The sequence below is a fragment of the Pinus tabuliformis genome, chromosome 3_1 (genome assembly GCF_031772625.1).
Source record: "Pinus tabuliformis cultivar Carrire ecotype Pingquan chromosome 3_1, CPIR1, whole genome shotgun sequence".
Lineage (NCBI taxonomy): Eukaryota > Viridiplantae > Streptophyta > Pinopsida > Pinales > Pinaceae > Pinus > Pinus tabuliformis.
This window is the reverse complement of record NC_142301.1, coordinates 197,051,843-197,196,021: the sequence shown is the minus strand read 5'-3', so window position 1 is coordinate 197,196,021 and position 144,179 is coordinate 197,051,843. Positions and strand designations below refer to the sequence as shown.

The 144,179-nt window shown below is 40.1% G+C and overlaps 1 protein-coding gene across 1 annotated transcript; it reads right to left on the bottom strand.

Annotated features, from left to right (window-relative positions):
* Positions 1 to 1,277: 1,277 nt before the first annotated feature.
* Positions 1,278 to 2,340, bottom strand: LOC149186473 (ABC transporter G family member 42-like). Its single transcript, XM_089409359.1, has 3 exons — positions 2,152 to 2,340; positions 1,759 to 2,040; positions 1,278 to 1,628 (listed from the first exon to the last, which is right to left on the bottom strand). The coding sequence occupies exons 1-3, from the start codon at positions 2,338 to 2,340 to the stop codon at positions 1,278 to 1,280; spliced, it is 822 nt and encodes a 273-aa protein (XP_089265485.1).
* Between the last annotated feature and the right edge of the window lie 141,839 nt (positions 2,341 to 144,179).

Here is a 144,179-nt window from a genome sequence, read left to right as displayed (position 1 = left end):
ATCCAATCTTCTAACTATAATTGGTTACTAGATTAATGTCTAACTACCGGATAACTGTTATGTTACCCTTGCTCCAAGTTCCACTTGTGATGGGAAATCCTTGTTGTAACAGTTGCGTTGGTTGTCGTGCCACAAAGGTTCGAATAACCTTCTCCTACTTTCAACAATTCAACATGCCCTGTTAGGTTGTTCCAAGTTTGAAACCGCTGCCTCTTAAAAGATCAAGGGGGACCCTCTTTGCTTCTGGTAGCCCTTGGTTAGAACTTTCTACCACCAAATAGTTTGAATGATCCTGGATTGGTTGTGCTATTGTTTCTGTTACCTGATCTGTCCTTACCCTCCAACCCGCTTCAGCTGCCAAACAAAAATTTACTTTGACCCTCCTACGGCCTTATAGTCCAACGTTGATTCACTTTGCATAGAATTGTTGTTAACTGCCAAATGCTTTAAACAAAGGGGAGAAAACATTCAAATTTCTAGGTTGGCCCTACCAGTTCCTGTAGCATATGTAGAGCTCTTCAAAAACATTTCAAAGGCACAAATGTTGTCACTGCAGATCCTTGTATTGGTTGGAGTGAAACTGGTTTCCTCCTTTAAAGCATGTAACAGAAAGAGGGGGGAGAAGAGGGGATTCATTTACTGTATGTTTTCTACCAATGTTATTAAGGGCCAGACCTGTAACTTCATGTATGTTGTCACAACAGACTGATAGAAAGATGAGTATGAGGTCTTCAACTATCACACCATTCACTACCTCACCTGATCCACTTCTTACATCATGGTAAACCCTGTCTGATACAACACTTAAATTTAAGATTTCAAGATATGCCTCGGCTTGGAAGTCAGTTTGCACAGGGATCTTAACACTGAGTTGTGCTCCTTCAGAATTCTTTTTCTTTAATCAGGAGAGTGATGCTCTCAAGCAACTCAATCGAACTATGTTAATTGATAGCTATTGTCTTAGCGTTAATATTCTCCAGTTAAGAATTCGTTTGGGAATTTCCTTGGCTTATTGTAAAATTCTCAACATTCTCAGTCAGCCCCTCAACAAGATGGTAGTGGATGCATTGCGAATCCAATCTCACTATTGCCTCGTTCATACAGTGAGATGGATGACATGGTCTACTTGGGGCTATAGGATCCTTCAAAGATAATTTTCAAAGCGTTGGGCCTAGATTTTAGCTTTTGGTGTTGTATGACCTTATCAGAAATCCAAAGAGTTATCTGTCAGATGAATATCATAAGTTTATATGCTTCAATGTGGGGAAGTGAATGCTTCAATGGCAAATGTAATGCACGATGTAACTGTTGATTGCAATGCCTAGGGTAAACCCGATGGTATAGTAAGTCATCACCACCCAAATACCGGCTTCCAACAATGACATCGGAATTCTCAGTATAAAAGTAGGAATAGTGAAAGCCCATGCAGGGTAGAAGAGAAGATCCCGCTGCTTGAAGAACACAGGGAGCCTGAAAATTGTCATGGACAATTCTGCAAATCCATTGAACATGTTGGTCATGAGGCTGAAAAAGAGCGCTCCAAGGTACAGATTTGCATCACTTGAGGTTTTATGGTGCATTTCAGTCCTCAAGAATACAGTGGCTCCAATGAAGGCAACAATCATAATCTGCAAAGAGAAATGGTTCCAGTAAGATATCCTTTAACCTTGTGCTGATGATTCTTATCTAAGATTAACTTTTTGAAATAACGCATCAGTTATCTCAAATCAGACAAAATTATAGTCTGAAGCATCTCACCTGTACAGTTTTAAAGATATAAACAAAGGAATTCCGCTTGACAAGAAGCCATTCTTTTGCAAAACAGGCCTTGAAGATCTCTATTTTTGGGACAGGATTCCTATTGAACACCAACGCTGCTCTGTGACTTCTGTTCTTAGCATACGGGACTGATAACTCGTTTTGCGAATCCAAACCTACATTAAACTGCTTGAATCTGAATACAAATTCCTTGACAGGGACATAGCGATAAGGCCGCCTTTTGTCTGCCCAGTATTGCTCTTGATCCTTCTTAGATGTAACCTGTAACCATGGGATATTGGCGAGGTAATGTAAGTCTAATGTACGATTAGAATTAGAAAGCACCGATTTGATGAAAGAAATAAATATTTTGAAATTTTATAACCTGAATACCTCTTGTAGGAAGTCTGCGGTGGCTTTTCTTTCAGGACATTTGAAACCACAGCTTTCCAAAATTTCTAGCACATTCTCCCTAGATCCATGGTAGACAATCTGCCCCTCTGATAAGAGTATTGTGTCATCAAAGAGATCAAATGTTTCTGGTGCTGGCTGCAACAGAGACATGAGAATTGTTGCATCCATGAGATGGATAAACTATTGTAGGCATTTAACTATCTGATACGTGGTCGAGCTGTCAAGTCCTGTCGAGATCTCGTCCATGAAGAGAGTCTTGGTAGGTCCAACAATCATCTCCCCTGATACTTTGTCTAATAACATAATGATTTCTAGACTATGTGATTAGTTATATTTTTCTTGTTCTGGCACTATTTTGGTAGCCTAAGGTATTTATCTATATATTTTTCCAAGCAAGACCTAATATGAACCTAAGGAAAGCTTTGTCACATTTTGGATGGCATTCTTGATAAACCCATCAACATAGACTAGTACACCTGATCAAAAAGGCTTTAATCCAGCACCTGCTATCACAAAAAGGCTTTAATTGACAATGTCCATGGAATTAGATGAATTGAATGGAAAATGTGGACAAATTGTTGAAAAAACATCTGGATGCTGTCACATGATTTGCAGGTCAGTAAACTGGTAAAATGCATTTTGTTGAATATTATTTTTGATAATACCCTATTCATCTTTGATAAACATAACTGGTTCCAAGTCTGAAAATTAGATTGTCTAATGATAGCTGTAGGTTATGATATCTATACTGTGTGCATATGGATGCCTAAGTATTTTCAGTTGAAAAGCAAAGCTACATACTAATTGTCCATGGCTTAACAAAGATGTTTCTTCAAATGTATCTAGCTTACGGCCATGACAGATCAAAATTAAAGAGAATTTCCTTTGCTTTGCATGATCATCATCTGTAAATACTTCTTCGTGCTCCCAATCATCTCATGCAAGTTAATTGACCATTCTCAGAGAAAACCAACTATTTAGTATTGAGTAGTTAGGTATAGTCTAGAGTTGGGCCCCAAAAATTTTTAGGAGATGGAAATGCATCACAATGTGATGTTGAATTCTTGTCTGTGAAAAGAATATGTATACATAGTTTTTAGAATAAACTTACTCGAGAACTATACCCTACTTTTATGTTGAACCATTTTAGTTTATATTTGTATTAATCATAATACCTCTGGCGTAGCTTGTGTCAAACCGTTACTCTTGTTTCCAATGATCCATAACAAATTACAAATTACAGATCATAAACAAAGATATTCAATTGGTACAAATGATGTGCAGGCATTGCAAAGTTCCATCTTCCAAATGGCTGTTTGATTAATTTTCCAAACAAAAGTATCTTATTCACTGCAGTGTCCAGCTTCATAAGAGCAGATAAATAATTCCAATTTGCAATCACAAAGGATGATCCGATTTTATGTTTCCTTCCCATGTCAACACGGGCTGCTTCATCATCCCCAAGAATTTTTAGCAGATGCAAGGCATTCCAAAGGGCCTGTCAAGGGGATTCTCTGGACGGGTAGAGTCAGAGCAGAGAAAGATGGTGAAGGAAATAAGAGTGAGGAAATATGACAAGTTGCTGGTAATCAGTATAGAGTATCTCCTGGCACATTTTGTTCACAAAAGTAAGGGTCTTTTTGCCCATGGTAATTTGGTTGTGGACCTCTATATGGTGTTTGTGCACCCTCAGGCTTGCAGATTTCTGTGGGCTTGTTTTTCTGCATTCAAGGTGGTTCTATGGTCAGGAAACCTAGAGAGGTCCATGATTTTGTGCTGCAGAACATTTTAGGAGGTAGTAGTTCTGGTAGGATTCTTTCTTATTCTATTGAGGACTGTATCATAACGAGAATCAACCGACAGGGCAATGCAGTTCATGGATGTTATAAGAATTTGAATAGAGTGTGGGAAGATCTAGGAGACATGGTAGTGCAAATACGCTTTTAATTGATACTTCAAATGTGGCCAGGGTTAGAAATCAAGATGGAAATGTCATTTGCCCCATTCCCTACCAATATCATGTGCAGACTTCTCATGGGAAACTAGAGACCTATCTCTTGCCTTATTTGGAATGTTTGGAATGGGTGCCATGTATTCCTGAATTTGTAAATAATTTTCAGTGTCGCCTGGAAACGGAACTCAGTTGGCAACGGTCTCAATTCGAAGAGGGCAAGGTTATTCCACCACAGAGTCATGGAATTGTAAACAACTGGAATATGTTTCTGAGCAATGTAACTGAACTTCTAATTCTCAGTTGCATCAATTTAATACTCAATTCCTTGGGATTAGTAATACTGCCCAACATTTTCCCATTACAAGAACAAACATCTCATTCTTGCAGTGAGTTCCACCTGCTGCTAACTTCGGTATTTTTTGAAATGTATCACAGACTCTCGTCAAGCGTATTCTTGGGTTTCAATGATCATATACAGACTTATAGCAACATTAATTATACAAGGGAACTGATTAAGCTGAGTGATGACAATATGAAATATGCGAGGTAACTAAATCGGGGGAAGGTTGATTTGAATAACGTGGCCTGTGAGAAGGAAAAATTGGAAAAGAAGCTGCAAGAAAGGGAGGACTGTCTACAAAAAGCGGTAGATGCCTTAAAGAAAGTAACAGAAGAAAAGAAAAAGGCAGAAGAGAAAAACGCTGACATATCAAAAACATTTGTAGAAAGGGGTAGGGCTTTGAAACAGGTGAAACTGGAGAAGAACTTAGCAATAAAACAGAGAGAAAACATTATTTGTTCTTTGCGAGGAACTGTCTAAGTTCTGCAAGAAAAGTTAGGAAGCTTTGAGAAGAAAGAGAGAGAGAAAAATATTTGTCAAGATGGAAGCTGAGAAAGAAACGGCTCAAGTTCGTTCTACTTTGACAACTATTCCTGAACTGAAACAAGAAGAAAACTGTATTCTCTCTTTCCTCAGTTGTTTCTTCAAGAGTGAAGCGACCAGCTTCCGTCAAGACTAGTAGTCTTTTGTTAGTTTGATGTTTATGTCTTGTTATCAGAAATCATATAAATTATCTTTTTTCCTTGCATCAAAATGTTTTATTCATTTTATAAGAGCTTTCAAATTTCCAAAGACTGACAATTGAAAACTAAAAATGCAGCTCTCTTGCTTGTGGACACATGTTTGGCATGTCTTGTATTAGAAAGTGGCTTCAGCTACATGAGAATAACATTGGCAAGGTAAGATTATTCAACCTCGCAATTGTTGATTTCCATGGTCTTGATGTTAAGTGAGCTGGTAAGGCTATGAACTTTTTCAAAAAGATTAAGTTTCTATGTTTTTGTTGCAACCAAATCTTGGGGATTGTAATTTTCTATTTCTGTAAACGTGTAGTGTCCACAATGCAATAACAAGGCTGAGCTAGATGACATCAGAATTCTTTATGCCCCAGTTATAGCTGTCACTGCTCAACAATAGTGGCAGATCAGTCATCTTTGTTGCAATACCCACAGTTTTCTATCATCAAGTGACAGCTGAAGATAATTTTTTAAATGCATTAGAAGGCTACTCCCTCCCCAATTCCCATAAATATTTGTTTGGTGAAGGGTAAAGGTTCTGACAGAAAGGAAAACTTGCGAAATTCTAAGGCTCTTTTAATTTCTGTAATGCACCTGAAAGCTCTTTTAATTTATGTCATGCACCTGAACATCATCTGCTTTCTAATTTTGTATCAGTAACACGATGCTTATCAAAGAAGCACAAAGCATTAGACTAAAAGAACAAAAAGTTAAACAAACAAAAGCTAATTACAAATCTGGATCATTTCCACCTTACCTGGGAAAATTGTTACCAAATTTTGTTGATTTTAAAAAGATCTATCCTTTTCAATGAAGGATGTAATAGTCTTAGGTTCTTGGTATAGATCTGCATGCTCTGTACTATTAAGCATAGACAAACATCTTCTAATGTGAAATGCTGTAATAGTCTTAGGTTCTTTGTGTGGACCTGCATGTTTTGTATTAACAATCATAAACAAATATCTCCTAATGTGAATATTAATAATGGACAAACATTTTCTAATGTGAAATGCTTGAACTAGGGAAATAACACTTTATCTTGTTAAAGATATATTTGAAGCAGAAGCACTAGTGCAAACGATATCATGAGAAACAAGCATGTGGAGGTTAAAGAGATTTGAAGCAGAAGCACTACTGTAAATGATATCATGAGAAACATGCATGTGCAGGTGAGTAAAGTTCTTCATCAAAGCAACATGAGCATTTGAAAGTAGGAGTTGTTAAATGTTCTATGTTTTTGTCTTTTCCTTTTTTGATATATTTTTTGAATGGGATGCATCCAAGCATTGAAATTTCAGAAGTTGGGTTTATTGTGCATATGAAATGGCATGTGTTCATGCTTTTGAAATTTTACTCAGAGAAAAGAAAAGATGGATTTGGTATTGCATATGAATGAGATGTATTCTTCATATATGCTTGGCCATCTATAGAGGTTTCTTGATTTTGGGTAATTAACTTAACCTCTTGATTTTGGGTAATTAACTTACTTTAAAATGAAATAAGACATTCAATGTGTTCATGAAAAGTAATTGTACAATGATCCAGTCCAAGAAATCAAGGTTTTCCACAAACCAATCAACTCTTCTAAAAAAAATTTAACACTTCCAATTTAATAATCCTATCCTCTCTTTGTACCTTTTGGGACAATTTCTAGTTAATAATAGAGTACACAAACATCAATTCTTGTCATTATTACACAATAAGAGAGGATACATTTCAACCAATCATATTTAAGATAAATATAAATAAATTTTATTTAAAAATAATATATTTAATTTTATAATATTAAATTTTAAATAAATTTTAAATTTTTTAGTAAAAAAATAATAATAACCAATAAAAAAATGAATAGCTACAAATATAAAAATATGATTATGCACCTGGATCCTATGAACAGTAAATAGATATTATTAATGGAAATAACTAACACTAAATTGGTACATTGAACCATATTTAGAATTTCATTTCACACTCTATTCTTTCATATAATTTTCACAATGTTCTTGCGAGTTATATTTAGAATTTCGTTTCACACTTTATTCTTTCATATAATTTTCACAATGGTCCTGTGAGTTACGTTCCGTTTAAAGAACATTTAGTTTAAATATCTACCAAAACAAAAATATTTTAATATAATAAAGTTTTCATAATTAAATCGATCGTATATGTAAGATTACACAGACCACATACATCATTGATTACAACGTTAAGGATTAAAAATAAGTTTGTTATTATTTTTGGGTGGTGTGTTTTTATTATACCTATGGAATTTTATCATTTTATAATAATTTCTTTCCTAACATATTGTATAATTTTAATAAGTTTTGAGGGTTGGTTTAATTGATAAAGGTTTTTTGGTTAATATTATTTTGTTAATGAAAAGTGATATGGTCAATTTTTCTCAACATTCTTGGGGTTAGGATGTATGGACTTTAATAATTAAAGTGTTTATATAAATTAAATGATTGGTAAACATAGATAGACATACTTTATAATAAGTTTCACAAATTCTCACAATGTCAAAATTAAAAAATTCATAAAAATTAATTAAATTATAACTTTATTTTAAATTATTATTAATTATAAAAAACAATTAATATAAACGTTAAATACGCGCACACACACACACACACACACACACATATATATATAAATGTAGCAATATTCTTAATCTATATATACACTTCGTTACAATATCATGCTTTATCAACACCACATGCCCAAAAAACCATAACTCATTTCATAGAACACTTATTCATATGACATTTTTATTTCTAATTAATCCATAACTCAATTCATATGAAACTTATTCACATGACATTTTAATGGCATATTTTGGAAGCCTTATTCTAAAAAAAGACACCCTATCAGATATATATATATATATATATATATATATATATATATATATATATATATTCTATTGATTTGTTAACAAGCCATATATCAAACTATTCTCCACCTTGAACCAGACCATGGATGCAATAATAAGTCTTTTGTCCATAAATAAATACCAAGGATACAAAATTTGTTACTATAGAGAGTGTTTCCATGAGTACATATATATATGCAAAAAAGGAGAACATGGTAGCAAAACCAAAATGACAAAGATACTACCAATGAGCAAGTTGTCTTGAGTCCCCGATAGGGGTGCTTTCACAACAACGTTTTCGTGATGAGGGATGTAACGAAAGTTCTGGTCGACAATTGGTTTACGAGTATAATGGCTCTTCGATGAAGTTTTAACAACGACATTATAATTATTGACATGCGCACAATCCATTTACTGAATAGGGTGGTGGTAACTCCCCCTGTCAGATACAAGGTGAGATGATAGAGAAAACTCAACTACAAGAATGTTCAATTCTCTGTCTAGAACAAGTTCTGACATGTGATTGGAATATCTTCTTGGCTATTGATGCCCATTGCTAAGAAGCGATCCATCCAAGATGAATCTTTGTTCTTGTAGGACGTTTGTTTCTGAAGCATCTATGTGAAGAATGGGTGGTTTTATGACAGTGCTTACATGGATGAAGATCAAAACAATGATCTTTCAAATGGCCAACTCGGTCACAGTGTTAGCATTTCACAATCTGTTGTTGTTGCTGTGGAAGGGGCAAAATCTGGAACAACTGGAGATGAACTGTCATGAAGTGCAGGTGAACTGTCATGAATGAATCCAACACTTTGAAATTGGATTGGTTTGGAGTACTCTGGAATATGAAAGGACAAGTCCTCCTCATATCCAAGACGAGTTTTGTGCTTGTTATGGACAAGCTGTTCCCAAGGTCTGATGATGGGCTTGGGAAGTGCAGACTGAGTTTCTGCATTTGCATGTACAACTGTTGCTTTATTGGGTACTAAATCTGAACCAACTATAACATTATTGACTTGCTTCTGATGGGTTGCAGTCTCAATGTTCCAAACAGAAACATGTTCAGAATGACTCCTCTGTTTTAATTCTTCTTGCTGTAGCTGAGATTCGAGCTGCAAAAATTTAATTTTCTCTTGTGCATTTTGTAGACAGACCTATATGTCTGTGAGAGAAACTTTGCTGACTTTTAATGTATCATGAGTAGTAGACAATATGAGAGTTTTGAGGAACTCTAATACTTCATTGATTCTGGCCATTTTTTCTTTAATGTCAGAATTACACCTTAAAAACTGATCACAACTACTACTTCAATGCAGAAAAGTAATACCCATTCTCAGTACATAGCAATATCCTTTATAAATGTGCAGCAAATGATCAGTGTGCAACCAACAAGCACCAATTACAATCCATATAAAAATAAGAGTTTACTCATGACCAGCTCTATGTTCTAACAATACAACCAACTAAACTTTTCTCCACAAAAGACTACTTTTATTTGTCAAAACAATCATTGCCTTTATACAGCCCACCAAACTCTTATGCAACAATTGAATCAAGGAATCAATGCATATATATGTAGACAAAAAATGAATTTTAAATACAATGTCACACTGGGGTAGCAACAACTGCAAACTTGCTTGGATCCTTCAAATACTCCTTCACTTTCAAAGCAGAAATGATGGCTATCTAAACTTCAACAACTATAGCACTATGTCATGGACAATACTTGAATGCTCATATATAAATGCTTTGACTAGGGTACAAACAAATATTCTCTGATCTGGCCACTTTCTTCAAAGAAAACAATAGTCCACTATAAGAAACCCAACCGGAATAACTAAGAGAAAACCACAAAGAGTCCTGAGTTTGTATGGTTTGGTCCACTGTAGTATTTTAACAAACAGTCTGTGTATCAAATGCTGTAGGTGCATTCCTTGTTGCTGGCTCAAGTAAATACATAATATGCTTGGGACAAATACTTGTGGAAGAACTTCAAAATATTAATTTGATATCAACTTTAGACCCAGCAAGCATAAATAATACTAATAACAAGTGTAGCAACCACAAAGTTCTTCACTCTTCACTAAAATACACGTTCAGAATTTACACAATGATGTTGTAGATGTTAGCAGCGATTTGATACCACGAGCAAGAACTACTAATGCTCAAATCAACACAGGGTTTGAATTTACAAATCACCAAGGCAACGAATAGGGGCAGCATTCCAATGGACCATCTAGCACAACTCTTGAAGATTGTGAACATATTCTACACATTTTTTTTATTAAATATGATCAGATATCTCATTAACTCACAAACAGAATTTACAATACACAGAGATAAAGGAACCTGGGATTATCTTCAGTAAGGAGGCTTTGATATATCATCCATACAAATAAGATTTTCCAGCAAGGCACTCTTCAAAAGAATAGACTCCAAATATTTGCATACTCATCTTCCTTTTTCCATAGTGAATGTACAGTGTTTTCTTGACAAGTAGCTACAGTAGTGAGTCTCAAATCTGATACATATAGGCTCAGTAAATTCCATAGTTCATACAACGGTCAGCTACAACCCAAATACTTAGGAACTCATCCCCCAAGACTCACTGAATGTGAAGGAAGATTATAAGGAATGCTCAGCCCACGTACAAGGGTGTAAATTTGTTTGGGGAGAAGTCCACGGCCCACTAAAATCTTCTGAACTTGACCCACATAAATTGATCCTCCATTTGATAATAAAGACCCTATCCTCTAACACCAAACTAATCCTCCAAGAGCGACAGAACTTCAGTCAATGTGCAGGGCTCTCTGACAGTGGAAAACTCGACCCTTTGGTAAGTAGAACTCAGACCATAGAAAATGACGGCACCAATGGAATAGAGGGCGACCTTCTTGGACTGGAAAATTTGAGCCAATAAATTACAGGAATACTCTGCCTCTCTGGTGAAGGAAAAATCAGCTTCTTCCTTGACACAGTAATTTCTGAAGATGCTCACACAATTCGGCCTTCAAAAACATATTTTCCATGTTTCGACCAAACTCAACGTCGTGGAAGTTTTAACGCACAGTCTTTCACACCGGTTTTCAACCACGCAAGCGTACACCATATCACAGTCAAGCCATTCCAACACAGCGACAATCAGCGATTCCAACATAGCTTCATATGTAAAAGATCAATACCAATGACAGTGAAATTTAGTATGGATTGTCTTCAACGCATAGATTATAAAAAAAATAATAGCGGGATAGAGCACAAAATTTAATGACAAGAAACTAGCAGGAGAGTTACCAATGCAGAAAGCTAAATTTGGGAGCGTCAATAATGCAGGAATTGTGGAGGCGTTTTGGCCTGAGTGATTGTACTAACACCGGAAAAATAACGTATACAGTTTTGTTTTGTTTTTTTCTTTTTTTAAGAGAAATATTTCAGTTAATCCTAAAGGGATAGACACAGAGGTCAGATATGTCAGGCCGCAGAAATGCAGAATATGGGCAGAAAATCGTGACTACAATATAGCTAACAGGATTCACTGTGAGGTAAATGTAACATTTTTGCAGGAAGGACAGTGCAAAAGGCAGAGAGGATAACTAAAATAGTGCACAATGGCAGAGCACCCAGTGTGAAGAAGACCACCCAACTAATGGTGGAAGAAGGCCACACATCATGGCTCTGATACCATGTTAAACACACATGGGCAGCAATAGAATATAAAGGATTAAACATGAGAGTACATTTTTATTAACAACTGATATACATTTATAGTACATATTGTGACTGTTGGGTTCCACATCCCAAGGTCTCTTGGACTCCTTTTGTCTATTCGGCTTCCACACTAACCCATTGAGGATTAGGTATTTCGATTTTAAGGAATAGTAAATAAACAAGGTCGTATAGTTAGTGTTCCCTGCTACTTAGTTTAATAAAATATTTTAATGTCATGATGTGTTGTATGTACTGCAAAATATAATAAAATTGTAAAATGAGTTATATGAATCTTTGTTTAGCATTTTTTTATTAATTTTTTAAATATAATTAAACATTTTTTTGGTAAATAAAGTTTATATATATAATTGACATTGAAGAGAATGATAACAAGTTAATAATTATCTATTTAATATTGAATGATGACAACTTTTTTATATAATGAGAGTTGTACAAATTGTACACGTGTTATTTTTACATATTTCAAATTTATATTTTTAAATTTTTTTTTTTGTAAATTAAAAAATAAACCCCATAAAAATTGTTTATTCAATACTTTACACCAATGAAAAATGAAATTTTTGAATTTAATTACAAACCATTTGTGTTTATGGTACATAGTAATTAATATATAATGTTATTTGTCAAATTATTTATATTTATTTTACATAGTAATTAATGATATAGTACACAGTAATTAATAATAGAGTACACAAACGTCAATTCTTGTCATTATTACGCAATAAAAGGGGATACATTTCAACCAATCATATTTAAGATAAATATAAATAAATTTTATTTAAAATAAATATATTTAATTTTATAATATTAAATTTTAAATAAATTTTAATTTTTTTTAGTAAAAAAAATATAATAATAACAAAAAAAATGAATAGCTACAAATATAATAATATGATTATGCACCTGCATTCTATGAATAGTAAATAGATATTATTAATGGAAATAACTAATACTAAATTGGTACAGTGAACCATATTTAGAATTTCATTTCACACTTTATTCTTTCATATAATTTTTCACACTGGTCCTGTGAGTTACGTTCCGTTTAAAGATCATTTGGTTTAAATATTTACCAAAACAAAAATATTTTAATATAATAAAGTTTTCATAATTAAGTCGATCGTATATGTAAGATTACACAGACCACATACATCATTGATTACAACGTTAAGGATTAAAAATAAGTTTGTTATTATTTTTGGGTGGTGTGTTTTTATTATACCTATGGAATTTTATCATTTTATAATAATTTCTTTTATAAGATAGTGTATAATTTTTAATAAGTTTTGAGGGTGGGTTGAATTGATAAAGGTTTTTTTTTTAATATTATTTTGTTAATGAAAAGTGATATGGTCAATTTTTCTTAACATTCTTGGGTTAGGATGTATTGGCTTTAATAATTAAAGTAGTTATATAAATTAAATGATTGGTAAATATAGATAGACATATTTCATAATAAGCTTCACAAATTTTCACAATGCCAAAATTAAAAAATTCATAAAAATTAATTAAATTATAACTTTATTTTAAATTATTATTAACTATAAAGAACAATTAATATAAACGTTAAATACATATACACACACATATATAAACATGTAGCAATATTCTTAATCTATAAATAAACTTTGTTACAATATCACGCTTTATCAACACCACATGCCCAAAAAACCATAATTCATTTCATAGGACACTTATTCATATGACATTTTTATTTCTAATTAATCCATAACTCAATTCAGATGAAACTTATTCATATGACATTTTAATGGCATATTTTGGAAGCCCTATTCTAAAAAAAGACACCCTATCATATATATATATATATATTCTATTGATTTGTTAACAAGCCATATATCAAACTATTCTCCACCTTGAACCAGACCATGGATGCAATAATAAGTCTTTTGTCCATAAATAATACTAAGGATACAAAATTTGTTACTATAGAGATTGTTTCCATGAGCACGTATATATGCAAAAAAGGAGAACATGGTAGCAAAACCAAAATGACAAAGATACTACCAATGAGCAAGTTGTCTTGAGTCCCCGATAGGGGTGCTTTCACAACAATGTTTTCATGATGAGGGATATAACGAAAGTTCTGGTCGACAATTGGTTTACCAGTATAATGGCTCTTCGGTGAAGTTTTAACGATGACATCATAATTATTGACATGCGCACAATCCATTTACGGAATAGGGTGGCGGCCCTCAGTGGCAAAGCTATGCTCTACACCTGGCATCACATGCCCTTTGCATGGCAAGTTTCGTATCCCAAGACCTTTCACACTTGGCCAAGTCTTAAATGTGATTAGGTGGGAGGTAATGTCTTTGCGTACATTAAGCTCCCCTATTTCAAAATTCCTTCTGCCCACTCTCAGTTGGGTTTCCCCTCTTGTAGCAGATTGGTTGTGAGCAAAGTCATCTATGATAGTTGAGGTAAGCTCATTTATGAGCAAATCATGCTCAAACGTATTGGAAGGATAAAGTACTGGCTTATACACTACATGTGGCTCGCTATGAAGAGTGTCCTTACGCTTTACTTCATTCTACACACTTGGTCTCTCACGTCCTCGGCTCGTTATATTTGCATGGTCATGGACTCAGGGTGGAAAAAGCATTAGGTCAAGGTCGCGGTTTGTGCATTTATGCAACCATCGTTCTATTCAAGCTTGTGCAGAGGTATATTATTCCTGTATTTCACTCATGTTGTTAATGTATGGTTGTGTTATATCCTTTCAGAGGTTAGGTCATCTCTTAGTCGTTCGGTTTGTAACTGTAACTGCTCATCGTTCCCTGGTTTACAGATCCATCATTTATTATACACAAGGGGCAATGTTCTTTGTTTTGTTCCTTCACAATTTCAGGTTTGGTCTATCGTTTGAACTAGTTGCAATATTATCCTCGACGAATCCTCAAAGTTCAGACCGTGCCGAGATTCCTTAAGCTGTCCAGTGTTGGTTTATGGAGTGTGGTACCTAAGTACCTTCTCCATTTAGTTTTAATAGGGTTTATGTTTTTTTCAATAGTGTTGTTTTGCAAGTCCTTCCAGCTCCTTTAATAACTAGTGCTCATGAAGGTTGGGATTACAGGCAGTTCTCGGTGTGTAAGAGTTGTATATTTTCAATTTTCATTTTTCGTTCACATAACAATACCAATGGTGTAGATTTAGTGTTTTCAGTCCCTTTAATTAGTGAACCCTACTATCAAGTGGTTTTGTCCATTAGATTCGGTCAGTATACCACAATTTCGAGTTGTTTGCATTGCAGGTTGATTTCCTTCATGGCTCCTTGGCAATGCCTTCCTAGTTGTAGAGGTGGCGCTCATAGGTCACCTTCAATGTGGTGATGACATTTTTTCAGTTGGGAATCTGTAGCCAACCTTTTTGAGGCAACTCTTGATCTGGAGGTCCATAAGAAAATTCTCCATCTGGAGGCAAAAGAGTTTGGGGATCGAATCTATTTCTCAGATTCAAAGATAGGAGGTAACAACTTGTTGCAGCCTCAAAATTCTGTTGCCGAAACATGGGGGATAACCACCCGGTCCAGACCTTAAGACAACTCCTTTTCTGTTTAAAGTGGTGGCTCCGACTGGGGATAATGGGACCAGTTTCCCAATATGGGTTTTAAGATGAGAGTGGGTGGTTCATGAATGTTTTGCAACAGAATAATGATAATCTAAGTGACTTATTCTATGATGCAATTTCTCTAACTTAACTTATCCTAATATAAACCCGGGTGTTCTTGTATGGTATGCGATCTACAAAGATATCCTTTTAATATGTGATAATAAATATTGAACACAATTAAATGGAGATGATAACGTAAAAGATAATTCTTTTGACTAAATAGTTAGTCAAAGAAATTTATAAAATATATCGCATGTTTAATGAGTTATATATGAAAATAAAAACCTCAGTTATGGAATCAATACAAAAGTGCAATCAATGCTTCACAGAAATAGTAAATCTCACATATAGTTCATGAAAAGAAAGTTTTGCCACTAATGAAATGTAGACAAAATTATGCATACACAATAATAGTACTAGATGCATGAAGTCCTTCTCATTTGACAAATGACATATACCAAATTCTTCCTTCAAATCAAATTGTCTCCCAAGAATACAAAAGTGCATCAACAAAGGAAAGTAGTCTGATATCTAAAAGAAAAGATCATGTTCCATCATTTCACCAAAGCATTCACAAACTTACAATAGTGCATTCTTTGGAAATTTTTTTGATAAAATTATGGACCCTTCTCTAAATGCATGAGAAGGGTATCAATATTATTCTAACTGTGCAAATATAGATTATACAAAATTTGAGGAGGTTTCAAACAACCTTCCTCCTACATAGGTAACTAACTCCAAAAATAAATAAAGATCAACTAAACAGAACTAAGAGGATGACTTGATGTTTTCCAACTTGTCCTTTAAATCACTAATATCAATCATCGATTGAATTTGAGGAGGTGGCCTGAAATGGGATTTGAGTTGTCCTGTAAAGATTGCATCGGCAAGAGGTGGCAACATCCCTTGAGTTGCATGAAGAGAACAATTGAGGGTCATAATCTGGCTCTGTGGCTTGACCAGATATTTCCAATACGACTCCCAGTCGGTCATAATCAGTTTTGTAATTGCATCTCTTTCATTCCCTACTTTTTCTTGCAAACCTTTACTCAAAGCGATTATGTCAGGCATTTCTTTCCCATTACCCTTCTTCATGAGATTGGTAGCGAACATGGTATGATTTACTGCCTTGATGATGTTCGTCGATACTCCAACTGCCATCGTGACTGCCAGCTCGGCCTGTTTTATCCTAGTATCCCAACCAGTAAAGAGGATGGCTTTGTGAGTTTCCTCAATCTCGGGTGGATTAGCATTCTTTCCCTCTTCTGATTCCTACCATTCAATGAAATTGAAGATTTTGGTGTTTAAATCGTTAAACTCTTTTCTTCGGTCAATGGCTTTGTCTGTGAGCTGGTCACTAGTAGTGAAGTAGGGAGTGGTGTGACAACATTTGGCAGAAATACTCTTACTACTTAACTAGAAGAGAGTTCAGTTCTAGAGCCTCCTTAACGAACTCCTCAGTAGTGGGAACATTTGTGTACCTTTCCATAGATTGCTGCAATTTCTGGAGCTGCATGTTTTTGGCCGATAAGTCGGATTCAAGGCTTATTTTTAAGACTTCCATGTCCTACTGCAACTGTGTGAGCTGCTTGGCTACCTGTTTGTTTGCGCTTGCTTTTTCTGTTTCGAGCTCTTGTTCAAGCTGCACGATTCTTTCCTCCTTTTCCTTTAGCAGAGTAGAGACCTCAGTAGCCTTGTCCATAGTGGGCAACACGTATGCTCCTGTGAACTATGACAGTCTAGTCAAGTTCTCAGTCAGATTGAAAGGCATGTCCTTCCAAACAACGTCCATCGGCTCATCTCTAGGTGAGAATTCGAATGCATCTACCCTTCTCCTTTTCCTTTGCCTTTTGACTACAACCTTGTGGAGAGGGTTCTAGAATACATCAAGTGGAGGTATCTCTGTCACTTTCAAAATAATTTTTGATGTGGGTAGAGCAGGGATAATTTCAGCATGATGGGATGTTCTTGTTTCTTGATCCATAGGTATATATTGTTCGCCAACAGACTTGGGCTCTATATCTTGATGAATTTTCAAAGGAGTTTTGAATTCCTCTGTTTCTTGGGTATTTAGGGATTTGGGAGGGTCTTGAAATTTCTGATTGAATTGATCCCATTCCTTCTCCAAACTAGTGCCTTGGTCTTCTGAACTTGTCTCTGTGGTCGGGGTGTCCATTACCTGTTTTTCAGCTGGCTTCCTTATGGACTTAGCCATATTTTCTGCATCCTAGACTTTCCCTATGTCTGGTGTATTCTCAGTGTTTACTTAAGAGTCCTTTTGAGAGCTAGGCACTGTGCTATCGACAATGTTAGTTGGGGTAAGCTTATCCTTGGGCTTTAATAGATGCATTGGAATGACCTAGAGCCTCTCATTCTTGAATTCCTGAAATCTTTGAAAATCTTTGGGTTTCAGCTTGGCCTTTGCCCATTCAAGTGCTTGCTTGAAAGAAACTGTTGACTGTAAAAAGTCCTCAAAGTAATTATCTCCATGATCGTATGCCTTGAGCTTTAGTCCTTGTCGTGGCGGAAAAAGTCGTTTGTGCGGATACAACTGACCTCCCTAGGAGTCTAAACTCTCTAGCGACAAACAAGACAAAATGGAGTGATCTTTCTCTAAATATACCTTTTAAAACATGAAAACTACAAGTGTTTAGGCTTACCTTATTCCAAAACGCCGTTGTTGTAGTCCGTCCTTGCCGATCCGGATGAGCTCCTCCTTCACATCAATTCCTGCAACCACAAACAATCAAACAATTACCAAGCACTTGCATTTCATATAATAAAACATATATTCAACATGCAGACCAAGGAACACATGAAATAACTCATTAACACAAGCTATTGAGAAAAATAAACCAGTTTGTATTAATAACGAAACAAAGAAACTCTTACAACCTGGCCTTGGTGTTGTGCAAGTTCCTCCCAGGGTCCATCAAGGGTTTTACTCTACTTTGACAAAGCTCACCCACTTCCAAGTAGAATCAAGCAAAGACAATCTCTCCTCACAAGGTTCTAAATGGGAGTCCTAATTCCTGCAACATTTACCCAAAGAAAATTTATAGCTTCAACCTCCCCTCCCTCTGGCTCAATACCTTTATTTATAGTGCTGTAAAGAGGTTATTCAGGTCCACCATCAATGGGATAATCCCCCTCTTTGGGTGGGATAGCTCCCTTATTGATGGGATAAGTTCCTCCTTAATAGGGATACATGAACCAACTGGAGGCGCATCCATTTCATCAAACCGACCTCTAGAAAGTTCTAGAAGTAACCACAAGTAACTTTTTTAAGATGAAACTTGCGCATTTTGCCTTTTACAGAAGGACGCACCTGTCCCTTAACATACACAGCGTCCAAGGACGCAGTCTTTGTGAACATTGTGAGCGTCCCCGCAGGTAAGGCTAGAGAGAACCTGCGACCCCAGAGATAAACACATTTTTTACAAGACTTTCTCTCTTCTTTGAGTTTGAGATGGATAGCAGAGGCATAAGACTTGCCTAAGAGGGTAGCATGACTGTTGATTTGAGCCATACTAACTGTAAGTAGTCATGGTGACATTTTTTAGTGTAACAGATTGCCCCCTAAAGTGCGAAGCCTGGAATAGATTAGGGTTTTGTAATTCTAGGAAGGGTGAAGCGCTTTATCATTTCAAGAATTGTCTTGTGGATGACCTGGTTGGAACCTGCAATTTTCAACACAAAATACATGTATAAGATTATATCATCACTGAGGTAGGCATTCCCATACTCAGATTCAAAACTTTAACTAATGGACTAACTACTCTGATACAGGAATGATCTTGCAGTACATCATTTTTATAGACTTTTGTAGACACAGTATGGACGCAGCCATCTGTTTATGATTAGTCTACATAGATAATGAATACAAAACTCCTCGCAGCCTGGATGGTAGAAACTAGATCCAGGGTCTTCACTTCTACTTCCCGAATTGGTACGATTCTAGCCATGTGATTAAATGATTTGATGTCGAACATGTTAGAAACCACTTGATTACCAGTCGATGATGTAAACTGTTAACAAGCGTGAGAGAGACCACCAGTAATGTCAATGGTTCTCAAAGTACCAAGCACAACCCGTGAAATGTGAATAGATGTTTTGATGTCGAACACTTCACGGAATCCTTTGATCGAAAGTCAATGATGTAAACTGACGTCAAAGGCGAGAAACCTGCCATTGATGCATGCAGACTTCAAGGTACTGTCGATTCCTAAGTCATCTTTCTAGATAATGTGTCGATGTCGATAGAAAGCGACCCGTTGCAGGCAAGCCCGCAACACGAAATCATTGTTCAAGTTGAAGAAATGTTGCTGTAAGGACTGACTCAGGGATGGTCAAATGGATGACAAGTATTTTGCAGATGAAAGTTTTGCTTGCAGACCTCTTGAACACATAACGACACGACAGATGGCTTGGTGACGAATAACTCAAAGTTAATCCCCGGAACCCGGTTAAAGACTTTCAAAGTGGTTTGATCAACTGTGAGGTAAAAGATTTCCCAACCCAGGTGAATGAAAAGTGTCGTGTTCAAGAGTGGTAATAAAGTTTCTTTTGAGACAAAAGGTAACAAACAGGTTCATTCTTCTCTCTTTTCCCCCACCATTTCTGGCAAGTACCTCTTTATTTTTAACAAGCTTGAGGAGGATAACATATGCTTGATTATAAGCTCATCCTTCGGACGAGTCCAACCTAGTTTAAATTCGAACCCTAGGAAGGAGTGGTTCGTTCCTGTTTGTAATTGAACAGGTCCTCTACTGTAAAAGTTTAACGAGCCCAGTATAGGAGAAACTCGGCGTTTTTCAATTTTAGAGAGTCTGAAAAACAAAAGGAGACTCCACGTTGAACTTTTTCGTATATTTGTGTCCCTCAAGCCCGAAAAAGTATAAAATAATACCTGGGGGAACCGCTTGATCTTGCGACCAAGGAGTACTTTCATAATAGTGTCGTTGACCTGAAAAGTAAAAAGCGATCAAGGACACGTCGTTTTATTTCCTTATCGAGTTTGAAACGACAAAAACCCGGCAATCTTTTCCTGATTTTGCGGTCAGAAAAGAGCTAAAAGGGGACCGTCTTTTAATTCCGTTTTAACGAGTGTAAAAGAAACGCTCGGCGATCTTTTCATGTTTTAGGAGTCAGAAAAGGGCTTAAAAGATGACTCTGATATTTTTGTTTGTGAAAAATGACAATTTCCCTCGAAATCCCTTTGTCCTGCACAAAAGCAACACATTACTCATACCTGTTTAAAATAGGCAAAAATACATCGAAAAATATCTTTTCATGGTAAAAAATGAACTAATTCATCCAAAAAACCTATAAAAAGACCTTTTACCATGTCATTTTTACCGTTTGACTGTTGAGGTTGAAAAAGGAGCTTTTGACAAGAAACTTCCCGTGGTCGCTGCGGAAAATCCGACCGTCGGAATCGAACGCCGTCTTATCCAGGTATTTTACACATCCTACTCTGCATTTCTATCCGTTTAGAATTAATTTTTAGGTCTTAGTTTCATTTTTTGGGGGGTTTTGGTTTTGGAATGCGCCTCTCGGCGGACGCGGGTGCCCTTCGGGTGACCCGCGTCCCCCGACTTTTTCCTACACAGGAAAATGGTCGGAAGACGCAGCCCGCCTTCAGGCCAGCCGCGTCCGGGCGCCCTGTGCTACAAAGCCGGGGTGCGTCTTCCGAGAAACGCGCATTTCAAAACCCCAACCCCCTCAAAAAACTATCTAAAATTCCCAAATCAATTTCTAATGACTATTTCTGATGTGCAGGGCATTAACCATGTTAGATTGGAGAGAAAGAGAGCATGTAGAGGATGATGAAGCTGCAATAAATCATCAACCTTCCCTGGATGCCCTAAGAGCATGCGGATTATACAAATATTGGACCATACCGGGCATGAGGGGCCAGGTAAGATTCTTGGAATGGCTGGTTGAGCGATGGAACGTTCAAGAACAATGCTTTTACATAGGAGGGCACCAGCTCGAGATAGAGCCCTCGGATGTATACTTTCTCACTGGCTTGCCGAACAGAGGCGAGCAACTCAGTCTTGCGGGGACTAGGCCGGGTGGCCAATCCCTTGATAGTCTCCGCGACGAGTGGTGCACACCTGGGGCTCACCATTCGAAAGGCATAGAGATAAAACACATCACTCTGCGTGAACTCAAAGTCATAGCGTTCACGGTTACCAGAATTTGCGGCGCGGCCGCTTTACACATTGCTTCCGGATCCCAAATGCGGATGGCAATTGACTGTTACCAAGGCACCATTTTCAACTGGTGTGAAGCTGTGTCGGCTCATATGAAGAGCCAACTGACCAAGGCAAAGAACGGACGACTAAAGACTTTTGGATATGGGCCTCTAGTCGTGAGCTTTGCCTTGGAGAGAGTTCCAATGCTGATCCCTCAGCAACTCACTGTTGATATCTTGGGTCCTCGGGAGCCAAAGCTGATACGATGGGTTGCGGTGATGGCCCGGCATCCTGACGAGGGCGCGACAGTGGTTCGATTCTCAGATAGTTACTTTCACTGGTTAGAGGACCAGGTTTTTTCGATACAGGACTTTCCGTATGCCGGAGTGGATTTCGAGGTGATCCGGACATGGTTCTTCCACAGGGAGAACAATGGGATGACAGAGGTACTTTTATTTTCACAAGTTTTCTAATTATGTATTTTTTTTATTTTTCATATATATCGTCTCAAAACTAACAGTAAAATTTTCAAAATGCAGATGTTGGTCCACAGCGTCCAGCCAACCTCCGGCCTTTTGATAGACTACATCCAGCTGCACCGGTACCGGCCCCACAGGACGCGGCTGCAGAAGTACTAGCTGAGTTGGAGCATGATCTAGAGCGTCTCACGGCAGATATACCTGAGACTACTATGGACGACATTCCTATCAGGCTTCAGCGCTTCGTAGTCGCGGTCCCTGGACCGTTTAGGAGATTTTTGCGTAAGGTAGCCCGCGCAGTGGTGTCATACAGAGAGCACCACCAGTGATTGACTAGTCACTTTTGTAGTCACATGTGACATTTTGACTTTTTGTACTATCATTTTGCCGATCATAAGGTGTTTTCAACCTATGATCGAAGACGATGTATATATTTTTTGACACACTTCTATCTATATATATCACTATTACCGGCTTATCTTGTTTAACATATGTGATGAAATGTTTTTAAATTTACTTGCATGATTATCGTAAATGTCTGTCCAACATTCGAGAAGCAATTGCATCTGCTAATGTATTCAAAGACCTTGGAATATGTTGATATTCAATGTAATCAAATTCACGTTCCAAGAGACGCACTCTCAAAAACAACCTTAATAACACAGGATTCCTAATGGCATAAACTCTATTAAGCTGTAATACAACAAGTTCAGAATCTAACCTCACTATCAAACGTCGAATTCCAAATGAAATAGATTCGGATAATAATTCAATCACTGCACTGTATTCTGCAATGTTGTTCGTTGTTTGACCGAGGCTTACCCCATGCATAGAAACTAACTCGTCAGAGGGCGAATAGATAACCCAAGCTGCGGAAGAGATATTCCGTGTACTACGACAAGCACCATCAGCAAATCCAATGTATGTTTGGAGAGGCGTCGACATCTGCAATATCAAGAGTAAAACCAAGATAAGCCAGAATAACGACGAAAAACCACACTCTCTAAGCTAAGCACACTGACTAAACTAACACACTTGCTAGCTAGAAAGAAAATCTAACCTATCTAAAAATTTCTCCATACCCATCATTTAAGCATAATACCTCTTTAGGTAAAGTCCATTTCTGGGTTTACCCAAAGAGTCCCCATCAAAGTCAACTAGCTCATAAGCCCCTTTTGCTAGCTTTCGCTTTACAATGTAGGGCCCATGCCACATGGGAACGAATTTTCCAGCACCTAGCTTATCGTTAGCTTGATCATATAATAGTACTAGGTCTCCTTCCGAAAAACTTCGAGGGGTTACATTTCTATCATACTGAGCTTTCATTCGTTTCGCGTGAGTCTCGATTGCCAATGTAGCGTCACGTCGAGTCTCATCTAATTTAGCCAAGTACAATAAACGTTTCTCCTCTTCGGAAGTAGCTGGAAGTAATTCGACAGCCATTTGAAGTGATGGGATTTCGCATTCAATGGGTAACACAGCTTCTAAGCCATAAACTAGCTGGAAAGGAGTGAACCCTGTTGAATTTTTCACTGAGGTTCGGTATGCCCATAGCGCTGAAAATAACATGTTGTGCCAATTCGACCGATGAACACCAATGGTTCGTCGGATCATGATAACTAGAACTTTGTTGATAGACTCAACCAAACCGTTGGCTTGCGGATAATAAGGAGTAGAGCTATCGTGGCGCAAACCAAGCTGGCTTGTAAGCTCAGTCATCATGACGTTTCGAAAATGGCTCCCATGGTCAGTAATGATTGCTTGTGGGACACCAAACCTAGTTATGATATGATTGAATACGAAAACTGCAGCTGTTTTGCCGCTTGCGTCGAATGTAGGCATCGCCTCGGCCCACTTAGTAAAATAATCAACCGCAAGGATGATATACGCATGCCCCCCGGCCGAGTGAGGGTTACAAGTAATAAAGTCGATACCCCATTTGGCGAATGGACCAACGGCAATTATAGGGTGGAGAGGAGCAGGTGGAGCGCGCATCTTGCGATCAAACACTTGACAGTTGTGGCACTTCCTGACTGCAATGATACAATCTTTAAACATAGACGGCCAGAAATAGCCAGCGCGCAACACCTTCTGAGCTGTGGCATACCCAGACATATGACCGCCACATGCTCCAGAGTGACAATCATTCAAAACCCTCTCAGCCTCTTCGTGAGTTAAACAACGTCGAAAAACTAAGTCTGCCCCCCGGCGATAAAGTGTATCTCCAATAATTTTGTATGGCTGGGATTGAAACCGAATTTTTCGACGTTCCGCTTTGGAAGCTTCAGGCCGAAAGGTTTGGGTTTGGAGATAGATGATTATATCCCCATACCACGGATCTAAAGTACTGATAAGAAACAAAGATTCGTCCGCAATGGACTCCTCTGCCACAGTCTCTGTGTCAGCACTCGGGAAATCACACATCAATTCCGCAAAAACTAAGGATTTCTTAGACTTGGACTTCTCGAACTCCAAGTCGAACTCTTGCAGGATGACAATCCATTTAGAGTACTTGCCCCCTAGCAGTTGTTTTGTCAAAATATAAATCATAGGGTTGCAATCCGAAATAACTGTAGTTTTGCGGAGAAGAATGTAGTGACGAAAACGCTGGACAGCTTGAACGGCTGCCAGGGCCAATTTCTCCACATGCGAATATTTTAGCTCAGTGGGATTCAAGGTTCTACTAAGATAATATATCACATGCTCCGCTCCGAATTCATCTTCTTGAACTAACACCATTCCAATGGTGGAATGCGAAGCTGCGAGGTATAAGAAGTAGTCCTGGTTGTAGTTGGGAGGATGCAATAACGGTGCATGGGTCAACGCGTGTTTAAGTGCATCAAAAGATTGTTGGGCAATCTCGTCCCAAAAGAATTGTGCGTTCTGTTTCAACAACCGTGTAAAACCTTTAGTGACCTCGGCGTAGTTTGGGATGAATCGGCGTAAAAAGTTCGCTTTCCCTTGCAAACTTTGGAGTTGGCGCAAACTCGAAGGAGGAGGCAATTTGATGATAGCCTCGACTTTCGAGGGATCGACGCGAATGCCGGCTTTTGAAACAACAAATCCCAGCAATCGACCTGTTTCTATACAGAAAACACACTTGTGGGGATTCAACCGAATTCGATAATGCCTACACCTCATAAAGATTGCTCGTAGGTGGACAAGGTGATCAGCTCGATGTAAAGAATGAGCAGGCAAATCATCGAGATAGGGTTGCACAATGTGCTTGATGTCATGAAATGCATAAGACATCGCCCGTTGAAAAGTAGCCCCGGCATTCTTAAGCCCAAAAGGTAATTTGCAATAAGCAAATGTCCCCCATGGACAAATGAATGCCGTTTTTGGTTGGTCGGCAGGTAGAATATTGATTTGATTATAGCCCGAGAAACCATCCATGAAGGAAAACATTTCACTTCCGGCACAATCATCAATAATTTGATCGATATAAGGCGTAGGATAGTTGTCTTTTGGACAAGCTCGATTTATATCCCTATAGTCGATACAGATTCTTATTGTTCCTTGTTTCTTATTGACCGGAACAATATTCGATACCCAATCCGTTAACGGGATCGGATAAATGAAACCTGCTTTCAACAGCTTTTCGACTTCTGCTTTAATCGCAGCCGCTTTTCGAGGGTGAATTGACGCAACCGTTGCCGGACGGGTTTAGCATCCGGGTAGGTCTTTATTTCATGAACAACAATGGCAGGATCAATTCCCGGCATTTCCTCGTAAGACCAGGCAAACACGTCGCGGAATTCTTGGAATAGGGCCTTGTAAGTTTGGATTTCTTCTTCAGTACATGCGGCACCTATATGAATGTTTTCCTCGATTCCGGGCTTCACTGAAATATCAATGGGAATAGTACGAGAAATATTCCCTAAATTCAACTCTGAATCAGAATGTTTCGTTGGATCCTGAGCGTCTTTGACATATTCAGCGGTAAAGATAGATGAAAAATCATTTTCAAATGCATCATCCTTAGGTAAAAACGAAGATCTGTGATGGAGATCCTCCCATGGTAGATCGTCTACACTTAGGATTTCGCGAAGTTGTTCGTCAGATGACACGACTTCGGGAAACGTTATCCGTTCTAAGGGTGAGGTGAAAAGTGACTCTTCACTGACCACATTCATTTGGTCGACTTCGGTTGAATGAAAGTCGGTAAAAGACATGAGAGCTTCATAAGCAATTTCATACGGACTCAAAGGCATAGCATCACCGAGTGAGTCTATCTCAGAGTCAGATGGGACGAACCAAGGATCATCATAAATAATGTTTTCTGATGTAATCATATGAATTGTTGCAAACGAAGGATCTGCGCTGAGTGGAGGGAGAGGAAAAGTTCCCAGTAAACCGGAATCCTTAACTAAACCTACACCAACGTCCCTATAAGGGATTGTCGTCTTACCGACATGCTGGATACTCTCTGAAGAGGCTGGGTCGGATGAAAAGTATGTCAGCTGATCAATAGTCACGATCTTACCGTTATGTGGAAACTTAATTACTCTGAAGACCGATGAAACGACCGCTGTCATAGCATATGACCAACTTCGACCCAAAAGAAGGTTGTAGTCTAGAGGGGCATCAACCACTTCCACATCCAGACTAACGGTTTTACCTTCAACCCCTATAGGCAATTCTTGTAGAATACCAAACGGACGGAACCCACGGCCATCAAAGGCCTTAAGGATGGTGGGGGATTGGTTCAACGAAGGAGAACCAAGCGATCTCCAACATTGAATCGACATAATACACGTAGAAGCTCCCTCATCAATCACAGTCCGATGAATAGGCCTGTTTTTGACTATCACTGGAATTTGGAAAGCCATTTGATGGGGGAGACGTGGTGTACTATTTTCTAGATCAAAGATCATTAGGTTCGGGTCCTGAACATCGACAGCTCCGATAGCCGACAAAAGCAATTTCCGTTGTGCTGGGCATGATTGCAGCACTTCGAGTGCCGACATTGCTGAAGGTGAAACAGCTAAGTCCTCAACAATGTTGTAATTCTGGGCTGCTCTCGCATGTGGATTGAAAGCAGACCTTCGAAGTACACCCTTGGCGGGCGGCTTAATCACTAAGTCTGGGTTAGGTTTTTCGATCTGTAGTGGATCGGAACCAGGAGCTGAGGTTGATGGGTTAGAGTGAGAAGATTCTGCTTCCTTACCATCAACAGGAGCCTTACTACCATAATCTTGCGATCGAGTCGCAATCCTCACATGAGACATCATCAAAATGGGTTCTTCACTGGCATTCGAAGAAGAACCTATCATCTTATTCTCCTGCTCTGGAAATGGATTCTTTAACACAGCAGGAGTGGGAGAACCTTTGACTATTTTCACAACCTCGGCCCGATGAGGGCAATCTCTCGTAAAATGATCCTCTTCACAAATAAGACAAGGATATCGAGGTTTGCGTTTTTCGTCATTGGTTTCCGACTTTTCAGTTTTCTCCTTTGGAGCCTTGTCTGCTTTAGCCTTCTTCTTTCCTTTCTTCTTTCCACCGTTTTTTGATTTGGCCGTAGATGACTCTACAGCGTGAATGTCGGCGGTAAGTTCAGGAGAAGACTCTCCTGTCGGAGAATCAGGCAAAGTGATAATTGGAGTAGTTGAAGCCTTGGAAGACTTCTTCTTGCTCTTCGTAGTCACGATACCAATCATACCATCAGCGGCATGAGATCCCGAAGGAGCAGCAGCGATTTGATTCGACTTTGGAAGATCCGGAATCTTCTCGTGTAACGTACCCGACTGAGTGTAAACTAAGTCAAGGTATTGTGCCTGAGCAATGACTTGCTCCTCAGTAACTACTCCGGCCTTAGCTACATCTTCAGTAATCTTCGGTAATAATGATTTGACAAACCATTCAGCTAAGATTTGGTCCGGGATAAAAACTTTCACTAATCTCCTTCGACGTCTCCACTCATGAATGTGATCAGAAATATACGTGGACGTCGATTGTTTTAGTGAAGTTAATAACTCCGTGCCGTTATCGTATCTGACTGGCAACTGAAAGTGAGTTAAGAACGAGGTAGCTAACTGGCTAAAGTTGTAAAAAGAGGCCCGTGGTAACTCAATGTACCACTTGGCTGCGAGACCAATGAGTGTACGCTGGAAAAGACGTAAGCGGATGGAATCATCTGAGATAGAATTCGAAGCACACCAGAGGTGGTAAGTCATCACATGATTGGACGGATCCTCTCCAGACTTACCTTCGAACTTGGGTATATCGCTGGGCAACTTATTTGGCATTGGCGGCCAGAACTGAAGATATTGAATTGGATCGTTCGTTAGGCGCGTCAAGTCGGGTAAATCCAAAGTTGCAATAAACGGTAACTGCCGGTTAGGATCTCTAAAACTCTGGGTCACAATACCAGCCCCAGGAGGAGGATATCCAGGATAACTAGGAACAGGAGTCGCATTTGGGATATTATATCCTCCTGGAAAACCAGGATTAACCGGACCGTACTGGGGTTGTTGATAAGTGTACCCAGGATACGGTTGATACTGGTAAACCGGTTGTTGGACAGCTTGCCCAGGTTGGTACTGTCCCTGGTACGGAGGTTGAACAAATTGAGGTTGAGTAGTGACAACCGTACTTATACCAGGCTGACCTACAGGCATCTGGACCGTGGTTTGAATCGTAGATCCAGACAACGGTAAAGATGTCTGAGGTGTGGTAACAGGGACAGTAGAAACTGGAGCCGTCGATACTCCAGAAGTAAGTATGGTAGATGTAGCGGTAGTTGCAGCAGCCGTTTGAGATGGAGTACTAGGTGCAATTGACGGCTGAGTAACTACCGAAGCTACAGAAGTTTGAACATTTGGCTGGACAGGTTGCGGTTGCTGGGTTGGACCAGAAACTACGGGTTGTCCAGCTTGAGGAACCATCTGTATACTTGGCTGCAACACCTGTTGACCCTGTGATGGATCCCACACTAACATTCCAGGGTATTGACCCGTAACAGGTTGAGGATACTGAGATCCATAACCAGATTGAGGGTAGGATTGATAATTGTAAGGTGCAGTTCCCATACTTGGAACATATGACTGACCTTGAGGCGGTTGATAACCTTGACTTGAGTATTGACCTTGAGGTTGATAACCTTGAGGTAAATACTGATACTGGGGTTGACCTTGACCTTGAGGTTGGTACCCTTGAGGTTGATAACCTTGGGGTTGATACCCTTGAGGTTGCCATCCTTGGGGTTGCCATCCTTGAGGTTGATATTGATACTGAGGTTGACCTTGGGGTACATATTGAGGCTGAGGTTGACCTTGAGGCACGTATTGCACCATAGGTACATACTGACTTTGAGGTTGCCCCCCAGACACGATTTGTGTACCTTGAGGTTGCCCCCCAGGCGTTAACTGCGGTTGCCCCCCAGGCGGTAATTGGCCACCTTGAGGTTGGGAAACGGGAACTGAACCTGACATCATATAAATGTCTCCTACACCCAATGGTACATTACCACTGTTTCCAGCAAATAACCCATGATCAACGGGTTGAGGAGATGCCCCCGCAAAGGTACCAGAAAGTGACTGATACCCAGTGGGAACAGAAGGACCGCCGTGTAAAAAAGATTCAGGACTTTGAGTAAACACGGACGACTGACCAGACATATTTACAGGAGTATAATACCTCCAGGTGGAAAAGGAGTACGAGGTGTAGAAAAACCTACTGAGTTGTCTAAAAAATTGGTTAACGCAAGGTACCAAGAAGTACTTCTAGGAGGACTGTAAAAGATGGATTCACGCTCCCTTAGATCAATAGTAAGTTGACCTTCAAGGTGAGAGACACCTATATCTTCTTCTGGAGCAAGTTCTTCTATAGCAATCAAACCAGAAGGTAGATTTTCGGTGATAATTCTTTCTATTCTCGGTGAATCAGGGACACTAGAAGTTGGAGTAACAGGTTCGGAAATTTCAGGTTCTTCGCCTGTTTCACTGGCAGATGAAAAACTACCAGCAAGCTCGGAAACTGTAACAGTTTCGGGATTGTAACCTGTTTCTAAACTTTGGTAATCTGGATGGACTACCAAGGAAGATTCTCCTTCTTCAGGTGAACCTACTCTACTGTCACTAGGAGGAGTTACAAGGACCTTTAACCCTTCGTACTGACCCGGAATGTCTTCAGGAGATTCACCCCGCGATTTACGGAGTTTTCTTAACAAATCTATTCCGGTAACAATCTCAGGAGACTTGCCCCGAAGTCGACGGGACTGTCTCGGTAATTCCGCCACAATTAAAGATTTTTAACTACAACACACGAAAACAAAGTAAAAATTTCAAATCAAACCACCTAAAGTCTTCTAAAGAAGCAAACAAATTTGAAGCACACGCCTAAATAATCTAGAGCGTCAAACCAAACACAAACAGTAGTCTTCCGGACCAAAAGCGCTAGTTGGTGATTAGGCCCAACCTCGCAGGATTCAGTACAGAAATGGCGGGTGGAACAGTTACCCCGGCAACCTGCTTAATGAATAGACCGGCACAAGTTCCTCCACTTTAACCGTCTCGAAGTGAAGTGAACCCCCCGGAAAATCCAAGTGAGTATAACCGACGTCTGCTCCAGGTACAGTGGGACCTTCCCTCCACCGTCACCTCGGTAGAACCCTAAAGATTATGGTCACTAAAGTTACCAATCACAACAATTACACCTGGGGGAACAGTCTAAACTCCGACAGCACGCAAGGGCAGAGTAACAAGCTCAATCCCCTTACCGGCTCCTTGACAATAATCCAAGGTTTACCGATAAGTGACCCCTGGCTCCTCGACAATGGTTAATCCGAGGTTTACCGTTTGTAATACGTACTGTCTGGCGTCGTTCCCAACGAGGGGGAATGATCCCCTCACTGGTTCGGACACGAGCTCGTGCTTCTCCTTTAAGAGGAGCTTTCCCAGAGTGCAACTGAAACAATTGGATTTAATCTACTCAAGATAAACTATCTGTTTGGTTTTGTAGTCTTGGAGAGTTAAGTACTCACCTACTCCAAGACCCTAGCCTAAGCTATGTTGGTGTTTCAGAGCCCTAGAAAAATAAAAATTACTAGATTGATTTTAATTTAAGCGTTACTTTTAAGGTTGTTTCTTAAGTCAAAAGGTGATGGAAGTGAAACCAGTGGTGTGTTGACTCGACTCGAAACCACTACAAAATGCACCTAGGATGATTTACCCACTACTTTACTTTTTCGATGAATTGCTTAACTAAAAAGTTGAGAGAATGCAATCTTTATAAAAGCAACTTCTTAATTGAAGACAATCAAAGAAACAATTCGTTTGTCTTTTCCAAGCATAAAAACATGACCGCTCTTTACATGCACGAAAAAACTCTTTTTCTCTTTCAAAAACAAAAAGCTACTTGAAACAAGACTTTTAAAGAAGATGTTTTTGTATTTTTTTTTTAATAAAGCAAATAAATCTAAGGTAACAAAAATCAATCTTAACAACTATTAAAATCTACGAAAATTCACTCATAAGCAAACTAAAAGGTAAATTTACTCTAAGCAATCTTAACGAGGCCAAAACCAACAATGATTATTCTAAGGTGTTTTACTTGATCACAATCAAATCAAGGACTAGCTTATTGCAGAACCAAAAACTAGCCAAAACAAAACTCTAATCTTTTTGTTCTTTTGTAAAATGGAAATCAACACTTTATAAACAAGTAATTCGAAATTTGACCCAAAACAACTTAAATGGCAAGCTGCTCACACAAGGAGACTTTACGACAGGCCCGACTTCTAAGAAGGCTGACAAACCAGAGAGATCTAAGGCTGGACAACTTTCTACCGTCAAAGTCACTACAGGACCTATCCAAAAATCAAACCCTAGGCCTAAACTTCGTTGAAATCCACTAAAACACTCAAAGCTCACAAAACAAGTTCAGGTGAAAATTTTTGACAGGGTACTAAAGGATCTGGGCAGAAAACACTAAGAAAAATCAAAATCTAAAAGCAATTAAAGCAAAAAATGGAATTTTCCTAAATTTTACAGGAAGACGCAGGCAACCCGTTATAACAGGCGCGGGCCCGCTCTGTGCAAACGGCAACAGCGCGTCCAAAGACGCACTGTGCAGTACTCAGAGGGTGCGTCCTTCTGGAAAAGTTAAGAAAAACCAAATCTAACTAAATCTAAAGCTAAGCCACCCAAATACTAATTCTCACAGTCAAAAACCAGAAAATAAAAATGATTTTCTCAGAGCAAAGTTCACACAAAGGAAAAGACTTTCTCATTAATGGATTCCCCAGCGGAGTCGCCAATTTGTCGTGGCGGAAAAAGTCGTTTGTGCGGACACAACTGACCTCCCTAGGAGTCTAAACTCTCTAGCGACAAACAAGACAAAATGGAGTGATCTTTCTCTAAATATACCTTTTAAAACATGAAAACTACAAGTGTTTAGGCTTACCTTATTCCAAAACGCTGTTGTTGTAGTCCGTCCTTGCCGATCCGGATGAGCTCCTCCTTCACATCAATTCCTGCAACCACAAACAATCAAACAATTACCAAGCACTTGCATTTCATATAATAAAACATATATTCAACATGCAGACCAAGGAACACATGAAATAACTCATTAACACAAGCTATTGAGAAAAATAAACCAGTTTGTATTAATAACGAAACAAAGAAACTCTTACAACCTGGCCTTGGTGTTGTGCAAGTTCCTCCCAGGGTCCATCAAGGGTTTTCCTCTACTTTGACAAAGCTCACCCACTTCCAAGTAGAATCAAGCAAAGACAATCTCTCCTCACAAGGTTCTAAATGGGAGTCCTAATTCCTGCAGCATTTACCCAAAGAAAATGTATAGCTTCAACCTCCCCTCCCTCTGGCTCAATACCTTTATTTATAGTGCTGTAAAGAGGTTATTCAGGTCCACCATCAATGGGATAATCCCCCTCTTTGGGTGGGATAGCTCCCTTATTGATGGGATAAGCTCCTCCTTAATAGGGATACATGAACCAACTGGAGGCGCATCCATTTCATCAAACCGACCTCTAGAAAGTTCTAGAAGTAACCACAAGTAACTTTTTTAAGATGAAACTTGCGCATTTTGCCTTTTACAGAAGGACGCACCTGTCCCTTAACATACACAGCGTCCAAGGACGCAGTCTTTGTGAACATTGTGAGCGTCCCCGCAGGTAAGGCTAGAGAGAACCTGCGACCCCAGAGATAAACACATTTTTTACAAGACTTTCTCTCTTCTTTGAGTTTGAGATGGATAGCAGAGGCATAAGACTTGCCTAAGAGGGTAGCATGACTGTTGATTTGAGCCATACTAACTGTAAGTAGTCATGGTGACATTTTTTAGTGTAACAGTCCTGTAGTGACATTGTATGCCACTTTGTTTGGGTCGAATTGCCTTGCAGACAATGTATGAAGCCTGAGGGCTTCCATTTGTGATGATTCCTTAGTAGCATGAACAAAATTAGCTAAATAAAAGAGCCACATTTGATAGGGAAAGTAGGCCATAATGACTTCTTGCCATCTTTAAGAACTTTAGTCAGGCACTTTCCTACAGTTTGGTAGGCAATCTCCCTTGCTAATAGCTTATCAGAAACATATAAGGTAAGGACGTGTCGATTAATAGTACTACCAAAAACCCTAATGTAGGTGAACCACTCCTCAATGAAATACTTGCCTACATCAAGCAGGTTTGTTGCAGCTTCTTGGGAAAACCTAGGGTCTTTCTTATTGAAAATCATTTGGTGTAAAGGCAACACGATAGAGTGAAATATCTTGTAGAAGTGGGGTATGTAATGTGATTCCCATATCTTTTTATGATTGAGATGGATTGGGTAAGGATCTTGTATGGTCATTTCCAACCCATGGTTGGAAATGTTGTGCAAAAACAGATAACATCCATAATATAAGCACAAAAATAGAAGGGAGGGAGGTTATTTGAAGAGGAGGCTTTCTTTTGTCGATATTCAGTAATGGAGGTGGCTAAGTTGTCAGATAGGATAGAAGGAAAATTCATGATATAGGAATTAACACAAGCATCGATCAAGGGAATCCATTCTATTGAAAACTTAGTGTTATTTGGCAGTCCATACAGTCTACATAACATTGTTGCTGCATAATTGTAGGGGTTTTCCAAAGAGGCTATTGCATACATACCCGATTTGTCATACTTGAATTTGTTGTCTAACATTCTCCAAGTCTGAATTAACTTGAAGGGTTATGGATTATTCTTTGCGAAGTGAGCCATAAATGTGTTGTCGTAGCTTTCCTGTGGGTCAGGTATGTGATACATTTCCTTCAAGTCTTCTGCCCTGAACGATCCTACGAGCTCCATCCTTGAATTCTTGAACTGCATATCTTCAATAATAAGTTTTTTGACCATCCATCTGATCATGTCTGTGTAGAGGAGGATTTTTGCTCTTGCTCCTATCTTATGAAGGAAAGAACAGGAGGCATCCCTGCATTGAGGTCCTGAAGGCTTTGTTGACCCAGCTATTGCTCTCGTAACAGTAATTTTAGGACGCTCGTCCTCCAGTCTATTGTAAATTACTTCCCAAGTCGTTGCACCTCCAGCTACATCATAGACTGTATCAACAAATATAGGAGCCATCTCTGTATCCTATGTTTCAACAACAATCTTCTTGGTTTGCTTCTGCATCACCTTTCTTAAGGACATGTCTTTTGTCACTTGCCTGAAATAGAAAAGAAATATCAACACAGACGATATCAAGTAATTAAGAATGAAATCCTCTGTGAAATGACTTTGGATCATGAGAAAGGTTTTTTATGAGATATTTGATTATAACTACCCATAACCTAGAAAATGATTATCCTCCCTTAGGCCGTTAAACATTTAATAATCTGTCAACTCGTTTGTTCTTATTATTTAAAACACAATTATTTCACATGTTTTAACTCCTTGATTGCAAATCGTGGTCTTTAAAGGGGTACTGTATAACACTTATCAGATATATCGAGCGAAATGCGATTGTGAAAATTGAAATATCGCATTTTGCAAAATCGTTAACGTTTATCCTAAGGCATGTTCAAGCTTTTTCCGAATTGCGAAATGCGATTTCGTAATGACAAGATGAGGTTATCGTAATGGGAGATATTTTCACATATCACAATTTCGTAAAGGTTTTACAAAATAGTGATGTAGAAAAGCGCAATATGCAATTTGCGATATAAGTTTCCTCCTTAGCTCATTTTGCAAGGTTTTGCTAAGTTTTTCTTTAGAGTTAGGCATTATTGTCCTAGGCAAAAGGGTCCCCATTTATAACTCAAATGCTAGCTATTGTTAGTTAAAAATGGGGGGGTTGTTTCGCAGTACAAAATTTTGCGATTCACTTGGGAGAACTAGTTATCTCTGAGTAATTTTCTGAAATTTCTAAAAGATTTCAAAGTAATTGGAGTTATAAGAATAATGATTTCATGAGTTATAAGGTAAACAACATTTCCCTTGAACCACCATTACTTTCGCATGCCCATCTGCTCAATTACTTCACCTTTGTAATGATAGAAATATAAATGTTAGCATCAGTCAATAATAAGGTTTAAAATAATATAGTAGGTGCCTCCTACAAATCAGTTTTTTTGGTTTTTTTACTCATTTATCACAGATAGAGCCTCTGCTGCTAGCAGACGTTCATAGCCTTGACAGGGTTACCTTTTAACCAACAACGATACATTATCCCATCTGTATGAATTTTCATGTTTCAAAATTATATTCGTTTGAATTGAATCTCTCTTGGACTTTGTCCCTTCTTTTAACCTTTTGAGTGTAATCTTTTTCCTTAAAAGACATTGTCTAGGCATGGTAACCTACTGATGATAATGCCATTCACCGGTTGTAAATAAACTGAACAAGCTGGCTCTTGATGAGACCCCTTGTCTTCTGATCAAGAAGATCATTAGCTATTACCCTGTTTTGATATGCAGTATTGGTAATATCATTTTTAATTACTTCCCTATGAACATGGTAAACAAGCTCATAATGAGACTCTTTATCTTTTAAATTTTTATATTTTAGAATTACACTCTGAAAAAGGAAAATTTTAATAGATGGGGTGGGCCATTGGCCTTTTTAAGGGTTTTGGGTGATAATGATAGAGTTTTTAAGATACTGATCTGTAGGGAGTCCTTGCTAGGTTAAAGATTCTTTTCTTAACTGATAACAAAACCTTCATATCCTATAAAGATAAGAGTTTTTTGTAAAATAAATGTTTTTAAGCAAGATCGAGTTTTTCCAAAGGGATGAAGTTTATTTTATTACTCAAATGTCCTAATTGTTCCTTTTAACTCCTATTTTCTTATTGAAGTGAAAAATTAGAAATGTTATCAAAGACTTATTTGAAAAGCCAGGAGTAAATACTAGTTAACCGTTATTTTCCTAAAACGCAATATATTACAAAATTGGAAGAGGTTATCTCCTAAGAAAAGTACCTTTTCAATATTTTCCCATTAACGGGCAAAGAATCTTTATTACTGAACAAGTCTTGTAAAAGAAACGTTGATTGTCCAATTTTTTCAATAATTTGAAAAGGGCCAAGCCATAGTCTTTGGAATTTGGTATTTCTACCTTTTTCCTCATGTGCCTTGTCCCATTTCAGAACTAAGTCACCTACTTCAAAGGATTTTTTACTGGCAGAAGTAGTATCAAAAGAAGCTTTGACTAATTGTTGATGATGGAAGTGGGTTGCTTTAGCCTTTTCTCTTTCTTCTTCGAGTTTTAGAATTTGAAATTGTCTAGCCTGGAGAGAAGATGAAGGGCTTTCATTGATAAATTGTACTAGGGAAAGAGATGGGATTGCTACATTTGTGGGAAGAACAACTTCTTTTCCATAAACTAAAGCAAAAGGAGAAGAACCTATAGAGGCTTTCTAAGTAATCCTGTTTGCCCATATAGCAAATGTTAATGCTTTATGCCAATTCCTATGATTTTGATCAATAATTCTTTTGATAATTCTGATGAGGTTTTTGTTTGTTGATTCTGCTAATCCATTACCTTGAGGATAATAATTAGCTAAATATTTTAACTTGAAACCTCGCTTAAGAGAAAATTCTACCATTTCATTTCCAGAAAAGTAAGATGCATTGTCAAACATTAAAGATGAGGGTAAGCCAAACTAGGTAATTATGTACTGATCAATGAAATCTATGATGTTTTTTCTATTAGCTAGATGTAATGGGACACCTTCTACCCACTTAGTAAACTAATCAGTAGTTGTAAGGATGTACCTATGCTTCTTGGAAGAGTTAGGAATAATCTCACAATTATATCTAATCCCCATTGTTCAAATGGTTGTTGGATGTTAACTGGTTGTAAAGGGAATGCTGGATTTCTTTCTCTTTCGACCGTGGTTTGACAAGTTTTGCACTTCCTTGCATATTCATGTGCATCTTTAAATATGGTTGGACAGTAATATCTTGCATGAAGGATTTTCTGAGCAATGGTATTTCCTCCAAAATGTCCTCTAACTGGTCCATCATGTAATCTTTGCATGACCTTCTCAGCTTCAGGTTTCTCTAAGCATCTTAGCAATATTGAATCATAATTCTTCCTAAACAATACATCATTGACTAGCTCATACTGATTTGACTTCAATCTTAAAGCTCGCTTTTTTTATAATTAAGGTGCATAGGAGCATATCTGTTTTTAAGATAGAATTTCAAATCAGCATATTGTGATTGTGTATCATTGAGGCTTACCTCTGATATTTGCACTTCATTACCTTGATCTTCTTCTGATGGCAACTGTGAAGCTCTTGTTAACATCCTGCAAAAACCTTGGTCCCTGACAATTTTAGCTGGTCGGATTTCTACATCATATTCTTGGAGTGCAGTTACCCAATTAGCTCTTTTCTCCCCTACTTCTCTTTGAATCAGTAGTGGTCTTACTGCAAGGTAGGGTACAACTATCTTTGTATGTATTTTAAGAAGAAAAGGTATGAAATGTTTCAGAGTTTTAAAGACAACAAATGCTTGTTTCTCTACAGTGGAATAATTTAATTCGACGCCTTGCAAGTTAGAACTGAAAAAGGAGATGGGTGCCTCGACATTTTCATCGTTTAGCTGTGTCAAAACTGCAACATACGAAGTGTCAGATGAAAAAGTATATAGTACAAAGGGTTTGAGAAAGTCAGGAGTTGTTAATGAATGATCTGAAAATGAAACTACTTGTTTTTGTTGTGCAAGGTATTCATTTCCATTAAAATATATGTGCAAAATGTTACTGATGTCTTGCAATTGAAATAAAGAGTTTTTGGTAAATTTCTGAGTCTTATGTGTGAAGGAGGATTATTTCAATTTACTGTTTATCATATCAAATCTGAAAAACATAGCAAGATAAATTCACATATTATAACACAGCAGTTGATAAGGCAGTTCACCCCTCCTGGGCTACATCTGCGGGGTCGAAGGCTCCCAAATGGGCTTGTACTTGCTTGAATTAGTACTCAAAATGGTTATACAGTGAGAAGAAAGCCTAAATAGGCAAAATAAACTGTGAAAATGAGTTCAAAACATAGAAAACAATCAAGAATGACTTTTGGTTCACCTCCAATGGCTAACCATAGCCTAATACAGCTCCAACACCTCTTAGGCCCTGATGGCTCTCTAAGCTTCTTCGCTGAAAAAACCCCTGAATATGAGCTCTGATGGCTCTGAAACCTATACCAATGGCTCCAAAATGAGGATAAGATACAAAATAAAAAAAAAACTTCATTCAAAAAGGTTCTTCCTTCCAAAAGTTATGACCAATTGAAGTTTTGTCCAGTTTCATGCAGAAAAACTCCACCAAATTTGGTGAATTGGCAGTTAACTCCGACAAAAATGGCAAACACGCCATTGGTGGAATCTGCCAAAATTACTGCCAACATGACTGTAACTGCTGGCTAAAAATGCGCGCATGTGACCACGTATCATAACCGTCGGGTTAACGTTATCCGCCGGTGTTTAGGTCCTGGTTCTGCGCTCTGGTCATATTGATAAGGGGGATGGCCCCTTTTCTGCCCAAATGAAGCCTTTACAAACTTTAAATACAAACTGTGACGTATGGTTGTTAAGAACCATGTGTAGGCGGGCTGGTTGAGCCTGTGGGCTGGCGGCCACCCGACCCGGGGTCGATTCCTGCAAGCTCCATAAAATTTTTCCTAGATAAACTTGCATTCTAGGGCCCACATGGCGGCCTCCGGGTAGGCCACGTGGAAACCCTTAATTGGCCATCAAAACAAAATATTCCCGCGAATATTTTGGGGAATATTCCTCGAAATATTCTTTTTCTAATTATTATTATTATTATTATTATTTTTAAATTTGAAATCCAAACTAGCCCAAACTCAGTTTTTTGAAGGTTATTGGAGACTTCAAACCTTCATAACTTACACATGCGAAGTCGGTTTTGAGTGCCGGTTATGGCAGCAGGATCATATCGACGAGGCCTATCCGGTCGTTGAGGTTGCAAGTGTTTTTGAACACTTTCAATTTTTTAGCCTTTTCCATGGCTTGGACTTGAGCTCTTGATTGATGAAGGGGCATTAATAATGGATTTCTTTATCAAATCAAATGAATCTCTTTCATCCTTGTTCCATCTGAAAACTGCATTTTTTCTTATCAACGCTTGAAGGGGTAAGACTATTTGTGAAAAATCTGGGACGAATCGTTTAACAAAATTTATTTCACCTATGAATGATTGCATGGTTTTCTTATTGTGTGGGAGAGGAATTTTTTCTATTTCGCGGACTCTATCAAGATTGATGTAAATTCCTTCCTTGGATACTATAAACCCAAGGAGTTTTCCTTCTGGTAAAGAAAAATAAGATTTTTTGGGGTTTAAGAAAATGCCATATTTCATGCATCCTTCAAAGATGTACTTGAGGTCACTTAAATGATTGTTCCTATCCTGGGAATAGACTATGATATCATCCAAGTAAATAACAATCGATTTATTGATTAGACCTCTACAGGCGATGTCCATAGCACGTTGAAATGTGGTACCAACATTTATGAGTCTAAAAGGCATTTTCTGATAGGTATATGTTCCCCACTTGGTCCTAAATGTTGTCTTTAATCTATCATCTGGATGCACAAGGATTTGATTATACCCTAAGAATCCATCTAGAAAAGACATTAATTCAGAACCTACAACTGATTGCAGTACTCATTCCATAGTAGGCAAGGGAAAATTATCCTTTTGGCAAGCTTTGTTTAGGTTTCTAAAATCAATGCAGATCCTAATTTCACCGTTCTTTTTCCTCACGTGTACCATATTCGATACCCATTTAGGATGTCTGACAGGGAAGATTATGTTGGCCTTCAGAAGCTTTTTCAATTCCAATTTAATTTGAATTTCAAGGTTCGGGTGAATTTTTCGAAGCTTCTGTTGAACTGGTTTTTCATTTGAAGTCATGGGTATGGTATGTTGAATTATAGAGGTATCATAGGTTTTGAGATCTGCATAATCCCAAGCGAAGACACCTTTATATGTTTTCAATAACCTGATGAATGATACTCTTTCTTGAGATGTTAGGTCAAGACCTAGGTTGATATTTTGAGGTTTCTCATTTGATCCTAGGTTTACTACTTCAAATCTCAGAGTAGAACTTTGAGTTTTGGAGTTAGTAATTTTCTTAAATCTATCCTTCAAATCATAAAGATCTTCCATCTTAACCACAAACTTAGGAATTGGGTTTAGATCAAGATTATTTTTTATTTCTATATCATGCTCATGCTCGTCTATGATCTGCTCTTCATATGATCCTTTTGATGTAAGGAAATTTACTATATCTGCATCATTATTGAATACTCTCCAATTTGTTATATTGTCGAGAATAGATGGCCTAAATATTAATTCTATTGAAAATTTGTCTAGATTAAAGTCTTTTTATGGTATAAGTCTAGATTCCACATTTGCAAGTAAGTCACCACTTGTGTTCTAGAGTCTAGGGATTGAAGAAATGTTGAAAGCAGAAAAATGAGAAGTCAATTTCTGAGCTAAATATTGATAGTGTTTAAGATGCCCAGAAACACAGTGAATTGTATTTCTCACCTGTTTCACAATTATTTCAGAGTCACCATAGACTTGAAGGTATTTGACATTAAGACCGATGGATTTATACAGTCCTTGGATCAGTGCTTCATATTCAGCAATATTATTTGTACACTGAAATTCAAGTCTACAAGCTAGCATAATTTTCTCTCCTTGCAAATTGGTCAAAATGCATCCTGCACCTACACTGTCTTCTGATTTAGAACCATCAAAATAGAGAGTCCAGAACATAGAGTCATTATAAACTTTATCAACTAAATTTAAACACTTGGAAGCATCTGTTTGTGAGAAATTCTCAATTTGAGAAACTACAACATTATCTAAAAAGGGAGATTTCTAAGCATTAAAAGATCCTAAAGAGGACTCAGCTGAGTAGTTGCCAATGATGTTATTAGTGAAGGCAATGGGTTCATTTATTCTCTCAAGGTTTGTGACTGTATATTTCATGATTTTTTCTTGGTCTACCCTGATTTGGTTTGGTTTACCATTGTGTGGTAACCACATGTGAGACCAGTAAATTGCAAAATAACCATGCAACTTTTCATACCAATCCCTGCTGAGAATCAAACCATAAAATTCAGGGATATCAGTCACCAATATATCAATTATTTGTGAAATTTTGGATTAGAGGAAAGCCTAATTGAAACTGATGTTATTTCTCCAAGTACCACTACTTTCATCCTGTCTAACTGAACTATGTGTACCGCAGATTTTTGAGGTGTAATGTTCAATTTAGTACACACAGCCCTTGGAATTATGTTTGAGGAGGCTCCTGAGTCAACAAGGCAGTTATGAACATTCCTGTTGAAAATTTCACAAGTAAGCAGAAAGGGAAGAACATGAGAAATAGACTTATCACCAATCACAACTAGAGCTGAGGGATCTACTTTTTTTGAGGACGAAGGAGGTTTTCCCATATTGTAGGTGGCTTGAGTAACTACAGTAGATGGCAGGGGAGATACTGGAACTACTTTTAATTCTCTTAACAATATTTTTTGTTGATGTTTGAGTTCAGTAAGCTCATGCAACATGATATTAGCTCTGGTCTTTTTCATGTCTTTTTCATGAGATTACAAATGTTTTTGAGGCATTTGGGGAGTCTGGAGGAATAGGGTCAGTTTGGCTGGTATTAGATTTCTTAGTTAATATTTTCTCTTTCATGGGAATAACAACTTTTTTCTTCTGATTTTTGGTAGACGTGTCAGGAGAATTTTTTCTTCTGGTAGTTATTGGCATTGATTGTGCCTCTTCTTCAGTTAGGAGAATAAAATCCCACATCCCATTTAGTTCAATTTCTCCTTCTGTTTCAACTTCTTCATCATTTGGTGAATCTTCTGCTGATTCTTGGTCAGATTCAGCATTTGAAATGGTGTTTGGAGGTTGTGATGCAGAAGAGGAGTTCTTTTTGAATGGTCGGAAAGGTCTTTTAGGAGTAGAAGATTCTGCAACCTATTTTTTAATTTCTACCATTTCATTGGACATTGTTTTTAACACTTTCTGAAGGCCTTCCAGATCAAAAGGGTCCTTTGAAGTTTTTTTCCTAGAGTCATCTTTAAATGTAACTTTTTTTGTCTCCCTCTCACCTGTTTGTGATCTTTTTTCTAAAGATATGATTCTCCTTTCTACAGACAGGGCTTCTTTCATGTTTTTTACAAGGGTAGCCTTATTGGTTCTATATACAAAGATTGCAATATTAGAGGGAAGAGATTATATTTACCATTCTATTTGTACATCTACAGCAGGTTTAGAGGCAGTTGGGATTTTGTTTAGCAATTTGTTAAATCTTGAGTTGAAATCTTTGACATTTTCATCTGTATTATCTTTTAAATTAGAAAGATCATTGATCAAGGATGCTACGGTTTTGTCATCACCAAATTTTGCAAGAAATACTTCTTGAAAAGTATCCTAGTCTCTAATTGAACCCGCTGGAAGGGAAAAATACCAAGATCCAAAAGATCCTTGAAAAGTATAAGGAAACATTCTAACTACAACATCTTCATGTGAAACCCAATTGAGATTCATGGCTAACATAAGATTGTTTAGATGTTCTTCGGCCGAGAGAGAATAGTCAGGATTATACTTAGGCAACCATTTTTCTAGATTTTGTGGGAGTGCATTTGGATTTGAAACCAGGACAACACCAGGATTTGTCCAAGGTTGAGCAGGTTGATTGGCTATAACTTGAGTTGAGGACTGAGAAAAAGGGAAGGTCAGTCCAGAAGTAGGTATAGATGGCGAAGAACTTTCCACTGGGTTAGTACCGATAATTGTAGTACTAACAGGGGAAACAGATATTTGAGAAGTAGTGGATTGAGTAGAAGTGGATGAAGGAATATATAGGTGGAAAGGTGAAGTGATCTCGCTAGTATCTAATTCAGATACTGATGAAGTGACTTTCCTACGTCGTGAAGGGATAGGGAACTCGAAAGTAGTGACCCCAAGTTTCTCACTTTGCAGTCTAGTCAATACACCAGTTTGTTGTAATAAGGAGGTAACAGTTTCTTCATATAATTCAGGTCTCTCTAGCTTCTTAGCAGAAATGGATATCTGTTCCAATTATTGTATTAAAGAATGAAATTAGGGAGATTCGGGAATATAATCTAGAGATGGTGGTCACCTTACTACTTCAGGAGACGAGGGAGATGTTTCTATAACTTCAGATTTATGGTCAGGGGATTCTGAACGAGATCTAGAAGGTACAGAAGTGGTGGAGGGGTTTGGACTCTTGTGAATGTTTTCTGAATGATCTTTAGGTTTATATGCCATTTGTAGTTGAAGGCCCCCCTCCTAGCGCCAAAATGTTATAGCCTTAGAATTCTGATGCCGAAACATGGGGGATAACCACCTAGTCCAGACCTTAAGACAACTCCTTTTCCGTTTAAAGTGGTCGCTCCGACTAGGGATAATGGGACCAGTTTCCCAATATGGGTTTTAAGATGAGAGTGGGTGGTTCATGAGTGTTTTACAATAGAATAATGATAATCTAAGTGACTTATTTTATGATGCAATTTCTCTAACTTAACTTATTCTAATATAAACCTGGGTGTTCTTGTATGGTATGCGATCTACAAAGATATCCTTTTAATATGTGATAATAAATATTGAACACAATTAAATGGATATGATAACGTAAAAGATAATTCCTTTGACTAAATAGTTAGTCAAAGAAATTTATAAAATATATCGCATGTTTAATGAGTTATATATGAAAATCAAAACCTCAGTTATGGCATCAATACACAAGTGCAATCAATGCTTCACAGAAACAATAAATCTGACATATAATTCATGAAAAGAAATTTTTGCCACTAATGAAATGTAAACATAATTATGCATACACGATAATAGTACCAGATGTATGAAGTCCTTCTCATTTGACAAATGACATAGACCAAATTCTTCCTTCAAATCAAATTGTCTCCCAAGAATACAAAAGTGCATCAACAAAGGAAATTAGTTTGATATTTAAAAGAAAAGATCATGTTCCATCATTTCACCAAAACATTCACAAACTTACAATAGTGCATTATTTGCAAATTTTTTTGATAAAATTATGGACCCTTCTCTAAATGCATGAGAAGGGTATAAATACTATTCTAACTAAGTGTGCAAAAATATATTATACAAAATTTGAGGAGGTTTCAAACAAACTTCCTCCTACATAGGTAATTAAACCCAAAAATTAAAAAAGATCAACTTAACAGAACTAAGAGGATGAATTTCTCTCTGCCGACTTGTCCTTTAAATCGCAAATATCGATCATTGGTTGAATTTGAGGAGGTGGCTTGAAATGAGATTGGAGTTGTCCTGTAAAGATTACATCGACAAGATGTGGCAGCATCCTTTGATTCGCATGGAGAGAACAATTGAGGGTCATAATCTAGCTATGTGTCTTGATCAGATACTGCTAATATAACTCCCAATCAGTCATATTCAGCTTTGTAATTGCAGCTCTTTGATTCCCCACTTTTTCTTGCCAACCTTTACTAAGAAAGGTTAAGTCATGCATTTCTTTCACATTACGCTCCTTCATGAGATTGGTAGCAAATAGGGTATGATTTACTGCCAAGATGATGTTCTTCGATACTCCAGCTACCCTTGCGACTGCCAGCTTGGCCTGTTTTATCCTAGCATCCCAATCAGTAAAGAGGATGTCTTTGTGAGTTTCCTCAATCTCAGGTAGATTGGCATTCTTTCCCTCTTCTGATTCCTGCCATTTAATGAAATCAGAGATTTTGGTGTTTAAATTGTTAAACTTTGTTCTTCGGTCAATGACTTTGTCTATGAGTTGGTTGCTAGTTATCAGGTAGGGAGTGAAGTGTGACAGCTTCTGGAAGAAATACTCTTGCTGCTTGACTAGAAGAGAATTTAGTTCTAGAGCCTCTTTAATGAACTCCTCAGTAGTGGGAACATTTTTGTACCTGTCCATAGATTGCTGTAATTCCTGGAGCTGCACATTTTTGGCTGATAAGTCGGCTTCATGGCTTATTTTTAAGACTTCCATGTCCCGTTGTAATTGTGCGAGTTGCTCGGTTGCCTCTTTGTTTGCGCTTGCCTTTTTTGTTTCGAGCTGTGCGATTCTTTCCTCCTTTTCCTTTAGCAGAGTAGACACCTCAGTACCCTTGTCCATAGTGGCCGATGCGTATGCTCCTATGAACTATGATAGTCTAGTCAAGTTCTCGGCTGGATTGAAAGGCATGTTCTTCTAAAAAATGTCCATTGGATCATCTCTAGGTGAGAATTCAGGTGCATCTACCCTTCTCCTTTTCCTTTGCCTTCTGAATATAGCCTTGTGGAGAGGGCTATTGAATACATCAAGTGGAGGTATCTCTGTCACTTTTAAAACATTTTCTGATGTGGGCAGAGCAGAGATAATTTCAGCATGCTGGGATGTTGTTGTTTCTTGATCCATATGTGTAGACTGTTCACCGACAGACTTGGGATCTGTATCTTGATGAATTTTCAGAGGAGTTTTGAATTCCTCAGTTTCTTGAGTATTTGGAGCTTTGGTAGTGTCTTGCATTTTCTGATTGAATTGATCCCATTCTTGCTCCAAACTAGTGCCTCAGGCTTTTGAACTTGTCTGTGTGGTCGGGGTGTCCATTACCTGTTTTTTGGCTGGCTTCCTTTTGGACTCAACTGTATTGTTTGCATCTTGGACTTTCCCTATGTCTGGTGTATTCTCAGTGTTTACCTGAGAGTCCTTTTGAGAGCTAGGGGCTGCGCTATCGATAGTGTTACTTGGGGTAGGCTTATCCTCGGGATTTAATAGATGCATTAGAATGACCCAGAGCCTCTCATTCCTGAATTCCTGAAATCTTTGAAAATATTTGGGTTTCAGGTTGGCCTTTGCTCATTCAAGTGATTTCTCGAAAGAAACTGTTGACTGTAACAAATCCTCAAAGTAATTATCTCCATGATTGTATGCCTTGAGCTTTAGTCTTGTAGTGACATTGTATGCCACTTTTTTTGGGTCAAATTTCCTTGTAGGCAATGTATGAAGCATGAGGCCTTCCATTTGTGCTGATTCCTTAGTAGCATGAACAAAATTAGCTAAAGTAAAAGAGCCACATTTGATAGGGAAAGTAGGCCATAATGACTTCTTTCCATCTTTAAGAACTTTAGTCAAGCTTTTTCCTATAGTCTGGTAGGCAATCTCCCTTGCTAATAGCTTATCAGAAACATATAAGGGAAGGACGTATGGATCAAGAGTGCCACGAAAAACCATAATGTAGGTGAACCATTCCTCAATGAAATACTTGCCTACAGCAAGCAGGTCTGCCGCAGCTTGGGAAAACCTAGGGGTTTTCTTATTGAAAATCATTTGGTGTAAAGGCAACACGATAGAATGAAATATCTTAAATAAGTGGGGTATGTAATGTGATTCCCATATTTGTTTATGACTAAGATGGATTGGGTAAGGATCTTGTATGGTCCATTTCCAACCCATGGTTGGAAATGTCATGCAAAAATAGATAGCATCCATAATATGGGCACAAAAGTAGAAGGGAGGGAGGTTATCTAAAGAGGAGGCTTTCTTTTGTCGATATTTAGTAATGGAGGTGGCTAAGTTGTCAGATAGGATAGATGGCCAATTCATGATATAGGAATTAACACAAGAATCGATCAAGGGAATCCATTCTATTGAAAACTTAGTGTTATTTGGCAGTCCATATAGTCTACATAGCATTGTTGTTGCATAATTGTGGGGGTTTGCCAAAGAGGCTATTGCATACATACCCGATTTGTCATACTTGAATTTGTTGTCTAACATTCTCCAAGTCTGAATTAACTTGAAGGGGTCTAGATTATTCTTTGCGAAGTTAGCCAAAAATTTGCTATCGTAGCTTTCTTGGTGGTTAGGTATGTGATACATTGCCTTCAAGTCTTTTACCTTGAACGATCCTGCAAGCTCCATCCTTGAATTCTTGAACTACGTATCTTAAATGATAAGGTTTTTGACTGCCCATTTGATCATGTATTTGTAGGAGAGTATTTTGGCTCTTGCTCCTATCCTATGAAGGAAAGAATAGGATTGTTATAGAAATTTTTGGGCACTGCAACCCCAATCATACATGTCCATAAACCAAGGGCTCCTAAGCCCCTAAACGTTTTGCTTCACACCCTAAAAGAACAAGGTCGGCTGATTACATCATCTCCCAGAAGTTCTCCACAGAAAAATGCTCAGAACTGGTCAAAGCTGGACCATACAGACTGCCCAGAGCAGAGGCTGCGATGCATCTCACCCGCCCAATGTAAAGGGTGCGATGCATACTGGAAAGGCCTTCTGTAGGGTGTGATGGGTGGGAGTAGACAAATGGCAGAGACAGTTTGCAAGGTGGATCGTCATGGAATCTTCCAGAAACTTCTCCTGTGACACTTGCCTCTCTGAATTCGCCCAGGGATGAGTAAGAGATCATCAATCTCTGAGTGGAATCAAGAACTATCAGAGAGAGGACACTAATCAAAATCCCAGAAGTTGACTCACCCCCCTGTAATCATCTATATATGGATCCCTCATCCCAGAGATCCAGATGCTGGAATTTTGTATCTTGTAAGGAAGTGTTGTTGGTTTCTTGGTGGAATATCATAGTGTTGGGTGATCTAAGCTTTTCATGGGGTGAAGAAGGGCTTTCATGCTGGGAGGATGACGCTGGGTCAGAACAATTGGTTGTAATCCTCTTTGCTGTTCTTGATATTAATAAAGCTATTGAAATTTTCCTCCACATTCTTGTATGTTTGATGATATATGCATTTGTGTGGTCAATATATATCTGGTCCTATATTGTTTGTGATTTTAGATCTCTATTCTTCGATAGTATTATGCTGCTTTGATTCCATAGGGGCTCTTTGAAGTTGGGTAGACGAAGGCAAAGTAGCAAGGATTTGTCAGAAGGGAGAGGAACCAAGCAAGGAACCAAGCGCAAGACTGAGGTTGGTGTCTTTTGTTCCCCTCTTATCTACTTCTCATTAAGGAAAGTGACAGTAGTTTTAGTTAGTTTGTTTCTAAGATAGCTACCAGTCTAAGTGGGACTAGCAGCTCCGAGTGGACACTAGGTTTCCCGATAACAAAATGGTGACTCCACTGGGGAGCGAATAGATTGTTTGCTTGTCTATATTTATTTGTTTTATGAACTTACAGACGGAGCCTGAAGTCAAGCCAACTAGCCTTCGAATTGCATTTGCTATGCAAGTGCAAAGTAGATCAATGCTGCTTCAGTCTATCTCTGGGTTTTGTTTATAAACTGAACAATTGATTTGCAAACCTTCTAATTTCCCTAGTGGTGGCTCTAGTAACCTCATTAGATCAACCCTTGTGATTTATATTTACTGAACATCACTTGTTCGGCCTAAATCCCTGAACTGAGCTGCAAACTGTGACTCGGAACCCAGTTGAAGTCTTGTCCCTGGACCATCGCACCTTCTCCTCTTGGGAATCTGGATGCGTCACACCTCCCGTGTGCAGTAGGTGCGTTGCATTGCACCTTCCCAGTTTTGCAGTTGTGCTGATTAGACAAGACCTCTTCTTCTCTCAAATTTTGGTTTCTGTGTTCACTCTCTTCAGCTTTATTCAGGAGTTTTGCTATCTGTGATCAGTATACCATTGTGTAAACTCCCTTCCTTTCCATCATTCCACCTCCATTGTGCAAAGAACTGTGAATGTTTTTATGTATTGTGCGTCATTTTCAGTTCTCTTTTACAAAGAAGTAGCATAATCAAACTGTCGTCAAAGAAAAGAATCCTATTGTTCTTGATGGTCGATTATACAGTTACTCTTGTATTTGATTTGAATTAGTAATTTTTCAAGTGTCGAAAGAAGTTTTCAATTCAAAATAGCAAAGTGTCATCATTATCTTCCTTTCGTTTTTGAAGAGAAATTTGTTAGTACTGTCGCTTTGAAAAGATAATTTAGATTTGTACTTGGCATTCTTCTTGTCATTCACACATTAAGAAAGCTGAAAACAAATACATGCATGTGCATTTGCATTTAGATTGCTTGTTGGTTTGATTTAGGATGGTGCATACGGCCACTTCATTTTCATTTTACCCCAGTACATGTATCGAGTTCAGATCTGATTGTTGATAGTGGACAACGATCAGACACTGACAAGGCTGAAATCATTCACCTGATGACTCTTTTCACTGAAGAATCCAACCACCTGTGCTTCATGGTGACTTCACTGCAGAGAGATCAGTAGCTTTGAGATTTTCAAGATGGATCGGATTGCAAGAAGATACGCTCCCCTGAGCCGAGATCACATCCCTGGTTTTCCAAATAAAATTCCGAAGGTAGATTGGTCAAGGAATTTGCCTACATTTAATGGTGATGGTAAGAAGGATGCTGCTCTACATCTAGTTAGATTTTATATGCATATTCACAAGTTGAAGGTGGATTTTCCTGAAGATTGCTTGATGAAGATGTTCATGGCCACTCTGGAAGGTAAAACCCAATCATGGTATGAAAGTTTGCCGCCTGCTTGTATTTACTGTTTAAAGGATTTTCATGCTATGTTCATTGAAAGATATCAAGCATCTTATCCATCATTAAATTTGGTTCATGACTGTTGCAAGCATGCTTATAGTTTTATTGAAAGCCTTGAAAAATATTATGAAGATTATAATTTTATGGACATTGAGATTATGGAGGCTCTGTATGAGAATCCATTTCAGCAGCACACAGAAATCTTAGAGGATACTTGTCAAGATCAGCAGGCTGAAGATTTCCATATGGTTGAAAATGAGGAAGGAGCAAATGTTGTTTCAGATCTGTCCATAGAAGAAGACAGCATGCAGGTAACGCAGGAAAGTAATGTTCCAATCTCAGAAAGTGATGATGATAAATCAGATCGGGAGATAAATTGTGATGAGGCAAAACATGTTGTTCCGGATCTCATAAAAGAGAGTTGTATTGTCGCGGCTGCCTCAAATGAAGAAAATGGAGTAGCATACCTAAATGCTCTCATCTCACCAGCACTAGATCTTCATGAGGAGGTAGTTCATTGCCTCTGTGAAAAACAAGACAAGATCTTCGTTCAAGTAAGTGAAAAGGTTTCTCTGGATGAATCTATGATAGCTGATAGAAATGTTAGTGTTGGGTTTCACGAAACATCTGAAATTTCTTTTCTCATGATTGATGAATGTAATGAGAATTTGGCTATCATATCATATGAGGATGACTTACCATATATTCAAACTACAAAAGATCAGAACATTCAGGATTTCCATTCAGATTCCACTTCATATGTTTCATGTGCTGAAATACTTTTCCAAGAAGAGATCTGCCCATCCATTTATTCAGAGTTTTTGAAGCCCATGAGCATACTTTTACCGAAGCACATGATGAAGGCAGATCAGAATTTGAAGCAAAAGACACCTTGTTCTTTCAGCAGGAGGTGGCAGTGGCAAAACTTCATGTTTTTCAAGATCCAATGGAAGCCCTGTTGCAGTCAACAGTGAAGGTGATTATTGCAGTATTCAGTGATGAAGGAGAATATGGTCGACTATATTTTTGGATGCCCAGTTACCAGTATTCATTGTTGACCAGAAGATTGGATCAGGAGAACCAATCAAGAAGGCATCTGCTTGATTGGTTGCATTGGAATTTTGATATAGTTTGATGGTATATTGTCTTGTAAGAAACACAGGTGGTTGTCATCATGATTTCAAATCTTGATGGACTGTTGCCCTTCAATAAGCTTTGTAAGTTCTTGTTTTAGTTAAGTCAGTCATGAGTCATTTGTGAGTCAGTTTTCAGTCATGTAGGTTTCATAATTGTGTCGGCTTGAGTCAGGTTTCAGTCAATAAATGAGTCAAAGTCTTGTATTGTTTGTCAAATAATGACTCCATCGCCCAATGGATAAAGGCACTGTCTAACTCTTATAGAGATCTGCGGTTCTTGGCACCTCCAAGGAGCTACCATCCCCATTGGAGCCAATGTTAGTGTCAGTCTTTCCAGCCTTCCTCCAGTGATCAAATATGCTCTTACAAAGTGGTCTCAGAGTGTCAAGGTCAAATTTTGTCATTTCAAAGAGTTTTCAAGCAAAATTTGGTCACTAGGCATTAGGTCTAGGGTTTGCTTTCACTCCTTCTAAAGTTGTCCAAATGTTGGTCCATATCACCATTCAGCTGAGTTTATCATCATTCATAGGGTTTTCATTATCATGTCAGTGTCTAATGAGTCATTTTACACCTTGTTCATGCTTCAGTTGCACCTAGGCAAGGTCATTTCCCTCTCCTAGGGTTTTGAAAGCTAATTTCTCTTGAATGGTCAAATCATTAGCAAAACTTGTATCCAGATGTTCATACACCTTCCCCTATCCTTCATGTACCTTATCAAACACTTTCCATCACTGAGATCCCCCAAATTCCTCATTTTTGCACAAACCCTAGTTTCTAGCTACAATTGGCAATTTTCTAGGTTTGGCCTGTGTTTTGCCCTTTTGGACTCCTTCCCCTCGCTCAATCTCTGAGATTCCACTTTCCCCTGCTTCCTAACATCCCTCCCCACTCCCAAAAATTTCCCCAAGAATTTAGAAGCCCCCTATCCCCTTCATTTCGCTTCATTTCCACGAAATTCCTTATTTCACACATCGGGATCAGTTTCACTCAAAAGATGTTTAAGAGCAATCAAAGATGAATTTGGGAAAACTGAGAGAGTTTTTTGTCCACAACAGGCCAAGGAAGAAAAACCTCCTTCACCTTTTGCACAGGTGTCATGGTCTTAAAGAAATGTTAAAAATACAATCGCTAGATCCAAGGAGGTTGGCCAAGGCACTAAAACGACGGAAAAGGCCCGATCCACTCCAAATTTTGGCCAAAGCCTCTTTGAATGAGCATGGTACTTGATTGGAGACTCCCAGCCCAAATTTCAAGAAATTTGGAGAAAATTTTGTCAATTGTGAATTTTTTGTGCCAAAAACAGGTTTTCCTCCCCAACGGGTAGCGCGCCGCGCGTGAACCTTAAGATGGGCAACTCCATTTCAGGAAAGCTCAGAATTTTTGGATTTTTCATGCAAAAATACACTTTCTCAGCAATTTCCAAGAAATTTCACCAAGTTTTGAGCCTCCAGAAGGTCAAAAAACATGCAAAAAATGACTTTCTGCCACTTTTTTGACACACAAGAAGCCGTCTTGGGAGATTGCAATTTTGGAGGGGCCAATGGACACCAAATTCAGAAATTCTACTTGGGTTGGAAAGTAGACATCCAGACCTTTCCAACAAGCCCACTTGTGCCTCATTTGGAAAACTGGAAGTGCCTCAAACGTTTCTCCAAAGGCGCGCTATGCGTTCAGAATCAGGGCGCTACGCGTTGGGCAATTTTCACAGAAATGCACCTACAGCTCAGCAAAACGCAGTTTTGACTGGATTTGACTTTTTGGAGTGGATTTTGATCCTCCTTGTTGTAAATGATGTAATTTTATGATATTTTGACACTCATTTATCTCTTCTAGAAGATTCATTCATGAAATAGGCAAAAATTTAATGAATGAATTGGTTTCCTAGCTTATAGAGGCAAGTTGTTTTGACTACCTAGATTGTAGTGCTCAGTTTAGAATTGGTTGAAACAGCTCCTAGGATGATGAGCTCGACCCCTAGAGGCAAGGAAAGGTGTTAGCTTTCCTATATTATGTATTTTCTTAGTCATTTTCATGGTTGGACTCTGGAGGGAGAATACTTCTATTGTATTACTCATTGTATCTCTGCAATTTTGGCAAAGGAAGAAAGACCAGGGTTTTGCAGTCCTTTTTGGGATTCCTGTGGTTACATGTATTGATGGTGTGTTTCTCTTTGTACTTGTAAGTTTGTTATGTGAATCATCTTCTTACTTTTTCTTTTGCAAATTAGGCAAATGAAGTGTTAAGGTAGAATTCATGGTTGCTATGCTCTGCCTTTAAGTTTGCTTAATATCAATGTTTTCAGCTGTTTAAGGAGAATTCAAGGTGATCACTTGCTCTCCTTAGCTCCTCACCAGTCATTCTCATCCATCCAAATCTTTCAAAGGCATCAATACAGTCTCCTACCTCGCCCCAAAGAACCCCCTGCGAAAACTGTGTCCAATCCCCGCACCCAAAATTGCCTTTCCCCAATTTTCCACCAAAACCCTAAAAATCCAAAATCAAACCTTTTTATATCAGTTTACTAGCCTAAAATCAGTGTTCTTTATTGGTTATCTCTACCCGTTGAATATCTTTGCCGAGATAGACCGGAGAGAGCCCTCTCTTGCCCCGTAGGGCTAGCTACGAGGCTAAGTGGTTTGATGTTGCCTTGGAGTTTGCCTTTCTCAGCCTGAGGTGAAATTTCAAGCGCTAACATATTGGCGACCATACTGGGGAGAAAAAACTTGTTTGTGAGTTGATGTGTTTGTTTCATAAGTCTTAGACGGAGCCTGAAGTTATGCCAGGTAGCCTTCGAAACGCTTTTGCTTTGCATAAGCGGAAGTAGATAAACGCTGCTTTAGTCAATCTCCGTGAGCTTGTGAATACGGCCACTTCATTTTCATTTTACCCCAGTACATGTATCGAGTTCAGATCTGATTGTTGATAGTGGACAACGATCAAACACTGACAAGGCTGAAATCATTCACCTGGCGACTCTTTTCACTGAAGAATCCAGCCACCTGTGCTTCATGGTGACTTCACTGCAGAGAGATCAGTAGCTTTGAGATTTTCAAGATGGATCGGATTGCAAGAAGATACGCTCCCCTGAGCCGAGATCACATCCCTGGTTTTCCAAATAAAATTCCGAAGGTAGATTGGTCAAGGAATTTGCCTACATTTAATGATGATGGTAAGAAGGATGCTGCTCTACATCTAGTTAGATTTCATATGCATATTCGCAAATTGAAGGTGGATTTTCCTGAAGATTGCTTGATGAAGATGTTCATGGCCACTCTGGAAGGTAAAGCCCAATCATGGTATGAAAGTTTGCCGCCTGCTTGTATTTACTGTTTAAAGGATTTTCATGCTATGTTCATTGAAAGATATCAAGCATCTTATCCATCATTAAATTTGGTTCATGACTGTTGCAAGCATGCTTATAGTTTTATTGAAAGCCTTGAGAAATATTATGAAGATGATAATTTTATGGACGTTGAGATTATGGAGGCTCTGTATGAGAATCCATTTCAGCAGCACACAAAAATCTTAGAGGATACTTGTCAAGATCAGCAGGTTGAAGATTTCCATATGGTTGAAAATGAGGAAAGAGCAAATGTTGTTTCAGATCTGTCCATAGAAGAAGACAACATGCAGGTAACGCAGGAAAGTAATGTTCCAATCTCAGAAAGTGATGATGATAAATCAGATCGGGAGATAAATTGTGATGAGGCAAAACATGTTGTTCCGGATCTCATAAAAGAGAGTTGTATTGTCGCGGCTGCCTCAAATGAAGAAAATGGAGTAGCAGACCTAAATGCTCTCATCTCACCAGCACTAGATCTTCATGAGGAGGTAGTTCATTGCCTCTGTGAAAAACAAGACAAGATCTTCGTTCAAGTAAGTGAAAAGGTTTCTCTGGATGAATCTATGATAGCTGATAGAAATGTTAGTGTTGGGTTTCACGAAACATCTGAAATTTCTTTTCTCATGATTGATGAATGTAATGAGAATTTGGCTATCATATCATATGAGGATGACTTACCATATATTCAAACTACAAAAGATCAGAACATTCAGGATTTCCATTCAGATTCCACTTCATATGTTTCATGTGCTGAAATGCTTTTCCAAGAAGAGATCTGCCCATCCATTTGTTCAGAGTTTTTGAAGCCCATGAGCATACTTTTACCGAAGCACATGATGAAGGCAGATCAGAATTTGAAGCAAAATACACCTTGTTCTTTCAGCAGGAGGTGGCAGTGGCAAAACTTCATGTTTTTCAAGATCCAATGGCAGCCCTGTTGCAGTCAACAGTGAAGGTGATTATTGCAGTATTCAGTGATGAAGGAGAATATGGTCGACTATATTTTTGGATGCCCAGTTACCAGTATTCATTGTTGACCAGAAGATCTGATCAGGAGAACCAATCAAGAAGGCATCTTCTTGATTGGTTGCATTGGCATTTTGATATAGTTTGATGGTATATTGTCTTGTAAGAAACACAGGTGGTTGTCATCATGATTTCAAATCTTGATGGACTGCTGCCCTTCAATAAGCTTTGTAAGTTCTTGTTTTAGTTAAGTCAGTCATGAGTCATTTGTGAGTCAGTTTTCAGTCATGTAGGTTTCATAATTGTGTCGGCTTGAGTCAGGTTTCAGTCAATAAATGAGTCAAAGTCTTGTATTGTTTGTCAAATAATGACTCCATCGCCCAATGGATAAAGGCACTGTCTAGCTCTTACAGAGATCTGCGGTTCTTGGCACCTCCAAGGAGCTACCATCCCCATTGGAGCCAATGTTAGTGTCAGTCTTTCCAGCCTTCCTCCAGTGATCAAATATGCTCTTACAAAGTGGTCTCAGAGTGTCAAGGTCAAATTTTGTCATTTCAAAGAGTTTTCAAGCAAAATTTGGTCACTAGGCATTAGGTCTAGGGTTTGCTTTCACTCCTTCTAAAGTTGTCCAAATGTTGGTCCATGTCACCATTCAGCTGAGTTTATCATCATTCATAGGGTTGTCATTATCATGTCAGTGTCTAATGAGTCATTTTACACCTTGTTCATGCTTCAGTTGCACCTAGGCAAGGTCATTTCCCTCTCCTAGGGTTTTGAAAGCTAATTTCTCTTGAATGGTCAAATCATTAGCAAAACTTGTATCCAGATGTTCATACACCTTCCCCTATCCTTCATGTACCTTATCAAACACTTTCCATCACTGAGATCCCCCAAATTCCTCATTTTTGCACAAACCCTAGTTTCTAGCTACAACTTGGCAATTTTCTAGGTTTGGCCTGTGTTTTTCCCTTTTGGACCCCTTCCCCTCGCTCAATCTCTGAGATTCCACTTTCCCCTGCTTCCTAACATCCCTCCCCACTCCCAAAAATTTCCCCAAGAATTTAGAAGCCCCCTATCCCCTTCATTTCGCTTCATTTCCACGAAATTCCTTGTTTCACACATCGGGATCAGTTTCACTCAAAAGATGTTTTAGAGCAATCAAAGATGAATTTGGGAAAACTGAGAGAGGTTTTTGTCCACAACAGGCCAAGGAAGAAAAACCTCCTTCACTTTTTGCACGGGTGTCATGGTTTTAAAGAAATGTTAAAAATACAATCGCGAGATCCAAGGAGGTTGGCCAAGGCACTAAAACGACGGAAAAGACCCGATCCACTCCAAATTTTGGCCAAAGCCTCTTTGATTGAGCATGATACTTGATTGGGGACTCCCAGCCCAAATTTCAAGAAATTTGGAGAAAATTTTGTCAATTGTGAATTTTTTGTGCCAAAGACAGGTTTTCCTCCCCAACGCGTAGCGCGCCGCGCGCGACCCTTAAGATGGGCAACTCCATTTCAGGAAAACTCAGCATTTTTCGATTTTTTATGCAAAAATACACTTTCTCAGAAATTTCCAAGAAATTTCACCAAGTTTTGAGCCTCCAGAAGGTCAAAAAACATGCAAAAAATGACTTTCTGCCACTTTTTTGACACACAGGAAGCAGTCTTGGGAGATTGCAATTTTTGAGGGGAAAATGGACACCAAATTCAGAAATTCCACTTGGGTTGGAAAGTAGACATCCAGACCTTTCCAACAAGCCCACGTGTGCCTCATTTGGGCACCTGGAAGTGCCTCAAACGTTTCTCCAAAGGCGCGCTACGCGTTCAGAGTCAGGGCGCTACGCGTTGGGCAATTTTCATAGAAATGCACCTACAGCTCAGCAAAACGCAGTTTTGACTGGATTTGACTTTTTGGAGTGGATTTTGATCCTCCTTGTTGTAAATGATGTAATCTTATGATATTTTGACACTCATTTATCTCTTCTAGATGATTCATTCATGAAATAGGCAAAAATTTAATGAATGAATTGGTTTCCTAGCTTATAGAGGCAAGTTGTTTTGACTACCTAGATTGTAATGCTCAGTTTAGAATTGGTTGAAACAGCTCCTAGGATGATGAGCTCGACTCCTAGAGGCAAGGAAAGGTGTTAGCTTGCCTATATTATGTATTTTCTTAGTCATTTTCATGGTTGGACTCTGGAGGGAGAAAGCTTCTATTGTATTACTCATTATATCTCTGCAATTTTGGCAAAGGAAGAAAGACCAGGGTTTTGCAGTCCTTTTTGGGATTCCTGTGGTTACATGTATTGATGCTGTGTTTCTCTTTGTACTTGTAAGTTTGTTATGTGAATCATCTTCTTACTTTTTCTTCTGCAAATTAGGCAAATGAAGTGTTAAGGTAGAATTCATGGTTGCTATGCTCTGCCTTAAAGTTTGCGTAAAATCAATGTTTTCAGCTGTTTAAGGAGAATTCAAGGTGATTACTTGCTCTCCTTAGCTCCTCACCAGTCATTTTCATCCATCCAAATCTTTCAAAGGCATTAATACAGTATCCTACCTCGCCCCAAAGAACCCCCTGCGAAAACTATGTCCAATCCCCGCACCCACAATTGCCTTTCCCCAATTTTCCACCAAAACCCTAAAAATCCAAAATCAAACCTTTTTATATCAGTTTACTAGCCTAAGATCAGTGTTCTTTATTGGTTATCTCTGCCCGTTGAAGATCTTTTCCGAGATAGACCGGAGAGAGCCCTCTCCTGCCCCGTAGGGCTAGCTACGAGGATAAGTGGTTTGATGTTGCCTTGGAGTTTGCCTTTCTTAGCCTGAGGTGAAATTTCAAGCGCTAACAGAATCTTCTAGGCAGACCCCGTTTACCGGCTAATGTACCATTCTGAATCATTGTACAAGCTTACAAAATGATCATGGTCGATACCATCATAGATGAAGGGGCTTCTATGATTATCCTTTCCTCAACTGCTTGGGAAGCGCTTGGTTCACCATCGCTTCTGCCTGAGATGAGAAATCTGACAGGCTTCGATAAAGGAACCAGTCGACCGTTAGGGATTCTTCCCAATGTGCCCATAACGTTGAGAAGGAAAACCGTTTGTATAAACGTAATGGTAGTCCAAGGACCTCTAGATTATAATCTACTCCTTGGACGTGACTATATTTATAACATGGGAGCTATTGTCTCCTCACTCTTAAGAGTAATGTGTTTTCCGCATGAAGGCCGAGTGGTCCAGCTCATAGACCAGCTTTCGTTTCCCGGCTCACACATAACTAATAGTCAAATGCCATCCCTGAATGGTCTTTTCACGCAAGGAATGTCTCATCTATTTCCAGTCTGTCCACCTGAAGAGCGCGAGTGATTCGAGAGGACATGACTGAAACCCAGGGGGCATGCACCCTGGTCTGTTTCAGCAGGAAAACCTTGGGCATAGGGTAGGTTTCCGTGGAGGATATATGACTAGTCTGACACACCTGTCCGTTTAGGAAAATGGGATTAGACTGGAATAAGATTCCCTCGTCAAAGTTATGTGAGTGGAGGCGACCGCGCCACTCACCTTTGTCTATTTCGGTAGACATCGCCAAGGAAGTGTTTTTTCTGCAACGCGGATGGAGCAATCTCGCATATGCGAGAGCTTTCATATGGTAACCTGGAAACTCTACTTCGCTATGCCTGGGGGCATGCAAACCTTTTTGCCTGAAAGTAAAGAGCGACCATTTATTTTCTTAGTTTGTAGTTTCTCAACCCTTTAAACTCGTAGGATTGGTCGTTCCTAGCTTCCATAATGAAAGGATCCGGAGCAAAGTTTCGAATGGTGCAAGCTCCCTAAAAATTGAACCTATCGATGAGACATCCTTATTATACGACTGGCACGAGCAGTTTTTATGTGAAGTTCAAGCTCGTTAAAAATTAAACCTTAGCAATGAGGAAACATTCCTCCAGAGTTTAAGCTCATTAAAAAATGAACCAATTTCTGGTAAATAACCATTGTGAATGCACTATCATCAGCTTTTTGAGCCCTGGTCGTGTTCTTGCCATCACCTCCACTCTGTTTTAGCTGATCGTTCAACTCCATTTGATTGTTTACACCTTTTGAGGAACAACTGCGAAGAGTGATCCTGTTAGCCATCCTTGTGACACTACCGTGATTGGAAAATTCCAAACCTTACCTGGAATCACCTGCTACCTGAAATTATCACTCATTCCTCAAAAGACGAGTCACCTTTAAGCTCTTTTCATTTGACTCATAAAATATGAAAAGATTGCTGAGCAATTGGTCTCTCCAGCTCGCTAAAGCTACCAGAAGTGCTATCCCTCCTCTAGATTTTAATCTTTTTGGACCTGGGGGATTATTACACAAAAAGATCGAGCGCTTGTTTTTTTCGGCTCGTTGAAATTACCAAAAAATCATCCCTTTCGTATTATTTTATACTTTTTCGGACTTAAGGGATTATATGATGAAAAAGGATTATTGGAGTTTCTTTTACATCCCTTTCAGACTCTCTAAAATTGAAAAGGACCGAGTTATCTTTTTCGTTAAACTCGTTAAAACCAAATAGCGACAAACTTGTCCATATAGACAAGAGCAAGTTTCACTGTCACTAGGCTCGTTAAAACATAGTGACGGGTTTGCCCGAAGGCTAGATTATAGAACAAGCATATGTTATCCTCCTCAAGCTTGATAAAAATAAAGAGGTATTGGTCAACAATGAATGGGGAAAAATTGGGAAGAAAACTTGAAGAAACTTTATTGGTAGCAAGTCGCTCTTGAACATGACACTTTCACTCCACATTCGAGTCAGGTTGGGTTATTCCATTCACCGGTCATATCACCATTGGTCCATCACACCATCCATATTTGGGGTTAACGCTACCAATCCATGTCAGTGTCACCGGTATGTTCAAGAGAAGTCGCTCAGAGAATTCACCTGTGTCTCATCCGCTGCAATACATTCACGCTCCATTCTTTCATGACCACCACCCTGAACCCTGTATCATCAGATCGTTTTCACCTCCAAAAATCATTTACTATGTTCCATGTCGTAGATGTGGGATTCATTTAGGCCTTCCTACGACAGGTCACTTCTTGTCGACATCAGCTCATTATCCAAGAGGCCAACTTAGGAACAACCCTTTCAGTACTTTGAATCTTGCATGCCTCAATGGCAAGTTTCTCACTTCCAGTGATAGGTTTACATCAATGGCCTTCAACCGAAAGAATTTGTGTGGTGTTCAACGCCAAGCCCCTTTTTCACACCACGCGAATTTTACTGTAGTACCTTGAGGGTCATCATCATTATCGGTGATTCCTCTCGCACTTGTTAACAACTTACATCATTGGCTGGTAATCAGGCGATGTCTTTCCATGTTTGACTCCAGATCTAGTTTCATCCATCCGGGCTGCGATATATTTAGGAAAATAAAGACATCAAATGTACATCATTGTTGCACAAATGATCATCCGAATCAAAGGATGATGGCTCTATCAGAATCATCAGTCTGCCACACAGATGGTTGTCTGTCTTATGTACATGGAAATGAATTTATAAAGCTGAGCATGGGAATGCCCGCCTCAGCTAAATCTTATTGTATCTTATTACAGGTCGCCTTCCAGCTCGAAAAAACTTCGGATCCTCATGATAAAGCATTTCGCCCAACATCAAAAGATTAACGACGTCATGATTTAGGGGGAAACTGTTATAGAAATTTTTGGGCACTGCAAACACAATCATACATGTCCATAAACCAAGGGCTCCTAAGCCCCTAAAAGTGTTGCTTCACACCCTAAAATAACAAGGTCGACTGATTACATCATCTCCCAGAAGTTCTCCATAGAAAACTGCTTAGAATTGATCAAAACTAGACCATACAGACTGCCCGGTGTAGAGGGTGCGATGCATCTCACCTACCCAGTGTAAAGGATGTGATGCATACTGGAAATCCCTTTTGTAGGGTGCGATTGTCATGGAATCTTCTAGAAACTTCTCCTGTGACACTTGCCTCTCTAAATTCGCCCAGGGATGAGTAAGAGATCATCAATCTCCAAGTGGAATCAAGAACTATCAAAGAGAGGACACTAATCAAAATCCCAGAAGCTGACTCGCCCCCGTGCAATCATCTATATATGGATCCCTCATCCCAGAGATCCAGAGGCTAGAACTTTGTATCTTGTAAGGAAGTGTTATTGGTTTCTTGGTGGAATATCATAGTGTTGGGTGATCTAAGCTTTTCATGAGGTGAAGAAGGGATTTCATGCTGGGAGGATGACACCGGGTCATAACAATTGGTTGTAATCCTCTTTGCTATTCTTGATATTAATAAAGCTATTGAAGTTTTCCTCCACATTCTTGTACGTCTGATGATATATGCATTTGTGTGGTCAATATATATCTAGTCCTATATTGTTTATGATTGTAGATCTCTGTTCTTCGATAGTATTATGCTGCTTTGATTCCACAGGCGCTCTTTGAAGCTGGGTAGACGAAGGTAAAGCAGCAAGGATCTATCAGAAGGGAGAGGAACCAAGCAAGGAACCAAGCGCAAGACTGAGTTTGGTGTCTTTTGTTCCCCTCTTATCTACTTCTCATAAAGGAAAGAAAAAGTAGTTTTAGTTTGTTTGTTTCTAAGATAGCTACCAGTCTTAGTGGAACTAGAAGCTCTGAGTGGACACTAGATTTCCTGATAACAAAATTCATTTAATTCAGAAACATTTTCCCCTTTTATTTTTAGTTGATCGAGTAATCCGCAATCGTGGAGGAAAGTCAGTTAAAACCCCGTTGTTCGCGGAGACTTACGGGTCAACCATCTTTGTCTCCAGAATCAAAACTATTTCGGACAAAGTGAGCTCGTTTAACTGGCTCAAAATCCCCTGGTCTGGTTGGAACAAGTGTTCCGACACCCTCAGAGACTCCGGTTACTCCAAACATTTCTGGTACCCCTGCCTTTACAGAAGAAGTTCTGCAGCCACTAGAGGACAATAGAACTGATCCTAGTATACCTGAACCGGCTCCATCTACAGCTGATTCAGAAGGTGTTATTCCCCAAACATCTGTTGCTGTAGAATCTATACCTTCTTCGGCACCGGAAATATTTTACGGACCTGATAGTCTACTTCTTCCACCTGGTTTGATTGCTATAGAAGAGATTGTGGAGGATCCACCATCCAGTACTCCATCACATTTTGGAGTTGGGATCACTCTATATCCTTCTTCATCAGAAATTAGTCTATTGTTATTGGAAGTTCCTGTAGAATCGCTAGGAAATCTTTTGGATAGACTAGATATGTCTGAACAACCGTCGACATCTAGGACTGTGTCATCTGACACAGCAGCGGTAGAACTTCCTGCTGCCACTCCGACAATGTTCACCGGCGTACAATCTGTCGCAACTAGCTCTCAATCGCTGGATGGAATCCATCCAGGGGCTGTTTTGACGGTATGGTTTGTTCCCATTTGTTCATTCGGAATAATATCTAGAATCTCTTATGTTGAGTCTCAGCAAATTGATCCCTCGTAGTGTCAATTTGGGTAGTCCGGTCCTCAAAGGAAAATCATTCCCTTAAGCACTGGATTACCGCCGTATGGGGGGCAATATGCCCTTTCATTGTCTCCTCCGGGAGGTCAAACATACGAGAGTTCACAACAGAATTCAGGTTATGCTGGAATTACATCCAGTGGTTGGATGCCAATATTGCCTCAACAACCAAGAGTTGTATACTCAATGCAACAAAGTCTGCCTATGTCAAATATCCCCACTACACTGGCTATTGTGACAGTGTCGCAAGTACAAGCGTTACCTGTTGTATGCCAACCTCAAGTCTCTCAGGTCGCAATCCAACAGCCCCTTGTCCCTGCGACGCCACCACAATCATCAATTAGTGGCTCCTTAACCGGAGTGACCCAGGCTCAAACGGGTACCATTACCCCTCATCTTGGTCAAACAGCCAGTATTAGACAACAACGCATGGTCTCACAACCATGGCTGGTGCAATATCAACAACCACAATTCCAAAAAGTCTACCAAGGATCTGAGCACCAAGTCTTTGCAAGTAATGGGCGACCGTATATTCAAAACGGTCAACATCAACCATTTCATAATGGTTATGCCCATCAACCTTACCAAAGTTATCAACATCAAATGCACTATGCTGGTATGCAAAGACCCACTGCTTAGGAAATCCCATCTTATCCTGGGTATGCTTCGCCGAACCTGAATCAACAATTGCCCTTCGTGGCAACTTTAGAGTTACCTGATCTAAATCAGCTAACAAATGATCCAATCGCTTATGCCCCTTGGTGGCCAGCGATTCCTCATAAACTTCCATCAGATATTCCTAAATTTAATGGAAATCCGAGTGAAGACCCGTCGAATCATGTGATGACCTTTCATATGTGGTGTTCATCTAACACTCTAAATGATGATTCGATTAGGCTTCACCTTTTTCAGCGAACGTTAAGTGGTCCGGCAACAAAATGGTATATCGGATTACCTAGAGCTTCATTTGATAACTTCAGTACCCTAGCCACAACCTTTTAAACCCATTTTCAGTTACGGTACTAAACGAGGACAGAGCTTCTTACCAATTTCAAACAAATGACTGCCACTCACATATCCGATCATATTCATGAGTGGCGACGTCGTCGTAGAATGGTAAAAACATACGTTCTTGATCAGCTGTTGGCTGAATGGTTTATTAAGTCATTGTTACCTTCTATTACAGAAGATGTGGCAAAGGGAGGAGTCATCACTGAAGAGGAAGTCATTGCTTGTGCGAAATATTTAGATTTGATTTATACTTAGTCTGGCATGCTCTACGATAAAATCCCTAATGCTCCTAGACCGGAATTTTCCGTTCCTCCTTCTCCTAAATCAAACAAAGACTCTCATGCTAGGGACGGCGTGATAGGAACGACCAGCACGAAAACCATAAAGGCTAAGTTGAAGAAGGCCCGTACAGTTTCAGGTCAAAATGCAAATGAAGAACTTCTCACCTCGGAAGTAAATTCCGTATCGACTGACAAAGGCAAAGAAACCAAGAAACCAAGAGGCAAGAAGAAAAAGAAAGGGAAGAAGAAGAAACAGGAGGAGTCGTCCCCTGAAAAATCTTCTGCAAACCCTTCTGGAGATAGGAAACCAAATCGTCCATGCCTTATATGCGATGAGGATCATTGGAGAAGAGAGTGTCCATATAAAGCTGAGCTTAGAAAATTCTTCAAGAATTCAAAAACCTCGGCGATATTCACTGATCCATTTCCAAATCTAGGAACAAATCTGGTTGCTAGTGATAATGCTTCCCCGTCCCAAGTGCTAATGTTGTCGGTTTCAAAGCAACAAAACGACGCTTTGATATCAACAAAGAATAAAGATTACGGGAATCCACAGCTGTCGGACAATAAGGCCAATGATCAACCTAGTAGTTCGACAACAACTTCGACCGAAGTAGTGCCACCCATCATTCCTGAACTAACGATAAAGCCGCCAAAGTGAGTAGTACACAAATCGACATTTAATCCTCATGCCAGAGCAGAACAACATTATAATATAGTGGAGGATCTGGCCCAATCGCCATCCGCTATGTCAACACTTGAGGTACTGCAAAATTTCCCCTCTCAAAAGTAGGTTTTATTATCAGCGATAGGTGGGATTGACCCAACAGATTCCAATCTTGTGTCCTTTAATCACAAAGGATATGACCCTCAGTTACCAGCTCAACTAGCTTTCCTTATTCAAGTGAAAGCCCTCAGCAAAACTGTTCATCGAACAATTATTGATGAGGGGGCATCTACATGTATTATGTCGATGAGTTGCTAGAAAAATTTAGGATCTCCACCCTTGTTGCGATCTTCGACAACACTAAAATCATTTGATGGATGAACATACACCCCATATGGGATTTTAAGTAACTTGCAAGTCGAACTGGGGGGAAAAACAGTAGAAATAAATGTTGAAGTAATTGACCAAAACCTCGATTACAACATCCTACTGGGAAGGCCCTGGATATATGCTATGACAGCCGTTGTGTCGACCTACTTCAGGAAGATTGCATTTCCCTTTCAAGGAGGAATTACAATCGTCAACCAACAAAAATTTCTCCCCAACATTTCACAAGTTACGGGAAGCATTCCGATGATCCACGGAAGCCCTCATTCGCTTCAAAATATCGGAGTAGGCCTACTAAAAGACCCTATATTAATGGGGACTTTTTCCCTCCCCCCTCCAATCAATCTGGCGGAAGTGGCAACGGTGGGAACCTGTAATATGATATATTTTATTCAAAAGATCTTTGAAAATGATATTAACATGGATCATCTGCAGGTATTGCCTCCAAGCCCAATAGAAATCTTGTAGCAATCAATGTTTTTGGCATGGGAGGAAAACCCAAATCAACGCTCATCGAGCGTTTGGATAGATAGGTCTAAGGAATATGGTACCCCTTCAGATCCTTGGTCGAAAGTACATTATACAGACGAAGGAATTGTTCAGTCAATGATGATTGACGGGGCACCATGGGAAGATTACCACCATCGTTCCCATCTTCTGGATTACAAAGAAGATACTCCTAGTGACCTTCATCATCCCTCAGTTTTTGATTTTCTATCAAATACTATAAACATGGTGGATTCCAAGCCAAAATTGTCCAATATTGAAGAGACTATCGCCATAAATATCTCAACCAAAACAGATGTTGTAGAGAATATTCATGTCGGTAAATCTTGTTCTCCTTCAGAACTGGAAATATATCACGCTCTTTTTCACGAGTTCAGAGATGTCTTTGCTTGGTTGTATGATGAAATGCCAGGCATTGACTCGAGCATAGTTGAATGTGAAATTAAGATGTATCCAAATGTCAAACCAGTATGACAATGGCTACGACAGGTGCACCCCAAGAAAGCCGCTGCCATCAAGGCAGAAGTTGAAAAACTTCTCCATGCTGGTTTTATTTACCCGGTTCCTCTAACCGATTGGGTATCGAATATTGTTCCTGTAATGAAAAAACAAGGAACGATTAGAGTGTGTGTCGAAAACCAAGCTTGTCCGAAAGACAACTACCCTACACCCTTCATTGACCAGATAATTGATGAATGTGCCGGATGTGAAATCTTTTCATTTATGGATGGATTTTTCGGGTATAATCAAATAAATATCCGCCCACAGGACCAGTCAAAGACTGCATTTATTTGTCCATGGGGCACATTTGCATATCGCAAGCTACCCTTTGGTTTAAAGAACACAAGGGCAACATTTCAGAGGGCAATGAATTATGCCTTCCATGACATCAAAAACATCGTTCAACCATATCTCGACGATCTTCCGGCTCATTCGCGAAAGCGGACCGATCATCCGCAGCATTTGAGAGCGATATTTCTACGCTGCCGACACTACAAGATACGACTCAATCCACACAAATGTGTGTTCTATGTCAGTTCTGGTCGTTTACTTGGCTTTGTGGTCTCAAAGGATGGGATTCGTCTCAACCCATGTAAGGTTCAGGCAATCATTGATTTGCCTCCACCTTCAAATCTGCTTCAAATTCAGAAACTCCAAGGGAAAGAAAACTTTCTAAGGAGGTTCATTCCAAATTACGCCGAACTTGCTAAAGGTTATACTCGTCTATTGAAAAAAGAAGTACCCTTCGTCTGGGATCAGGTCGCGCAAGCTTCCTTTGATGCTTTAAAGGAATCCCTAATAAAAGCATCATTAATGTACGCTCCTGATTATCAAAAAGACTTTAACTTGTATATGGCTGCAGCGGATACGACCATCCCAATGGTTTTAGTCCAAGAAGACAATGGAATTGAACATCCTATATATTATTTGAGTAGAAACTTAAATGATACAGAAAGTAAGTACTCCTACGTTGAAAAGCTAGCTCTCGCAACTGTTCAAGCGATACAGAGATTTCGACACTATGTCCTCTTTCGAAAAACTACCATTTTGTCAGATTGCAACCCCATGACTTATATATTGTCGCGACAGTTGCTGGGTGGAAAATATTCAAAATGGATAGCAATTCTACAAGAGTTTGATCTAGAATTTATAAAATCCAAATCAAAGAAATCCCTGGTTTTCTTGAAGTTACTATGCGATCTCCCATCATCGTCCAACGATGTAACATCAGAAGAAGCAATCGTGGACGAATATTTGTTTCTAATATCTTCAAGCAATCCATGGTATGGAGACATAATCATCTATCTCCAAACCCAAAAATATAGGTCTAATACCTCCCACTCGGAACAATGACGCATTCGATACCAAGAAAAAGACTACATGATCGTTGGTGATACACTTTACCATCGTGGTGTCGATACAGTTCTAAGGAGGTGCCTCACCCACAAGGAGGCAAAAAAAGTCCTGAATGATTGCCATTCAGGTGCGTGTGGGGGGCATCAATCTGGTTACACTACGGTGCAAACGATTTTACGAGCTGGATACTTCTGGCCAACAATGTTCAAAGATTGCATAACCGCAGTTAGAAGTTGCCATGCATGTCAAATCTTTGATCGAAAAACCAAAATACCACCCGCAACTCTTCAACCAGTAGTTGTTGTTGGGCCATTTTCCAAATGGGGCATAGATTTCATGACATGTAACCCCACCTCGGCCGGGGGCATGGGTATATCATAGTCGCAGTAGACTATTTTACCAAATGGGCCGAGGCGATGCCTACATTAAACAACAACGGCGAAACGGTTGCCCTCTTCTTTTTCAGTCATGTAGTCTTCAGATTCGGTGTCCCACAGGCCATAGTCATAGATCATGGATCATATTTTCGCAATCAAATGATGGTTGAATTGGCTACCAAATTCGGGTTGTCCCATGACAGCTCTACTCCATATTATCTGCAGGCCAACGGACAAGTTGAGGTAATCAACAAGGTCCTAAAGCGGATGCTGCAAAGGATGATTGGAGTCCATAAAAGGAGTTGGCACCTGATCTTGTACTCAGCCTTGTGGGCATACCGGACATCGGTGAGGAATGCAACCGGGTTTACACCCTTTCAACTGGTGTATGGCCTGGAAGCAATCTTACTAGTTCAGTGTGAAATCTCGTCCCTCAAACTCGCAGTCGACCTTCTCCCCGTAACTTCAGAAGAGGAGGCTCGTTTCTTGGAACTAATCCAATTGGATGAAACTCGTCGTGATGCCGCTTTGGCTAACAAAGCCCATAAGAAACGAGTCAAGGCGCAGTTCGACAAGAATGTCAAACCCCGTGTCTTCTCAGAAGGTGACCTGGTCTTACTTTATGACCAGGAGTCCGATAAATTGGGAGTAGGCAAATTCAAGTCTTTATGGATGGGCCCCTATATTGTTAAGCGCGTGTTAGCAAAAGGAGCCTACGAGTTAGTGGATTATGATGGGATTCCACTAGCACAACCCCGCAATGGGTTGTACCTTAAGCGTTACTATGCTTGACTCAAGATAGTAACCCCTATGCTTTTGTTACATTTTTGTTTTCGCTAAGGGTAATTGTTTTGGTTAAGTGATCCGCTTTTACGTTTATTGCAGATGTCAGACCTATTGGAATCATTTGTTGGATATGCCGACGGAGCGAGTCGTAGTTCGCGGAACCTATCCTCTACGGCCTGGGCCATCTTCGATCCAAGCAGCGAGTTAGTGAGTTTCAGAGGGGTATGTATTGGTCGGTTAATGAAAAATATTGCTGAATACAGCGTGTTGATAGAGCTCCTCTCTGATGCCATTACACGTGGCATATGCCGACTCGTCGTAAGGCTAGACTCACAACTCGTCATCCTACAACTCACTAGTATCTACTCTGTACAGAATCCAACTATCTATCGCATGTTCCTAAGGGTCAAGATTTTGGAAAGGCAGTTTGATTCTATTCAATATCAGCATATTTCCATAAACTTAAACACATTAATAGACTCATTGGCAAATTTTGTGTTAGATATACATTTGCAACATTTATAAAAGAAGCATTTCATTAATATTTGCATCAAGATCACGTAACTCAGCCAAAATAAAGCTTCGAAAATCAAAAATATATATATAACTGTTTATGGTTTATACATAATGTTTTTCAACCAAGACAAAATCGGTCAAACGACCCAAAACTCAAAATGCTAGGGGGCACCCTAGTCTAATGATGCTAGTGATAACAAGTCACCGCCTGTGAAATCATGCGTAAAAGCCTAGTCCATCGACTCGGCACGCCAGTAGTATGTCGTTGCAACCTCAGAGGCAGCTCCTTGGTCCTCACGTCCAGAATTCCAAGAGTGAGGCCCTCGACCTGATCCTGCAATGTTGAAAGAGTCTCGGCCACATCAAGGTTGTGAAGGATAGTCCTCCCCACAGCCTCTCCTGATGGAACAGTAGTTGGTGCTCTCAGACGTACTGTTGGCCGAACTGGTCCAATATCTGCATCAACACATTAGTTTTGATTAGTCTTGATAGAAGAAAGCACAAGAACATTATAAAAAACAATAAACAAAGATATGGTCAAAGAATTTACTGATAGCACCCCACTGCTCACCAGCCGGCAGCACCAAATTCGGGTCACCCCGAAAATCCATACCAGCATATGGATACTCGGAAAAAACCATCTCCTGACGGTTGAACCACTCGAAGAAGGTATCAGAAAAGGAAACCTGGGACTAACCAACATGTCGAGCCATAAGGTCGACCCATCTCTGTATTTGTGGCTCAGTCGGTGGAGGTAAGCCAAGTGAAATGTACTGCGGCTGCATCAGTGGGATCTTTTCCAAGGCGAAAGTGGTCAAAATAAAACCATAGCTGAATTTATTGGATTTTCCACTTTTTACCTTGGTCAGTTGATCTTTCATCATAGGGAGTACTATGTCACACCAGTTGAACACATTTGGTTCAAGGCATTCCAAGGTGTACTGCATATAGGACCTGTTAGCCGCGTGAAGAGCCGCACTACCAGCCAGTCTAGCAAAAGTGAACAGAATGGTCCTCAAGGATCGGTCAGTGACATCCCGGATGTTGATCTTACCGTCCCTACTCGGTTGAGATCCCTCTCTGCAATACCGGCAATATATAATCTCTCGTGGATTCGCCCCCACGGGTGGAACCTGATAATGAAAGAGGGGCACCACGCTTCGATAAACCGGTCAAAAAATAGATGTCCACGACAGTCAAGGGGATAGATTTGCCTCTGATTTGAAACACCTGGTTGGTAGGATCCCATGAATTGAGAAGATATTGCAACAAGTTGATTTGTTGCCTCATGCTAGAGATGCGGAAAAACTTGAACAGACCACAGTTCCGCAGTGCAGTTACCATAACCGGATCATGTAAAGCAACCATGTACTCTTCTTCATGCTCATGTTCTCACCATGTAACAACCATTTTGCTATGATGAATCTCTGCAAAACAAGCAAGAGAAGAGTCAGGATCCTGATTTGGCAAAAAACAGGCAAAACTTCTGTGAAAAAACAGTGAAAAAGTTTCCCTTCTCGTGCCCATCGCACCCCAGCAGTGTACTGGGTGAGATGCATACTGACTGGCCAATGGCCAAGCAGTATGCATCGCACCTTTCAATATAGAAAGGGTGCGATGGAGCCAGGGCGATTTTTTCAAACCCCAGGGGCTCAGAAAAATAGGGAAACATGCTCAGAATTCAAAAAGGAAGGAATGCAACTGAAGAGCTTAGGTTTAGCTCCTACCTGGTCTAGACAGTGCTAAGAATCATCCACAGAATCTGCCAGAATCAGCTGGTGAAAATCAATGGGGAAAAGCACCTCCAGAGCTCCAACAAACAAAAGTTCAAATTTAATGGTAAAATGAGGGGTAAAAACCACTTTTAAATTACTTTTCACGTAATTCGAGTAAAATATTAGTGTTTTAACTCATTTTTAAAACATGTATGGTTCATTTCTAATCGTTTTGATGAAGCAATTGAACATGCGGTACAACCTTTGAAGGAACAAAGTAGTTAGCAGTAAAATCAAGTAGTCAATGACCATTATCACGAGAAATTTTTTTTGCGAAGTTCAAGCTCGTTAAAAATTAAACCTTAGCAATGAGAAAACGTTCCCCCAAAGTTTAAGCTCATTAAAAAATGAACCAATTTCCGGTAAATAACCATTGTGAATGCATTATCATCAGCTTTTTGAGCCCTGGTCGTGTTCTTACCATCACCTCCACTCTATTTTAGCCGATCATTCACCTCCATTTGATTGTTTACCCATTTTGAGGAACAACTGCGAAGAGTGATCCTGTTAGCCATCCTTGTGACACTGCCATGATTGGAAAATTCCAAACCTTACCTGGAATCAGCTGCTACCTGAAATTATCACTCGTTCCTCAAAAGACGAGTCTCCTTTAATCTCTTTTCATCTGACTCGTAAAATATGAAAAGATTGCCGAGAAATTGGCCTCTCCAGCTCGTTAAAGCTACCGGAAGTGCTATCCCTCCTCTAGATTTTAATATTTTTGGACCTGAGGGATTATTACACAAAAAGATCGAGCGCTTGTTTTGTTCGGCTCATTAAAATTACCGAAAATTCATCCCTTTCATATTATTTTATACTTTTTCGGACTTAAGGGATTATATGACGAAAAAGGATTATTGGAGTTTCCTTTACATCCATTTCAGACTCTCTAAAATTGAAAAGGACCGAGTTATATTTGTCGTTAAACTCGTTAAAACCAAATAGTGACAAACTTGTCCATACAGACAAGAACGAGTTTCACTGTCGCTAGGCTCGTTAAAACATAGCAACGGGTTTGCCCAAAGGGCAGATTATAGAACAAGCATATGTTATCCTCCTCAAGCTTGATAAAAATAAAGAGGTACTGGTTAGCAATGACTGGGGAAAAATTGGGAAGAAAACTTGAAGAAACTTTATTGGTAGCAAGACGCTCTTGAACATGACACTTTCACTCCACATTCGAGTCAGGTTGGGTTATTTCGTTCATCGGTCATATCACCATTGGTCCATCACACCATCCATATTTGGGGTTAACGCTACCAATCCATGTCAGTGTCGTCGGTATGTTCAAGAGAAGTCGCTCAGAGAATTCACCTGTGTCTCATCCGCTGCAATACATTCACGCTCCATTCTTTCATGACCGCCACCCTGAACCCTGTATCATCAGATCATTTTCACCTCCAAAAATCATTTACTCCATTCTGTGTCGTAGATGTGGGATTCATTAAGGCCTTCCTACGACGGGTCACTTCTTGTCGACATCAGCTCATTATCCAAGAGGCCGACTTAGGAACAACCCTTTCAGTACTTTGAAGCTTGCATGCCTCAATGGCAAGTTTCTCACTTCCGGCGACAGGTTTACATCAATGGCCTTCGATCGAAAGATTTTGCGTGGTGTTCAATGCCAAGTCCCTTTTTCACACCACACGAATTGTACTGTAGTACCTTGAGGGTCATCATCATTATCGGTGATTCCTCTCGTGCTTGTTAACAACTTACATCATTGGCTGGTAATCAGGCGATGTCTTTCCATGTTCAACTCCAGAACATCTTTCACATGGATCGACTTGTACTCCGAGTGAAGATTGGATGAGTTTGAAGACCTCGGATCTAGTTTCATCCATCCGGGCTGCGATATATTCAAGAAAATAAAGGCATCAAATGTACATCATTGCTGCACAGATGATCATCCGAATCAAAGGATGATGGCTCTATCAGAATCATCAGTCTGCCACAGAGACAGTTGTCTGTCTTATGTACATGGAAATGAATTTATAAAGCTGAGCAAGAATGCTCGCCTCAGCTAGATCATGAAAAATATTATGAAGATAATGTATTGTATTGTATCTTATTACAGGTCGCCTTCTAGCTCGAAAAACCTTCGGATCCTCATGATAAAGCATTTCACCCGACATCAAAAGATTAACGACGTCATGCTTTAGGGGGCAACTGTTATAGACATTTTTGGGCACTGCAACCCCAATCATACATGTCCATAAACCAAGGGCTCCTAAGCCCCTGAAAGTGTTGCTTCACACCCTAAAGGAACAAGGTCGGCTGATTACATCATCTCCCAGAAGTTCTCCACAGAAAACTGCTCAGAACTGGTCAAAGCTAGACCATACAGACTGCCCAGTGTAGAGGGTGCGATGCATCTCACCTGCCTAGTGTAAAGGGTGCGATGCATACTGGAAAGCCCTTCTATAGGGTGCGATGGGCGAGAGTAGACAAATGGCAGAGACAGTTTGCAAGGTGGATCGTCATGGAATCTTCCAGAAACTTCTCCTGTGACACTTGCCTCTCTGAATTCGCCCAGGGATGAGTAAGAGATCATCAATCTCCAAGTGGAATCAAGAACTATTAGAGAGAGGACACTAATCAAAATCCCAGAAGCTGACTCACCCCCCTGCAATCATCTATATATGGATCCCTCATCCCAGAGATCCAGAGGCTGGAATTTTGTATCTTGTAAGGAAGTGCTGTTGGTTTCTTGGTGGAATATCATAGTGTTGGGTGATCTAAGATTTTCATGAGGTGAAGAAGGGCTTTCATGCTGGGAGGATGACACTGGGTCAGAACAATTGGTTGTAATCCTCTTTGCTGTTCTTGATATTAATAAAGCTATTCAAGTTTTCCTCCATATTCTTGTATGTTTGATGATATATGCATTTGTGTGGTTAATATATATCTGATCGTATATTGTTTATGATTGTAGATCTTTGTTCTTTGATAGTATTATGCTGCTTTGATTCCACAGGTGCTCTTTGAAGCTGGGTAGACGAAGGCAAAGCAGCAAGGATCTATCAGAAGGGAGAGGAACCAAGCAAGGAACCAAGTGCAAGACTGAGGTTGGTGTCTTTTGTTCCCCTCTTATCTACTTGTCATAAAGGAAAGCAAAAGTAGTTTTAGTTTGTTTGTTTCTAAGATAGCTACCAGTCTTAGTGGGACTAACAGCTCTGAGTGGACACTAGATTTCCCGATAACAAGGAGGCATCCCTACATTGAGGTCGTGAAGGCTTTGTTGACCCAGTTGTTTCTCTCGTAACAGTAACTTTAGGACGCTCGTCCTCCAGTCTATTGTAAATTACTTCCCAAGCCATTGCGCCTACAACTACATCACAGGCTGTATCGGCAAAGATAGGAGCCATCTCTGTATCCTCTATTTCAACAATAGTCTTCTTGGTTTGCTTTTGCATCACCTTTCTTAAGGACATGTCTTTTGTCGCTTGCCTGAAACAGACAAGAAATATCAGCGCAGACGATATCAAGTAATTAAGACTGAAATCCTCTGTGAAATGACTTTGGATCGTGAGAAAGGTTTTTTATGAGATATTTGATTATAAGTACCCATAACCTAGAAAATGATTATCCTCCCTCAGGCCGCTAAACATTTAATAACCTGTCAACTCGTTCGTTCTTATTATTTAAAACACAATTGTTTCACACGCTTTACCTCCGTAATCGCAGATCATGGTCTTTAAAGGGGTACCGTATAACGCTTATCAAATATATCGAGCGAAATGCGATTGCGAAAATCGCAATATCACATTTCGCAAAATCGTTAATGTTTGTCCTAAGGCATGTTCAAGTTTTTTGCGAATTGCGAAATGCGATTGCGTAATGACAAGATGAGGTTATCGCAGTAGGATATCTTTTCAAATATTGCAATTTCGTAAAGGTTTTATAAAATAGTGATGTGTAAAAGTGCGATATGCGATTTGCAATATAAGTTTCCTCCTTAGCTCATTTTGCAAGGTTTTGCTAAGTTTTTCTTTAGATTTAGGCATTGTTTTCCTAGGCTTAAAAATTTAAAAAAGGTCCCCATTTATAACTCAAATGCTAGCTATTGTTAGTTAAAAATGGGGGGTTGTTTCGTAGTACAACACAACCTTAAGTAAGTTCCAGACCTAGGGAATTTTTGCAAGAGAAGGCTTCACTTTCTTCATTCCATCAACCTACATTGACACCTGGAAATTCTACTCAGAATGGTTTTTAGAGGCAAGTAAGTAGACAACTACAAGTTGTTTGCATGTCAGGACATAAAGAGAATTCAAAGGGATATCAGATACAACTTGGACGATATAGTGGTCAACCTGTCTCGTATAGGATGTTAAGTTGTCTCGGATTTAGACACTTAATCAAATGAGCATCAAGAAGTTTCAGTGGTCATCAATGCTCTAGCTCAGGCCTCTCCTCATGCCAACTCTTCTGCCACATAACCAATAATCATCTTGGACTAGCAAGTCCACTAAGCACTTTGTCTATCAGTTTACGTCGGTGAGAATTTGTGTTTTTTGTAAACAACATCTTGATGTTTTTCCAGTTTCTTTTTTGGACAAGTATATGCATTACTGTAGCTCTTTTTAGGTTCTACTGGTCTCAGTTACACTAGTACGATCGGAAAAATGAAAACTGATGTGTCATAATCTCCAATTCTCATGGTATTCTCAAACTCTATTTTGTGGTAATCGATATATATGGAAATACCTATGCTTATCCTTGGTGGTAAATAAGATTTACCATGTCACTCTTTTGGATTTCTTTTTGAAGGTATTGCTGAACAACTTGCAATGTAAATTTTTTTGATATTAATAAAAATCTGCTAAGAAAATTTACAAAAAAAAGAGCAACTTGTCTTGAGAGAGTGCCAATCATAGTGGAGAGTTGTTGTCCTCTAAAAAGAAGTATAAAGGTCAATAGACACTACTTTAGGCGATGGCAAGCCACATGCTTCTTCTTGCCTCACACTTTTAATGTGTTTACCACCTTGAGTGGATAATAATAATAATTTAATTTTAATGTTACTCTTAAACACTCTTAAGTTAGATATTAAAAAAATGTATACCATCTTTTTATTTGTAAAATAAAAAACTTGGAAATATATGTACTCTACCCCTTTTAAATTTAAACCTATAATTTAATAAATTTAACTTTCAACATAATTTTAAATAAAATATATTTATAAAAAAATTGATAATACTATTATAATAAAAATATACAACAAATACATATTTGATTAATTAGTTAAACTGATTAAAACCTATAATTTATAATTCCAATTTTCGACATAATCTTAAATATTTTATATTTATAATCAACTATACTATATATTATTTATAGTTATGCTGCACTAGTTTCGGATGGGAAACAATGGGGTGAGGGGAACATTCTCGAGATGGTTAAAAGCTCATCTCATTTGTTTTCTTGAGATGGTTTGAGCGCATTCCATATTTTTCAGAGGACATAGAAAGGAATGACAAAGGACAATAATATATAAAGAATATTAAAATTTTTAAATTATATATATATAGAAAGGAATATGGCATTATATATATATATACACTAAAAATTTAAAATACACTTGTTTGAAGCTTGTAAATATAATTAGCTATATTCTATAATATTATCCATAGTTCTTATATGGTTAATTTTGAAGAATATTAAGTAATTTGAAAAAGCTTTGAGCGACATTCCATTATTGATTGTTTGATATGAGCAAAATACAATTTAACTTTAGGAAACTTAGAAGAAGTATTTTTAATTCACAATAAAGTCTATGAAGGGTTTATGAGAGAGAGAATTGTCTTTTCAATAACCTTTTTTTCTCATATTTCTTGTTAATGATGATTATGTTAAAGGTAAAAGGCATTCTCTTCTTATTAGGCTTTGTAGGTTTTTACAACTATGTTGAAAACCACTATAAATTACTTTTATTTTGTAAAGAGAAGAGGTTCATATTTTTTATTAAGAAGGTGATTGAGTAGGAATTTATTATAATATTTAGTATCGAAACTAAGTCACTACTATCTAATTGTTATCAAGATACTTGAGGATGGGGCCGTGAAAGCACTAGTGTAAGACCCTCACACTTTGTGATGTGGTGGGTGCACGAGCACACTCGAACATATTGATGGCAGGCATATTGGCTTGATTTCCCATACACAATTTTGGAGTTTCTTTGCCTTGGCGACACTCGCATGACAACATGGAAACATGAGTTGAGCACCATGACCGACTTGCGATGTGATATTGCATTACATGGGCAAACTGAGATGTGTGCTCAGCTTGTGCACACGATTGTGTAGTGGAATACCAAATTTGGGGTTCCACCATTGTACAGTGTGGAGTTGTGTGATGATAATGGGTCAAATGAGATAATATGACAACCAAGATGAATAATTTGGGAAAATGGGAGAGTGCCCACACACTTGATATGGGCTTGGGTCATGTTGGCAAAGAGATAGGAACGATTGGATGAGAGCACATGCTAAGAAAGGATTAATAAGTTGGCTAGGAAGACAACCATACTATCAAGACACATGAGATGAGTCAACTAGAAGAGAGCACACTTGTGGAATAGGTTGAGTTGGGTTAGCCCAACATGTGAGCATGGAGATACGATGAACTAGATTGATTGACTAAGATGTATTGTGGGCATGGTGTGACAGACGAGTCAGTCATGTGGATCAATATCATGCATGTGATGGGTTAGATAGACCATTGACTAGAGTTGGAGCACTGGATAGATGAAGGGTCTCCACCTATGCTGGTTAGGCAGGTCATGCAATCAAATCGTATATATACTTAGGACAAGTGGAACAATGAGAAAAGGAATTAACAACATAGTTTGATGAGATGAACAAAAAAATTTAAAGCACGTTCAAAGGTGATAGTGTTTGGTGGGAAAAAACAAACAAAGATCCACGAAGAGTTAGAGGAGGAAACCACTGGGTCACATTTTGCCATATAGGTGGACGTGCATGCCAAGATTTTCATGATTGTTTTGTGGTGCGCCTCTCCATTTACATAGTAGACAAAGATGTGATATGAGTCGTAATGTTTGGTCATACATGCAAAATTTAGTGTTCATTGACTTATGGCATGATGGTGATGAGCCTTGGTATTGCACAAAGGATGTTGCAACTCCCAAGGGCATCTCAACTTAAATTATCAACTTGGGGTTCATACAAACTTAGAGGTGACATTGATATATGCACAACAGGTTAGGTTCTACTCATGTCACCATCATTCATGAAATCAGATCAAGGTGTTCAAAGATCACTCCTCCAACTGATTACAGTGAAAACTTCTTATGAAATCATAAATGAACATGATTCTGACTACAAAGGTGAAAATTCCATTCATTACATGTAAATGCTACTTGAAATTTCATGAAAGGAAAAGGTTGCTCTATTTGTAGAAAGAAATCATGCTCTTGTACATTTAATCAAATCAATAACCTAATTGCATGCATCATTTATCTACTCACACTTTTTTGAAAAATGAGGAATCTAATCTTTAACATACCAACGAAGAAAAATAATAATTCTGACTATATTTTTCTATTTGATGGTTACAGTGAGGAAATGATGAGGTTGGAGTGGTCCTAGAGTCTTAACTTAAATATGACAGAGTCAAAGTATAGGGTAAAATTGGTTGAAGAAAATAATGCTACAGGTCTGTTATAGGAGGTCCTGTATTACTACAGGAGGACCTATTTTGCTACAAGAGGAGGGTCTGAGAGATTTTTGAGGAAAAAAATGGTGTCTTGAAGATAGATGAAGGTGGGTGAATTTATAAGGAGGTGAATGAAGTGTGTGGGAGCCCCTTATCCAATCCTACTGCCCCTCAGAGGTCTTATATCTTGCACCAAACCTAGTGCCCACGGTGTCCTTCGTTTACCTTAACAAAGTGAATTCAAAGGTAGAGTTTGGATGCAAGGCGAGGTGCTTAGGGGGAGGATGGAAAGGTCAAGGTAGATATGCAAAGGTGTTCCCACCCCTGCAAATCAACACAGTTCTTGTAGTTAGCCAAATATATGCATCAAATGCTCATTATTGTAGCAAAGTAAATAATCATGGAAAATATGAGTTGAGTTTATTTGAAGTCTACTCTAGCCTACAACACAAATCCAATTACCAAACCAATGCTTCTAAATCCTAAGTGTTGGGCGCAACCCAGCTTGGTCCAAATTTCGAGTCAAAGACTGCATTTTGAGGAGTGGAGCACGCGGAGCTGATGAAGTTATATTCATTGCGCAATGTTTTAGGGGCTTTAGGGTGGGTCAAAGCCCCTTATTTTGTAATGGATATTGGGTTTTAGTCATTGTTTTGTTGGATTCATAGTATGTGGACAATTGTTTTTTAGTATGGAAACCTATATAAGTAGATACAATACTTTGTCGAAGAATATAGAAGAACTAAGCATAGATTGTTTTTATTCTCTGTCTTGAGTCTGTATCTCTGGCGAAGGCTCTGTAGCTGAGTGAATATAGACCTTAAAGAGTCTACAACTAAGTGCATAGACCACCTGCAGCTAGGTGCGCGGGTCAGGGAAGAGCATGTATTGAAGATCCTTATTAATAAAAAAAAAAGTTTTGGTGAATTATTGCGTATATTTCTATGTTGATTCTCTGTTGTTATTGATATTGTTATGCGTTCTTTTTACTAAATTATATGAAATAATACATGTTATACTATTTTATGTTATATCTATGCCTTAAGTACCAATCTGTAAGATTAATCATTAGCACGAAGTTATTCATGTACACTAAGTTGTAGGAAGATATAAGACATAAGTAAATACACAGACACAATAACGCGCATATCCCTCTGGCTGCAGAAACCTGGTTTTGCAACCTCCCATAACTGCTTCGGGTGAGACTGTGATCTACTTGCAAGTTGTTGCCGAAACATCCAGTGATTGAAGGTATTTTTGGTGTGCAACACAGTCTGAACCTAGGTCAAGTGCCCTTAAACCAACAAATGGTTTTGTTGTCGAGACTAAGATCTACTTAAGGGATATGTTTTGGCCTCCATCGAAGAAAGAAATCTAGGAGTGGGTTGAACAGAAAGAAGGAGAATTTTCAAAAAAAGAGAACAAATACCCTTTATTATTAGGTGAAGACTCGTTGCAGAAGTATATATTCGAAGAGCAATATGAAATCTTCTTTGGTTCATTCCACATTGAATTGTATGAGTGGGTATCTAAGTTTACTGAGCATAAGGCTTGTTTCAAGAACGATGAACCTAAGGAGTGGAATCATGAATTGATACTATGACTCAAGAACTTAAGTAATAGTATCTCAAGGGTTGTTGATTATGGATCGATAACATTTTGGGAGGATTTATCACTGAGTTCATGATAGATGCAATTGTGTCCTATAATGAAGCTGAACGAAGATTTTTCAAAGGACCATGGGATAATTTCTTAAGATCTTTTAAGATGTTATTGTGTAAAAAGGGGATTTTGCGAATGCAGTCATATTAATGTTTGGATGAAGAGGAAATAAGCCTGAACTAGGGTCTATGGGAAGTGGAAAATTATATAGAACAAATCCAAAGAATTTTATTGAAATTGACTATAGCCCCTTGTTAGGAGGATCTGAGAGTGAAGAAGAAAGAAGTAACCCTGCAACCCCACGGCATGCCCCCCCGCGTCCTGAAGGCACATCGAAGTTAGGAGTTTAGAAGAATTAGGGCGTCTTTGGGATTCCCCATCCATCCACTCCCCTTACACCCCATTCCCCTCTCCATAATTCCCTTACACCCCCACCCCCTCGCCCTCCACCTAGCCCACCGAGAAGGAGAATGGATGATGACATTAAGCTGCCTATTTTTAAGGGACTGGGATTAGAGGATCCTAATTAGTTCTAGTTTGTAGATGATGCAGTATGGACAACAAGATAGATCACTAGTGATGATGTAAAGAATGCGCAACTCGTCACGTCACTGTGAGAAAGAACGCTAATGTAGTATATGAAGTACTCTGTGACTAACCAACTGCTTCGTTGGATGAAATTAAGAAAGCATTGGTATCAAAATTCAAGAAGCTGAAATCATAATCATAGTGTATCATAGAGCTAAAATAAATCAAACAGATAACGAATAAATATGTGTGGGAGTTGGGTAAACGATTCAAGGTGTTGATGGGCTAAGTAAGATTTAATATACCCCCAGAACAACATAAAGAATGGTTCATAGTCACGCTGTTGCCACATATTAGGTTACCTTTGACACAACAGAAGATTGCGACTCAAGATGAAGCATTGGAGATTGAGATGAAGCTAGAAGCTTTGCTGATTAGGAATAATCATGTAGGAGTACAACTAACACAAAGTCAGCTAGCCAATCTGAACTTGGAATTGCAAGACCTCAAGAAAGGTAAAGAGACCAGATCATAAGTATGGTGTACAAAATGCAAGTCATAGTGTCATTATAAGGATCAATTCATCGTGTTTAGAGATTATTTAGCAAGTGGAGCACCTAATGCAGTAAACCTAGGTTTGTGGTGCAAGATTTGTAGAACGAGAGGTCAACATCGCTATGAAGACTGCTATCTCTTACAGAAGTATGTATAGACCCCGAAGCAACTGTTTTGTAACTTTTGTAGATCAGTAGGCCATGATGAGAAAAATTGTCGAATTTATGACTTAATGATGGAGTGCACTGCTGATACTTATAGACTGCAAGCTGAGGGACATACACATAAGGATCTGGGCCAGCACGTTGGTTGAGGAGGAGGAGGAGGAGGAAGAGGAGGAGGAGGAGCTGGTCGAGGACGTGGCCATGTTGTCTGTTACAATGTATGTGGATAGGTTGGAAACTTTGCAAGATATTGTCAAAACCCTACAACAACCTACAATCACTGTAAGTCTTTTGATCATGTGATAGAAGAATTCCCTATCCTTATTACAAATATGCAGGAGAAAAGAAACCAATAGCGTGCAACAAATATTCAAATGATGACCACTGAGCCAAGGGAGGATCAACCACACATAGATATTGTAAAAAGAAGCAGAGTTGCGGCTGGAAATGATGAAGCCAATGGGAAAAAGGAAGCTAAAGCTACATGGGTAAGGAAAAGTATTGAAAAATATCCTTCATTTGATATCCTGAAGGAAAATCAAGTATTCATGGAGGCGAGGCAAAGCTTTATGGATGATGGAGCCTCGACCTCTACCATGTAGCTGATGTAGAAGGATAACTATGAGATAGTATCGACACAAGATGTGGATTTGAATATTTTGAAGTCTTTTCTACAAACTTGTAAGAAGTTACGGAGAAATCATAAGGCCATAGAGGGATTGCAGGAATTGATATACTCTTGTGCTCCTAAAGAGGTACCATAAAGGGAGATGCGTGCAATGAATAATTTGCATAGACACAAGAAGCAGATTGGAAAGGAAATGAGGCTTACAATGGAGATTGGTGAATACGACATGGATCAGGTTATCTAGGATCTGATGTTAATGTCTTATCAAAGAAAACTTGGGAATTGATGGGTAAGCCGAAGCTGCAATGGTCAACCATCTAGTCGAAGATGGCGAATCAACATAAGATCATCCTTGTAAGAATATTGTTAGGTATCACATTAGACATTGATGGAGTGCGCACTACCATTGACTTCGAAGTGATTGAGATTGTGGATGACAGTAATCCCTACCCCACATTGCTTGGATTGGATTGGGCATTTGATAACATGGCTATAATTAACTTGAAGAAAAGGTAAATGATATTTGAAAGCAATAATATGAGAGTTATTGTGCCATTAGATCTATCAAAGGGAGCAAGATATACTAAACATGTCAGAGAAGAATACAACGTGGATGACATCGACAACATTTACCAAATAACAACAAAAGAAGAAGAATGGATTAACCCTACTGTAGATGGAAAACTGACTTGGGAGCAAGATAGTTCCTGCACTTCAGATTCATAAGAAGAATTGGAAAATTAGTAGAATAGGTTGCATGAAGTGTCTACAAGGTGATGTGCAAGGATCACTAAAGTAGTGCACTGTATGATAGTTGAGGTATGTGATTTACCTTTATATGATGGTTTGGGTGATGTAAATGCTTTCTTTATAGATTATGAAAGGCAAGTACCTGAATGTCAGAGACTGTTAGCTCTGGATCAAGCACTGAGGGCTACTCATTCTAGATGGTGGGGTACTCATAAGAGCAATATAGGAGATTGGAAAAAATGTAGAAGGTTGATGTGGGTAAGATTTTCTCAAGTACAAATAGAGCTTGTAGACAAGTATGATGGCTAGAATGATCCTAGAGACCACATATAGCTCTGTAAGACAACTTGGGGAGAAATTCCATGAGAAGAATGGTTGCATGGATTCATCCATATGTTGGGGATAATTCCTCAGAATTAGCATCTGGAAACTGAGTTTCGACATGGTACTTCTAGATTAGAAGAAATGGTTTATGGATTTATAATGAAATTCAGATTTGAAGATGTCTTTCCACATATAGATGTGACCCTGAATATAGTTAAGAAGAATATTTTTTAGAACGAAGTTCTAGTTATCTAAAAACTTGATTGGGCTGCACAGATACACAATGTAATGGAATGCTATAATATCCTTGGGGAAGAGAATGAAGATCCTTGCAATATTAACATCAAAGAATCAGAAGGCCATTGTGAAGTAAATGGACCTGAGATAGAGATGCCTAATATAACAAAGCCATTGAAGATGAGGTCGAAGAGTATAGGGTCAAAGGCTGAACTGAAGTACACAACAATAGGATATTACTGGGATGAAGACACAGTCATAAAGATAACATATCTCTTGCATGAAGCTTAGGAGTTGTTCCATACTACGTTTTCAGATACGAAGGGCATATTAGTAGATTTGGGAGTCATGAGAATTCCTCTGAAGCCGGATGCAAAGCCTGTCAAGAAGAGACATTATTGTTTGAATCCAAAATACAAGGAGAAGGTGAAAGAAGAATTAGATAAAATGTTAATAGCTGGGATAATTGAACTTGTTGAAGAGTCTAAATGTGTAAGTCTCATGGTGGTTTAGGAAAATAAGGAAAAAGGGGAAATCAAAATTTGTGTTGACTTAAGGAAATTGAGTGATTCATGCCTACATGACCCCTTCCCTACACCATTTACAGATGAAGTATTGGATAATGTAGGAGGACAAGAGGCCTATTATTTCAGATATGGCTTTTCAGGATACCATCAGATCAAAATTGTGGCAGAAGATAGGCATAAAACGACTTTTGTGACAAAGTGGGGCTCTTATCAGTACACTGTGATTCCTTTTGGATTAAAGAATGCACATGTTGAAAATAGCAACAAGAAATGCTAAAAATAGAATTGATAAAAATAGCACTACTATAAATAACAGTTCAACCGGTGTTGAACATAGCTATAGGGAATGAAAAATGGAAGTGCTAAAAATAGCATTCTATGAATAGCATTTCGGGATACCTTCCTATTTTAGTCAGTCCCTAAACTAAAATAGTGAAGTAAAATTCGAATTTGATCTTAGGAGCTATTTGTAAAATAATTAATTAATTCATCTTGAGTTAATTAGTTAAGAAAAATCAAACATGAATTCTATGTGGGGACATGCAACAGTTTCTCCATTAATTGAGGAATTTATCCATCAGTTAAAGAGATAAGGATGAGTTGTAATTAGTTGGCTCAGTTAACTGAGTCAAGTCCAGTTAGATTAATTCAAACAGTTTGTTGAATTAATGTAAGTTCAGTTAGTTAATGCTTGCATGCATGTAACTACTGCACTTCAGATAACTGAGTATTCTCTCATAAATAACTCATGCATGTCCGTTCAGACAGAGACCCAGTTGAGATCAGATGGAGGGGTAATTTACTATCAGTTTCTAGAATATTCCATTGTGAATATTCCTTGCATGCAGAAGGAATTCTTTCCTTGAGGATTGAGCAATTACTTTTTCAGGTTTAGTGAGTGTGATGAGGCCAATTCACACATGTGGCTTCACTGGACCCCAAGAAAAACTACGCAAGGAAATAAGAGGCTTGGAGGGCTTGAGGAGGACATATACAATGTCTATTCAGTCTGTGAGCTGTATTGTTTGATTGCAGAGAGAGCATGATAGCTTGAGATCTGATTATTTTTGTAAATTTAACAAGATTTCCACTTGTATGATAATACAGAGATTGGGGTTTTAGGCTGAGGCTTTCCCTAGGTTATTTCTTCTATGTTATGTGTGATTGATTTCTCATTCTCAGTTATATGTGTTCTCTTGATCTTGCTCAATTCGATTAAGCTTCCAAAAAGTGTTGTAGAAGTAGATCTTGTATTGTGTTTTAGTATATTACATAATCTGTTGATCTATAGTGGGAATTTCTACAGGACATGCTATATTTTCTAGAGTTGTAATTGAAGCCTTCAAATAAAAGATACACAAGTTTCTGGAAGTATACTTCGACGATTGAACAATCTTTGGTCTATTAAAGAAGCATGTGGCAAGCTTAAGGTTGTTACTAGATACATGTAGGCAATACTAGATCTCATTGAACTTGAAGAAGTGCCTAGTTTGTGCACCATTTGGTATACTGTTGGGACATGTAGTTTGTAAACAAGGATTAATGGTCGATCCTGCCAAGATTGCAGTTATTATGAACCTACCAGCACAAAAGACATTGAGACAACTGCACATGACACTGGGACACACTGACTACTACAAAAAAATTGTAAAGGGGTACGCACAGATAGTTGCATCGATGGAAAACTTGTTGAAGAAAGATGTGACTTTTCAATGGAGTGAAGAGTTCCAGAAGAGCTTGGATGTACCGAAGGAGAGGATGGTAACTGCGCCTATTCTAGTTTTATTGAATTGGAAGAAGGAGTTCCATGTACATGTCGATGCATCTTGCATAGCATTGGGTGTAGTGTTAGCACAACCAGTAGGGGAAATTGATCATCCCATAGCATTTCCAAGCAAGAAACTGTCCAACGCAATAAAAAACTATAGCATAATAAAAAGAGAGGGATTAGCTATGGTGTATGCATTATAGAAGTTCAAACACTATTTGCTGGGGGTGCACTTCAAAATGTTCACTAACCACTCCACGCTAAAATATTTTGTGAATAAGATTGTTTTAGGAGGAAAGATTTGTTGATGGTTGTTATTATTCCAGGAATATGACTTTGAAGTTATAGTAAAGGCAGGGAAATTGAATGCAGGACCTCATCATCTAGCAAGAATAGAGACAGGAGAAGAACCCACAAATGTTGAAGATACCTGCTCGATGCATAAACATTTGCAATTAGTCACAAATGATCACTTCATGGATATTATTCAGTTTCTGACCACAGGAATGGTGCCTGTGGAGTACACTATGAAGCAAAAGAAGGAGTTGGTCATTTGAGCAACTGATTCTCGTTGATTGTTGGACACTTGTACAAAATGGGATTGGATGAAGTACTATGTAGATATGTCCCTGAACATGAATGGGAGAGTATTCTGACAAAAGCTCATGGAGGAGTTGCAAGGGGTCACTATGCAGGAATGCTATAGGACAAATTGACCTCCTCATCAACTTAGAGGTGAAAGACAAGGTCACTAAAACAATGACCACAATTGCAGGCCCAGAATCCACACTAACGCTCTCTATACACTGACAACCTGCTTTATAAAGCTTGTTACCAAGCATAAAGGAGCGTTAGTCAGCCTGCTAACTCATGTTTTTAGACCAGGGGGAGTGTTAGTGAACTTAAGTAATGTTCAAGAGGTTATGCCAACGAATCTTCTCATAAAATATCTAGATATTAAATCCCTATATTTATGCAAGAAAAGCAAGGAAACTCCAAAAATCAAGATATTTGGAGAAATCCTATTCCGGGAATGAAGGCAAATGGGAAAAAGCTTGTAAACAGGGAAGGTTCATGGTTTTCACCCTAATGAACTCTAGATGGAACTTGGCAGCCCTAATTCGGTTGCTACATAAGCAGTGAGAGAGCCATTGCAAAATGGGTCAGAGCATTTAGAAGGATAGGTTATAGAGTTGTTGTGAAACTGTTATATTCTTGAAGGAGCTAGCTGAAAGAAGTAGAGAGAGGAAGAAGGGGTCAGGAAGGTTGATACAATGGATTGTTGTAATCACTCTTCCAATCTGAATATAGAACTGTAGTTGTGTTCCCTACTCCAAAGTGTCGGCGATATTGTGCATTTATTTGTTCATTTTGATGCTTGTCGAGTTGAGTAGTTAAGTTATACATTTATACATGTTTGTTACATATTCTTACATTAGTTTCCAGAATCATATGCTATGATTGCTTTGCTTTGTCCTTTGTGCAGGAATCGACTTGGAGCCGACTTAGAAGGAGTTCTTCTTACCGCACGGAGATCCCCAAGCGAATCTAGAAGGAACCAAAGGTAATCCTCTTTCCATACCCTATCAATTTATGTTTGATAGATGAACATGTGTGTAACAGGTAGCTTTTGCAGATAATCTTGCAGTTTGTCGAAGGTCCTGGGAAGGCCTTTCAGGGTAGTTTTCATCCTGTGCATTTTACCCCATAGCAGAATTGGCGACTCCGCCGGGGACTATACATCTAGTTCCCGATTACCCAGACTCTCAGATCTTCTTTTTCTTCTATGAGCTTCTTGCTTCTTCAAATCCTTTTCTGATCCACCATTAACTTGTTGCATCCTGCAAAGTTGCATTCTCTTTAGAAACTGATCCTAAATACCCTTTGTTGAGCTATTTCCCTCACTAACGCAGGTTTCTAGTCTACACAGAGCTTTATAAAGCTCTTTGACTATGCACAGGGAGCATTAGTGGCCAAACTAACTTTCTGTTTACAAAGAAACAGAGTGTTAGTCTCCCATTTCCATGTTTTTCAGAAGATTTTGTGGACCAAAAGGGGGGGAAACTTGTCTAAGGGGCTAAAGTAAGAACTGTAACAGTATCATGTTAACAAATTTGGTGTCTTGAAAATTTTATTTTTAAGAAAATGTTTTAGTTTTTCTCTCTTAAAAGAATTTTTTTTTGAAAGAAAGGCTGATAAACTGTATTGTTCCTTCTATCAAAATAGTTGTAGGCTACTTCATTTTGGTTTTCAGTAGTTGTTAGGGAATATTGGGAAAAGAAACTTTCGGTTATGCAAGTGTTGAATGGCTTTAGATGCACTGACGAATCCATGAATATTTGAAATGATACATGTGTAGAATAAGACTTGTTTGCATAAGAAATTGAAAAAAAAAATCAGAGCATTGTTCTACATGGTTTATTAAGTCGAGAGTCTCATCATATTCATACATCAACACCCCTACTGAAGACAAATAACCAAGTACACTAAAATTTACATTAAAATCAATCAGTTACTCTTTTTGAGCAAACCAGCATTTAGCTAGATTAGGACCTTGGGATATGCAGCTGAGTCAACTGCCCAAGGTTGAAAATCAAAACTAGTGTCATTAACGAGTGAAAAATCTTTCTGCACTCATATTACCAGGACCACTCCACTAACAACAGAGCGAAATACGAGACAACATCGGACTGTAATTGAAGGTAGCCCGCCTTCTCTTACAACTCATTTGGGGGAGCCTTAGTGAACTTAAGTAATGTTCAAGAGGTTATGCCAACGAATCTGCTCATAAAATATCTAGATATTAAATCACTATATTTATGCAGTAAAAGCAAGGAAACTCCAAAAATCAAGATATTTGGAGAAATTCTATTCTGGGAATGAAGGAAAATGGGAAAAAGCTTGTAAATAGGTCAGGTTCATGGTTTTCACCCTAATGAACTCTAGATGGAACTTGGTAGCCCTAACTCAATTGCTACATAATCAGCGAGAGGGCCATTACAAAAAGGGTCAGAGCATTTAGAAGGATAGCTTATAGAGCTATTGTGAGACTGTCATATTCTTGAAGGAGCTAGTTGAAAGAAGGAGAGAGAGAGAGGAAGAAGGGGTAAGGAAGGCTGATACAACGATTTTTTGTAATCACTCTTCCATTTTGAATATAGAATTGCAGTTGTGTTCCCTACTCCAAAGTGTCGGTGATATTGTGCATTTATTTGTTCATTCTAATGCTTGTCGAGTTGAGTAGTTAAGTTATACATTTATACATGTTTGTTATGGATTATTACATTTGTTTTTAGAAGCATATGCTGTGATTGGTTTTCTTTTTCCTTTGTGCAGGAATTGACTTGGAGCCGGCTTAGAAGGAGTTCTTCTTGCCACACGGAGATCCCTAAGCGAATCCAGAAATAACCAAAGGTGATCTTCTTTCCATACCCTGTCAATTTATGTTTGATAGATGAACATGTGTGTAACAGGTAGATTTTGTAGATAATCTTACAGTCTATTGAAGGTCCCGGGAAGGCCTTTGAGGGAAGTTTTCATCCCGTGCATTTTACCCCATAGCAAGGAAAATCCACTACGCAAAAAATCTTGAGAGTTGTGTTATGGTGGCCCGCAATACATAAGGATGCAAATGAATTATGTCAAGCATGCAATGAATGTTAACAATAGGAAAGCCATTTAGAAGAGATGAGATTCCACTAGTGCCACAGGTAAATTTGTAGGTTTTTGAAAAATGGATGATTGACTTTGTTGGACCTATCAGTCCGCTAGGAAAGAAGATTGGTGCGAGGTATATAATCACTGCAACTAATTATTTAAACAGATGGGTTGAGGCACAACTAGTGAAGGATTGCAACGTAGAAACTGTTGTGAAGTTCATATTTGAATATATAAAGTCCAGGTTTGGTTGTCTAAAGATCTTGATGAGCGACCAGGGCACATATTTCTTGAAGAAAAAACATTGAAGCACTAATTGAAGAATTTTAGGTTAACCACTAGACCAAAATTTTGCCTTAGCTTCATTTTGGAGCCTCCCTACCAACCATCCTTAGGAGCCTATCTTGCACTATCAAGTACATAGGCTTCATTTATTTCTTAGTAGCTTGCCAGCCTGTGCATGTTAGTTTGTTTCAGTCCCCACACAAGATGCGATTCTAGACTTGGGCTAGTTGATGGCTCAACAACTCCCTTAGAAAATTGCACAATTCTAGAGGGGAACGAGCCTTCCCTCAAGAAATTGCGCAAATCTTCTAGACAAACTGCTGAGCTCCAAAATTGTGCATAACAACCAGACAATATTCCTTGGGAAAATTGCGCAATCTGGCCCAATCGTGCAGCTTAGCCCAAAAATTGCGCAATTCTCGGCAGCAATCACCTACTCCTCCCAGAATTTGCACAATCTCTCTGGGACAACCAACCTAGCTCCTCCTAGAAATCGTGCAATTCTGGGTAGCAGTCACCTGTTCCTCCTGAAAAATTGCACAATATCTTAGGGACAACTAGTCCAGTTCCTCTAAGAAATTGTGCAAATCCCTCTCTCAGTCAAGCAGGTGTTGGCTTGATGGGGCATGACTCAAGTTCAGAGTTATTTAGCCAAAAAAATCCCTATGCTACTGGCCCTTTCGGCATCGACCCTCGAAGCGCAGACTGAAGTCTCACTTGAAGCAGTATGGGAGGATGCTAACCAACTTTTCACACCCTTGAGATGTCTGAGGTGTCGATTTAGTCCAACTGTGCCTACCTTCGCACATGTCACTTCATGCACTATTTTGACCTGCGATACCTTCGCGATCTGCTATAGTTGTCCTTCACGTAACCCTAACAAAGGGCTGAGGTTATTTTGCACTGCTATGGCAACAATCTATGCTATTTCCCCAAGTTACACCACGTATATTACTTATCCCCTTATAGATGTTGGTAAACTTTACGTAAATAGATACATTAACTCATATTCACATAATCTACACAGTTATATATGTTCGCGCATCATATAAAAAACAGAAATGCAATTTATACCCAATATATTTGATGTAGAAAATAGGAAATAAATACACAGAATTGATGTAAAACTTCTCTTTATTAATGCTTCAATAGTTATAGACTCGACTCGCCCTGCGCACTCAGCTGCAGGGGTCCGCACACTTAGCTGCGGACTAATAGGCCTTTGTGCACTCAGCTGCAGAGCCTTCTCCTACTCTATGACCCAAAGAATCGACTTTGCCCTTAGATCTTCCACTATGTTTCTATTCCATCATCCTTCGATTCCTTCTTTTACAGCTTAGAGCCTCGCTCTATTTATACAATCCCATGGTCCGCGGACCATGGGTAGATCTCTCTAGCTAAAATTACATTACAAAATTAAGTGCGGACAACCCTATGACTCATTTACAAGCTACGCACTCCATGCTCACAAAATGTAGAGTCTTTACATCAATGACCAAAATCTGGGCGCTAAGCCCCAAAACTTTCCTTGGGGGATCTTGCGCGCAAGAGGCCCCCAACACAAACATCGTGACTTGCCCTCGAGTCACTCTGTTGGTGCGTGTTGGGTTGTGTTATATTCTTTCCATGACTAACCCACGTAGTTAACCAGGGGTTAGAGGGAGGGAGGTCACAGGGGGTTTGAGGGGCACCTGTAACCCCACTTTATGGTGTCCGGGGCAATGCCCCCGAAAATTTTGGTTTTGGACCCTATGTTAGGTTGGGCGGACCCACCTATGGTTTTGTACATGATTTTCGCACATGTTTTTTGGATGCGATGATTTTCGGTCCATGGTTTTGGACGCGATGGTTTTTGGTCCATGGTATTGGATGCTTCGGCATGTATAAATACGTATTGTAACATTGAAATGAAAATAATGAAAAATCAAGTTGGTAGTCCCGATTTTTGGATCCATGGGAAAATCTTTGTGTATATGTGTTTTATGTGTTCTGCTCTCGCATTATTTATTTTTTGTGTTTTAGAATTCATATGTAGGTAATTTCTGTACGGGGTTAAGACCTTCATTTGGTATCAGATCTATTTTTGGCTTCAAGGGGACACCTTTGTTGCTGAGGGGTTTCGCTTGGGCCTGGGGTAGACCCTATTCAGTGGGATATCTGTGAGATTGATTCTGGTGGTGAAAGAAGATGGAGAGTAGTGGAAAGATTGAGATCGAGAAATTTAATGGTCAAAGTTTTGAATTGTGGAAACTCAATATGGAGGATCTGTTGGTGGATAAAGTCCAGTGGACCGCGGTAGATCCGGGCACTAAACCAACGAGAGTGTCCGATGAAGAATGGAAGAAGTTGGATAAGAAGGCAAAGAGAACAATACGATTGTGTGTATCAGATTCAGTATTGTTGAATGTATCAGGGGAAGCTACGGTGAAGGCTTTGTGGGACAAGTTAGGGACTTTGTACCAATCTAAGTCTTTGGTGAATAAACTGTTCTTGTGGAAAAAGATGTATAACCTGAGGATGAAAGATGGAGACTCGGTGACAGAGCATCTGAATGCATTTAATACTGTGGTAAGTTAGTTAGCATCTATTGATATTAAAATTTTAGATGAAGATAAGTGCATCAGTTTGTTGTGTTCTCTACCAGATTCGTGGGATAGTTTGGTTATTGCAATAGGTAGCAATGCAACTGCCTTGCATTTTGATGAAATAGTCTCATCCTTGCTGACGGAGGAGATGAGACGGAAAAATATGGAGAGCCAAAATGGTGATGCCTTGTTTGTACAAGGGCGGACCCAGAATAGAAACAAAAATAAGTCATCGAGTGGGAGATCTAAATCTAAAGGGAGATCTAAATCTCTAGGAAAACCTGTAAAGGTGGTGTGCTGGAAATGCAGAAAGGAGGGCCACTTCAAAAGGGACTATAAATATGAAGCTCCTAACAAAGGGAAGGGATCTGATGAGGCTCCTTCTGCAGAGGCAAAAACCACCTCAGATGAAGGTGGGGATGTGTACTTGGCTTCTTCAAGTACACATGTAGATCATGAGGCATGGTTGGTTGACTTAGGTGCATCCTTTCACTTCAATCCCCATAGAGAGTGGTTTTGTGAGTATGAGAAATATGATGGTGCTGATGTCTTCTTGGGGGATGACAGGAAGGCTAGAATCATTGGTCGTGGAAAAGTAAAGTTGAAGCTGCAAGGTGGAAGGGTTAGAACACTTCCGGGTGTTCTACATATTCCTGCATTAGCCAGAAATCTGATTTCTGTTAGTAAGCTGGATGATGCAAGTGTAAAGATAGTGTTCAACAAGGATAACTACAAGATGGTTCGGGGAGCACTGGTATTGATCCGGGGAGTTCGGATTGGAACTTTGTACAAGCTGCAAGGTAGCACTCTTGTTGATGGGTGCAACAGTTCCGTGGTTCCTAAAATTGGAGCAGAAAATCTAGTGGGCTCTGGAGAAAAGACCATGCTGTGGCATCAAAGGCTTGGACATATCGGAGAGAAGGGCCTTAGAATACTTCATGGTAAAGGTATGGTAGAAGGTATGAGTAATAGCTCTCTGGATTTTGATTTCTGTGAAAATTGTGTATACGGGAAGCAGAATTGGGTGAGTTTCCCTTCTAGTGGTAAGAGGGCGAAACATATATTAGAGCTTGTGCACAGTGATGTGTTTGGACCTGTGAAGGTTCCATCACTGGGTAAGTCTGTGTACTATGTATCATTTATAGATGACTTCTCAAGGAATACATGTATATATTTCCTTAAGAAGAAATCTGAAGTCTTTAATAGGTTTAAAGAATTTAAGGCTCTAGTGGAAAACTAGATAGAGAAGAAGATAAAGGTGCTGAGGATAGATAATGGTGGAGAGTTTTGCCGTAAGGAATTTGAAGAATTCTGCAATAAGTGTGGTATAGCACGGCAGAAGACTACTCCATATACACCTCAACAAAATTGAGCTGCAGAAAGAATGAACAAGAAGTTGATGGAAAGGGCAAGAAGCATGCTCAGTGGTGCCGGGCTAGGATAGGAATTTTGGGCAGAGGCGGTGGATATTGCATGTTACCTGGTCAACAGGTCACCTTCATTAGCATTGGAGGATAAGACTCCACAAGAGGTATTGACTGGTAAGAAACCCTCTCTTTCACATCTAAGGGTATTTGGATGTGATGCATATGTACATGTTCCAAAGGGGAAAAGAACAAAGTTGGATAGTAAATCTGAAAAGTGCATATTTATTGGGTGTAAGGATGGTTTAAAAGGTTATAAGCTTTGGAACCCAGTAAAAAGGAAGGTTGTGTATGGCCGAGATGTGGTGTTCAAAGAGGTGAAAGATGTTATTAAACATGAAGTCCAACCAAAGGAACCTGAGAAGATAGAGTTTGAGCTAAAGGAGGAAGAATCAGACTCTACAACAGAGGAGGAATCAGAAGATGAAGAGCCACAAACTCTGGCTGTGAGAAGATCAGTTCGAGAAAGAAGGGAGCCAGAAAGGTATAGTCCATCTGCTTTCTATTCAAATTTTGCTTTGTCTATTACTGATGATGATCCCAGAACTATGAAGGAAGCAGTGGATTTAGAGGATGGAAAACTCTGGAAAGAGGCCATGGTTGATGAAATGGAATCTTTGCACAAAAATGAGGCTTGGGATCTAGTGGAGTTTCCGGCTGGAAGGAAATCCATTGGCAGCAAATGGGTGTTCAAAAAGAAGATGAATGCAGAAGGAAAAGTGGAGAAATACAAAGCTCGGTTGGTAGCAAAAGGTTATTCCCAGGTGCCGAGAATTGATTTTGGTGATATTGTTTCTCCTGTTGCCAAGATAACTTCTATTAGATTACTTTTATCTATTGTTGTTGCTTTTGATTTTGAGGTAGAACAGATGGATGTGAAGACAACATTTCTTCACGGGGATCTGGAAGAGGAGATCTACATGAAGCAACCTGAAGGCTTTGTGGTGAAGGGTAAGAAAGAACTGGTATGTAAGTTAAAGAAGTCTCTATATGGGTTAAAATAGTCACCAAGGATGTGGTATCAGAAATTTGATACATTTATACGGGGACTTGGCTTCACCAGAAGCAAAGAAGATCACTGTGTGTGTTTTAAATTAATTTGTGACCGTGTTATTTATCTGGTCTTGTATGTGGATGATATTTTGTTGGTTGGAAATGACAAGGAAGTTATCCAGGATTTGAAGACCCAATTGTCCCTCCAAATTCGACATGAAAGATCTTGGTGCTGCAAACTATATTTTTGGCATGGAAATTAAAACAGATCGGGCAAAGAGGAAGCTCTGGTTAAACCAGAGGAAGTATGTCGAGACACTATTGCAGAGGTTTAATATGCAGGATAGTAAACCGGTGAAGGTTCCTATTCCTGTAGGTGTGAGGTTATCTGCTGAACAGTGTCCCAAGGCACAAGAAGAGGAAGAGAACATGTCCGTTGTTCCATATGCAAGTGCAGTTGGTAGCTTGATGTATGCAATGGTTTGTACTAGACCAAACATTGCACATGTAGTGGGAGTATTGAGCAGGTTTATGTCAAAACCAGGGAAGGAGCACTGGACAACAGTGAAGTGGGGTTTCAGGTATTTGCATGGCACTAGTGATTATGGATTGTGCTACCAAGGAAGACCAGGGTTGGACAGAGTTTTGGATATTCATGGCTTTGTTGATGCAGACTTGGCTGGAGATCTGGATCAGAGAAGATCTACAAGTGGGTATGTGTTTAACCTATTTGGAGGTGCAGTCAGTTGGATGAGTAAGAAACAATCTATAGTGGCACTATCAACTACAGAGGCATAATACATGGCAGCCACTCATGCAAGCAAGGACGCAGTTTGGTTGCAGAGATTGTGTTCAAGTATGGGGTTAGTACAGGAAGCTATAAGGATAGACTGTGACAGCCAAAGTGCAATTTTCTTGGCAAAGAACCCTGCATATCATTCAAACACAAAGAACATTAATGTTCAGTATCACTTTGTGAGGGCTATGATAGACAACAAAAAGGTGTTGCTCATAAAGGTGGACACTTTGAAAAATACTGCAGATGCATTGACAAAATTTGTGAGCTCTGAGAAGTTCCCTTGGTGTAGAGAAACAATGGGCATTGCAGGGTTGGATAAATGACTAAGCTCTCTTGTGCCCCCCTGTGGAAAGAAAACAACAAGTGGGAGAATGTTGGGTTGTGTTATATTCTTTCCACGACTAGCCCACGTAGTTAACCAGGGGTTAGAGGGGGGGAGGTCATAGGGGGTTTGAGGGGCACCGTAACCCCACTTTATGGGGTCTGGGGAAACACCCCAGAAAATTTTGGTTTTGGACCCTATGTTAGGTTGGGCGGACCCACCTTTGGTTTTGTGCATTATTTTCGCACATGTTTTTTGGACACAATGGTTTTCGGTCCATGGTTTTGGACGCGATGGTTTTCGGTCCATGGTATTGGATGCTTCGACATGTATAAATATGTATTGTAACATTGAAATGAAAATAATGAAAAATCAAGCTAGTAGTCCCGGTTTTGGGATCCAGGGGAAAATCTTTGTGTATATGTGTTTTATGTGTTCTGCTCTCACATTATTTATTTTTTGTGTTTTAGAATTCATATGTAGGTAATTTCTGTACGGGTTTAAAACCTTCAATGTGGAGATATTTGCGCGTAGACCTCCCAACTCTGACTGGACTACTGTAGGGTCAGCAACGCACTTAGCAGCTGCCTGTTGTACTTCCTGGATGCATTGTTTAGAAACTGTTGTAGCTGAAATGCTTCCCTGAACCTGTTCCTATGTTCCCTGCATCTGCCCGAGTTTTGCTTCAATCAAGGTGGTAATGACGAATGCCTCATTAATCCATGGTTGTATGCATGCCTTCAAAACAACTTCCTTATGTCACACAACATCTACCTGTTCCTTGAGCGCTTTTGCTTGCTGCATCCACACGAGCCTCTGTGTAAGGACCACCATTTGCGCAGTCCCTTTTACTTCATCGTACTTCTGCTACAGCTTTCGCAACTCTGTTGCTAAGTGTTTTATGTTTGAGTCCTCCTGTAGAGTGGTGAGGACCTCGAATGACTCTTCAAATAGCTTAGTACAGTCCTTCACTGCACTCTTGATCTCCGCTATTCTTACTGTAATGGCGCTACCATGCCGTTCCTTCACCTCTAGCGAAGTTGAAGGCTACGCCTTCAATTGGAGCTCTGCTATATGAAGGTTCAACTCCATCTAAACCTTGGCCATCTCTTCCTTAGCCTTGTGCACCCCTGCTGTGAGTTTCTAGATGCATGCCTCCACGGGGTCTTCAGCTGTGATGGCCAACTCTGGGAACATCTAGCAGGCGTCCTCGACCACCTGCACAATCTGTCGGTTCTATACCACTACATCGTCACGTTGCAAGCTCAACTATTCCATATTGATTCACTGCTTGCTCATGACCTGGAGTGCATGACACTCCCTGGCTCATAGTTTTGCAGTCACTCCATCATGCAGAACATAGAGCATCTCCCAAGGGAGCACAACCATATTTATTCCAACTCCGTTCAGCGTACTGACCATAGGTCTGTCGGCCTCCTTTTATGTAACCAGTGCTCCTTCTGATAGCACTATAGTGTTGTTCATGTGGGCGCGCAACATTTCCTCAGTTGCGGTCGTACCTACTATGAGGCTGGTTGATAGAGTACCAGCCTATAGAGTACGCACTTGTAACTCCTATATCTGCACTTGGAGTGCCCCCAACACCATCTGGTTTTCCTCTACAAACTACTGGAGGGCCTCCATGGTGACGTCACGTACCGTCTCCCCAATGTCATGTAGATCCCCCTCAATGAGGGTGATCAGGTCGAAAGAAGTCTTTGAGGCCTTCGACTTCTTCCGCGGCCCCACCTGCTCTCTCGGGCATTGTCACTTTAGTTGTTTGGATGCTGTCTATGGGTCCATGCCACCTTCCTCTATTTCTGTCTCTTGGTTGATCGAAGGAGACTTTTCTCCCTCGCTCTCCTTCTTAGTTCCCTTCTGTTGTTCTTATGTTGCCTTCGTAGTGTCTCGTGTTTCCTGCATCTTAACTGCTGCTACTTTGTTCCTTTTCTTCTTTGCCAACTGCGCCATCTGCAGTTTTGCCTCCTTCTTCTTCCTTTGTGTAGCGAACTTCTCTGCTTCCACCACAGAGCTAGTGGGAGTGCACCACTCCGGTGGCCATGACTCAAGGACGACGAATATGACATCATCTGTTGCCAGATAAGGTAGCTCCTTCCATGCCTTCGCGGGGTCCTTCCTCGCCTTGATGTACACGTGATGAAAATCCACCTTGAACTCCACAAAGATCTGCAGACTGTTATAGACAGTAGGTGATAATCGCGATTTGAGGTCAATCCCCATTTTGATGTTCATTTCCATGAACACCCTGAATATTTTGCTGTCTCTGATCCTCTGCGCATCTTTAGTTACCCACAATGAAGCGTACTTCACTGCCTCTGGAAGATCCTGCACAATTGTTGGGAATTGGCTATCCTCAGGAAATTCCCAAGCCACCAGCACTATGGACAGCAGAAGCTATGCATAGTGGAAAGTCTTCCCCTGCTCTTGTACCTCATGGAAATTTTCCAAGAACTCTCTGCACAAGTAATCCACCTAGTTAAACTGGACCCCCTATGCGCACTGCGTAACAAGTGTAACAATCGGCGCGGGTACCTCATCCACGTGGTACTTCCACATAAGTTTCCCGACCAATATCTACGTCGTGACTTTGACTGCAACATTATTGATACTGGAGATCGCGTACCCTCCCTTTTTCATCTCCAGCTTGAACTTTTTCTTCATTTCCTCCGCAATGGCCAAATCATCACTTTTACCCTCAGATATGTTTGCTGGATCCTCCCCTTTGCAAGGGAGCCGGGTAATTATGTGAATAAGATGATTCGTGATGGGGATGGTCTCCTCCAACCATAAACACCCATCATGCACTAGGCAGAGAAGTTACCTGATGACAAAAATAGTCATTGGGGCACGACAATAATGTAGTACCCAGAGCAAGTTTAACAATCCTGCTTTCTCTACTCCTCACAACCACTTGTGCAGCTCCAACTCTATGATTCCCTCCGATGTGTTTTTCTTCTGGCGCATTAGTTGCACGGTTGTCAAATGGGGGAATTTCCCGTGGTCTGTGAGATCCCAGTCTTCAAATTTTAGAACCGGCACCCATCCCAAGTGTGCTCCATAAAAAATGATGCCATTGGGGAGCAGCAGAGTCTACACAGAGATCTTGCTCTCATCTAGGTCCTCGGGCACCCTTGCTTTCCCCTTTACGCAGAGGAACATACGCGGGCAACTGGGTCAAAGGGTCCTCACCCTGGGTTTCTCCCTTCAGTTCTTCGTCGTCCTCCTCTACTAGGATTTCTTCAAAGTCTTCTTCCTCCTCATCAGCTTCCAAATTGATCACCTTCCCCTTTTCTTCCATGGTGAGCCTCGTCCTTAACGGATTCCTGGGGGACACGTGCACTGGTACCATAGGCTGCTTATATTTCTTGGGTCTCTGTGTGCGCAGTGATTTAGGGATTTCTATGACTATCTCGGTGCTTTCTAGGGCTTCTCCTACTGTTATGGCCTGTGTGGCCTCCTAAGTGGTCATCTCTCCAATATCCATGGCTTCCTTTGGCACGAACATACTTCTATTCCACAATTCTCTCAATGGATCAGGTAAGTTCTCAAACAATGTCTTCGACTTCAAAAGTTTGAACAAATCGGGGTTCATGAATCTCTGGGAGCGCAATAGCTCAATTCTCAAATTTCCAAGTGTTGTTTGCTGGGCAACACTTTATATTTTATAGCGCCTTTTGAATTCTAATTTGACTGTTCCCCCCCATTTTCGGTCCATTAATGCTCCCTTGGCAGAAGATTTTCCCAAATCTAGCCCATAAATTTCACCTTAAATGCCTGCCGCCATCTCAAACCAAGCATCACATCGTGAATAGTGGCTGTAACAGTCACTTTCTAGGCAACCCATGCGGTAGTGCAGCTACCTTCGCGTTGTCGTGGACCTTGTGACACCTCGCTACTGCACATAGTTCTGACATCACGCAGCTCCTGGGCAGAGTATTTTATAGTCTCACACCTCCTTTTAGTTGCCTGGAGCACTAAGACTATACTTCCCACGGCTAGTTAGATGGCCGGGCCACCTGTGCATGTCTTTAAACGACTACCATTTACTTTTCCTGGGAAGAGTTCGCCATTTAATTTCACCAACTGCACCGCACCACCATCTATGACTTCCTTAATAACATATGGTCCAATCCAATGCATATTGAGCTTCCCTGGGAATTTATCAAAATTACTATCATATAACAACACCAGATCATTCACCTTAAAGGTGTGCAACTTGATATGTCGATCGTGCCAGGCCTTTCTGTGCTGCTTCTGTACTTGCTGGTGAAATCCAGCCAAAAGCCGTTCTTCTTCGAGTTCCTCCAGCTGTAAGGGCATCTCCTCCAGGGCTCCATGATCCATCATACCTGTGAGCGCTACTGTGTGTAGACTAGGCACAATATACTCCATAGTCATTACGGCATCTAGTCCATAGACAAGCCTAAAAGGCATCTGTCCCGTCAGTTTCTTGCATGTCGTCCTATAAGCCCATAATAATGTGGGTACATGTAGGTCCCAATCACTTCGCTGCGTATTGCATACTTTCGTTAGTGCGGTCTCTAGTACTTTGTTAAACACTTCTGCTGTCCCAATGGCCTGTGGGTGATTCGGTGTGCTTTTCTAATGATACACCTGAAATTCCTCCGTCAGCACGCTGATCATTTCATTTAGGAAATGTGTACTGCAATCGCTCATCAATATCTTTGAACAACATAATCACGTCAGTACGTGTTCAAAGAAAAACTTTGTGGCCATCACGACCCTGCAATCCTTTACCGGCTATGCTTCTACCCAACGAGTTAGGTTTTCTGTTGTGGTAATAATATATCTCGCGCCTATCTTTCCTTGAGGTTTGGTAGGTCCTATAAAGTCAATCATCCACTTTTTGAAGGGCTGCAATTTCATTTGCGGATTCAAAGGCATCTCGTGTTGGCATTATGATTCAGGTTTGGCGCTATGGCTCAGGTGTTGTACTTGATGACAACTCACTCAAGAGGCAGATCTCTGTTTAGGCTCTCAAAATCATAGAAAATGAGATACCCGCAGGTGAGCCTAATAAAGCTGCGGACCCGCAGGTACCCCGACCAAGAAGTGCGAACATACCCGCAGGTACTCTGTTCAAAAGGTGCGGACCTCAATTTCACTCACTTCAATGCAGAGAAGCACGCGCACGTGGGAATTCTTATGAATGGTCCATAGTATTTAGTCCGATGTATATGATCCTATGGTTTTTGTCCGTGGTACAACATCTAAATTATTGAACCCCGGTTTTGGGTCCCTTGTATCGGTTCTCTATGGTTTTGATCCTTGGTTTGAGTATGGGCTTGCCTATAAAAAGGAAAGGAGATCATTTGGGTAGACACCTTTTTGAATATTGAATATCTTAAGATCTGAAATTTTGGGTGATCAGTTTGATAACGCTAGATCTAAATCAAGGTGAATACTGTAAAATGTAAGGCGGATCTATCGTGATCTCATTGGCGCATGATCAGATCTATGGATCTGACAGTTTGTGGCACATTGGAGGACTGATAAATTGGCTCTATTCGGAGGTCCGCATGCGATCCACAGCGCAGGTGTGGAGGTACGCAACTCAGCAGAAGGTGAAGGTGTGGAGGTACGCAGCACAGCAGAAGGCGCTGGTGCGGAGGTACGTAGCGCAGCAGAAGGCACAATGCGGAGGTACGCAGAGGAACAGAAGGACCAGGAGCGGAGGTACACTATTAGGCAGACAGTGCAGGTGCGGATCTGTGCAGAGGTACGCAGTGCAGCAGAAGGAGTAGGTGCGGAGGTACACAGAGCAGAAGAAGGATCAGGTGTGGATCTGTGCAGTTTAGACACAGAAGAGCTGCGGATATTCGCAGGTTTCTAGAAGTTGCGGACTTTTCTTGAAATATTTGTTGGCTGCCTTTTATCTATTGCTGTAGAGTTCTGGGTTTAGACTACTGGTATTGCTTTTTTGGTTACTGCATTCTGAGAAGTTATTGGTTGACTCATTCTGTGATTGTAAAAGGAGATTGGTTGATTCACATGTACTTGATGATTATTTGATGTTCATGGATCCAGTTTGAAAATTAATGAAATGAGGTCCTTGGAAGAAAAGAAGTAGGTCAACACCTACGTACTAGTAGATCAGCTAGTACAAGAGCTAAGGGGGTTGTAGCTCCCTTCCAGGAGAGACTGGAAAATTAGAGAGTGTTGTAGCTCTTAACAGGTTGCAGCCTACGTACTGGTAAAGGACTGCACTAGTACAAAATCATTGTAAAATAAGTTTCTGATTGAAAGAAGATAGAGACATATTGCAGCAGGTGGTTTTCACCCACATTGGGTTTCCACCTTATATCTGGTGTTCTTTGGTGTGACTATCTGTTTTTCTTGTTCTTGCTCATTATTATATGGTACTGACATACAAATTAATGATCAATATCTGAAGAATAAATTAAAGTATAAATCTGGAAGATATATTGAAAACATTTTAATAATATTGATTCACCCCCCTCTCAGTATTATTTCCAAAAATTGGTATCAGAGGAGGTCCTTCTGAAGAAGCTTGATTGCTTGAAGGAAGATCCATCATCATGAGCAACTACGAGAGAGAAGCATCTATCAGGCCACCAATTTTTGATGGGACAAACTTCGTATATTGGAAGGTAAGAGTTACTGCCTATCTTCAATCTCTTGGTACAGAAGTCTGGGATATCATATATACAGGGTACACATTTCCATCAGCAACTCCTACAGATCCGGCTGAGAAGAAGAAATATGAAACAAATGCAAAGGCTGTCAATACTCTACTAGGATGTCCATCTCAATCAGAATTTGTGAAGGTTATGCAGTATAAATCTGCAAAAGAAATATGGGGCAAGATTGTTTTGAGCTATGAAGGAGATGATCAGGTAAAACGAGCAAAACTTCAAACCCTCATAATTCAGTATGAAAATCTCAGAATGCACAACGATGAAAGTGTGGCTAACTATTTCCTTCGTGTAGATGAGATTGTTAATTGTATGAAAAATTTGGGTGAAGAAATAAAAGAGGCTATTGTGGTTGAAAAGGTCCTAAGATCTTTGTCCCCTAGGTTTGAATCTAAAGTTTCTGCAATAGAAGAAAAGGAGAATCTACGAAACCTTACCATGTCACAACTGCACAGAATTCTGACTGCTTATGAAATGAGGAAAGGAGGACCATCAGACAGGAGAGAAGCTGCCTTCAAGGCTTCTGGCAAAGGAGATTACTATGAGTTAGGACACGTGTCAGAAGATGAAGAAGAATCAAATTTTGTCAAAAACCTTCAACGGGGTGATGGACGATTCCGAGGTAAGTTACCTTTCAAATTCTTGGCTTGTGGAAGAGTCGGTCACTATGCTGCCAAATGTCCTCATAAGGATAAGATTGACAAGGGGAAGGAACCTGTTAAATGGAACAAGAAACAGAATGCAAATAAGAAAAGCTATTACACTCATGAAGATAGTGATGGACTTTCAAATACTGACGAAGATGAACGAGGTAATAATTATAAACTTTTAATGGCTTTTGAAGATGATGATTATATGGATGTTGTAGATGAAGAAGGTCTTTATGAAGAGATTTCTAATCTCAAAATTTGTTTAGAAGAGAAAAATGTGATTATTGATTCTCTGCAATGTCAACTGGCTGAAAGGGAAAAACATCACAAAAAATTGGAATGTGAAATTGTCAGTCTTAGAAAAGAGATTGAGAAAACAAAATCTCTTAATCTTAAATTTGTTAAAGTATCTGAAACTCTGGATGAGATTATCAATGTGCAGCGTTCTCCACTAATCAAGACAGGTCTGGGATATAATGGAGAAGCATCTCAAGCATCCACCTCCAAAATTTATCTTGATGCAGCAAGGAGGAGCGAGCAAAGGCCTAATAGAAATCATCAGGTAAATCAGGGACAGTTTACCTCAAGAACGAACAAAGACTATCAAGAAAATTGGGGGCAAGCTACCTTAAGGACAAATAGAAGCTACAACCAGCCACAGGTAAAATCTTCCCAATTTGCCTCAAGAATGGATGTCAGTAGAAACTACAATCGGTTGGTTGATAGATTTGATAATCACAGGAGTTTCTTCAATGGCCAATGTTTCTCTTGCCATAACTTTGGTCACAAAGCAGCTCAATGTGTTGCCTATAAGACAATCATGACTAGAGAAACTCAAAAACAAAGAAGTATGACTGGAATCACGAAAAGGACCTATAACAACTTTTCCGCCCTTGAAAGTGAAATTGAATGTTCTATTTGTAATAACTTCGGTCATGAAGAGTCTGAATGCAGGAGCAGGTTTCGGAAGACAACTAAGAAGGAACAAACCTCAAATGCCATAACATGGAGAATGAAGGAACCGCAACCAGAAAGATGTGGGATAGCTTTATATGCAGAAGGACAGGAAAATCAATGGTACATCGGCAGTGGATGTTCAAAGCATATGACAGGTGATAAAGAAAAACTCCAATCATATAATTCTTTAGAAAAAGGAAAGAAAGTTTCTTTTGGAAATGATACCCCTGCAGTCATAAAAGGAAAAGGCACTGTTCAGTTGAAAGAGAAAGTCAAGGCTGGAAATGTTTTGTATGTTGATGGCTTGAAGCATAATCTACTGAGTGTCAGTTAGATGTGCGATCAAGGAACTGAGGTAATATTTCGATCAAATGGATGTAGTGTTCGTGATCTTGATACAAGAAAAACAGTGATCAAAAGCATAAGAACTCCAAATAATTTATACATATTTGAAGAAGGACAACAACAATGCTATTTGAGCAAGAATGATGTACACTGGTTATGGCACCGAAGGTTGGGGCATCTAAGCTTTTCATAGATAAGGAAAGCATGCAAATACTAGGCAGTTTGTGGTCTTCCAGACATCAAAATTCCAAACAATACAATATGAAAATCATGTCAGTTTGGTAAGCAAACCAGAACTAACTTCCCTGATAAGGAAGGATCAGCTAGCAGGCCTCTTGAACTAGTCCATACAGATGTATGTGGACCATCTAGGAAAAGGTCACCTCGAGGAGAAGAATACTTTATTTTATTCATTGACGACTTCTCCAGGATGGTTTGGATAGGACTTATGAAGCACAAAGACGAAGCCTTTGAAAAATTCAAATCTCTCAAAGCCTTGGTTGAAAACGAATCAGATCACAAAATTAAGTGCCTCAGGTCTGATAGAGGTGGGGAGTTTACCTCAAATGAATTTTTCAATTTTTGTGAAGAACATGGAATAAGAAGGGAATTCTCTACAGCTAGGACTCCTCAGCAAAATGGAGTAGTGGAAAGGATGAACAAAACAGTTCAACAAATGGCTCGTGCTATGCTTGATGAATCTGGAACTCCTGCAACCTTCTGGGGTGAAGCTGCATTTGCTACGGTTGTTATTCTCAACAAAACAAATGTCCGGGTGAACAACACTCAAACTCCTCATGAGCTCTGGTATGGTGAGACTCCTTCGGTAAAAAATTTCAAAATCTTTGGAAGCAAATGTTATATTAAGAATAATGATGGACATCTTGGCAAGTTTGAACCTAGAGCAGATGAAGGGATTCTCCTTGGTTATTCTCCTCACAGCAAAGCATATAAGTGTTACAACAAAAGACTTGGAAGAATAGTTGACAGCATTGATGTAGAGGTTGATGAAGAAGGAAACATTCCTAGGCAAGTAAATTATGAAAATATCGAAGAGGATGAAGATCATCCTTCAAATCAGACTGATGATGAAGAAGAACCTCAAGAGGCACCATAGGAACAGATAAGGATAGAAGAGAAGACTCCATCCAGGTATGTTCAAAAGAATCATCCAGAATCTCAAATCTTGGGGCAAAAGGAGGTAGGCATACAAACAAGAAGAACAATTGTAGAAGCTTCAAGCTATTTGGCATTACTCTCCTCCACTAAACCACAAAATGTAAGAGAGGCATGCAAAGATGAATGCTGGGTCAAGGCAATGGATGAAGAACTTGAGCAGATCGAAAAGAACAACACTTGGGAGTTGGTTCCTAGACCAAAAGATAAGAATGTCATAGGGACAAAATGGATCTTCAAAAATAAGTTGAATGAAAATGGGGAAGTAATTAGAAACAAGGCCAGACTTGTTTGTAAAGGGTATGCTCAACAAGAAGGAATAGACTTTGAAGAAACTTTTGCTCCCGTTGCTAGACTTGAGGCCATCCGAATGTTCCTTGCTCTCTCAAGCTTTCAGAAGTTCAAAGTATTTCAAATGGACGTGAAATCAGCCTTTCTGAATGGAGACTTAGAAGAAGAGGTGTACATTGAGCAACCAGATGGTTTCATTCTTGGGAATGATCCAAATCTTGTATGGAGACTAAAAAAGGCTCTTTATGGTCTTAAACAGGCTTCAAGGGCTTGGTACTATCGTTTGGATAAATATCTTCATCAACAAGGATTTTCAAAGGGATCAGCAGATAGCAATCTTTATATAAAAATTGAAAATGACAAATTGCTAATACTTGTTGTGTATGTAGATGATATTATCTTTGGCAGCAATGAAGAAACTATGAGTCAAAACTTTGCCTTGGTGATGCAGAAAGAATTCGAAATGTCATTACTTGGAGAGCTAACATATTTTCTTGGTCTACAAATCCAACAAAATGAAGGCAGTGTCTTTTTGTCTCAAACCAAGTGCCTCAAGTAGATTTTGAAGAAGTATGGCATGGAAGATTCAAAACCAGTATGTACCCCTATGGTTACAGGATGCAACCTCAGTGCAAATGATGAATCAGCAGCAGTACATCAACCAACCTATAGATCCATGATTGGAAGTCTACTTTATTTGACAGGTACCCGACCAGACATCATGCATGCAGTGGGAATAGTTGGAAGATTTCAAGAAAATCCCAAGGAAACTCATCTTCAGGCAGTTAAGAGAATCTTCAAGTACCTTCAAGGAACTAAAAACTATGGCTTATGGTATCCTAGAGATACAGATCTCACACTTCATGCTTATTCAGATGCATATTGGGCCGGAAGCATGGATGACAGGAAGAGCACAAGTGGTGGTGCATTCTTTATGGGTTCCAGATTAGTATCTTGGTTCAGCAAGAAACAGAGTTCGATTGCTTTATCTACAGCTGAAGCGGAATATGTGGCTACTGCATCTTGCTGCACTCAACTCCTTTGGATGATGCAGACCTTGCAGGATTTTCAAATCACTTGTACACCACCTATCTCCATCTTATGTGATAGTACAAGTGCAATCAGCATTTCAAAGAACCCATTCATGCATTCAAAGACCAAGCACATACCGACCAAGTATCACTTTCTCCGAGAACAAGTGTTGGAACAAAAGGTCAAATTGGAGTATGTTCCTTCTAAGGAACAAGTTGCTGATATTCTCACCAAACCACTGCCCAGGGAAACGTTTGAATACCTCAGGCAAAAGCTGGGGGTAGTTGATGCATCATCTTGTTGTTGAATCTTATCTGTTTTAGAGATTGTTGGTTGTACGCGAGTTTCATATGGGGTATACGCATACATTTTTTGGTTTATGGATTGGTCAAAGATCGAATGGCACAGGTTCAGGGGGAGTATATATTATTCTAATAATGCATTGTTGGCATTATGGTAGAAGATCTTGGAGGAGAAATTACAGAAGGAGAACATGGATGCTGATCTGAATATTGCTGCTAATATGTCTCCATCTCTTTTGTCAAGGTCATTTATGGTGTATGATGGATTATGGTTCTTCTTGAAGAATTTTTTCTTTTGCAGATCTGGTCTATAGTCAGGGGGAGCATGATCACCAGAGCAAAGACTTAAGCATGTTCTCAGGGGGAGCATAACCCTTTGCCCTTGACGTCAAAGGGGGAGAATGACCTTGAGGATGTTGGGGTTGCCATCAAGTCCAAAGAGGGAGATTATTGGCATTATGATTTAGGTTTGGCGCTATGGCTTAGGTGTTGTACTTGATGGAAACTCACTCAAGAGGTAGATCTCTATTCAAGCTCTCAAAATCATAGAAAATGAGATACCTGCAGGTGAGCCTAAGAAAAGTTGCGGACCTGCAGGTACCTTGACCAAGAAGTGCGGACATACCTGTAGGTACTCTATTCAAAAGGTGCGGACGTCAATTTCACTCACTTCAATGCAGAGAGGCGCGCGCACGTGGGAATTCTTATGAATGGTCCATAGTATTTAGTCCGATGTATATGATCCTATGGTTTTGGTCCGTGGTATAGCATCTAAATTATTGAACCCCGATTTTGGGTCCCTTGTATCGGTTCTCTATGGTTTTGATCCTTGGTTTGAGTATGGGATTGCCTATAAAAAGGAAAGGAGATCATTTGGCTAGACACCTTTTTGAATATTGAATATCTTAAGATCTGAAATTTTGGGTGATCGGTTTGATAACGCTAGATCTAAATCAAGGTGAATACTATAAATTGTAAGGCGGATCTATCGTGATCTCATTGGCGCATGATCAGATCTGTGGATCTGATAGTCTGTGGCACATTGGAGGACTGATAAATTGGCTCTATTCAGAGGTCCGTAGGCGATCCACAGCGCAGGTGCGGAGGTACACAGCTCAGCAGAAGGTGAAGGTGTGGAGGTATGCAGCGCAGTAGAAGGCACTGGTGCGGAGGTACGCAGCGCAGCAGAAGGCACAGTGCGGAGGTACGCAGAGGAACAGAAGGACCAGGTGGAGGTACGCTGTCAGGCAGACAGTGCAGGTGTAGATCTGCACAGAGGTACGCAGTGCAACAAAAGGAGTAGGTGCGGAGGTACGCAGAGCAGAAGAAGGATCAGGTGCGGATCTGCACAGTTTAGACACAGAAGAGCTGTGGATATTCGCAGGTTTCTATTGGTGAAGTTGCGGACTTTTCTTGAAATATTTGTTGGCTGCCTTTTATCTATTGCTGAAGAGTTCTGGGTTTAGATTACTGGTATTGCTTTTTTGGTTACTGCATTCTGAGAAGTTATTGGTTGACTCATTCTGTGATTGTAAAAGGAGATTGGTTGATTCACATGTACTTGATGATTATTTGATGTTCATGGATCCAGTCTGAAAATTAATGAAACGAGGTCCTTGGAAGAAAATAAGTAGGTCAGCACCTACGTACTAGTAGATCAGCTAGTACAAGAGCTAAGGGGGTTGTAGCTCCCTTCCAAGAGAGACTGGAAAAGGAGAGAGGGTTGTAGCTCTCAGCAGGTTGCAGCCTACGTACTGGTAAAGGACTGCACCAGTATAAAATCATTGTAAAAGAAGTTTCTGATTGAAAGAAGATAGAGACATATTGCAACAGGTGGTTTTCACCCACATTGGGTTTCCACCCACATTGGTTTTCCACCTTATATCTGGTGTTCTTTGGTGTGACTATCTGTTTTTCTTGTTCTTGCTCATTATTAGATGGTACTGACATACAAATTAATGATCAATATCTAAAGCATAAATTAAAGTATAAATCTGGAAGATATATTGAAAAGAATTTAATAATAATGATTCACCCCCCCTCTCAGTATTATTTCCAACATCTCGTCCCTTCGCAATGGCTTACCCGTTCTTTGACATACATCACATGCCTTGCAATGTGCTTTTGAATCCTGTTGAAGGGTCGACCACCACAACCCTGCGCGTTTTCTCTCCCCGCATAATGTCCTCCTGTGACACCCCCATGAGCATCCACAATGATGCTACTTCGCTCAAACTTATGTACATACCTTTGTAGTATCTCATAATTCCCAATTTTGTATAGATGCCCCACAATGAGAGAAAAATCTGTGTCGCGCACCACCAGTTCCTTCTTCTACTGGATAGAGTATCCTTTTTGCGTAGTTCCAGTTGTTAAAAAGTGAATTATATCTTAAAAGTGTCCATCCGCTACACGCACAGTGAAAAGTAGCGCATCAGGTAGTCCTTCTTCCAAACTAGTAGGTTCCTCCCTTGTCTCAATGCATGACAGGTGATCAGGTCTTGCGTTCAGTCGCCCAGGCTTCACAACAACTTCAAAATCATATTCTTGGAACAATGAAATCCACCTGCATATGTGCCCCCCCAACATAGGCTTATTGACCAAGTATTTTAGTGAAAAATGATCTGTATACATCTTGAAGTGTCTCCCTAGCAAGTATTGCTGATATTTCTGGAGTGCATACACCATAGCTAGTCCCTCATGTCCAGTGGTGGAATATTTCTTTCCTGCTTTAGATAATCTGTGACTCATGAACACGATAGGGTGATCCAAGCCTTCTCCCCCATCCTATGTCAATACTTCCCCCAACGCTATACACGATGCATCAACATGAACATGAAATTCTTTCTTCCTGTTCGGGAAGACAAGAATCACCGCAGTAACCATCTTCTTATTCAATATATCTAGCCTTTTCTTATAGTCATTGTCCCAGTAGAACGTGACATCCTTCTTCAACAGTATTTCCATCGACGTGGTGATCTGGGCATAACTTTCGATAAATTTTTTGTAGTATCTCGTATGTCCCAAGGTAGCGTGCAACTGTTTCACAATGCTGGTGCCTCCAAATTCAGAATCACCACGATTTTCTCGAGGTCTACCATCAACCCTCGTTTACAATCCACATGCCCCAACAAGTTGCCAAAATGAATAAGGAACATACACTTCTTGACATTGAGCGCAATTTGGTATCTTCGGCATGTATCCATCATTAAGCACAGGTTCACTACATGGCACCTAACAAACCCTAATATAGTCCAGTCATCAAAATAGACCTACAAGAACTTAAGAATATATTCCTTGAACTCCGCAACAATCACGTGCAAAAAGATGGGTGTCGCGTTCTTCAGTCCAAACGGCATGATAGTGTATTGAAAGCAACCCCACTGAGTCACGAAGGTTGTCTTGCTCCTATGCTTTGGCGCGATTCTGATTTGGTGGTACCTTGAGAACCCATCAGTGAAAGAATATGCTTCCTGACTGCCTACATTGTCCAACACCTCATCTGTGAACGAAGTTGGGAATGGATCCTGTACACACGTGTCATTCAACTTCCTGAGATCGACACATATTCTTATTTCATATTTCGGCTTCTTCTCTTATACCACCATCAAACTTACCCAATCGGATTCCTCCACAGGCTCAATGATGCCTACTGCGAGCGTCTTGGCTAATTCTACGGGGACCTTCTCCTTGTATTTCTGATTTAAATGATATGGCCTCTGCTTAACTAGCTTCATGTCGGGTTTGAACGTGATCTTCATTACCCCTAAATCTCTGATTATTCCCTTCAAATTTGTAAACTTGGTCGGGAATAAGTCCTGATATTTGCGAAGTAATTCAACAAGCTTATCCACCATTGAGTTGTCCCAGTAGTCCCCAACATTCACGAATTTAGGTTTTCCTCTATACCAATATTCACCTGCTTAGTCTTCAGTGGCGCGGTTATGTCAGGGTTATGAAGTTGTGGTCCTTGAACCTCATGTTGGCCTTTTGTCTCTGGAATATTAATATTCCATGGATCTTCATCCTCTTCTTCAACAATTACATTATAACACTCAAGTGCACAACTTAGCTAAGCAAGCCATTCAGGCTGAATCAACTCTACCGGCTCCTGTGGCATCCTAAAGATGGTTGTTTTTACCTCTTGTAGCGCTTCATCAATACTGTCCCACCCATCGTCAAAACCAAAGGTCATCACGAACCCTTCACGCAGAACATCCCATTCACCGGTCTGGTGATAGAGCTCTGTTTCTATATACCAGTTCATTGGTATAACATCCAGTGTATGATAGAACAAGTGCACCGACTCAGGTTGTGGCTTTTCCCCATAGGCCTGCATCCACTTGGCTAGATGTGTGTACGAATCATCGTACTCATCATACTTATCTGTTAGTCGCACCCTAGGCTTCCCAAATCATAAGTGCATCATTCCCCTACACTCGCGCCAGTCATCAAATCTCCCTTTGTGCGTACTCACCACCTCGCTGGTGTAGTGCGTAGTACCTAATCCAACGCCTGGAAGCGTTTCTTTTCTGGCACCTCCCTTTCAAATTAATTCAAGAAGGTATCTACCTCACTTAGGCCATCATAAGTAGGCAGGTCTCTTACTTATGTCGATATGTAGCGTAACGACCTTGTCATCATAGTACAATTCAATGTAGTTACCTCATGTAACCGATTCTGCCATCGCTCTATTTCCTCATCTGAATTTGAAGTACAGGAGATTTCACGCTCCCATGCAAGCTGCCCATCCATGGTGGGATTCACCCAACCTTGGTTTCATGTTGTTATCTTATAGATGCAGTCCAAATCATCATCACTTTCATAGTCATGCACTGGATTTGTATAGCGTGATCCTTTAGCGGGGTCCAGGGGTATAACTATGCGTAGAAACTTCTTTTCAAAAATCATCTTGTGCTTATTTAGATTAATCACCCCATTCATGTCAGTGGCCCAATCAATTCCTAAGAGTGTGGGATAGGGATTGATGTTATCAACAGTCTCTATCACTTCAAAGTCTGCTATAGCGCTCGCTCCCTCAATATCCATAGTGATTCCCTGCAATTGCTCCATGGGTATTATCTTCTGCTGGTTCACTATTCGCAGTTGAATAGGAGATCATTGTAGCGTAGGTCTCCCCATTCACTCCAATGTCTGCTTCGGTAGAACATTCGCATCCGATCCTAAATCCAGAATTACTTGGTCCATTTCATATTCTCCAATCTATACGGTTAACCTCATTTCTCTTCCCATCCTCGTCTTATACTTTCCAATATTCCGGACTACACACAATTCTCCTAGCGCGGTCCCAACGCATTTGTTAATGAGTTCCTATAGTCCTTTTACAGCTTTACTGTCATGCAATAACTTCATGCATGTTTCCAGGAATGTTGTGAGCATAGATAGGTCCATCTCCAACTCCAGTCTATCCTTGCTTTGAAGTGGAGGCATCAACGAAGCTCCTTTTAGCTTCCATGAAGGTTTCTCGAGTGCGCTCCAAATCAAAATTTGCTTCTTTCGCCGGAGCTTTGCGAACCCAAGTACTATCTTCTGGTTTTTTGCCTTTGTCATCTCCTGTCGCGATTCCACTTTGGAGCATAATGTTCACATTCAGATCTTCCTCGCGCTGCTTAGACCTCATCATCTCTAGATTCTGAGTTGGGGGAGGTGGTAGCGCTCCTTTGTCGCTTATCCTAGCTATCAATGTAGGACAATCTTTTGTCTCATGATCAAACAAGGTGCAATATAAACACGACGAATGCATTAGATTTGTAAAATTGTGGGCATAATGTCCTAGCCCTCCACAATTGTAGCATATCAACTTACCACGACCTCTTCCAGGTCCTCCTCCGCCTCAGCCACATCCGCGCCCCTGGAATCCTGTTCGCGCTACTCCTGCATTCAGGTATAGGGGTTGCAATTCGGCCTAAACTCTGTAGGTGGGAGCTCTATTCATCATCAACTCATAGCTTCTACAAGTGCACTCATTGTGTCCCACTGACCTACAAAAGTTACAGAGCAATTGCTGCGAATTTTGTGTATACTTTTGTAACAAATGGAAGTTGTCCGTAGCATGTTTTCCACCTATTTGATAAATCACGCACCACAAAGCAGGTGCTATGCTAGGTACTGCTTATGCCTTTGGCCTTAACTACATCAGTCCTCCTCCCGCGAGGTAATTTGCGAACATCGGGTAGTGGTCCTTATCATGACCTTGCCCCTTGCATTTTACACACCACACCCTTTCATGCACTTCTGGTCGAGCTGTCATGTCCTGTTTCAAATTCTGCATCTCTAGGCATAAATTCTTCAACTGCACGTCGATCTGCTGAAATCCTAAGTTAGGATCCTACATTGGGGTCTCATGCAGCCTCATCACGATCTCTAAGGCCTCTACCTAAGTCGTCAACTTTTGCTGTGACAACGCATTCCTTAAAAGTGGCATTAGCGTCGCTACAAACCATTCGCGATGTTGTCCATCCGTCAGATTCATATTAGCTTCGTGAATCATACACTTCAGCCTCTAATCCAACCCCCAAGGAGTCTCACCTGGTAGCATCGTGATCTCTTTGAATACAATGATTGACTGTGCTTCAGACTTCGACCTGCTAAATTATCTGTTTAGCACTGCTTGGATATCTGCGATTACCACATTTGGATTATCATTGGAGTGCTTAATATACTAGGTCAGTGTGCGATCCTACAGGGCGCTAATGAGTGTCGCTTTCCTTATATTGTCATACGTAACTCCTTGCGCTTCCCATACATCTCTTACAATGAACCAAAATTGGTTGGGATCCTCATTTCCCACTCCCTTGAACACAGACAACTTTATCATGCTTGCCATATTGGATCGCGGTGGTGGCGAAGGTGGTACAGGTGAAGTTGGAGGTGAAGGCAGTGAAGTCGGTGGTGGTGTGGGTGGGGGCGATATTCACAGAATTCTTCGCCTTATCAAATGGATCTCACTTTGTGGAGAGACCTTTGCGAGCTCTTCCTCATCCCTTTACGGAGGTGAAATCAAGGGGCTATTTTCTGGTCCCTTATTTCCTTCGTTCCTGTAAGTTTTTCCACTTCACGTAGCTTCAAACATCAAGGTAATTGCATAACCCTCTTTTCGCACAATAGTATTTTAATCCAAGTATTCAAAGAATTTATGTACTTACCTTGCAGTCCTTTGAGAAAGTGTCACTCTGCCTCACTATAGCTGACTGAGGTGTCTACTGTGAACACAATAATGAATCCTCCTATAATTCGATCGAGCCAATGATCAACGACGTGCATGATCTTATCTTCCAATGCTTCCAATATTCACACTAACTTTGGAGTCCACACAATAGGACCGTCAAGCTTCCACCTTCCTTGCCTATCTGCTAGCTTCATGATCCACTCGTTCAACTCAATAGGGAAAGACACGAAGAATATTTCATGGATCTCTATGTACAGGTAGCAGTCTAACCACTCTTCTTTTTTCAGTTGTGGGTTCCTGTTCTCCTGCGCTGCGAACTCATGAATTATTCTGTCCAACCAGCCTTCAATTTCCTTCTTAATTGGATTCCAATGATGGGACATTAGACATCTCTATGCAGATTCCGGTTCCAGCAACGGAACCATTTGTTGGCTTGATGGGGCCTAAACCAGGTTTGAAATTATTTAGCCAAACAAATCCCTACACTACTGGCCCTTTTGGCATCAACCTGCGGAGCACGGACTAAAGTCTAACCCGAAGCAGTATGGGGGGATGCTAGAACCAATTTTCCACACCCTTGAGATGTCTGAGGTGTCAATTTAGTCCAACTGTGCCTACCTTCACGCAGGTCACTTGGTGCACTACTCTTACCTATGATACCTTCGTGATCTGCTATAATTGTCCTTCAAAGTAGCCCTAACTAGGGGATGAGGTGATTTCATGATGCTATGGAAAAAATCTATGCTGCTTCCTCAAGTTACACCGTGTATCTAACTTATCCCCTTATAAATGTTGGTCAACTTTGCATAAACAGATACTTTAACTCACATTCACATAATCTACATAGTTATATATGTTTGCGCATCATATAAACAATAGAAATGCAATTTATACCCAATATATTCGATGCAGAAAATAGGAAATAAATACACAGAATTGATGTAAAACTTCTCTTTATTAATGCTTCAACAATTACAGACTTGAATAACCTTGCGCACTCAGCTGCAGGGGTCCATGCACTCAGCTGCGGACTACTAGGCCTCTGCACACTCAGCTGCAAAGCCTTCTCGTACTCTATGACCCAAAGATTCGACTTTATCCTTAGATATTTTGCTATGCTTCTATTCCATCATCCTTCGATTCCTTCTTTTACAACTTAGAGCCTCACTCTATTATACAAACCCATGGTCCGCGGACCATGGGTAGATCTCTCTAGCCGATATTACTTTACAAAATTAAGGGTGGACAACCCTATGACTCATTTACAAGTTACGAGCTCCGCGCCCACAAAATGCAGAGTATTTACATCAAAGATACAATTTATGACCAAAATCTGGGTGCTAAGCCCCAAAACTTTCCTTGGGGAATCTCACGCCCAATGGTAGGCAGTCACATGTTCCTTAAGGTTGACCGGTTCCCTCCGGGACCGAGCAAAATTGATTTGCATGCATGGACTCGTCTTCCTGAAGTAGAAAAAGGTAGCATGCAAAGGCATCCCTAGATCTAGGGATCTATTCTTAGCAATTAGAGGTTACATGCAAAGCTCATTTTAGAAACCTCTCGCCAAGTGTCGTGTTTTCCTAGATTTGTGTCATGCGCATCATAACCTCAATCTTATCAAAACTTATGAACCGGACGGTACAAATCTCATTCCTCACATCACTCTCACAGCTCTAACATCCCACATCACATCCAGGAGTCTTCGACACTTTCAGCTTTGCTGTTTTAGGGTAAGTCTTCTTTTCATGTATTGCACTGTGTTTCTATCGCTTTTTGTGTTTCACTTTGTGTGAGTGTTTTCTGCTTGATTTCAATGAGTGCTTGCTGTCATTTCAATGTATGTTATCTTGTAGAAGCACCATTTCAGTTTTCATTCGCATCTCATTGCTGTCATATGCATGACACTGGTTTTACACCAACGGTGGCTAGTGCGGTGACTCGCTTCGCTCACATGAATGCTTTCCTGTTTTCTGAATCCTACACTTACGGTTTACATGCATGATCATTCACTTAGTATCACCATTCATTTCGACTTCTCATGTTTTCAATCACCCGTTGGCGGGTCTAGGCTACCTTAGCTTGGACCTTACCTTGCTCGGTTAGAATTACACATTTATGGAAGTGAAGGCTCTCCCTTCCCTCAAGAAATTGTGCAAGTTTGTCCCAACAATGACCTCCAAGCTTGCATTGCGCAATTTTGGGAGATAGTGCCTTGCTGGCCCTAGAAATTGCGTATGCAGTTTGCTGGTTTGAATGTCACTACCGAATGAAATTGTGCATTGCTCAGTTTTAGTCCTCAGCAGGCTAGACTGGACTGTGCATTGTGTAGTTCCAGCGGTCAATCAAAATCCTGACAGCCCAGACTGTGCCTTGCATAGTTTTGGCAGTTAGTCTCCCAGCCTCCAAGTGAAAATTGCGCAATCTTCACAGACAATCACACAGGTATGTTGCATGTCAGTCTGCTAGTTTGTTTTGGTTGTCGATTGACAAATTGATTTTCATGAGTGTTTCTATGTCTCCAGGTATCACAGGTGTTCATTTGCCTCTCAACAGCATAGGTACAATGGCTTCTAGGAGAGAAAAGTTGAAGACACCGTTTAGAGCACAACTGGGGATGCAGTGAATCAAGTGTCTATGAACTTTCCTTTTTATGAAGACATCCAGTTGTTCATGGACAAGGATATCAAGATGAAATGGTAGTGGTGTCACAACGAGTAGCAACAACAGAAGGTAGCACACCTTCATGCAACAAATGCAAGAGGTGGGTTGTTGACAGCGGAGAGGCCGAACAAAGTTGCAAGCTCAAGCAGATCCACCTATGATGAAAACATTTTTGGAGAATGAGGCTATGAGGCAATGGCGCGAAAAGAGGATTGCGTGAAGGCAGAGAGCGAAACAAAGGAGTTGTAGGTGCTGAAGTAGTAGCTCAAGGAAGAGAAATACTTGCACAACCGACAAAAGGAGTTGCAACAGGAACAGGTACAGCAGGAGGCACAACGTCCACAGACTAATGAAACTATGCCCATACAGGCTATAGATCCATTTAGCAGTTAGCATAAAGCAGACATGGTGAGCAGTTTTTTCTATCGCATGCAGGGGTATTCAGGAGCATGGATGTCATTGTGCACACACATGCGATCCCACCCATTTGGCACACTCACCGAGGCGAAGACAAGAAGCAAGTCCGACTAGAGCTGAAAATGTATTTTGACAAGTTGATGCGCATGGTCACCAACACACACTTGGAGATCAACACAGACACTATGCATCAGTATGTTGTTGGTCTAGCTACACTCAAGACGATGATGCACATGTTATCATACGAGTTGGATAGAGGATCAATATCAGTGTACCCGGATGCAACGAAGACAAGAGTTCATTTTTAGCAGGATGTTACCATTGAGCACACGGGCACCGTCATAGATGACCAAACTTGGCATCAATTCGCCACCGTCGATCATTACAAGGATGTCAAAGAGTTGGTCTTACCACAACTCTCCAATTGTTAGTGATTTCTTCCATGGCTTTCTCAAGCCATTTTGTCTCACATGGGTACATGTACATATTGGATGTACCATCTATTAAAGTGGAAGTCCAAGTGTTGATAGTTGAATGTAACAGTCAAAGAGTAGTTGAAGAGTCATGAGGGTAGGTGAACAATCACAAAGGGGAATGTGAAGGGTCACCCCACCCTTTGATATTTATAGTACCTCATAACTCGTTGTATAGGCTTTTGGTCAGCCAAGCTTCTGAAAGGAGTATCTTAGAGAAAGCTTGGAGAGTATTGTAACGAGCCTTGGGTTCTCCATAGTGCAGAGCTAGTACATCTCTTTGGAGGAGCAGGTAGTAGTGGCTATAACCTTCTAGTACCAAGACAAGTGGATGGTCATGGTTGTACTATATGATTGGAACTTTCACTTCTTAATATAACAGAGCCAACACATTTCACGCATATGTTGTTATTGTATTTTTGCTATCTTGGTTACTCTAATGATATATGTATTGTTTGCTTACGCATGCATGTATGGAATGTTTCTGTATAAGTATGTATGAATATTACTGAGATGTGATGTTGGTTTAACCATCACTTTGGATTGTTAGCTTACTTGCTTTCTAGTTTGTGATTCATCTTCGCTCATGTGTTCCCTTCCAAGGCACGTGCTTTCAAGAGTTTCCATGGGGTGCACTCACCCTACTGTTCATGTGTTATAAACGTTCATGCACCTTCCTTGGCTTGCTGCACAAGTCACACCCTTGCTACCAACAAGGACATCTTACTTGCCTCTGCATGAAACCACGGTCAAAGCGATATTGTACGACCCACTACTGGAACTCCTACACCAAACGGTCTGAGGTCTAGTTGGGACTTCTTACCGGGGAGATCCCCTGACATGTTGGTAGGTCCAACACCATCAAAATTTTGGTGCTAGAAGGAGGGCCACATGACAAGCTGAGTTCTCAGAATCTGTTTTGAATCTTTGTATATCTGTCATGATTAGCTACATAATTCGTCTTCTAAAAAGTATATCTTATGGAAACGACTTCAAAATCTTGGAAAATCTTTGGGATAACTTGTCACATAAAAAATATGATGGTGGAGGCTACGTAGCCTTGGTTAGGCATGCGGTTGGCATTGTAGGCTCATGCAAAAGACATGGAACCTTTGAAGAATAAATGACCTACGCATTGTTCATCTACACGCTTCAAGGGCACCTAATGCATTGGTGTGCCACACTGCCTGAAAAATATATTCATTCTCTTTCTCATATGGTCGCAGAGATAGATTGTGATTTCAATAACTTTAACCGTAAATAACTCAACAAATAAATTCTGGAATTATGAAAAGCATCCAATGAATCCATTGAACAGTTTCGCACATGGTTTTGTAATCTTGCACATCGATTTCCTGAAGATGAAACTAATTGGGAATTTCTCGATGGAATATTTGAGTATCTTCTTTACATATCCGAAGATCCACAATTCTTGAAATCAATCATATCTCACTTAGCACAATTTGGTTATGGAGCCGCCCAACCACAAGCAGGCACAATTGCTGTCATAAGTGACTGTCCGCCTCCACCTCATTGAACAACTCCACCACCACAGAGTGATGTGGGAGAACATGCACACACATTTGTTGAACTGTCACATGCTCCCACCCCACCTGCTCTTGATATTTGCATAGATTTGTCTTGCAAGCCTATTGGTTGTCACATGGATTCATTCCCTCAACCTTTGTCCCCACGTTTTGTTGATCCTCGGGATTGTACTATCTTGTGCTCTTCCGTTCTGGACTCCCCACTTGTTGTGAACAAGGATCAAGCTGTTGACGGAGTTTGTGTTGTGAAGCCAACCTGTACCATCATTCATGATGAGTGTGTGTGGGAAGATAAAGAAGAACCTGTAGTGAAGGATGACTCCCTTCTAGCTACACCTCATCCTCTCTATCCTGACATCCCTTGTGATTTTTCCACTATTGATTTCCCCTGTGAAAACTCATTTCTGGATGTTTCTACTTCTCATCGTTCACAGGACACGTTGGATGTCAGTCTGTCATTACGTTGTGGAGAGGACACATCTTCCTCTAAAAATCCGTCCAACCTTTCATTTGTCATTTCTGGAAACACAGAGGGTGAACATCCTTGCTTCTCATTTACCCCTCTGCACGACTCATCAAATCATGAGGATGTCGACAAACATCCTGAATTTTCTGATCTTGGTTGTCGTAATCTCTCTACTTCTTCATACGATCATGATGTTGATTAAATCCTTGTTAATAGATCTAAGACACTAGTCTACGATGATCTATTTGTCGATGAAGTTGAAACCCTGCAGAATGTCGGGGAACTTCAACCTGAGCTGATGGTTATGTTAGGTCCTCACTATCCTGAGGTTGGTTTCACTTCTGATCAGGAAATTATTGAAACACCTGAGGCTCCTCATCACTCATCTGCATGCACTAAAGATCAATCTAACACTCATATTTCGCTTCCTCCGCTCGAACTACACAATCCCATCGCTCATGCAGTGGAGGAATCTTACACAACAAGCACACTTGCACAATGTAAGTGGTCTACCTTTCTCATGTTTTCTTGCATATGATAGTCAAGAGAATGCATAAAATTAACATCTACACACACTGTAGCACAACACCATGGCAAGTCCACAAAGTGCATGTCATGCGCTTTCACTTACTTCTTTTCTGTGGACGCACTTAAGCTTGGAGTGTGTTTGTCCTGATTGTTACATCTTTCATATTTGTTGTTTCACACAACTGTGATGTTTGCGAACCATACCTTCACCAACATGAGTCGACCAATGCGCCGATGGCTACATTGGAAGTATCACTTCATTTGAGCAGACCCATGCACTGTTAGCTTATGAGTAGGAGTAGTGTTTTCTTTTGTTTTTTTTCTTGCATGTATGTTTGCTTCTTACCTTTAATGTTTGTTTGTTTTCATTCTTGTTTTCTTATTCGATTTGCTTACACATTTACTCTTGATTTTGCTATGTTTTTTTTTTGCTTGATTATTTACATTCGTAGGTTATTTTCGCATGAGACCGTGTGCGACTCTTGAAACAAGTTAGGTAAAGTACAAGAGGACTTGTGAAGTTATCAATACTTGGTTATCTGTCGTCTTACCTCTGTATGAAGAACTTGTTATCTTCAGTTTATGATACATCGATGGAAAATACGTATTGTTCAAAGTGAACCTTGGTGAAAGCACAATGCTTGCATGCTAACTAGTGTCACCTACTCTAGTTGGTTGTTTTTGGGTTAACCCTTGTCAGCTCAATCAAGTAGAGTAAGGTGAGGGGGGAAACCTTAAGAAGCATGTCAGAGGTATATATAAACTACTTCTCTGAAGGAAAAAACTCTTCTACTCTCAATAAGTTGGGATTCCTCTTCTGCCTTTGAAATGAATAATTTCCATGCACAGTTACCAAAAATGAAAATGTGAAAAAATTTCAAAAAAATGAAAAATGAATAAGGTGAAAGAAGAGAAAGGCTTCCTATGCAAAGAGGTGATGCAAGTAACTTCGTGAGGGTACTCACCAAGCTCGCTAGTAGCGGAGCGATGCTTGTGTTCCTGGGTGAGTCCACTGGGGTACTGTCAAGGCCTGCTGGCAGTGGAGCAACACCAGAGGTGAAAATAAAGCTCTGATAACCATAAATCTTCTGCACCGATATACCCCTCATCCTCAATCGAAACAACTGTGTTGGATTGGAATGTGTGTCGACCGACCAAGAGCTTGGCAGATGCTACATCTTACAATCAAGCAAGTGTGGAAACCAAGATGAACAAAGAACTACACAATACTTCTAGAGGTGTTAGACTTGATTTTCATGAACAATGTCCATTCAGAGAGCCAAAGTTCTACCAATGTGTCGCCAAGTGTTGTAGCGGCTATAACCACCCTCAAAATTTTTTCCTTAGCTTCATTTTGGAGCCTCCTTACTAACCATCTTTAGAAACATGTCTTTCCCTATCAAGTACATAGGCTTCATTATTTTCTTAGTAGCTTTCCAGCCTGTGTATGTTAGTTTGCTTCAGTCCCCTCACAGGCTACCATTCCAGACTTGGGCTTGTTGCTAGCTGAGCAACTCCCTCAGAAAATTTGGCAATTCTGGAGGGGAACTCGCCTTCCCTCCAGAAATTGCACAAATCTATTGGACAGACTACTGAGCTCCAAAATTGCGCATGAAAGTTAGACAGTCTTCCTTGGGAAAATTGTGAAATCTAGCCTAGCCCTCCAGCTCAGCCCAAAATTGTGCAATTCTGGGCAGCAGTCACCTGATCCTCCCAGAAATTGCACAATCCCTTTGGGATAGTAGACCCATCTCCTCCCAGAAATTGTGCAATTCTGGGCAGCAGTCACCTGTTCCTCCCAAATAATTGCGCAATCCCTCTGGGATAGACAACCTAGTTCCTCTCAGTGCCTTTAGGTTGACCGGTTCCCTTCGAGACCGAGCAAAACTGATTTGCATGCATGGATTGCTCTTCCTGAAATAGCAAAAGGCAACATGCAAAAGGCATCCTTAGATCTAGGGATCTATTCTTAGAAGTTGGAGGTTACATGCAAAGCTCATTTTAGAAACCTCTCGCCAAGTGTCGCGTTTTCCTAGATTTGTGGCATGCGCGTCATAACCTCGATCTTATCAAAACTTATGAACTAGATGCTACACAGATCATTCCTCACATCGATCTTACAACTCTGACATCCTACATCGCATCCAGGAATCTTCGGCACTTTCAGCTTAGCTGTTTCAAGGTAAGTCTGATTTTCATGTCTTGTGTTGCATTTCTGTCCCTTTTTATGTTTCACTTTGTGTGAGTATTGTATACTTGATTTCAATTAGTTCTTACTGTCTTTTCAATATATGTTAGCTTGTAGAAGCGTCGTTTCAATTTTCGTTCGCATTTCATTCCTGTCGCATGCATGACACTAGTTTTGCACCGATGGTCACCGTTGCGGCAACTCACTTCACTCACATGCACGCTTTCCCATTTTATGAATCTTTCACTTACTATTTGCATGCATGGTCATTCACTCTTGCTTACACTCAGTGTCACCATGCATTCAGAATTCTTACATTTTCAATCACCCGTCGATGGGTCTGGGCTGCCTTAGCCTGGAGCTTGCCTTTGCTTGGCTAGCATTGCACATTTCTAGAAGTGAAGGCTCAGCCTTCCCCCCATAAATTGCACAATTCTGGCCCAACCTTGACCTCCAAGCTTGCATTACGCGATTTTAGGAGACAGTGCCTTGCTAGCCCCAGAAACTGTGCAATGTAGTTGTTGGTTTGCATGTCACTGCTGACTGAAATTGTGCATTGCACAGTTTTAGTCCTCAGCGGGCCAGGCTGGACTTTCCATTGTGCAATTCCAGCAGTCAGTCAGCCTGATGAAAACCCGGACTGTGCCTTGCACAGTTTTGGCAGTCAGTCTCCCAGCCTCCCAGTGAAAATTGCGCAATCTTCACAAACAGTCACATAGGTATGTTTCATGTCAGTCCGCCAGTTTTTTTGGTTTTCAACTGATAGATTTATTTTCATGAGTGTTGCTATGTCTCCAGGTATCATAGGTTTTTGTCTTCCTCTCAGCAGCATAGATACAATGGCTTCCAGGAGAGCAGAGTTGAAGACACCGTTCAGAGCATAACTAGGGATGCAGTCAATCAAGTGTCTATGAACTTTCCTATCTATGTAGACATCAAGTTTTTCATGGACAAGGATATCAAGATGAAATGGAAGCAGAGTCACAGTGAGAAGAAAAATAAGCAACATAAAAAGGTAGCACACCTTCATGCGACAAATGCAAGAGATGGGTTTTTGACAGCGCAAAGGACGAAAAAAGTTGCAAGCTCAAGCGGATCCACTTGTGATGAAAGCAGCTTTCGAGATTGAGGCTATGAGGTGATGGTGCGGCAAGAGGATTGCGCGAAGGTAAAGAGAGAAAAATAGAAGGATTTGTAGGTGCTGAAGTAGTAGCTCAAGGAAGAGCAAGAGCTGCATGGTCAACAAAAGGAGTTGCAGCAGGAACAAGTACAGCAGGAGGCACAACGTCGAAAAACTGATGAAACTGTGCCCATATAGGCTATAGATCCATTCAGCAACTGGTATAAAGTAGACAAGGTGAGTAGTGTTGTCTATCGCATATAAGGGTATTTAGGAGAATGGATGTCATTGTGCACGCGCATGTGATCTGACCCATTTGGCACACTCACCAAGGCGAAGACAAGAAGCAAGTTCGACTGGAGCTGAACATGTATTTCGACAAGTTAATGCGCATGGTCACAAATACACACTTGGTGATCAGCACAAACACTATGCATTAGTATGTTTTTGATCCAACTGCACTCAAGATGATGATGCACATGTTATCAGACGAGTTGGACAGAGGAGCCATATCAATGTACCCAAATGCATTAGAGACAAGAGTTCACGGTCAGCAGGATGTCACCATTGAGCATAGGACGTCATCACGGATGACCAAACATGGAATCAATTCACCACCGTCGATCATTGCAAGGATGTAGAAGATTTGGTCTTACCACAACTATCTGATTTTTAGTTATGTCTTGCATGGCTTACTCAAGCCATTTTTTCTCGCATGGATAAATGTGCAGATTGGATGTAACATCTTGTAAAGTGGAAGTCCAAGTATCGATAGTTGAATGTAACAGTCATAGAGTAGTTGAAGATTCATCAGGGTAGCTGAACAGTCACAAAGGGGAATCTAAAGGGTCACCCCACCTTTTTCTATTTATAGTACCTCATAACTCGTTCTATAGGCTTTTGGTTAGCCAAGCTTCTGATAGGAGTATCTTAGAGAAAGCTTGGAGAGTATTGTAATGAGCCTTGGCTTCTCCACAGTGCAGATCTGGTACATCTCTTTAGAAGAGTAGGTGATAGTGATTGTAACGCTCCGCTACTGGGAGTAGTGGTTGGTCATGGTTGTACTGTATGATTGGAAATTTCACTTCTTGATATGACATAGCAAACACGTTTCATGCATATGTTGTTATTATATTTCATCTATCTTTGTTACTCTAATGATATATGTATTGTTTTCTTACACATACATGTATGGAATCTTTCCGTATAAGTATGTATGAATCTTACTGAGATGTGATGTTGGTTTAACCATCACTTTGGATTGTTAGCTTACTTGCTTTCCAGTTTTTGATGCATCTTCGCTCGTGTGTTCCCTTCCAAACCGTGTGCTTTTACAGGTTTCCAAGGGGCACACTCACCCCACTTTAAATGTTTTAGAACCGTTCATGCACCTTTCTTGGCTTGCTACATGTCACACCCTTGATACCAACAAGGACATCTTACTTACATCTGCACGCAATTGTAGTCAAGGTGATACTGTATGACCCGCTACTGGGACTCCTACACCAAACGGTATGAATTCTAGTTGATATTTCTTACTAGGGAGATCCCTTGTAATGTTGGCGGATCCAACACTGTCAACAACTGTCCAGGTTCTGCTGTTTGAAGATCTTGATGATTGAGCAAGGCACATATTCCTTGAAGAAAAATCACTTAAGCAATAATTGAGGAATTTCAGGTTTACCACCAAAATATCACTCCTTATCATCCTCAAGAAAATGGAATAGTGGAAGCTTTCAAAACGATTTTGGAGAATACATTGACCAAGGTATGCATTGTGAACATAGATGACTGGGATTTGAGAATTTCAGCGGTGTTGTGCGCATATAGAACAACATGCAAGAAATTGACTGGGCAGACACCGTTTAGGTTGGTATATGGATAAGAGGGAGTTATGCCTATGGAATACATTGTGCTAAGTTTTATAATTTCATCTATCACAAATATGGTATACCTTGGCATTATGAAGGAAAGAATGTCACAAATACTAGCTCTAGAAGAAGATAGGTTCGTAGTAGGGTTCCATCTACAAGTACATAAAGCAAGGGAGAAATCTGGGCATGACGGGCATCTCAAGAAAAAGACATTCTAGGAAGGAGATCCTGTATTATTATATGACAAAAAATTCGTGAAGTTCTTGAGAAAATTTAAAACACATTGGTTAGGACCATATATCATCAGGCACATCTCTCATGGTGGTTTAGTTCAGCACACTAAGTTGAATGGTTAGATAATTCCGAGATGAGTGAATGGTAGAAGATTGAAGATATACAGGGAAAACTCTATCCCTAGAGCTTCACACTAAAAATTTAAGGGAAGGAAGTCTTAGTGCCACCTGCAGTTGAAAGTGGGCACAAGACTATAAATTACTCTGCAGAAAGGGACTCCAGCAAGAAAGATTACTGCTTGATACTTAGGAGTATGACGAAGTCTGAAGGAGCTGTGAAAAAGAAAAGGTGACTACGATACAAGGGAAGATTTGTCGAAGTTGGACATATATATGACTATTGGAAGGAAAAAGCTACCATTAAAAGCAAATTTCCGTTAAGGGACGCAAGAAAAGAGAATTTATGAAGCACAACTAGCTGTATCTAGCCCCATACCTACATTAAATGAGAAAATATTAGAGCAATCATTAGGCCAGAATTCAAATTTTTTATAAAAACTATATCCCACGCCACATTTGACACTTTGCTATCTAGAGAAGTTGAGAAATTGCATAGAAGAGAGCTATTATATGTCTGAGAGGAGTTTTGAAGAACTTGTTGGAATATTTGTAGAGAAAAGATTATTGGGTATTATGGAGGCACAAGGAGTGAAAGCACCCTTGTCCGCAAGATGCCAGAGGTCACCGTGAAAGCAGTACTGATAGAGCCACACCCACAGAAGAAGCAGGAGAAGAGACCAACCGAGGTCTCTAGGGCAGAACTTAGAACATACCCAAGGAAGAAAACATAGATGGAAGTCCACTCGAAGAATAAACATGATAAGGGGAAGAAGCCGGTGTAGAAAGGAAAGAATTCGATACAACAAAAGGCACCTGAGCAGATCAACGATAGTGAAGAGGAGGTCGAATTTCAATGCATACAGACATAGGACGAAGAGATTCCTGTTGTGGTCCCACCTTACATGCCACTAAGAAAACCAAATGACAAGCCGATTAAGGAGCCGAAGGATGGAAATTTTAACTTGTTCACTCTGTTACTATTGGAGGAAGTGTCGTTTGAGGGCAAAGTGTTGGGGAGGATCCCCCAACTAAATATGGAAGACTGGGACTTTAACGATTGAAGAAAATACCCTCAATTTGAACCAAGTAGATATCTAAAGCAGGTTTGATACCCAGAAAGTGGAGTTACGAGGTTGGAGCTGTTCTAGTGGGCTACAAGATTACAAAGAGCGAGCCTCTTGAATATGCTGAATGTGCCACACTTTGGCCGAAGCACATCCAATACAATGCTCCTCGCACTAGTACATGATGGATGCATTTAGCTAGGGACGAGGATCCTGATTGATGACATGTTAATCAGAAAAATCACAGCATTGCCCCATCAGGGAAAATACCCCGTAGAAGAATTTGTGGGCAAGAATAAGGAGAAGGAGATGGAACAATTGATGAAGGAAAAGTTCAGATTAGTGAAGAATTTGTGGGGATATGGCATCAATTCCATTGATGATCAAGGGGTACATTTCGTCGTACACATCTTGGAAGGTAAGATAATAAGGAAGTGCAGGGCCAATGAGGTGCCTGCAGTTGTAGTATCTTTGGTTATGCAGTGCAATGCATGAAGTCCAGTTTAACTGGGTTGCCTATCTGTGCAAGGAATTTTTGATAGACTGTAGGGAAACACAAGAAGAGGGAAATTCATTCCACTACGCTTGGTTTTTAATACTCATCACGCTAATTGCAAGGAAAGAACCAGAAGACTTGTAGTTTCCATCTATCGAGGTGGATGTTTGTGAGGCAGTGAGGTATGCCTCCCTATGATTTACTAAGGAGCCAAGATCTGCAATAAAGAATATGATTTTCTTTGTGGTGATGGCAATGGATCTACACATGGTGTTGAATTAACATCCAATGTTGTCACCTAGTTTTTATAAGAAGTATTGTCACATTGCAGATTTCAAAGCAAACTTCCACAAAGCTTATGTGAAATAAATGGAGGAACCAACTGATACATGGAATCCATTTCCATACTTAGTAATTGAAGATTATTTTCTCACCATAGTACAACAATGGCCAAAAGAATGGATGACTCCACTTGGTGGAGTGGTTGGAATAGAGAAGGGTACCCCGCAGGATGTAGGTACAAGTGGAAAGGATGTAGAGGTGGAAACAGAGGAAACAAAGGAGCATGAGGAACCCCTCAGTGATGCAAGAGTATCAGAGGAGTCACCTTTTATTGTCAGAAGGAGAGACACAAAAACTACGACAGGCAATAGGAAAAATCAGAAGGTAGATAAGTGCAAAGGCACAAAAGCGGTTGTCCTCACTGATGGAAACATTGATAAGATCAGAGAGAAGGTCTAGGAGATCATATGATAGAATTGATTATCGATATAGAATGATATTTACTGAAGTACAGAAGGGCATCACGGAGCTGAAGGAATTGCCGCAAGAAGCAAAACAACCATAACAAAGAGCTCAATCACTGCAGTTAGAGAAAATAATAGAAACATAATTCAATGTTAGAATTGTGCAGGTGCCATCTGGACCAGGACAATGAATGAGCCAAAGCATGGAAGAATGTTAGCATGAATATTTCTATACTTCCCATTCAGATGTTGAATGAATTTCATCAAAGTTTAACAACTTAGCTATAAGAGTGGGAGCAGTGAAACTTGGCAATGGCGATGCAGATGGAAAAGGAGAAAGTTGCACTGAAGAAGAAGTTGGAGGATGTCTAAGCAAAGAGGTGAAGCATATCAGTGACAAGAACAATTGGAAAAATCCATAGAAGAAAGTTACAACACAACCTCAGATGTGAAGGTTGGTGAGGAGGAACCACAAGCAGAGAAGGTTGCAAAGCTCTCCCTCGTGATCAAGGAATCGAAGAATACAACGGTGAAGATAAAGTTTGAGTATGAAGTGGATATATCAAAGCTGAAAATAAAGCTACAGCTATCCATGCCACCATAAGTGTGAGAGCAGAGGCAAAAAGACAAAGGAAACATTGAAAAGTATCTTTGACACAGTGGTGGATTGCGAGAAATTATTGGATGACATAATGCAGATCTAGACCTCACTGTAGGAGGATCAAAACATCCAAAATATTGAGGAAGAATTACAAGTGAAGAAGAATCAGCTTGACAAAATATTGGCAGTTATAAAGGCCCACCTAGTAGAAACTCACTAGTGTTATTGAAGGGAAGAACCTCCAAAAGCAGATATATGATCTTTAGAGGAAGGAGAAAATTTTGCAGGAAAGGACACAACCATGGTAGAATGACACCCTTAAAATATCATAGAAAGTGGACGAAATGCTCAAAGAGTTAAAGAAAAGGGAGGAAGAAATACTGCATAAGGTCGTTGGCCCAACCATAGAGACATGTTTGGAGGAAGTGCACAATTAGGAGAAACAAATGGTAGATCCAGTCCAATAGTTTAATGCATTCTACAACGGAAATGCAACAAAAATCAAGGGAACAAAAGCTGAGTGACTCGGGATGAGTCACTCATGAGTGTCGGGGCCTATTGGGCACATCCCAACTTGGTCCAAGTTTTGGTTCAAAGACTCCACATTTTGAGGAGTGGAGCGTGCGGAGTCGATGAAGTTATATTCATCGAACAATGTTTAGGGGCTTTAGGGAGGTTCAAAGCCCCTTATTTTGTAACGGGTATTAGGTTTTAGTCATTGTTTTGTCAAATCCATAGTGTTGACCATTGTTTTGTAGTATTGAAACCTATATAAGGAGATGTAATACCTTTTTTGAAAAATATAGAAGAACTAAGCATAGATTGTTCGTATTCTCTGTCTTGAGTCTATATTTCTAGGGAAGGCTTCACAACTAAGTGCGCAGAGGCCTTAAAGAGTTTGTAGCTGAGTGCATAAACCACCTGTGACTGGGTGCGCAGGTCAGGAAGAGCATTTATTGAAGATCCTTATTAATAAAAAAATAAGTTTGGTGAAGTATTGTGTATCTTACTGTGTTCATTCTATGTTGTTATTGATATCGTTATGCATGCTTTTTACTAAATTATGCGAAAAAATACATGTTATAATTTTTTCTGTTATGTCTATGCATTAAGTACCAATCTGTAATATTAATCATCAGTGCGAAGTTATTCATGTATGCAAAGTTGTAGGAAGATATAAGACATAAGTAAATACACAGACACAACAACATGCATATCCCTCTAGCTACAGAAAACTAGTTCTGCAACCTCCCATAACTGCTTTGGGTGAGACTATGATCTACTTGTAGGTCATTGTCGAAAGGGCCAGTGTTTGAGGGTTTGTTTGGTGCAAAACACACCTTGAACCTGGGTCAAGCCCCCTTAAATCAACACTAAGTTGCAGAGATTAAGCACGCAAAAATATTGCAATCTAATACTTAACACTTTCCAAGAAATCATAAACAAATATTTTTGAGTTGTTATTGTGGATCTTTCCAATCACTCTTCCCACAAGAGAGGTGAGAGGAAAGCCCATAATTACAAGTTTTTATGATATAACATCTACTGAAACAAGGAAAGAATTTCAATGCTTTGAAACAAGAACAAGAAAGAAATACAAGAGAGGGACTAAAGCCTATGGGTTGGGCCCAAACCCAAGGGTTTCATCCCTCCAAAACTAACTCAAATGTAGACCAATGGTAAACTTCTCATTAACAAAAAATGATAGTCACATACATCATATGAAAAATAAGAATAACAATGTCAAGCACTAGGCTCTCAGTAGCTACCCCTAGCTGCAACAAAAAATTAAATCCTAATGAGCCTCTTGGCTAGTTTATTTATACAAAAAGGTAGTTGATGGCAGCTCCCTTGAAAAGAGGAGTGATTCCCTCCAAGATCTTGATATTTGTGGATTTGGTCCTCCTTGATATTCACATGTACTTGGAGTCCCTCAGCTGCTAGTGAATTCGAGCTATGAGTGAGGATTTTGTGATCTCAAGTCGAGTTAGAGAGTTAATGATATGGAAAATTCCACTATATTCTCTCTCTTGGGACTCTCCATCAAGCCCCTGCATAGTAAATGCCTCCAAAAATGCTTATTTTCCTACAAATTAATCATATTAGGCCATGCAATATGACAAGCACCCTTTAGTCCTCCTATAAAGCATATTATGGCTAAAAATGAAAATTAATGTGAGAAAAGGAGAGTTTTAAGGGTTGGAGGATAACAAAATGAACTTCACAATATACCTATTGATGGGAACCATGAGATGGACTAAAACTTGTTGTTTGCAAGACACGCTACAATTTGGCGTTCGCTAGACTTATGAAATTTGGTGTTTGTTCGATGGACAAGAAATTTGAGGTCTAGTGAGAACTTGAGTGTTGATATTTTAGGGTGGAAAAATTTTGAGGTCCAAATTGGAGTTAGCCAAGGAAGGCCTCTATTGTATGATTTGGCATGGGGCACCTATGATGTAGGCTGGTGGGTTGCTTGGATATAATATTTGTGAATATTATACAATTTTTGGGTATTAGGATCGTAAGCCAACCACTCCATAATTAAGTTGTGTATATGTATCATTGTGATTGTATGATATAATACAAGTTCATATTAAACATGTGGTAAATTGGTTAAGTGATTTATATATTCTACACATAAATAAAAATAAGAGTAGCTCTAGTCCAAGTTTAAGTAATTCCGTATTGGGAAAACTTGGGGAATGAAAAAAAATTGGTTTGACATGCCTTGAGAGTTCACAATATGCTTTAATCCATGTAGGTCTCTTTGGAGTTATGACAGGTGGTATCAAAGTTGAATGATAACAAAGTTCTCTTCACCACTATCTGAGATAGGTGGTATTAAAGCTAAAGTTTTATTTTTTTCACTACAATATCCCTATTATGACAAGTGGTATCAGAGTAACACCCCTTATGTCGACCCCTGTATTTGTAAAGAGGAATGAAGACTATGTAATGCCAACAAGGAGGATCATGGTTGTTTGAGACATTTTGTAATATAAAATATAATAATTTTTTATTGATTGGCTAGAGGCGTGGAACTGATAGATCCATGGTTTGGGAGAGAGTTGCAAGTGGGTGGGATGGCGTGATGGAATGACCTACCACCAAGTAGTTAGAAACGAAATGGTGGGGAAGATGTCGAAATAGCTTGAAATTTGCAGCTGCTAATGAATTCTGATTGAAAACAATAGACACAAATTTATTATACTCAATCTACGGAAAGGAAAACATATAATAGAAACACATGCAATACCATGCAACCATTCATTCACAATGAATACAATATTTTTTTTGGGGAACCCAACTGGGAAAAATCCCTCCTTTGTTTTGCATTAAATTAGATGAGAATATGGATTTATTTCAATGAAAACTTCAATCCTTTAAGTACCACCTACAATGAAATATTGATATCCTTCTCTTTGAACTGCTCTGATCAATACTTAGCCAAAATAGGCCTAATCCTTCCTCCTATTTCCTTGCATAATACTTGAGAAATTAGCTCCTAAAAAATAGGAGAATTATGTATTTCTTGCGCAAGTCCTGAAGGAATTGATCACCTACTCCAATGCAAAACCTGTACACTCAACTAGTATACAACTAACAATTACAATGTACATTTTCCTCCACCTCAACTAGGCAATTCGAATTCCATGCATGACTAGGGATATTTTTAGTAAATTGATCAGTTAATTGAGAGATTAGTGAGTTAACAATAGTTACTACTACTCAACTAAACTCCTACTAACTCTATTATAGACTAGAGCTTATATAATTGAGTTTAACTAACAATAACTCCACCAGATTGCTATATTTTAACAATCAATTCATGCACAACTCTACTTCTAGCGTACAAACTCAAATTGAATGATTTAATTGAGTGATTTGGTCATGTCACTCCTACTAAATACAAATCAAGTCATCCTGTTGATGTGGAAAATCAAATTTCTCCATTTGACTAAGGCACAAGTCAAATGAAGCCTTTTCTTGCTACAATTTAACACTCCCTCTTAGCAAGAAAAGGGTTCTTTACCACCCCAATCCTGCTCTTGTGGAACTCAAACTTTCCTCTTGACAAAGTCTTTGTCAAAATTTCTACATCCTACTCCTCTATAGGAATGTACTGTAACATGATGATCCTCCTCTGCACACAATCTCTTAGGTGATGGTACCTAATGTCTATATGCTTGGACCTATCATGAAACACTAGATTTTTAGAGAGTTTGATACAACTATGATTATCATAGTGGATCAATGTAGGATCCTGTTGGCGGTTCTGGACTCGCCAACATGTCAAGGGGATATCCCGAGTAAGAAGTCCCAATTAGACCTCAGACCATTTGGTGTAGGAGTCCTAGCAGTGGGTTGTAAGGTAATGCCTTGACCACGATGTCGCACAAAGGCAAGTAAGATAACTCTGTCAGTAGCAAGGGTGTGACTGATGCAGTGAGTCAAAGAAGGTGTATGACAGGTTATAACACATAAAGGAGAGATTAGGGTGAAGGTGAGTTCCAAGTTGAAAGGGATCAGTCCCAACTCAGCTAGGAACACATAAAACAAAAGGACATGCACAACTTCTGGTGGAGCAGTCCACTCGGATGTGATTGTCATAACATACAAGGTAAGATAACATGTACAAGACTCATGGATCAGTCTAAGATGAGTGCAATGATTTTTACAGCAAGGTTCATGTGAAATATTTGTTTGGTGTTCGACAGAGCAGTCGACACGGACGGGACATCATTAACAACATATAGAACACATTATCGACAAGATTCATATAATTGCATACGAATCAGTTCATACAAAAATACGTAAGTTAAACAACATATATCATTAAGGAAACCAGAGCAGGCCAACTACAATAACAACATGTGCATGAAAATGTGCTCGATCTTATCATATAAAGAAGTGTAAGTCACAATAATACAATACATCCATGTAAACCTGCTATCCCCAACAGTGGAACATTACAGCCACATCCACCTGCTCCTCCAAAGAGATGAACTAGATCTGTGCAGTGGAGAAGCCAAGGCACATTACAATTCTAGCCAAGCTTTATCCGATATAGTCTTATTAGAAGCTTGGTTGACCAAAATCCCTTATAATGAGTTATGAGGGACTATTTATAGCAAAGGGTGGGGTGACCCTTGACATTCCCCTTTGTGAGAGTTCAAATACCCTCATGACTCTTCACCTACTTTATGACTGTTACATCCAACCATTGAAACTTGACTTACACTTGACATGACTCAACACTATAATGCACATGTACTCATGTGAGACAGCATGGCTCGAGCAAGCCTTGCAAGACATCATTGGCACTCGGTCCGCTATGATGTGACCAACTATTTGACATGCTTGTGATGGTAAAGGTGGTGAGTTGATGCCAAGCTTGGTCGTCCATGATGGTGTGCATGCACCTCATGGTGACATCTTGCTGAAGCAAACTCTTGCCTCCATTGCAACTAGTGCATTGGTTCAGCTCCTTCATCCAACTCGTCTACTAACATGTGCATGGTATTCTTGGGTATGGTTGAACTATCAACACACTAATGCATAGTGGCTGTGTTGATCTTTAAGTGTGTGGTGGTGGTCATGCGCATCAACTTGCCGAAGTACATGTTCAACCCTAGTTTGACTTGCTTCTTGTCTTCGCCTTGGTGAGTGTGCTGAATGGGTTGGATTGCATGCATGTGCTCAACGACATGAATGCTCCTGAATCCCTTGCATGCAATCAAAAACATTTCTCACCATGTCTGCTCTATGTCAGCTACTGGGATGGATCCTTAACTTGTACAGGTGCAGTGTCATCCGAAAGTGCATGTTGCACTCACTACTATTCCTATTCATGTTGCAACTCATTCGTTTGTCTGTGCAACTTCATGTTCTTCCTGAGTTGCTGCTTCAACACATCCAACTCTTTCTTTGTTCCATCTTCTGCCTTTGCGCGATATTCATGTCACGCCATCACTTCATAGCCGGAGTCTCCAAAGTTTCTTTCATCATCAATGGACCTGCTTGAGCTTGCAACCTTGTTCCACCTCTGTGTTGTCAACAACCCTCCTCTTGCATTCGTTGCATTTGGTATGCTGTCTTTAGCTGTTGTTCATGATGCTGCTCATTGTGATGTTGTTGTTGTCATATCTTGATGTCCTTGTCTACGAACAACTTGATGTCTTCATGGGTAGGCAAGTCCATGGACACTTGATCGATTGCATCCCCAAGTGTGCTCTGAATGGTGTCTTCATCTCTGCTCTCCTGGAAACCATTGTACCTATACTGCTGAGAGGCAGATGAACACCTGGGATACCTGGAGACATGGAAACACTCATGGCAAGAAATCTATTAGTCAAAAACCAAAATGAACATGAGAACTAACTTGCAACATACCTGGGTGCATGATCATGAAGGTTGCGTAATTTCGGCCGAGAGGTTGAGAGACCGACTAGCAAGACTACACAAGGCACAGTCTAGGCTATTGGGAGACTGATTGACTACTAGAACTATGCAATGCATAGTCCAGTCTGGCTATTGACTACTAGGATTGCGCAATTATAGCTAGGAAGGACTCGTGGCCTAGGGACAGATTTGCACAATTTCTTGGGCCAAGCATCCACTGTCCTGGAGACCAGTGCTGGGCAGGAATGCGCAAATCTAGAGAGGAAGGTGAGCCTTCCTTCCCTAGATTGCGTAATGCAGCCTTGGTGAAGGCAGAGTCTAGGCAAAGGTTGGCCCAACCCATCGACAAGAAACTAAAATAAAATGAGACAGTAAATTCATGTCGACATTAAGTGATAGAAGAAGTGATTGATAATGCATGCAAAACATGAATGAAATATTCAACAAAGAGATCAACATGCATGTGGGTGAGGTAGTTCGTCGGTTGGGCGAATGTCCGTGAAAAACGGTTTCATGCATCCGACAACAGTGAGATAGTAATGAAAACTAAAATAGAGCTAGGAAAAGCTAGTATATATGTAAACAACAACAAGCGTTCAAAGAAATAAAGCAAACAGTACTCCCACAAGCGAAAACACAAAAAGTGATAGAAATGCAAAACAAGGCATGGGAAGTAAGCTTACCCAAAAACAGCTAAGTTGAATGTGTCGATTGCTCCTAGATGTGACGTGCGATGTCAGAGTTGCAAGGTTTATATGAGAAATGAGCTTTGCAGCATTCAGTTGATGAGTTTTGATAACATCGACGTTGTGACATGCATTCCACGAATCTAGGGGAAGTGACACTTGGTGGGAGGTTTCAAAATTTCTCCTTACATGTAACCTCCAACTGCTAAACATAGATCCTTGAAACAAGGGATGCCTTTGCATGCTACCTTGGGATAAGAAGCCCATGCATGCAAGTCTGTGTTTCTCAGTCCCGAAGGGAACTGTTCAACTCAGCTGCACATGCAAGAGACTGCTCGACTATTAGAGAAAAATGTGAATTTATGGCTCGGAGCTGGGTGGCTGCCTAGGAGATTTGTGAGATTTCTGTGCAAAGTAGCTGACTGCTGCCCAAATTTGTGCAAATTCTAGGCTGAGCAACCTTGCTGGGGAAATTTGCGCGAATCCTTCTAGGAGTGTTGGCAGGCAGGATTGCGCAATCCTAGAGCCCAACAGGCTGCCAGAGAGGATTGCACAATTTCTAGAGGGAAGGATGGTTTCCCTCTAGAAATGCACAATTTTCAAGGGGAAGTTGCTCAGCCTGCAGCTGGACCAAGTCCAGGTGAAGAACCTGTGAGGGGAACAGACGAAGTTGTGACCGACAGGCTGCCTTTGTGCAAGAAAGACACTGAAGCTTGTGAACTTGACAAAGCAAGGCAAGATGCTGTGAAGGTTGGAAGGGAGGCTCCAAAACGAGGCTAGTGAAAAATTTTGGAGGGTGGTTGTAGCCGCTACAATAGATCCATACCCTAGCTTAAGATACCAACCAAGATATTTCTCATCCAAATAGCCTCGCATGTTGCTTGAATATCAACCATATACTTGACCTTTGTTGATCTGAGTGCTACAGATCTTTGTTTCCTGCTATACCAAGAAATTGTTGCTGACCCAACACTGAAGATAGCTCCCAATGTGCTCTTTCTTTCTGATAGAATCCCTAGCCAATCTACATTTGTGACACCATGGAGCTTCACTCCATCAGTCCTCTTGTACCATAAACCAAAATCTACTATGCATCTGAGGTATCTGAGAACATGTTTATCTACTTTCTAATGAATCTTGGTAGGCTCCACCATAAAATAACTGAGATGATTAACTGCAAAACAAATATCGGGCCTTGTGTTCACCAAGTACATCAAGGACCCCACCAACTATTTGTAGATAGTGCCATCTACTACCTCTCCTATAGAAGCATCCTGCAGTCCTACATATGGAATATTTGAAGGATTTTAGAGGTGTACTTCCCCTTACCTAAAAATAGCTCTCCATCTCCATTCCACACCTCCAAACCAAGGAAGTAGTGAATCAAGCCCATATCCTTCATCTCAAACTCTCTTGAAAGGTCCCCCTTGCAAGAATGGATCAATCTCTCTTCTATAGTTAGTATCAAGTCATTTACATACATGACTAAGATGAGCAGATTGTCATCTACCAAAATGTAGTAGATCGGCATCTTCTTCACTTTTAGTGAAGAACAATCCATTTAGATAGAAATCTGTGTGTATACTGGGCATGAGGTGCCTTCTTGAGACCATAGAGAGATCTCTTGAGTATACACACATGTGTCTCCCTGTCAAATATGTCAAATCCCTTAGGCTTCTCAATGTATATCTCTTCCTCAACCACTGCATTGAGGAAGGTACTCTTAACATCCATTTGGTGGATCTTCCACCCAAAGTGTACTACCAATTCTAGTATGGTCCTGATAGAAGAATATCTTTCCACAAGGGAAAATGTCTCCACATAATAAACTATTGTTGGGCATGGTATCCCCCCAAGGCATGTTTTGGGGCTTAAAGCGCAAGTTTTGACCGAATCTTGTTGTAAAGCTCCGCGAATTGTGGGCGTAGGGCTTGAAAGTATGATAGAATCACAGGGTTGTCTGCCCTAGTTTTGTGATGTAATGTCGGCTAGATAGACCTATCCATGGTCCATGGACCATGGGATTGTATAACTCAACAGGAACAGGAAGAATCGCGTATTTTCTCTTGGGACGACAATAATTGATCTTTGTAAATTCTCATAAGTGATTGAGTCGTAGGGTAAAGTGTGTCTTTGGGTCGTAGAGTAGGAGAAGGCTCTGCAACTGAGTACTCAGAGGCCTAGTAATCCGCAACTGAGTGAGCGGACCCTTGCAGCTGAGTGTGTAGGGCAAGTCGAGTCTGTAACCAAGGAAGGAATTAACAAAGAGAAGTTTTTCTTAATTCTATGAATCTGTTCTTGGGTTAATGCATGTTTGATATAATTTGCAAATATACTGTTTATTTACCGCGTGTACTTGTATGAACGGTTTATGTTGTTAAGTATAACTTAAAACATGCAAGTAGGCTAAGATAATCAACTAACATTGGAATACCAGTAAGATCTTGCGTAACAACGCAGAGCATGGCGGTCAACCCCTGGGTAGGGTTGCGCGAAGGTAGTACATCAGGCTGCGAGACACGGGGAAATGCACAAAGCAACCTGTGTGCAGGGTTAAACCGCAGACCAGTGGAACTCCTCAAACATCTCTAGGGTGCAGAAACTTGGTTCTAGCACCCTCCCATACTACTTCGGGTGAGACCTTAGTCTACACTCCGCAGACTGTTTCCGAAAGGGCTAGTAGTACCGGGATTGTTTGGCTAACTTAACTTTGAACCTGGGTTAGGCCCCAAAAAGCCAACAAATGGTTCTGCTGTAGGGACCAGGATCTCCATAGAGATTTCTGATGTTGTATCACTAGAATCTGACAAAGAAAGGAATTGAAGAGTGGTTGGACAGAAAGATTCACGAGTTCATGACGCTAGGAAAATAGGAACCCGTTATTATCAAAGGAAGAGTGGTTAGATTGCTACTTATATACAGAAATCCATGAAATTTTCTTTGCATCCTTCCCCTCTGAGTTGTACGAGTGGATTGCGAAGATATCAGACAATCAAGGAAGTTGTAGGCTTGACAAACCGATTGTGTGGACTCCAGAGTTAGTGCGCAGATTAGAAGCATCAGAAGATAGGATAACGCGCGTTATGGATCACTGGATCGATCGAATTATAGGAGGATGTATCACTGAGTTCGTGGTAGATACTTCAGTCAGCTATAGCGACGCGGAATGACGCTTCCTCAAAAGACCACGAGGTAAGTACATTAAATCTTTGAACACTTGGATTAAGATGCTACTATGTGAAAAGTGGGTTATGCGAATAAATTGATGTTTGGGGCCACGCAAAGTGGGAGGATCTATAGAAATGAAGGTAGCATAGAACTAGAAACCAACCCCTTGATTTCACCTCCACGAGAAAGTTAGGAAGAGCTTGTGAAGGTTTCACCAAGAAGTGCGATCAGTTTGATAAAGTAGCAAATTCTGTGCATACCACTTCCACCTACACCACCACCAATTTCATCATCTTCACCCCCGTCTTCGCCCACACCACCTCCGCCATTGCCACAGTTCAATATGGCAAGCACGATAAAGTTATTGGTGTTCAAGTGAGTAGGGAATGAAGATCCAGACTATTTTTAGATCATGGTAAGGGTTGTATGGAAAGCGCAGGGAGTCACGAATGATAATATAAAGAAAGCAACGTTGGTCAACACTTTGTAAGATTGTGCACTGACATGGTACATTAAGCATTCCAATGACAATCCGAACATACAGATCGTGGATATCCAGGCTGCCCTAAATAAGGAATTTAGTAGGCCAAAATTAGAGACACAATCGATCATTGGATTTAAGGAAATAAAGATGCTTCCAGGCGAGACCCCCTGGGAGCTAGATCAGAGACTGAAGTGTACAATTCGTGAAGCCAATATGACCTTGATGGATGGGCAACACACGCATGGTTTGTAGCATCGATAACACCGCATCTAAGGAACGTGTTGTCACAATAGAAGCTAACCACTTAGGTCGAGGCCTTGGATATCGCAATGAGACTGCACGAGACCCCGATACGAGATCCTAACCTGGGGGTTCAACAAATACACGCACAGTTGAAAAAATTGAGCCTAGAGATGTAGAGTTTGAAACAAGATAGGATAGCTCGCCCAGAAGCACACGAGGAGGTATGGTGCATAAAGTGCAAAGGCGAGGGACATGACAAGGACCATTGTCCAGTCTTCGTGAACTACCTGGTGGGAGGAGGACCAATGCCATTGAGACCGGAGGCACAAGCAGGACCGAGCACAGCGCCTGCATTATGGTGTGTGATTTGTCAAATAGGAGGGAAGAATGCTACAAATAACTGCCATCTATTACAGAAGTATACACAGAATTCCCAGTAGTTTTTTTGTAATTTATGCAGGTCAGTAGGCCACGATGAGCGCATCTCCAGAAGTTATGAACTGATGATGGACTGGATCCCTAACTATAGAGTTCAGACCGAAACACGGGCCCTCTATCAAAATGCAGGCTGGTGCGCACTAGACTTCAGGGGTGTGGATGAGGTAGAGGTGGAATGGGACTAGGAAGAGGTCACGGACAGCTGATATGGTACAATTGTGGAGGGCTAGGGCATTATGTCCACGACTATATAAGTCCGACGAGACCATCATGCTTATATTTTACCCAGTTTGATCATGAGATAGAGGACTGTCCCACACTGATAGCGAGGTTGCACGATAAAGGAGCACTCCAACCTCCCTTGACTCAAAACCTGCAAATGATGAGGTCTCAGCCATGTGAGGAAGACCCAAATGTAAATATTGTGCTCCAAAGTGGTATCACGATAGGAGATGACAAAGGCAAGCAGCCCGAAGAGAGTGTCTGGGTTCGTAAGGTTCCAACAAAGGAACTAGAATTTGATTTAGAGCACGCTAAGGAGACATTCATGGAAGCTAAGAAGAGCTTCATGGATGCCTCCACTTCAAGAAGTAAAGATAAAATAGAACCAGAAATGGACCCATCCATGCTCACTAAATTTTTGGAGACATGCATGAAGCTGCTGTATGACAGCAAAGCTGTGAAAGGGCTGCAATAACTCATCACTAGATGTGTTGGAACCACACCAGGAGAACTGCACGTAGTCTGGAAGCTCAGGAAGCACATAACGCGAACATGAAGAGAGACGAGGTTGACCACGCAAATCAGGGAATGTGAAATGGATCAAGTGATTTTGGATCAAGGATCGGATGCGAACGTCTTGCCGAAGCAGACATGGGAGCGCATGGGTAGGCTTGTGCTGTAATGGTCCTCTATTCAATTGCGAATGGTGAACCAACGAAAGATCCTACACGTGGGAAGATTGCAGGGGATAAGGGTAGATATCGAAGGTGCAAGCACGCTAGCAGATTTTGAAGTGATAGAGATTGTTGATGACATCAATCCCTATCCAGCGCTATTGGAAATAGATTAGGCCACTGAAATGAATGGAGTAATAAACCTAAAGAAGTGCAAGATGATTTTTGAGAAAAAGTCACCGCGCGTAGTGGTACCTTTAGACCCTGCAGAAGGATCGCGCTACACAGAGCCAATGCGTGACTACGATAGCGACGACGATCTAGACTGTATCTATGAAATAACCATGCGAGATCAAGACAGAGTAAATCTGACAACGTATGTAAGAATCTCATGGGAGCACGAAAGCACCTGCACCTCAGATTCGGAAGAGAAAATAGAACAATGGTAGAACTGGTTACACGAGGTAACCACGCTCAACTGTAACATGATGACAAGGTCACTGCATTGTGTGGAAATATAGGTAAGATATCTACCTATGTATGATGGGTTGAGTGAGGTGGATGATTTCCTGAACAAATTTGAAAGAGAAGTATCGGAATAGCAATGTTTCGACGCTCTGAAATGGGTACTACGCACTATGCCTGCAAGATGGTGGGGTACGCATCAAAGAAGTTTTGAGGACTGGCACGAATGCAGAAGGATGATGCACATGCGTTTTGGAAAGCCTCAGATGCGACTAACAGACAAGTATGATGGATGAGATGATCCACATGCACACCTCGCAAAATGGACCAAGGTCTACGGGGAAGAGCCACAACCTACGTGGGTGCACCTGTTCTGTCATACCCTGGATATCATACCCATGAATTGGTATACTGAGATGGAGCTCTGCCATGGCATGAGTGAATGGGATATCTTACGCAAAGGATTCATGTTAACATTCACATTCGAGGATCACTAGTGGGATACTGTTGATGATGCGCTACAAGAAGTAAAAGCAACTATCTTTAAAATACCTCAGGAGCCAATGGAAGTTCTTCAACTGGAATGGGCGACCTAGCTGAGCTACATGCTGGAGTGTTACAATGTAAAAATTGAAAAGGATAATGAAGATCCACGAAAAATTAACATTCCAGAATCTGAAGGATATCGCGAGGTTCAAGGACCATTGATTGAAGATCCTAACATCACTCCGCTGATAAAAATGAAGCAGGTAAACATTGGGACAGAGGGAAAACCGAAGCATGCAACACTCGGTGACTATTGGGATGATGCCATGGTGGATAAGGTCACTGAGTTACTCTGCGAGTACCAAGAATTATTCCCGACCAAGATTACGGACTTAAAGGGGACCGTTGGCGATTTAGGGATGATGAAGATCACTGTAAAACTCGGCGCAAAGCTGGTTAAGCAGAGGCCTTACCACTTGAATCCGAAGTACAAGGAAAAGGTTCGCGTAGAAGTAGACAAATTGCTTGCAGCCGGAATTATTGAGCCGGTGGAAGAATCCGACTGGGTATGCCCTATGGTAGTGTAGGAGAAAAAATAGAAAGGTGAGATAAGAATATGCGTAGACCTCAAGAAGTTGAATGACGCCTGTATACGCAACCCATTCCTGACCCCATTCATAGATGAAGTATTAGAAAATGTTGGTGGGAAAGAAGCATATTCTTTCATTGATGGGTTCTCAGGGTACAACCGGATCAAAATCGCACCAGAAGACAGGAGCAAGACCACCTTCACCATTGAGTGCGACTGATTTCAATACACCGTCATGCCGTTTGGGTTAAAAAACACGCCAGCCATATTTTCGTGCATAGTTGTTGCTTCCTTCAAAGAATATATCCACAAATTCCTGGAGGTCTATCTTGATGATTGGACTATATTTGGATTGGTTAAGCACCATGTAGCAAGCTTACGCTTGATGTTGGATACTTGCCGGTGACACCAGATTGCATTGAACCTTAAGAAGTGCACATTCCTTATTCCCTTTGGGAATCTACTGGGACATGTGGTCTACAAACATGGACTAATTGTAGACCCCATTAAGATTGTAGTAATTCTGAATTTGGAAGCCCCGCAAAGTTTAAACAGTTGCGCGCTACCTTGGGACACATAGGGTACTACAAGAAGTTCATCAAAAGTTATGTCCAGATCACTGCACCAATGGAGAAACTATTGAAAAAGGATGTCACATTCTGCTGTAATGATGATTGCATGAAGAGCCTAGATGTCCTAAAAGGGAAATTGGCCTCCGCTCCAATCTTGGTCTTCCCAAAATGGGATGTGGAGTTTCATGTCCATGTTGACGCATCATGCGAAGCGCTGGGCGTGGTGCTCACACAAGTGAGTGGAGAGGGCTTGGATCATCCTATCGTGTTTGCAAGTTACAAGTTGTCCAAAGCAAAAAAGAGCTATTCCACAACCGAGCGCGAGGGGTTGGCTATGGTGTACATGCTCCAAAAATACCGGCACTATTTTCTAGGAGGACATTTTAAGATGTATACAGACCATTCGGCACTAAAATACTTGGTCAATAAGCCTGTG

What these genes read in the sequence shown, in the direction of transcription:
- LOC149186473 (XM_089409359.1), bottom strand. Translation starts at nt 2,340, where the DNA reads ATGGATGCAACAATTCTCATGTCTCTGTTGCAGCCAGCACCAGAAACA. An exon ending in CCGCAGACTTCCTACAAGAG is followed by an intron (nt 2,041 to 2,151) that starts GTATTCAGGTTA and finishes CCATGGTTACAG; the next exon opens with GTTACATCTAAGAAGGATCA. An exon ending in ATATCTTTAAAACTGTACAG is followed by an intron (nt 1,629 to 1,758) that starts GTGAGATGCTTC and finishes TTCTCTTTGCAG; the next exon opens with ATTATGATTGTTGCCTTCAT.